General features: G+C 42.5%; 1 protein-coding gene across 6 annotated transcripts; it reads right to left on the bottom strand.

Annotated features, from left to right (window-relative positions):
* Window positions 1-35875: 35875 nt before the first annotated feature.
* Window positions 35876-97112, bottom strand: NOVA1 (NOVA alternative splicing regulator 1). 6 transcript variants are annotated; one of them, XM_072115416.1, is made up of 5 exons: window positions 97016-97112; window positions 94229-94372; window positions 43634-43800; window positions 41918-41989; window positions 35876-40122 (listed from the first exon to the last, which is right to left on the bottom strand). In XM_072115416.1, the coding sequence occupies exons 1-5, from the start codon at window positions 97083-97085 to the stop codon at window positions 39115-39117; spliced, it is 1461 nt and encodes a 486-aa protein (XP_071971517.1). In that variant the 5' UTR covers window positions 97086-97112; the 3' UTR covers window positions 35876-39114. The 6 variants fall into 6 exon arrangements, with proteins under 6 accessions (XP_071971517.1, XP_071971515.1, XP_071971519.1 ...); XM_072115414.1 differs by lacking the exon at window positions 97016-97112 and adding an exon at window positions 96064-96924; XM_072115418.1 differs by lacking the exon at window positions 97016-97112 and adding an exon at window positions 95269-95541.
* Window positions 97113-144179: the final 47067 nt, after the last annotated feature.

The raw sequence follows: 144179 nt of genomic DNA, 5'->3' as shown, positions 1-144179 counted from the left end.
GCAACCACATCTTTGCGCTGCTGCATACACGCTGCAACACGTGGCCACTTGGCCGCAGGACATTCCGCCACACACCGGTTCATCCGTAGACATCTGCAAGGCTGCTCCCGTCTGTTGCCCCTGGCAACGGCACATAGCAACCTCTCCTCAGGAACTGCAGACCGATCACAGACATCTCGAACCATCGGCTGGGATCCGCTCGCCTTGGCAGTTGGGGTCTCCACAACCCGAATGGCTTCTGGCATTCCAAGGTCCTCCCACATCATCTGCCGGCAGCGTCTCTGGAACTCATCCATCGGACCCATGGTGATTACTCCCACAGCAAACAAGCAGTCTCTGTATATCTCTCACACCAAGACAAATCTTCCGTGACCACAGCGCCTCCAGCAGCAGGAACAACAGTCTCTCACATGAGGGCTACTGGCCCTTTAAATCTCGCTGTGTGTGCTGATTTCCATGCCCGCATACCGCCACCATATGTAAGGGATTAGCTCCGGGGATCGTCATCTCCTAAGCAGACGACCAGCACACACAGGGAATTCACACAATGTGAGTAAGGTTAATACTGGCCTCAGCCAGCTTTATTTGGCAGTACACAAACTCAAAACATAAAATAATACCTAAGCCTCTCCGGCACTAACTAAACATCGAGGTTCCCTACCTCACCAGGTGCTGGCCTACTGCCAGCCACCCCAAAAACACAGCAACAGTTCACTGCCACCGCTCCACAGGCCTTTGCCGTAGCCTGTCTCTTCCCCAGGGTGGAGCCCAGTGTGAAGTCTGCCCCATGTATTAGTGCAGCCCCTCCAGCTGAAAACTAATCAACTTAATTAGACAGACCCAACTTTTCCAGGTCTGTCTTCTACTCAGCTTTTCATAAGGCAAAATGCACATTTTATGCCGAAAAGCTTCTCTAGTGGCAGCCACCCTGCCACAATATAAGCATACAAAAAATGTAGGAATAAAGACCAAACCCACATGAATCATGGTACAATGATTAGTGTCCAACCCCTGTCTATCCATAATTTTATAGCAAAACTGTAAGCAAGATTTCACAATTTCACCTATTGACAGGTTCCCATAGACTTTTTTATACTATTTCCCAATTTGCTTTCATATGTAACATTACTAGTTCCACTTACTTTAAAAAGTAGAATATAGTATAACTGTCTCCCTGCCTGCAAACTGCATTGAGTCATGGGACTTGGGTTGCAAGTCTGCGAGTCTCTGTCTCATCATCATTATCTCCTCACTGCTTTCCCTTTTCCCCCCTCCCTAATACTGCATCATATCATTAGGTTTCCAGAAAGCCATGCTTGATGATAAGGGGTCTGCCTTACAAGGTAGCTATAGAAGCATTGTTTTCCTTATTTTATCCTGATTGGGAGGGGGGGAGAATATGGAGTGAGGGTAGTAAAGAGGAGATAGTGATGATGAGACAGGGACCCACAAACAATTATAGACACCCTTATAATTCCATCCTGTTTGTTGGCAGAGAGCCAAGTATACTTCATTTTAAAAGTATGTGGAGCCTGTAATGTTAAATATATACCGTACTCAGATTTGGATTTAGTATTAAAAAGGCTATGGGAACCGGTCATAAGCAGAAAAGGTATGCTGTAATGTTTAATAAGTATCTACAATTTTGTCTTGACCATAAGTGAATATGTCTTATTCAGAATTGTGTCAAAAATACTATGCAGACATTGGGGGGAATTTACTAAGCATTTAGAACGCCAGTTTAATATCCCCCCCACCAATCTTCATCAGTTCTCAAATATGGGCCCAAACTCCACTGCCGACCAGGTTAGAACTGGCAGAGTTTTCTGGTCTGGTCTTCAAATGGAAATCTAGTAGAGACTAGAATAAATAAATGTGACGGACGACTGTTCAAGCGGCAACCTGCCCCCTGCCAGGCCCACTGCCTACCCTTTTTATTCCCTGAAATGCCCAAAGTGGCATACAAGTCATTAAAAACTGAAATGGGGTGGGCACAGGGAGATTCATATGATTTCTCTGCCAGAAAACTGGTGGAGAATCCCTAATAAAGCTGCCCACCAAGTATAGTAATACCAAGTATAGGCTGACCTACACTCAGGCTAACCTACATTGCCTTTGCAGGCCATCCTATCACTCCACTGGAGGCATAGTTTTCCTCTTTCTAACCTGGTTAACTTTTTTGTATATTACTTACCCAGAATCCCCAACAGAGCATGCATGGCCTTTAAGACTCCATACACCTGAAAATGTGGCCTGCAAATATAATCTCCATAAGGAGAATTCATTTCCTCCTGACCTACGTCCTAAATAAACAAGTTCCCTATACTCTGCTGCTGAGATGTAATAATACTGAAACAGCACTGCCTGCAACTGAATGTCTATTCTCTTTTGAAAAGGAATATAATGAGCTGACTATGGTGTGTGTTCTCAAGAATACAGTCTGCTATGACACTTAAAGGAGATACAGTCCTGCTCCCCTATTTATGTAGCATAGATGAAAACAACAGCATGCAGAATAAAATACTGTAAAATGTAGCTGTAAAGCTTGCACTGAGTGAAATAGAAAACTCCTCCTCTCCTACCTCCTCCATAGACTTCTACAGGCAGCTGTAACATGCTCTCTCAGTAAAGCTGTGATATCCTTTCCTCTCTGGTTACAGATTATATGGATGGATAAACTGTTCATTAAAAAAAAGATTGATAAGTAAGGGAGAAACTCTTTTTTCTAAAAAAAAATATTACAAAGTTTTCCATCACATACAGCTGATCTGATGAAAATTTTTCAAAATTGGGGTCCAGTGAATAGTTTAGCAAGTGGCTAAATGCTACTGGGTTTTCTATGTCCTAGATGTTATGTGTTCATGCTAATGTAAGAGGGCAGGATATGAAGTCTGTGAGAGTGGCAAGAACAGGAAGTGATCATACAGTTGTCAATTATGCAACTTTATTCAGTGGCCAGAAACATGTCGCCCCTTCCTATAGTGAACAAAGGACCTTTGAGTATTTGATGGACTAGAATGACAGAATTAATGACCCTGGTAGGTTACATGCTGCATTTCACTAATGAATAGTTACCAGGAGTTTCCCTTCACAATGTCTCCTGGTTACATCAATAGTTTATTATGTTCTGTTGATTATAAGAATGTAGCACAAATCCCGAATGACTGAAATTCAGTTGCTTAGGAGACCAGAAAGGATGCAATGTACCTACCTGTATTTTGCTACACTTATATTGTCATTTATTGTCAGTCATCGTCAATGTTCGATCTGAATAATCTTGGTGGGTGCTAATGGGAAGAGGGGGGGGGGGGGCTTTTCACGACGCACACCAGAAATGTAAATTATACCGAACCTCACACTGTTTTCTGTATTTTTAATCCACTCAAGTAAAACTTGAAACTGTTCTGTAGAGTTAAATCCAGTCAAAAAAAAAAATGGAAATTCTGGGTGTAGAAAGAAATTCCTGTTACAAACAACAAATTTGTTCGGGAATATTCGCAATTTAATATTAATAAAATTATTTTGTACCCAAATACATTTCAAATGCTACTACTAGTATAGATAATTACATAAAATAGGTTTTCAACCCAATAAGGGTCAGTTTTCATATACTCCTGTCCGGGATGGAAATGTTGATTTCCATAGTGGCTGCGATGGGGCCTAGAGTGCCAAGGCAAACCAAACCTGACACACAGACTAAAGAATGTTCAAGTCCCAGGGTCAACATCGGCAAAGAGTTTCTATGTTCTCTCCGTGTTTCTGGGGGTTTCCTCCTGATCCTCTGGTTTCCTCCCACACTCCAAAACATATGGTAGGTTGATTAGATTGTGAGCCCCATTGGGGACAGGGACCGATTTGGCAAGCTCTGTGCAGTGCTGCGTAATCTGTGTGCGCTATATATATAAATGAATTACTATTATTATTAATGCAGGATGTGAAGCATAATATGTGATACTGCACAGCACATCCTCCATATAATGTATGTGTATGAGTGTATAACAATGTATAACTGAGATTCTCAGAAAATCCCTTTAATGTAAAACTTTATTGTATTGTATAATATTATAAATATCTATTTATATTTTCACCTTCAAAATCACCATCAAAGATGTTGTAACCTGGCAAGAACTATTTGCAGTGCATTGCGATGGTATAAGTTTTTCTAAGAAGACATAATATATACATTGTAATACACCTCCACATTCCACTACACGAGGGGTGTAACTAGGAGAGACAGGGTCCCATAGCAGACTTCTGAATAGAACCCCCCCCTTTCCCCTTATAAGATTGTAGATATTTGTTTACAATTGTAGATATGCGAGTTACAATCAACAATGTATACTCACACAGCATAAACACAAATACAGCATAAACATACATATAGCAAATACACACCATATATACAGTATATACACACCCCCAATACTGCAGGTGCTGGGCCCCCGACACTGTGAGCCCCATAGCAGCTGCTATGGCTGCTACTCCTGTAGTTACGCCTCTACACTATAAGCTGGCTTAGACTGAGTTACCAGGGAGTTGGAACATTCACCTGTAGGTCCCCAAATCCTGTTGGCACAAGGAATTTGTTTCTAGCCTCTTTTGTTCCAGGAACCAACTGACACAATGAGCCCTATATCTATTTAGTGTCCAAGACCGATGTCCAGTGAGACTCATGAATTGAACAGAAGAGACTCATGAATTGAGGAGAGGTGAGTATAATATCTTTGGAGTCTGGTCTAGGCTCTTAATTTGGTATCTCACACATTTTCTTCTCCTGGTTGGGAATAACCAAAGTCCATTGAGTCTGAGTCTGAAATCAAGTATATTTTACCATTTTTTTTCTACCTTAAAGTCACAGTTTTTAAAACTCTGAAAACAGTTTTTTACATCTTGAATAGTGATTAGCAGACCTGAGTAACATCTCCGATCAGTGCAATGTTAACCCCTAAATGCCGGCTGCAGATCTGCCCAATGCTAGTAGACACATAAGATTTGTGTCGCTGATGATTGCCAGTGTAAACTCTTTAAATGCTGCTGGCAAAGCCTTAATGTCATCGGGGAGCAATAATCCCAATAGTGCCCACGATCAGTGCTGATACCAAACACAGGTGTTATCAGCAGGGGTAAGCCCGAACACTGAAAACAAACTTCTGGCTAAAGTCTGGGTTCGGCACGGGTCCGATGTCCTGAAATTAATTGAGGATCAGGTCTGGTTAGGTGGGTCTAAATCAATTTGGGACTTAGTATTTTAGCAGATGTTTGGGCCTGGGGTCTGATTTATTTATGTGTTGTGTTTTGGATTTTGAAATTTAGGGTTCTGGTCTGCGGTTTGATTTATTTATGGGGTGTGAAAGAATCTGAAAAAATTGGGGTTCATAGTAGTGCTGCCTGGATGCAATAGTATGATCATAACACAATAAATGTACTAGTAGATCTTATTGAAAGATTTAGATGTTGTGTTTCAATATTGGAACAGTCTTTAACAGTGGAATATCTTTGGTTAATAATTTTGTCACTTGTTCCTCATCAGTGGAGAAAAGAAAATCCTGAACGCTATCAGTTTTTATCTGCCCCAAAGAAGAGACCATTCAAGTATCAAATCACACATTTTCTTGTTCTTTCAAAAAAATCCACTCACATTTATTTTTGTCTGACCTTCTGCTTGATTGATAGATCTGACCAAAAATCTGACTCTGGAAGGTTGACGACGGAGGAATCCCATGTTGCATCTACATGAGTTGTCTTGACCCACAAAAACCCTTTGTGTTTGGCTCTATACAAGAGGAATTGCAATCATCCTACTGTATCTGTGTCTGTTTTTTTTTCTTTTTTTCCAGCAAATAATTTATGGGTTATGGTCTTGGCTCTAACTAAACACTTCCGTCTAATTTGTGTCTAATTCTTAGAATGGTGTGTTTTGAAGAATGAATTTGTTTTAGCTTGGAATAATTTAGATTTTAGTTTGGAAATTTGAATTACTTTATGGCCAGGAATGGAGTCTTATATTTTGTAGGCATTTTAAGCAGTAACTCATTGTAACCTGTTCTTCCACACCTTTTAATTGTATCTGCCACCTGAGGCCACCAATACAGTTGAAAGAAGGAGGGCAAATTCAGACTATCATTGTAGCCTCTTTCCGGGGTCTCCCTGTACAGGAAGAATGGTGGGTCCAACAGGAGGACCTCCAAAGATCTTCTGCCAAAACCTTTTAACTTATCGTGCAGTTCCAAACAGTCAATGAAGTTGCCTGGGACTGCAGCAAGATTCGGTGGATTTGGTCCTTAGGTTCGCCACCACTGATCTAATGTCTAGTCTCATTTAGGTTTTGTATTAATGTAAAAGCCTGGTCTAGGTTATTATTTAATTAGACACATGTGATACAGTGTGGGTTCTATATTTATTTCAAGAGTCAGGAGTCTGACTAATGAAGATTTTTATACTGAATTTTAAGGTCTAATCTGGGGTCTTTTTTTAGAGGTTTTGCATTATTTTAGAGGTTTGGTCTGGGGTCTAAATTCTTTAAGCAGTCTTAAATAATACAGGGGTCTAATCTGAGGTTTGAACTATTTTAGGAGTCTGCTATGTAGTTTGATTGTATCTCAGGGTCTAGTATGTGAAATAATTTAAGGGTTAGGCATCAGATGTAGCATGATGAGTGGCTGCAGAAGGAAGGGGTCAAAGATGTTTAAGCAGCAATTTCTACAGTCTTCAGGACAAATCTTTATGGTGTTTCAGATGAGAAGGGGAAATAAAAAATTTACATTATGGAAGACGTTTTACAAAATTTAATAGATGTCTATTGTGCCAGTGAATACATCTTATCAGTATGTGATAATACGGACTTGTGTAGAACTTGTATTCGACCACCATATGATCAATGTACGAAGATAAACTCCAACCAAAACTAAAGTGTTTTATGCTTCTAAAAGCCGTTAAAAAAATCATATTGCTGCAAAATTAATTAAATTAAAGCCTTGCTACATATGTATAGGTATATGTATAAATTATGTTTGGGAAGTTAATATTTATACGTTTCGAAATCTTCAAGCACAGACCTTATAGGACCTCGCGTACAAAGGATCCTGGTCTTTCGAGAAGCAAGTCCTTGCTTTGCTATTTACTCACCTTCACTCCGGTGCCATTGGGTGCTGTTTGCTCAGCCTCTCCTACCTCCTTGCTGCTGGTTTTCTACCTGTATATTCACGACGGCACGTCTTCTAATGTAGTCTTCCATATCTTGCAGCCATCCTGCGAGAGCTATTTATTTAGAAAGATATTAGAGCGTGGGTTTCTGTATGGGAGGGGGTTATCCGGCTGCATCTAATGGAATTATGATAAATTACAGCTCAGTCAGATCTCTTATGATGTGAAATCAATTCCATTTCATTAAACCGGTCGTAGCGGTGGCTGGAATGTTGTTGGTTGCCTGAAGCGGAACATAGAGGCAACACACACACAGCCAAAGGATGCTGCAGAGATTAGTCAGAGAGCCTGCGCGGAGCAGCAACAAGCAGGATGACATCACCTGCCTCATGCGGTGGAAGGGGAAACTGTAAATTAGTTGTGATCTGTGGTGTTCGGAGTCATCAGGAGACAAAGTGAGTTATTACTTGTCTAAGATGCCCGGGGTGCTACGGGAATGTGATAATTTCATGTTGTCCTAATGTCCTTTTTTAAAACCACATGGTTTTAACTTCCAGATTAAAAAGTTGAAGGTCCAGGTTCTAAAGAAAAAACTGATTTCTATATAATAGTGATCAAAAGGTTAAGAACTACTAAGGAATCAGCACATTTAACAATCGTATTGGTTTTAGATGCAGAGAGTCTTAAGGGGAACCTGTCATCAGGTTTTTGCCATTAACCCTTTAATGACCAGACTCTTTTTCATAAAGAGCTGTGTAAGGGCTTGTTTTCTGAGTAACAAATTGCACTTCTCAGTGATGGTATTGAATATTCAATGCCGTGTACTGGGAAGCGGGAAAAAAATTCAAATACAGTGAAATTAGTGAAAAATTGAATTTGTGCCATTTTCGTGTGGGCTTGGATTTGACGGCTTTCACTGAGTGCCCCAAATTACTAGTCCACAAAGAAAGGCAGTGGCCCGGCACCATCCAATCACAAACAAAATTCTTCCATCTAACCTGGCGTCGGTCTTGGCAGGGCGGTTTTAGCCTTCTTGCACAACTCTGAACAGTGTGGTGGTGCTCAGCCAGAGCAAAAGATAATTCATAAAGTATAAATAGAAAAACAGCGGCACTCACCGATTCGGTGCGAAGATATCTTTATTCGAGGTGTGTACATAGGCAGTGCGGGGCCTGGCGACGGGCCGTTTCGCGCTAGTCTAGCGCATTATCAAGCCAAATGACGTCATCCCACGGCGCCGCGAATGTTATATGCGTTGGAGCCGGCGGAGGGCGTCATGGTTACAACAACACAACAATAATAAAACAATTAATGTGCATGTGAGAGTTAAAATAGGAGTCATCCATAACAAAATTAAAAACACTCATAGGCGTGTAACGCCCATAATAGGACATGCTGCGAGGTCTGATGACAATACACCGAACAATATTTATGTAACAGGTGGTGCGTACCTAGACCGGAAGGAATAAGGTTAGACCAGGATGGGATCCTTGACTAGGGTAAGTAATATACCGGTGGGTTATATTAAGGTGACAGTACTTACAGAAAGACACTAAAGTCGTTCCTGTCATTCATCCCCAGGGGGCCCGTAGCATCAAATTGAATGATGTATTTACTCTCCTGTCTTAGCAGGTATTTATTTCTGTCTCCCCCAAGCGGATCTATCTTCACCTGCTCCACACCCGCAAATTTAAGTACCCGTGGGTCTCCTCCATGTTGTTTTTTAACATGATCGATCAATCGGGGGCAACCATCACCCGTACTAACTGAATTGCAATGTTCTCTGAACCTGACATACAGTTTCCGGATAGTTTTGCCAATATAAAAGAGTTTGCAAGGGCAAAAGATGATATAAACCACATATGAGGATTTGCAAGAAATAAAAGATTTAACTTTATGTGTGACTCCACCTAAATGGATAGTTTTAAGCTGACTATTTTGATCACAGAATTTACATGAGCCGCATCTAAAGTTACCCAAAGGGACACTCTTTTCTAACCAGGACCGATTATGTGTGGAAAATTGGCTATGTACCAACATTTTACGTATTGTGGGACACCGTCTAAAGGCTACACATGGGCGTTCGTTAGTGATCCCCTCAAGTTGGGCGTCCTGGTTGAGGATACCCCAATTCTTAGAGATGGCTTGGCGTATAGCAGATTCGCAAGGGCTGAATTCGAACGAGAAGGTGAATCTTCTACTCTCATCTCTGGGTTTATGACCTTTTGCGTAATGCTTAGTCTTTTGTCTATAATCAGGGCATAGCAAATCCTTTTGGGACAACATAGTGACCTTATTATAGGCCTCTAGGATAATGTCGTTGGGCTAGCCCCTAGCTAATAATCGCTCACCCAATTCTCTCGCTTGCTGGCAAAATAAAGTATCACTGCTATTAAGGCGTCTTAGTCGTAAAATTGTGCATATGGGAGGCAATTCTTAGTGTGGAACGGGTGGAAGCTATCGAAATGGAGAAGCGAATTGGTGGCCGTATCCTTTCTGAAGGCGGAGGTACGTAGTTCACCCTGGGTCTCAAACACCTTAACGTCTAAAAACTCAAGAGTTTTTTCCCCATACACTGCCGTAAATCTCTTTAGTGTCTTTCTGTAAGTACTGTCACCTTTAGATAACCCACCGGTATATTACTTACCCTAGTCAAGGATCCCATCCTGGTCTAACCTTTTTCCTTCCGGTCTAGGTACGCACCACCTGTTACATAAATATTGTTCGGTGTATTGTCATCAGACCTCGCAGCATGTCCTATTATGGGCGTTACACGCCTATGAGTGTTTTTAATTTTGTTATGGATGACTCCTATTTTAACTCTCACATGCACATTAATTGTTTTATTATTGTTGTGTTGTTGTAACCATGACGCCCTCCGCCGGCTCCAACGCATATAACACGCGCGGCGCCGTGGGATGACGTCATTTGGCTTGATAATGTGCTAGACTAGCGCGAAACGGCCCGTCGCCAGGCCCCGCACTGCCTATGTACACACCTCGACTTTACTTCACCTTCTACTTTATTCTTTGGGTCGGTACTATCACGGGGATATACCATTTATACAGGTTTTATAATGTTTTCATACATTTACAAATGGCACTAATAACTTTTTCATACTTCGGTATACGGAAATGTGGGAGGTGTCAATTTTTGCGGCTTTTGATGACGTCTTCAATGCTATACTTTTGAGGACTGTATGGCCTTTTGATTACTTTTTATAGAATTTTGTATATTTTTCAAAATGGTAAAAAAGTGGCATTTTCAACTTTGGGCGCTATTTTATGTTACGGCTTAAAGCCCCGGGAATAACCAGAAATTTCAGACATTTTGTGACCTACATAATACCTAACATAATTTTTACTGTTTATTTATATTTATATCAGTTCTAGAGAAAGGTGGTGATTTGAATTTTTAATGTTTTTTTTTACTATTTTTAAGACCTCCTAGGGTACTTGAACCCCAGGTTGTCTGATTGATCTTACCATATACTGACATACTACTGGATGGAAGTATATGGCGATTTTCCATATCATCTATTACAATGTGCAAATTGTACATTGTAATATATGGTGTATAACGAGAAAGCCTCGGGTCTTTGTATGACCCCGAGGCTGTCATAGCAACAGATCGCTACTCCCTTGATGACATCAAGGTAAGCTTAACCACCAGCTTTTCAATGCCGCCGGCAGCTTTGCTGGTGGCAATTGCAGGGTTAACACCACAATTGATGCTAGCATTAATCGAAGGTGTTACCGGGGGGTGTTTGCTGCAATCTGCAGCAAACGCCTACTGGCTAAGGAGAGGGCTCAGCCCGTGAGCCCTCTCCAAACACCCGCAGCCATTGCGTGATGTAGTAATACATCACACGTCATTAAGGGGTGAAACCTAAGAGCCAGTTTCCACAGAAATCTTCTCAAGGTTCCCCATTAAGTTTTTATTATAAATATCCTTACTTCGTAACTTTATTCAAACAATTTTAATAAAGTAGCTGGCACCTACTTTGTGTTTTCTCTTCTCCAATGTCTCCCTCACTCCCACATTCACCCCTCCTCAGGATATTTCTCTTCATCGAGTCACTGTGTGACGCAGCCAACATCTCACTCGTCCCCCCTGCCTCATTCCTGAGGGATTCAGGGAGCTGAAAAAGACATTGGCTCAGAAGAAATGGTGAAAACTATGTAAGTAAGAGTCCAGCTATCGGCCAAGTCCTTTGAAGGAACTGATTGCCGGTCGCTGGACTCTTACCTGCATCGTTTGAACTTTCCTGATTCCGACTCCGCTTGTCAATGCAAAGGCAATTATCGGCATCCGGAATGGGTGAGCTGAACTGTGTCTCCAATTTTTAAGAAATGGTGAAAACCTGATGACAGATTCCCTTTAAGCCCATCTCCATGCACCGGCAGAATCATTAAACTCATTTCAGTGATTTGAGGTTCAGTCTGGGAACTACTGAACAACTACATGGAGCGAGTTTCTCACACCGAACTTAACATGCTTTAAAGGGACCTGCAAGGTTGTTTAGGACCCTAAACTGCAAGCATGCAATTATTCAGTTATTTAACTAATTTATTCTGAGGATATTTGAGGAGAAAGATGTTGGTGATCTGGAGACTTGAACCCATTGCATGCACATGTGCATCACCCTTCACTCCACAGCACATGCACATCAAAGTGCAGAGAACTGACCTCGGAAGGACCCGGGTCAGCAGAGCTTTTCATGTACGCCCTGGCAGGGCGATTGCTCATGGACAGTTAGAGATCACATAACCCTCCATCTGCAGCCATTTTAAATACAGGAATGTCTGGCTGATGAGGAGTGGCGTAACTTGAAGTTGACGGTCCCCAGTGCAAAGTCAGTACCCGGCCCCCGACTATAATCTATGGTTTATAATACAGGCGGTCCCCTACTTAAGGACACCCGACTTACAGACAACCCATAGTTACAGACAGACCCCTCTGACCTCTTGTGAAGATCTCTGGATGTTACTATAGTCTGACTACAATGATCAGCTGTAAGGTGTCTGTAATGAAGATTTATTTATAACCCTTGGTCCCATTACAGCAAAAATTGTTTAAACTCCAATTGTCACTGGGGCCAAATTTTTTTTGTCTGGATCTACAATTTTCATAGTATCATAGTTTATACGGTTGAAAAAAGACACTTGTCCATCAAGTTCAACCAAGGAAGGGTAGGGATTGGATAAGGAAGGGATTTAGGGGAAACAATTCTATACAACATAACAATCAATGTTATATAGGTGTAAAAAGGCATCTAGACCCTTCTTGAAGCTCTAAGACCCTTCTTGAAGCTCTATTTTTAAGATTTTAAAGTATACAGTTTCGACTTACATACAAATTCAACAAACCTCTGGACCCTATCTTGTACGTAACCCAGGGACTGCCTGTACTAGTCTCCTCATATGGGAAATTGACACCTTATGGTCCCCCTAAGTCTCTTGGGCCCGGTTGCAACCGTACCCTCTGCACCCCCTCAAGTTAAGCCCCTGCTGATGAGGTAAAAGACCAGAGCCTTCACTTTACCCTCTAAGGTGTATCTTAGAAATGTTAGGTTTTATTATATTTCTGCTTGTGGTGATAATATGATCACTACTAAGAAGTGATTTCTACAGAACAGCGAGTGTCACTTGACTAATAGACTTGGTGGTCAGTGTAGAAATGCCAAGATTTTAGGATACTTTATAATAAAGAAAATTCTATGAAATTATGTTTAAAAAAAAAAAAATGGCAAAATCACTATTAAAAAAAAGTTAGATTTAAACACTAGGTAATTTTCTGACTATGCATTTCTCTCATGGAAATAACATATTGTGCTAAGAGTAATAAGCTTTACTTCTGAGTGAAATGTGGAGTGCACTCAGCCTGGTGCTTCCATATTCATCACATACAGTTGTCTCTTCTGCATCATCCTCAGTTACCTTCTGCTCCTGGTCCATAGGTGTGGGGTGTGGTCTCATTATAATATATATTGAGACTGCCATGGGCTGTATGAATATTAAAGCCCCTACAAGTCTGGAGTCACTTCCTACATGTGATACTAGGATCAGCTTCTTGGGGAATGGAGGATGAGTTCCTTCTGGTGCTTTCAATCTGTGGTTTCAGGATCTTTATAGGATCTTCAAAGGTCCTGAAATGGCTTTTGTGTACATGTGAAGGGCATGCACAGTTGTACAAGAATTTCATGGTAGATGGTCCTCCTCAGTATAAAATTTGGTGGGTGGTTTGGGTAGCCATGGGCCCCCTAGAAGGTTTGGGACCTGGTCGTATTGCTATATAATGGATCATTGCACATGGAGGTATGTGATGGTTAGGAATTGGGTCCTGATGCTTCATCTTACAGTTATTGTCTTTCATAAGGATCCTTCCATAACAATGATGAGCTCTCAATATGACTGACAGGAGTTATGTATTTGGGCATAAATACGTTTTCCCCAGTCTTTACCTTGTGTCAGTGTATCTTGCACTGTTGTGGGAATCTGATTCCTCTGGTCCTGGCACTGACATAGAACAAGAACCAGTGGACAAGATCAAGTATCTAGAAGGCAAACCCTTTGTAGGTGTCTAAAGCAATTACTGGGGCCAATTATTTTGAAAGGCTGTTCACATTTAATGTAATTCATCTGACATAAACATGTATATAAATGTACTCAGGGGCAGACTGGGAATTTAAAGTGGCCATGCGAAAATTTGCCGCCCATGTACAGGAATTATAGCCAGCCAGTCCCATAGTATATAGCTGCCCAGCCCCCTTTATAAAGCCAGCCCCCTTTATATAGCCAGACAGTCCCAATGTATATAGCCACCCAGCCCCCTTTATATAGCCAGCTCCCTTTATATAGCCAGACAGTCCCAATGTATATAGCCACCCAGCCCCCTTTATATAGCCAGCCACCTTTATATAGCCAGCTCCCTTTATATAGCCAGACAGTCCCAATGTATATAGCCACCCAGCCCCCTTTGTATAGCCAGCTCCCTTTATATAGCCAGACAGTCCCAATGTATATAGCCGCCCAGCCCCCTTTATATAGCCAGCCCCCTTTATATAGCCAGTCCCAATGTATATAGCCGCCCAGCCCCCTTTATATAGCCAGCCCCCTTTATATAGCCAGACAGTCCCAATGTATATAGCCACCCAGCCCCCTTTATATAGCCAGCCAGCCCTTGTATATAGCTGGCCAGTCCCCTGTATATAGCCAGCCAGTCCCAATGTATATAGCCACCCAGCCCCCTGTATATAGCCGGCCAGTCCCCTGTATATAGCCAGCCTGTCCCAATGTATATAGCTAGCCAGTCCCCTGTATATAGCCAGCCCCTGTTTGTAGCCCGCCCCTTTATACAGCCAGCCTGTCCCCTGTATATAGACAGCCAGCCCCCGCAGCTCTGCTAAATGATGCAGTCCCACCGGCTGTGACAGGTTCATGCACACTGGCGGTGCACAAACTATGACATCAGCCGCTGGTCGAGGTCCTAGTCTGTGTTGCGCTAACGCGCATGGACCTGTCACTGCCAGCGGGACTGCATCAATTAGTGGACCTGCGGGGGGCATAGGAAAGGTGAGTATGGAGTTTATTATTTTTTATTATTTTTTATACACCTGAGTATAAGCCAGCTTATACTCACGTATATATGAAGCTGTAGACCGCCCCCACATCTGCAGGAGGAAGTGCTGAGGGAGCAGTGGGAAGGCTAAACCTCCTGTGACAACTTGTGAAGCTGCAGCATGGAGGTGAAGGAAAAAGACTGTGGATAACAAATATTACCAGTGTTCCTGGTTTATCATGATGGATTTTGATGGGAGATTTTCTTTAATGTGAATGCCCATTTAAGGATAATTCACCAATATTATAGAGTATAACATCTCATTGATGATACACCCTACATGGAGATACAAAGAAATCCAGGGCTGCATTCGTCATTCATGCACTATGAAAAAGTCACAAATAAAGATGAAAAATCCAAGCCAAAAAGTGTGCTCCATAGTATATAGTCATGGAGGAAAGGAGTTTATAGTACATAGAGGTTGGGAGACAGAGGTTTGGAGGTAACAGGGATGTCATAATGTATAGGTGTGAAGTTTTAGGAGGAACTCAGGGCTATACAAGAGGGGGCAGTATATTGGATCAGAGCACAAGGGAGTCCTGATATATATCCGCCCGGGTGGGTCTCGGTTCTGATCTGCAGCCACCATCGACCGGTCTACTACCTATTATAAAAGTCATAGACCTCCAACTCTTTAACACCAAAAGACACAGGTCCCTCTTCTGCAGCAGTAGCAGGTGACACCTTGTTGAAGCAGTGGAGGGATCTCTAACAATTACACCAATGAAATAAAGATTTTGGGGTTTGGGAGAAGGAAAATTGTAGGAGGAAAGAGGAGGCAGTGATAAACAAAGTATGGGAAAGGTGCCGAGGATTCTGATGAAAGGGATAGGGGGGGCCGGAGAGGATATGATGGGGTAGGGAAAACTAGGGAAACAATAAAGGTGGTATGGGGGGGAGGAGAACTATTATATAGGGGTAGGGAGCGTGGGAGTGCAGGATGAAGGGGGGATGAGAGGGAAGGAATAGGTAATGATAAAGGGGAGAGAGGGGTAGAAAAGCTATAATACAACAAATCAAGTTGACAAGATCTTTGCAACTTGAGTCCAGAGCTGTAACTGACCCTGGTAAGTGGTTTTGCATTCCCCTGGTCAATGTGCCTACAGCAGCATGAGAGGCCAATGCAACATCAGTTCTATCTGCAGGAAGCATGTTATAGAGCAGGAAGAGCAAGGGAGCTTGTACATAGTGTCCTATCTGCAGGCAGCATGTTATAGAGCAGGAAGAGCAAGGGAGCTTGTACATAGTGTCCTATCTGCAGGCAGCATGTTATAGAGCAGGAGGAGCTGAACAGATTGTACATAGTGTCGTATCTGCAGGCAGCATGTTATAGAGCAGGTGGAGCTGAGTATATTGTACATCGTCTCCTATCTGAAGGCAGCATGTTATAGAGCAGGAAGAGCAAGGGAGCTTGTACATAGTGTCCTATCTGCAGTCAGCATGTTATAGAGCAGGAGGAGCTGTACAGAATCTACACAGTGTCCTATCTGAAGGCAGCATGTTATAGAGCAGGTGGAGCTGAGTATATTGTACATTGTCTCCTATCTGAAGGCAGCATGTTATAGAGCAGGAGGAGCGGTACAGAATCTACACAGTGTCCTATCTGAAGGCAGCATGTTATAGAGCAGGTGGAGCTGAGTATATTGTACATAGTCTCCTATCTGAAGGCAGCATGTGAGCATGTTATAGAGCAGGAAGAGCAAGGGAGCTTGTACATAGTGTCCTATCTGCAGGCAGCATGTTATAGAGCAGGAGGAGCTAGGAAGCTTGTACACAGTGATCTATCTTGAGGCAGCAGATAGAAACATGCTGCCAATAGGTTGGGCTGTATTTTGTTCATTTGTCTTTGAGTGAAAAATTGCGTTTGATGTGTTTTCCCCATAAATGGTAGAAAAGAGGAGTAGTAAGGCAGCAATCCAAGTCCTGCATGGTAACTATTAGAGGGTGGTGCTTGCAGCTGGAGTTTCAGGCAGTATCGATGGAGGAAGCCACAGCATCCAGAAGTTTAAATTCCGAAATGTTGTGGTTTTTTATGCATGGATGATATGTGAATAAGCCCTTTTGTAATTTAAACTTCTGGGTCCTGTGGCTTCCTCCATTGATAGTTCCCCATAAATGGTAAAATAAAATCTAAAATCATTGTATTGATGTTAAAGTGGCTGCACAGTTGTGTGACCTTTGGGATTATACCAGGTAGTAAGCTCAGTCACTTTTGAAGAAATCCTATCCTGAAAGTGTTCAGTCCAAGCAGTATGGAGATCCAATACCTTAAAGACATTAAAGTAAAAAAGAGATAGAGAAACAATGTAGAATCAAAGGTGTAACTAATAAGTAAGTAAATAATCTGTTACTTTAAAGGGGTTGTCCAGAGATTGAAAAACATGGCTGCGTTATTCTATACACAGCGCCGCACCTGGCCATGCAGCGAAGCTCCAGTCATCCCTATACAGCTGAGCTGCAATACCCGCACCACCCATGGTCAGGTGTGGATAAAGGTTAGTGGGGCAGCACAGTGAATTATTGGTTAGCATTACAGCCTTGCAGCGCTGGGGACCTGGGTTCAAGTCCCAGGGTCAACATCTGCAAAGAGTTTGTATGTTTCTCTCCGTGTTTGTGTGGGTTTCCTCTAGGTTCTCCAATTTCCCCCCACACTCCAAAACATACTGGTAGGTTGATTAGATTGTGAGCCCCATTGGGGACAGGGACTGATTTGGCAAACTCTGAGCAGCACTGCGTAATCTGTGTGCGCTGTATAAATGAAGGAAATATTATCCATTATTATTATTATGGTCTTAGTATGGAGTAGAACTAGAATATGCCATGACCTTAGGATTGCTGAGGATCCCACCGGTAGGGTGCCTGCTACAGTACACGTTGTTTATGGACTTTATGTGAATTGTAAGTGGGGCGGATTATGACTGCCATGTGCCCTGGGCTGTATGAATATTATAGACCCTATAAGTCTGGAGTCACTTCCTACATCTGGTACTAGAATCAGCTTCTTGGGGAATGGAGGATGTGATCCTTCTACTTGGTTTCAGTGTACGGTTCAGGACCTGTGGTGGACCGTCAAAGGTCCTGAAATGGCTCCTGTGTGCATGTGTAATGAGAGCAAGAACAAGGATTTCATGGATGAACGTCCTTCTCAGTATAAAATTTGGGCCCCGTCTGTATTATAATCCACTACTGATGTACATTTTCAAGCAGTTCTCATCTCTCCAGTTTATGTATCCTATAAGGTTGTATAAGATGAAGGCTTGTGTCTAGGCTTCTCCATTGTGAGAATAATTGTTGTCCTAGGAGTCCGACCCCAGACAATAAGGATCTTCTATATGTATGAGATCTTCTCCGGTCAGTACAGTATAGCTGTTTTGCTATATGGGGAGCCTGTAACTGTGATACTGTACCTGTCCATGGTGCTGAATGTAACTCAGGATCACCACTACAGGATCATAATACATGGATCACAAATAATATGACTATTGATGGGCAAATCCAAATTTTATAAACCAGTAGCTCCCACTGTTGGAGTTAACTACAAAGTTGCCAGCAGCATTCAAAATATTACAGCACCAACACGCCGGCGTCACTGCACAACGCCATTTAGTGGAGGGTCGTTGCTCTCGATGACATCATTGGGGAGTAACAATCCTCCCAAAATGGCAATGCTTATTGCAACCAGTAGGGTAGTGCTGATGCGTGCGCCTGCTGCGATTTGAATGCAATTAGTGACTTTGTCCGCACCATTTAAAGAGTTAACGCCCCCACGATCGGTGCAAGGAAGGGGTATGGCGAACCAAGACATGGCCCTGAACTTCTAATGAAGTTTGGAGTCAGACCTAGGGGAACCAAACCTGCAAAGTTTGGTATGAACTGAAAAGTGAACCAACGTTTATAGTATTTAAGTTATGATTGGATAAAAGCCTTAGGTATGTTCAAGGCTCCTTCAAGGTTCACATATAAAAGTCCAAAATATTAACTTTAGACAATGTGCACGTTGCCACTTATTTTGAGGAAAAGCTACATTTCTTAGAACGATGCAGTTAAGGAGCCTAGGATCTCTTTCTTACTCTCTGGGGAAAAAGATGGCTTCTTCCTTCCAACATAGCGCCACGCCTGGTTCATGCTGGTATAGCAGCTCAACTGCATAGAGATGAATGGGAATTAATTTTAATTCCAGGGATTACCCATGGTTAACTATTGGTAGAAAGCAGCCATGTTTTAGACATGCCCTTTAACGCTTTCACAACTGGTCAACACAAATATACATTGGTCAGTGGTGATGTGGTCTATGGAGAGAGCTCACAGACTGACACACAGCAAGTGTCAGCTGTATGATACAGGTGACACCTACCAGTAACTAAAACGGTCAGTGCTGGCTCGGATCATGGCATTTAACCTTTTAGGTACCATGGTCAAACCTCATGATGGCGAAACAGTTGCAATGGGCTTCCATAGCTGTTTTGAGGCCCAGACACTCTAGGGTTCAAGTAACTTAGAGGGTCTGAAATAATAGTAATAAAAAGTTTTGAAAAATGTGGAACAAAAAACTAGAACTTCAAATTAGCCTCCTTTCCCTAGAACACATATAAAAATAATAATAAAAATCATGTTAGGAATCCCTGTAACCCAATCTGTCCAAATATTATTTAGGTCGGCAAACCCCATAACAGAAAATGGCGTCCTAATGTCCAAATAGCCACTTTATCACCTCTCGTATAAAGTTAAATAAAAAGTGATCAAAAGGTCATCATCATGGACATAGACATAACCAAACAATGTAAATCTCTGGTAATGTACTGACCCAAAGTTAAAGGCGATGTGACACCTGAGCCGCACATTGGGCCGCCCCTCAGAATACTGCGTTGGTTTATTTTTACCAATTTCACCGAATTTAAATTTTTTTTCAGCTTCCAAAAACACGGCAGCGAATATTAAATGGAGCCACTAGAAATGACTATTTATCTCACAGATAACAAGTTCTGTTAACAAAAAAAAACTGAAAAGCAGAACTGCAAACACATTGGGGCTCATTTAATAAGGGTTGTGACACTCACTTTTGTTGGAGTTTGCACCTTTTTCGAAGATTGCACTGGAGTTGCACTGGCTTTCATGTGACACTAATTGAGGCGCGTGCCATCAGACGATGCGACTGATTTGGACTGAGTGCGAGATTTAACTTTCAAATTGTGTCGCAAGCCCAAGCACTTACATACACCGGGAAGAAGAAGGTGAACTCCAGCGGATCTGAGCGGGGAATAGACACATGAAGGATATCGAGCGCACAATCTCAGTGAATTGCGGCACAGGGCATTATCATAGGACACTGCACTTTCAGTGACCTAAAACGGACGGGTAAGTAAATGTGCCCCATTGTCCTGAAGGGGATGAAATCCAGCACCACCACTTTTCACCTTCATGATTCCTCATTCCCTCATCCCAAATTGAAAGCACATGTAGAATCACATATGTCTCCACCCCTGGTGCACAAGAAAACTCATTTGCATAAATTGAATAACTTTATTGACTCAGATCATTGGGAGACAAGGAATGTGTCCCTGGAAGGTATATAAAGCACCATATACACTGATATTTTTCCATGTAGGGTGATTGGGAGAAGATCAATCCTTTTATTGGTACCAATCATTTGTATGGGTATTAGTTCTCCTTCGGATAGTGATAATTAAGCAGCCAATTTATCAAAATCCTATAAATCAGTCTATACACCAATTAATTTTACGACGGCCAATATTTCTAGACTGCAGCGGGTCCTAACTCATGTCATCTTCTAGCAGATGTTATTAGGATCGGTGGAGAACAAACATGCCTCGTGTTTTGATTCTAATCGGTTTTTCAACTTCTTTTGGTGTTAAATTTTGAAAAAATGAAAAACCTTGGTTTTCATACAAAACATTTTAAAATTGAATTTAACACTTTGTGCTTTGTGAAGCCTCACTTATATCCATGACCGCTCATCTCAAACAACATAAAGCTGCCCAAGGCCCTGATATTAGTCGGCCATAAAGTCAATTTAGACCATTTTCTGCCACTTTTATCTTTTGATGACACAAAAGAGTATTACAGGCGCTGACTAAGCTGCCAGCCGGAGTTTATTACCCGTGTAGCGCCACCACTGGGGAAATAAAACTTGGCGCGCATTAAAATCAATGAGGGGGATTTATTACCATGCAACTTTTTGAGGTCAGTTTTGTTTGAGACTGTGTTGACTTTATCGCATTTATGAACTATTTGATAAGATCCTTAAGGTAAGGTTCAGATCGTATTTTTAACCCGATGCTCAACATATCCTTACAACAGAGGGAGGGCTACAACGTATACCATTGGATGCTCATATAGTACGACACATCCTCTGGTTCGGCTCCTCCCCACTGGAAGTGGTCGGAAGAGTGAACATTGGCAGCAGCCAATCACTGTTCAGGGTGTCTCCAAAGTGATGTAACTCTCTTTATACAGAAAGTTACATCACTGGGGAAAGCTCCAGAGTATATGCTCAGTGGAGTTCGGGGATGGATGCCATTAAATCACATCTGTCCCCCATGAGCAAATATTTCTCTCTCCAAAAGTAGGCAGGGTGAAAAAAACACATCTTACTGCATTTTTTCGTCCAGTGTTTCCTCCGGAATGTGATGTATACTGAGTAGATTTAAGCAAGGATGCATTTGTCTGCTCGTATAAGTCTATGGACACATTGGGGCTCATTTAGTAAGGGTCCGCGGACCACATTTTCGCCGGGTTTCTCGACGATTTCTGTTTTGCGCCGCCTTTAACAGATTGTTACGCACGCGATCGGGTTTTGGCGCATCGGTGCGGGCTTGCACGTGACACAAATCGGGGGGCGGTCGGGCGGTCGGGCGGACAACCCGACGGATTCGGACTACGTGCGGGATTTAACATTTTGAATTGTGTCGCAAGACACACACTTACAAGCACCAGGAAGAAGAAGGTGAACTCCGGCGAACCTCGGCGGGGAAGTGACGGATGCTGGAACTCAGGCGCACAAGCTTCATGAATCGCACTGGACTTCATCTTCGTCGGACCATCTGAATCGGGGATCGCGACAGGACTAGGTAAGTTAATTTGCCCCACTTACTGTGGACATCAGGATCTTTCCTGGTGTACACTGTAAACGTGTGCCAGGAAGCATGCCTAAATCTTTACTCAGATGTTCCTCTACAGGTTCATTTCTCTTTTTCCTACCCACTGGATAAGCCTCAAACCCCAAAAAGTAAAATAGAGCCCTATTTTGGAATGCAGGAGTGATAAATTCCAAGGAATTGGGTTTTTTTTCCCTGTTTTTCCAAATCTGAGAGGGTACTTCTACTTCAAATGGAGGTCCAGTTAGTGTTGGGAGTGCTGCATGCATTGGGGTAACAAGTTTGCAAATTAGACATTGAGTTGGTAAACCTTCCATTATTTAATGAAGGTTCCCATATAGCTTCCCTGCAAACAATGGCTTATTTACTAAGGGTCACACTGATCACTTTCAGCGGACTGTGCACCTTTTTCAGGGCTGAAACGGCTTGCACAGGTATTGAAGAAGTGTCTGTACTAGGATTTTGGCGCACGCAATGCTTTTTTGCCTCATTGGCGCCGGCTTCCATGCTACACAATTTAGGGGGCGTGCTGTTGAATGATCCAACTCTTTAACTTTCAAATTGTGTTGCAAGACAATGCACTTACATACACCGGGAAGAAGGTGCACTCTGTCGGACCTGAGTGGGGAAGCGACACATGCAGGATATTGGGCACAGGATCTTAGTGAATTGCGGCACAGTGCATTATCGTCGGGCGATGCACTTTCGAGAACTCCAGTGGGAATGTAAGTAAATGTGCCCCATTGTGTACAGTTTCCCAGGCCACATACAATGGTCCCATGGAATGTTGTTTGCTGCCAAACTGTAAATAGCCGATGACAATAGAAAAAACCACAATCAGGCAGGAATAGGATGTGCTCTATCTTTTGATGACTGATACATATATGTCAAACCATTATACTGCACCAAGAGTTCCTATATTGTAATTAATCTAGTGTAACATGTAACTGATGCTAACTTTTTGATTAATACGAGTATATGGGTTTTTTTCTATATGAGGTTTGTTTTTTCACTGCGTTGTGTGAAATTCAGGTTGGACAGATCTGATCAAGTCATACTAAAGGTCATGCAGATAATACTAAACAGCACCACAGGTCTCAGTTTCCCAATCACTTTGCATATGGTTTTGGATGGTTCAGATAGCGCCAATCAAATCTGACATTTTAGGTTTTAAAAATTTCAAAGATTTTTAATATCTTTTTTAGATTTTGCTATTACTGTATTTTTGACCTTCGAATTTTAATGCACAGTACGGAAGTAAGAAAAACATGTTTATATGTACAATGGGCGTTTAATAAAACAGGATGCACCTCTGTTCCATCAGTATTTACTTTTGGTGATTTGCAAAAAAGGAGTAAGGACATGAAAATAGCACAATAGATACTGCTAGCAAATATTATTACAGGTCCTAAAATATGGATGTAAAAAGCTCAGTCTGAAAAAGGGCTTATCATGAGTGCGGTTATAATTTGTTTAATTTAGAGGGAGTCTACCTGCAGTTTTGACTAATCAAAGCCATCGAGATCTGTGTAATCATAACTTCATTGTACGATTGTAGCAGCAGAACTGTGAAAATGTATTTTAAGTCCTGCTTAACACACACAATAGGTATAACATAGATGTCGAGGGCCAACTTTGCTTTGAATAGTCAAAACTACTGTTAGACTCCCTTCAACATTTAAAGAAGTCACCAGACAACCAAACTAGTCTCTCAGGTCTCCAAATAAATCCTTTGAGAGCACTGGGTATGCACTTGAGATATGTCTAATAGGGGCAGAGGTACCAGTGGCACACAAGTAGCAATGGTTTTGAAGGCTAATGCAGAGTAATTTTACAGTAATAAGATCTAATAGAAAAGATATCCCTTCTACCTTGTGTGGTTCATATGGCAATACATAAGTGTCCACCCTGTACCGCTTTGCTTAAAGGGGTATTCCCATGAAGATGAAGTTCTTAAATATACTGTAATTTGTAGAATGTGTTATATTATTAACAAAACAGCAGTGTTTCATAGATATGATTCTAACCCGCCTCCATCACTCTTTATGTTTAGCTTTGTTGTCAATGGATCCGACCATAAAGTCCTTCCTAATTAGGGTCGGGCAGGTCTAGTGTGGGGGTGAAATGGGAGATATGCTCCATGCTGCCTGCTCCTCTGAATGTGCTTGTGGCTGCCCGTTACTTATCTTACTTACTGATGATTGGAAGTACCAAGCAGCATCAGCTCCTCCACGTGTCAGCAGGGACCACAATGACTTATAGCCACAGCCAGAACCTCCACAACATCTCTTCCCAATGGCCACCTCTATCTCTGATCTCTACCCTGACCCTGCTCTGTGCAGCCTGAATGCCCCAGGGTCTGACTGCTAATGATTTCTGGATGAGCAACTGAATCTGTAAACCCACCCCCCAAAAAAGTGGCCAAAAAAGTTAATTGCTCTCAACTAGAGATGAGCGAGCACTAAAATGCTCGGGTGCTCGTTATTCGAGACGAACTTTTCCAGATGCTGGAGTGCTCGTCTCGAATAACGAGCCCCATTGAAGTCAATGGGAGACCCGAGCATTTTTTAAATAAAACTGAACAGTAAAAGAACAGTGCAAAAAAAAAAATCTTACAAGTAAAACATCTGCAAACATGTGTAATATTTTTTTTTTACAATAAAAATACTTTTATTCAATTTATTTTATTAATTTACTGCTCGACCTCGAGCCGGCGAGATACTCGTCCGAGTAACGAGCCGGTCCGAGTATACTAATACTCGACCGAGCAGTATACTCGGACGAGTATACTCGCTCATCTCTACTCTCAACACTTTACATGATTAACTCCTGATGTAGCCGAGGTTAATTCTCTGTATTCTGGGTGAGGATTCATTTGTAACTGGGGCTATAATGTTAAGACCAGAAGGTTTTGTTATAGTTGTGTTTAATATGTTGTTAGTTAGGGTTAATATGCTGGAAGTGTGGTGAAGCAGGGGTTAATGCTGAAAAGCACTGGGTGTATCTAAGGTGGACCACCAGGACCATAACGAGGCAACTCCAGAACAAACCTTCACACAGAGTATCATTTGGGGTAGAAAAGTTACAAGTAAATCTTACTACTCATACAAGTCTATATGTAAATGATGATAGTGACATGTGACTGCTCAGCTAGACCCCGCCCACAGAGCTGAACTTTACATTGAAGAGCTGCAGCAGTGACAGAAGCACAAAAAGGAAAAAACAACTAGTGGAAATTGCAAAGTAAGTGGTCAAAACTATCTGTATCATGTTAGGATCACTGGTGGTTTATTAAGATGTGAGGATTTCCAATCGTGGGTGAAATCCTTTAAATTTGGTTTTGTTTTATGCTACAGTCGGCGCTGTATCATGCTGCAGATTTACCGCACAGGAAATCCACATGTAGTATTTTAGTGTGGGCGCCTTTAGTATAGCAGTAAGCATGTTAAGACCATTATTTTTTTTTAAGCTGATCCTCTTATGACACACAAAGTATGAACAGCCAAGAGGAAAGATAAGGATGAACACTTCTTCATAATGTTCTCTTATTATTCTTCATAAACGTTCTGTAAAATCTGGTTAAGGCTGCATTCACGCGCGTGTATGCTCGCACGGCGGCACGCTGAAGACGAAGAGGGGTGGTCACTGCTCACTCATCCCCTCACTCAAACAGCGCTGCAAGGCTGTACACATGGGGAAAGATGGAGCATGCTCAATCTATTCCCCGTGTATGGTGCCACACACCGCCACAGTCGTAGATATACGTCCCCACGGCGGCCGTGTGAATGGGGCCTAAAGGTGATCTACCATCAAATTTACTGATGTTAGACTGCCCTAACTTGTAAGTTAAGATCTCAAGGAGATGGCACAGTTTTTGTTTAGTCCTCAAACGGCCATATTCAAGAAAAAACAACTTTACTAAAATATGCAAATGTCAATGGAGCGCCTCTAAAAAATGTATGTACGCCCCCACTCACTTGATATTCCCCCTCGTCCCAACCGCTGATCCACAATCACCTGGTGGTCTGCATGTCTCGGGCATATTCGATCTTACTTTCCTTGCACAGCCGACGTCACCATCCGTCCGCGGATCAGCGGGCGAGACAAGGAGGAATATTATGTGAGTATGTACGTGTCTACACTTTTTTTTGTGAACATGGATGATCCAGGACCAGGTAAAAAAAAGAGCCATTGCCTAGAGACTTCAACATACAAGTAGGTTAGGGCAGTTCTTCTCAGAGAACTAGCACCATGTTGTGCATTGATGAGGGGTAAAAAGTCCAAAACTGCAGATGTTTCTTATATCTGGCTTATATCCAAAAACGACATCATAAGGCTTCTGAAAGGAGGACACTGACCTAAGCTTCCTGCAGTTCCTCCGGCAACAATGGACTGTTGTTTGTGGCTTGTCATTGCCCGGTGAGCATCAACCGCATGCCAATGACATTAGAAAAGGACTAACAAAGCCACAAACTTGGGCAGGAATAGGGCCTACTCTATCTTTTGTGTCCGGGCACTTGGCTCATAAATAGGGATGTGGACTCCACCACCATGGGCACAAGCTCATAGAAGTAGTGGCTAGTCAGTGGAATAAATAGCTAGCATCCCTATATCACATCCATCAGCATGAAGCCTTAGAGAGAGACAACTTAGAGAAAGATGACCTCATAAAAGGTGGTGCTAGTAACACAATCTCCATAAATCCATCAAGAAAAACTTCTTTCCAAATCTCCTCTCAAAGGTGGTTATACATAGAAATACGACAAATACCCCCATTACACTACAATATAAACTTCAGTAAACCGGATGAAAAAAAGAAGTGATATTTTATTAAATATGACTGATAAAATAATGAATGATGGGCTAGAGAAGAAACAATGCTGCATGTTCAATCAATTTTACTGGCATTGATTCCTGAAAAGTAAGGTACAATTTAGATTACGTGGATGAGATTGTCAGAAGGGTATTCTAAAAATTATTCAAAATTGTGCAGGCGGCATTCAACCTTATAAAACTGCAAAAGCACCTCTTCATCCAGTGATGCAGAGTCCAATCCCCCTTTGCTCCTGGTCCCTGAGACAATCACTGGCCTCATTGGTCACTTTCACATACATGCCAATGTGACTTCTGAGGCCAGTGATTGGCTGAGCACATGAATGATGAATGTGTCACCATCACTTCCTGTCCTGTAGGGGTGATTAATCCTGCAATGCTGGAAGAGCAGATGTATAAGGTTTTATTTTCTTAGGTTTCCTCTTGAATTGAATATTCTTGCATTACCCCTTTCATGTGTAGGAATTTTCAAATATCTTAAACATTTCCATGTGATCCTAAATATCTTACTCATCTTGGCATGTTTCTTACCTGCACGTTTCTTCAGTGATTTAAAGCTCTCTTCCATTATGTTGGATTGTCTATTAGAGCCTGAGGTAATCTTAAAGGGGTTGGCCACTGTTGACCATGTGCCTTTTCTGCCTCAATAATAATCCCTGCATGTTCATTAATCCCTGCATGTTCAGTCCTGATAGTTACAGTAGTGGTGTTTGCAAACTCTCTGTCAATCTTTGTTTACATGTCTGAGATCTGCTGAATAGGAGGAGCTGCATCAGGAGATTGTAACTCATCCTGCTCTTCCCCCTTCCCGTGTCTGTCAGTGAGAAGGACTGTGAGGGAAAAGAAGAACAGTTGGTGATGCCATTAGGAAGCACTGAAGGAGTCAGAAACAGGAAGTTGTGTATATATGCAGAGGGCAGCATGGTGAGAACAGGGAAAGGCTGAAGCTCTCACAGGAGGTAAAGGTACTTTATTGAAAAGTGTCCAACCCTTTTAATTTCACCTCCTATCTCATGATATGAATGTTGATCCTTCAAACATTATACTGCTGCTCTTTATGTGTATACCGGCTGTTCTTTTATTGTGCACTAAATCATTGAGGCAAAAAAGGCCAATTTGAACCACATAGACCTTGGTAAGAGAAGGGCCTAAAAGTCAGAAATAATGGTTATATATCTGGTATTGCTTATGAGTAAGAATAGTGTAGATCAGAAAAAAAATCTGTATAATTTCCATCACTTTAGACATCAAGAAAGTATAAAGAATTTTTCTTACGAAGAAGAAACCTTCACCTTGAAGGAATGTTTGTAAACCCTACAATCACTCAGAGGTCCACGGGACTGATGTGAAGATAGCTTTTGGTAACGTCAACTATATTTTAGTAGAAAGACTACCCTACTGCAAAAACGGATAGTAGAAATACCATAGTGATTTTACCAAAAAGCTATATTAAATTTCACTGATGTTTTGGATAGTTATTAGGCAAAATATAGGCCCCTTTGTAGAAGTCAATGGATATGAAGAGTCATGTTGTAATCAGAAACAGTGTTCCCAAGTCACGGAGAACATCCTCCTTGAAGATAAAGTTGTTCTCCTTTGAGAGACCCTACTGAATCTTCTACATTCGAGAAGTGTTTGGAAACCCAATCTGTGTCTACTGGGCCGATGGCTAAATTGTGGTTACAAAGCATCGATGTAAACAAAGTGTCAGCCTTCAACATAATTCGTTCTCAAGTGTCATGGGATTCTCTTCCTCCAGAAATGTGATTAAACATTCATGAGATCCTCTTCATTACGACATATCTGATTTTATAAGTCCTACAGAATATTCACAACCGGTTGACAATGTCTCGTTCACAAGTAACTGTGCAGGAACCAGTGCTAGAATACAGATGGGATGTGTCCTTCCCAACCTTTCTTCTTGGCTGGTGGCACCCAAACAAGTGTGGAATATCACCAGCTTTGGGAAAATTAATTTTAGGATGAGAACAGGAGATTGGGATATCATTAAAACCAACGGGAAAGGAAAGACTCAAGACCCACAAGGTTTATATCATCTAGTCAGCCCTGCCCTTTTACATGTGAACTACTTACAGAACCATCATAAAGTTTGTATCATTTCACAAAAATCGTGGTCACCCCTTAAATATTCTGCAGTCTATCCGAAGGTGGGCTCCGACTTAGCACCCAAATTACTTAATTTACCAATTTTTAATGCTTTCACACTGTTTATTTTTGTTTTCAAGTAGAAAAATATTTCTCATACATTCAAAGTGGTACACAAAAGAAAATGAGTGGGATAACGTTTTTTTTTTTTCTGTTTTTTTTTTTTCTTCATTGTTGTCGCTCGTATTTTTCCGATAGCACCATATCGATACATTCTTAACGTAAACATCCTGAGCACTTTCTTAGAAAGCGAGACCAGAATATATTCATTTTCATATATTTTAAATATATATATAAATATATAAAGAGAGAGAAAGAAATAAAAAGAGAATTTGGTGACTGTGTGTTAGCCACTGGGATGGGATGAAATATTTTAGAGTACACTGAGGAGAGTTGGGCATGGCAGGATTTAATAAACTGTGTTCACAGATGTAATGATAGACAGGTTTGTGGGAAGAGCAAAAAAAGGGTCTGTAACGCTTCCATTATGATGAATCCATGCAACACAAGGTGTTATACACCCCTGTGACACTGAATGGGTTACTGTATTATTCATGGAAAGGGCCACTGGAACTCACCTCGTTTCTCCAGAGATACATCATATGACTGAGGTAGGTTCCTCTGACCCTAATAACCTTTGAGGAAACAAAATAAAGTAAAAAAAGACAAAATGTGTATGTGTTGACATTAAAATATGAGTTCAGCTCCCCCATGAATAGTGAATGAATGAAACATTCTAAGAACTACATTTGACGGGGGGGTGGCATGAATCAAATCTGTGAATTTCGTGTACAGCTCTTGCATTGTTGCCCTGATTTTTATTGGAGGTGTGAGCTCGTCTTACCAACGATGATCAGGAAGGCTCCAGAATGCATTAAATCTCTGAAAGACAAAGTAGTGAAGGAAGAGCGAGGGTGCGGAGAGGTGCCAAGTGGAGTGAAATGGGATCTAAAGGGAAGTGGGAAGTGTAGACTCGAAGACCATTCTACGAAACCTTCAACATTTCTGTGCAATGGACCTAAAACTTCACTTCTCTTGTTTGAAAGCCCTTCATTTATAATTCACGAGCCTCGTGTTTCTTAGACCAATCTCATCATATACCCAATCATTTCATAATAACCCTTCTTTAATAAGTGCTATTTTCCTGATGGCGGGAGGGTGTCCTGCTCAAGATTGAGGTAGCAATAGAACCTTGTCATCATCCTTATGTATATGGACAATTCACAGTATATCTACAATTGGGTGGAGTCTCTGTTGAAGTTGCCACACATGTTAAGACCTTTATGGGTTTACTCAAGTAGCATATTGGAATATAGGAATTTGGCATCGGAATAACGGTGCAGCTTTCAGTTTATGGTATAAATACAAAAAGTCACATGTCACATTTTTGGGCCTGGTTTGGTCAGTGCCATCCTACATTAGATAAATTTGTCTTGCTTAGATATTTTACCCTTCTGTCCGCTAACATAAAGAACTCATTAAGGAATAAATACACACAAGTCCCAAGGGAAATGGAGAACAATTACTGCCTGTTGACACCAGATGACCGGTCACCTCTAGTCATTTGTCTGTTCTATTAATTACTTGTATTTATTACGAAATTTAAAACGCCCTTTCTTAAAACCCAACACAAATGTTGTGTCATCCCATTGTCATACCTCAAAGGTATTAAGAAATTGACAATTGCGTGTTGTGCCCCTGCACTCTCCAAATTTGGATTGTATAAGGACACCTCCTCTGTCAAAGGGAATGGTTGACGTAATACACTTCTCAGAGGGATAACAGTAGAATAGCACAAATTTCTAAGACAACTTACTGTACAGTTGTTTTCTCATAGGGAATTCAAGAGGTTAACAAAATAGATATGTCAAGAGTGGACTAAGGTTATTCGACACACTAAATCGGCCACTTGTCTCATAGTCTTATACCAACTCATTACCTTCTGATAGATGTGGCTTATCTCCGATGCCTGCGTAGTTGTTTACTGAAGATGGGCAAGTACTCCACATCTTCTTAGCCCATGCGTCTAAGTTTAAAGTAAATCTACCACCAGGATAAACAATTGTAAACCAAGCACACTGACATACTGGTGTGTGCCCCCTCTGGCAGGATCCACTCTTCTTTTAGCTTCTTATGCCTTTGTGTTTACAAAAAAAGGCCTTAAAAAGTTATGCAAATCAGCCTGAGGGGCTCCATCACTCTAAATGGATCCTGGAGCCCCTCAGGCTCAAGTTAACATTTTTAAAGCCTTTGTAAAATCATGGACATAAGAAGCTAAAAGGAAAGTAGATCCTGCCAGAGGGGGCACACACCAGCATGTACGTGTGTTTGGTTTACAGTCCTTAATGCGGGTGATAGATTTCCTTTAAGGCCCATGCACACGAAAGTCGGAGTATAGTATAACCCTGGCTTTGGTGAAGATCTAAGTAGGCATTGGGATATAAATGTTTTTTTTGTAACACAGTCCCAAAATGATTTAGTATACCAAGCCATTGGTCCATAAGGACTTGTGATGGTTTAGTGTCCATCTTACTGTCATAGCTAGAGAAAATTTCTATTTGTTCTATTGCCATGACACATTGCTCTAATAGCTCTTAGTATGCAGGGAGTTCTGAAGAAATGTGCATTTCAGTCCTGAAACAGTTAAGTATTGGGAAAGGTTTGTACAACAGAGCGCCCATTCAATCACAGCAAAGTAAATGAAATATTGATTGAAAGTGTCCCTGAAAAGAGAAAGCCATTAAGGAGGCACACGAGTCGTAGCGTTCTTCATCCTCTCAGCTCCATCCCCCCCCACCACCTTTCTTCAACAAAGCATGAAAATTAAGTGCATTATTCCCAGGAGTTAGGTCTTTGTCCCTGAGCAGATACTGCTGGTGAGGACAGAGATAATGCTTCTAAAAGCCGAACCCCTTGAGTCAGCTCCAGCCGACCTCCATGCAATGGTGACAAGAAAATTGTTAAAATTATTATCCGTCAAAGAAAGAAAAAAAATCTTGTATTCCCTCATAACCTGATGCAAGTATTTATTATTGACTCGCATGTCTACTTATTATTATTCTATTTATGGCTGTAAGCAACACCTAGTCCCCAACAATGAAAGCCCAATCTCCTAGTGGAGTCCCTGAGAGTAACCATGATATTATTCAGCATGGCCACTTCGGTGTTCACTATGATAGTCCCTGAAAACAACACTACACTTGTCAATGGCTACATACTCATAGTATATGACTAGCTACATAGAGGATCCTTCAAAAATTGGGGATGGATGTGTTCTACCAAATTAGCTGTATGTTCTACCTTGGAAACATCCTTAGGATATGCCATCAACGTGTGATCTGCAGATTATTTCAATCGGCTCAGTCAATGAGGCCTAGAATTGTTCAGTAAGTGACTGGTCCAAAAGTTTAACACTATACTATACTATATACACTGTACTTAGATCGATGTCTGGCAATCACTGAGAATTTGTTTGGGCCGGCTGACTATCAGACGGGAATAAGAAGATCGGGGGTGGATAAAGGATTGGAAAGATTGAATATAACAATCCTGATTCTTTAGTTCTCAAAGGAGACAAACTGCTGCCAAGGGTGTCTGGCAGTGGCTAATCCCCCATTTAGAACACATGCACACTTGGCTGGGCCAAGCATACATATGTATCGGGGAGGGTCAGGGGTAACAGCTGTTAGCTATACAAGTATTAAGCTGACATCTAATGTAGGTTTATGGCCAACTTTGTACTAGAAGTGTCAGACCCCCACCAATCATACATTGGACAAGCCATATCCCAAAGTGTTTCTCATGGGGTCTTTTGGCCAGGAATGTCCGGTGTAAGAGAGAGTCCTGTAAGGAGCTTTATTAGGACTTGTAAGCCAATTCTCTGGCGTACAAGCCCTGATATAATTGCAATTGTTCGAGACTGCCAAAAATTGCCATCAACGCAAAGATGGGTTTGAAGGGGACGCGTCATGTGCCTGCTATAGTGAACGGTCAGTGGTAATAGCAGAATTTTAAGCCATGTCTATGACAGGACATAGAGCAACTGGCAGCCAGAGCCTCCTGATGTACCCGGCAGGGACTTCATCGTACACCAATGCATGAGCTCAGGCATGGAGTGTGACAAATGCCCCCTTTTGAGTCTAAATTTTAAAAATATATTTGAAAAGAACTAATTGGAAATTTTCAGGAATTGGAAAAGTAGTTTTCTTACATTTAGTAAATTAGGACATTTTTTTTATAGAATCACTGAATCTAAAATACCTGCTGGTCTTACCTTAATTGGTAAACTTTGCCAATGTATGAGCTAAACTAATCTTCTATTTCCCAGCTCTCGGTACAAAGACCCCAGCTGTTAGGTTATCAATGCACAACAGACAAAGCGGTGGGTACGGACTGTATGTAGTGTGTGAAAAGGATAGTGTCTAGTCTCATGCAACGTGTAGCGTTGTTAATCCTGTTAGAGCACATGCGTTAAGATGTAATTCTTTGATACAAAGGTTTGGATTCTTATTCCAGCCTCAGTGTGTGTATTACAGAATAATTGCAGCTCTGTGAACGCTACAAGTATTACATAATATCAATACAACATTAACTACTGGCCGAACAAACCAACACTGGGCCCTTCTACATGGCAGGAACGCGTAACTGAGGTCCTCTGTTATCGGATAAGAGGTTGGTGCTTGCTGAATGCGTGTATCCCTTGTCAATCGGGGTCTGAAATAACCATTTGCATTTTAATTCCTCTGTTTTGCAAAGGATCAATTGAGAATTGCGGAGAACAGCTGAGCGGGCTGGCAGGGTCTCAGTATCCATGGCAATTCTGAGCCAGTCCCAATGGTCCATGCATGGAAGCTCATGCCTGGACAGAATTAAGAGTGTGTCAAGCCATAATTGGGTGACTGCTTTACACCACAACTGTGAGCTACAGAGAAGAAGAATAGATCTGCATGGGGGTAAATTGTACCTAATGGGGACTTGTGTTTACTAGAACATGTGTAATATAATTAATAAAGGTCTTAGAGTATGGCAACTCCACAGGAATTCGTTTTTGGAAGCCTGACCCAATATGATATAAAAGTCAATCTGGGCTGTAAAAGCTTTTTTTCACGTCATCGATGTAGCTACACCCTTGCAAGATGTGTAGACGTCTAAATATTAAAAAGGATGTCCAGCCCGTGGATATTTTATATTTAAAAAACTTTGTGTTAAACTATTTGACACTCACTTTACCGGTGCCTCAACGTTCACCATGTTTGGACCTCCAACGATGACATTGCAATAAGGATAGGTGACTCCATGTCCATATCGAAGGTCATCGTTGAAGGCCATGAGACCAAAGGGATGGGTGAGCAGTGAAGCACTACCATGAAAGCTGTAGATGGTAGAATGAGCGTTACCTAGTTTATTATTTTGTAAGTTTTTTTTTTCCAATAAAGTGTCAAGGTGCTGGACAACCCCTCTAATATCGAGTGATTTAAGATATTACCAAGTAATAGGATTGGTTATTACTTGAGAGTATGTGAGAGGAGATAGCACTGCTTTGAATCCCTTTCCTTGTACTATAGTGCTGAGGGATGAAGGGGTAAGACTGTACAGGAGGGGCTAGGTGCTGAGTCTATGAGTGAAGCGGAGTTAATGGTGATGCTGTAAAGAAGCACATTGTCAAGACATGAATGGGTCGGGCATTCTTTTACAAGACAAAAGCAGCTTCCTGTGTTGTTCTTCGCTTCAAGACGTGCTGCTGGATATGATTCGAAATGACAGGCATAGAGACCTTTCTCCGTGAACCACCACCCCCCCTCCCTTCCCTCGTGGTGAAGTTACAATTGTGGCTCTTTCTGTCAGATTTTTTTTTTTTTTCTCTAGACTGAGGAAGGAAATGAATCCATTGAATGTACCCAAAAGCTATACATAAAAATGGACAATTAACCCTGTCACGCCAGAAGAGGGACTACAATGAAATGTCTTGGAGGCCCTCCTGTGTCAGAGATTAACGGGCTGTTGACATGTTGTGCACCTTGTACAAATGACGAGAAGGCACTTAAGATTTAAGCTTCATTAAAAAGGTGTGGTATTATTCCGTCACCCGCGATTGGCTACATCTAGTAAATCGGGAGATGAACATGAACTGGGATAGCTACACGTTACGGCTATTGGTGAAATCATCAAGAATGGAGCAATGACAAGGCAACGCAACAAATTTGTGCAAAATTCTAGTGTGATAGAAGACATTTTGGGAAGGACAGGTGCCTTATTGCCAGGATGGTTCCAACATGTCAACAGTAATGGCTATAAGAGAGTCCACGTAAGAGGCTGAACGGACCCTCGTCTCTTGCCACGCAACGCCTGAACCGAATGGCACAGGGTTATTTACACTGTGAATGAAATGTATGACTCCCAGAGTCTCTCGGGAGAGAAAGATATGACAAAAGGGTCGTAAACATTTCCCCCAAGTTTCGTATAAATAGGTCTCTTAGAAGCCACCTCTCTGCTTCTCGCAGCCCTTGATATATATATATATTTTTTTTTATAGTCTGAAGCAGCTTTTCCTATTATTGTGATAAACTTTGCTCTGCTGCCTTTTTTTTGCAAAATGAATATGCTGCAATGTACATGGGTGCTGAGGACGCTGCATTAGCTTCACAGTCTATTCTCGAAGGTGACAATACATGGACTCTACGAGATGTCTTCTGCCACACGGTAGCAGGAGCTTTGTCAGTGCTGGGATACCACCTTCCGACAAGTCATTAAGAGGCTGACGTCTGTACTCAAGGTGGTATCCGGTGACTAGAGCAAATGTCTGTAATGCAGCATGTTCATTTTAGAGGAAGGATATCGGAGCATGAAAAGCTGATGACCTGGAGCTCCTGTTGGTGCACCTGCTAACACCAGGACAGTGGGGAAAATAAATCTGATAGGTATTATTCACTGTTAATGTATTATAAATGAATTGAAACTAGTGACATGCAAGGAAAATAATGAGACGGGAGACAGTGATGGTACATGATGAACAAAGCACATTTATAATGATATGAGTAAATATATTCGCATCATCGGCTAACCACTAGTTACACTGTATTGTCATAAAAACTTACAGAGCTACAGAGACTATTAACGATAAATAACCATTACCAATTAAAACACAGTTTGTACGACAGCTTTGCTCTTTCCATTTAAAAACAAGCAATATCATTCCTTTTTTTTTTTTTAATATATATCAGTTTTCTCTTTTTGAAAATGTTTTTTCTTTTTCTATAATCAAAGAGAACGTGAAAATGGAAGTAAAGAAAGAAGAAAGAAAAAAAAAAAGAAATAAAAGAAATTGACTTGATCATCAGATTGGAATGGCTGGTTCGCCCCCCGCAGCTCGAGAAGCCTATGACGCAGCTCGTGAGGATAGACAGTCGTGCGTCACCGGCCCCTCGGAAGTTGCGGGGCTCATAACAGTGAACAGAAAACTGCACAGGAGTAAGGCAGGAAGGGTTTTTTTTGGGGGGGGGGGGGGGGTGGGTAAAGGAACGGATGGGAAGAAGGTTTTAAATCAATAATCCACATTTTTTTTTTCAGCGTCCGCCACGGATGGGACACAATTGACTTGGTTAAACTAACATGGAGGTGATGAAGGTCTTTTTTTTGTTTGTTTTTTGTTTTTTTTTTTTAGTTTAATGGAAATTAAAAAAACAAAAAAAAAAGAAAAGAGATCACAGTTCAGAAAGAGAGATGCTGGACGAGAAGCCAGACGAGAGGACATCACAATCATTGTTCAGTTATCAGTTGCACAGGAGGAGCAGCGGAAAATGTCACTGAGTTGGTTATGATGGACGTTATCAATGGATTGAAGTTGAGATGGAAGGAAAACTGTTGTTTGGGAATTTCTCAGCCTGATGATCCAGAGGTAGCCAGCATTTTATTTTTTTTATTTTTTTTTTATTTTTTAGTATTATTTACTATTTTTTAATTACTTTCTTGTCCATTGAAATTGTTTTTTTTTTTGTTTTTAGTTTTTTTTTTTTTATTCGTTTGTTTGTTTTTACGACTGCATGCATAGCATGAGAAGATGCTGGGTTTATGAACGGCCACATTTCTGTGGCTTGGTGGCCCAAATGCAGAGGTTAAACATAATGATCTGGCTAGTTGGCACTCAGAAACATGGAGGAGGTGACACGTTGGAAGAAAAAAAAAAAACAACAAACAAACAAAAAAAAAAAGGCTTATTCTAAAAATAAAAATTAAGAAAATGGCCCTTGGAGGAACCTGCGCTGCGACAGGTAGACACACGCCGGAAATGAACACTACCTCAGCTAAACAAGCATGCAGGGAAGTACTGACTGAAGCCGACATAAAGATGCCCCACGGAAAAAGAACATGCAGGTAAACGACCATCGGAGCCTGCGGCGGCTGGTGGAGCCTAGCCCCGGAGGGATCAAAAACAGCTAAAAATCACAGATACTGTTCACAGTAAAATCTACATTGACAACACTAAGAGATCGCTAGTGTTAAAATTATACACAATCAGAAGCGTTTTTTTTAAAAGGCAACGCCCTCGCTAAGTCGTTGCGGATAATGAAACCTCATCAGCTAACAGTTGGCACTTTAAGTTGTTGCGCGTGTGCGTGGTTTGGCTTAAAAAAAAAAAAAAAATCTCCAATACGCACACGACGCAGCACTACATCTAAAAGGGGGGAGGATGTTAATGGATCAACTGGTGCATGGCTGGCCAGGTACTATGGGGTCTAATTAAAACCCCAGTCCTACAAACCCCAAATGAAAACCATTAACATTAATTAGTAAATGACCTTTAACTATAATTTCGACAAAAATATATATATAAAAAAAAAATAATATTCATCAAAGCTGGAGGTTGTATGGTAGAGAGGAATGCCTTCAAAATATTTAGCTGCCACAGCCCCGAACGACGGCGGGTAAAAGGTTAAACCCATGGCCGCCGTCGCGAATTGTTGCTGAACGTGTGACATCGTTGTCTCTCCAGAGTACGATGGGAAATAAGGTCAACTAGTGAAGGAGAAAAGCATGGGTGAGTAATGCGATTAAAACAAGATGGGGGGGGGGGGGTTTAGAAAGGGTTTCAGCATGAAAGGGGCAGGAGGGAAAAACCCAAACGCAAGGAGGAAAACAGACACAGCTCTTGTGAAAATCCAAAAAAAAAAGAAAAAACGTCACCCGTCAGAAGAGTTAGATCTGACGGGATCGGTGAGCCATAACATGATAAAGATGTAGCCTGGCCAGCCGGAATATTCATCGTCATACAGGTTGTTATGAAGACACTGATCTGTAAACTTACCAAAAAAGGTTATTTTTCCACAGTTTTAACCATTTTAATATATATTTTTACAGTGCTTTTTTTGCAACTATATTGCTTTTAGATAATATATATATATATATATTTCTCTTTTAAGTTTTAATTTAAAACTATTTTTTTTCTTTTTTTTTATTCCAAAACATGTATTTTTTTTACTTTTTCCCCCCCATACGCTGCCACCCCAGGGCAGGAAGCATGAGTGAAGTTGGACAGTGCTTTTGATTTTCTTTACTCCCTTTTTTGTTTTATAGGTAACTCACCCACCCAACCCCCCCCCTTCCCTGCTGTTTTCCAGCAAAACAGTAGTTCAGTTACAGCGTCACTTAGGACTAATACTGATAACTGTGCGGGTTCTGAAGGGACCAGCAACACGTGGCTCTGCGGTGCGTTACTGGACACGTCAGCCCCTCACAGAGATTAAAACCTATGCGTCACTTCATGTTTACATTCAGTTCATTTTTCAACTACAACAATGCTGGTAAAATGGCAGGCTTCAAAAAACTTTTTTTTTTTTTTAAACGTTTTTTAAAACTTTTTTTTTTGACGCGTAAACAATAAAACCTCAACGAGAGAGAGAGAGAGAGAAAGAGATATAACCTGTCGAAATCCTTTTCAAATAAAAAAAATAAAAAAACACTAAAAAAATTTTCCCCTCTCTTAAAACATCCGCAGAACATGTATTATTTACAGATGCGCTTTGTCAACACTGTTGCGTTCATTTGCATAATTATATATTATTAACCCGACGCGCACTTCCCCTGCCAATAACAAAACGAAAACAAAAAATCAAAAGTCAAATAAAAAATAAAATATAAATCGCTCCTGCAAAATACAGTACATCCATGAAAAGAAGAAGGGATAAGGGAGGGACAATTAAGTTAACATCCTGGGAAGGGGGAGGAGGACAGAAGGGGGCAATTAACCCACTTTCTGTGGGTTGGCCGCCCGAACACCTTGCTCGTAAGTGACTCGTTGCGTGATTAGATACTGGGCAGCTTGCGTGGCGGCTGGTGTGCCTGTTATGGTTACCTTACGGTTTCTGGTACCGGGGACAAACTCCCCTTTTTTGGAGATCTGTATCCTGGCGCCAGTCAACTCCTGATATTCCACCAATGTCTTGCCGCCTTTGCCAAGAATGGCACCTACTAGATTTTCTGGCACAGCAATTTCTACTACGTCCTTAGAACCGTCCGTTGACTTCTCAGTGCCCAAAATGGCGCTAGCAGCTAGTGGGGAGGCTGCCCCAAAATATCCATTGGTAGCTGCCGTGGCTGCAGCTAAGCTGCCTAGTGCAAACGTTCCAGCCGCTCCCCCTGCAGTGCCACCACCCGCAGTTGCTTCGCTGGCATAGGTAGCCAGCAAGTTGGCTGCTGCAGCTGCGGCTGGGTTAGCGCTTGCAGCGGCAGCTGCTAGGGCTCCTGTGGCTGCTGCTTGACTCAGTCCCAACCCTAAAGTATTGAGGTTGTAGCCATAACTGGCCAAGGTGTTAAGAGCTGATGTAATAGCAACTAGATCGTTGCCAGTGAATCCGGATAGAACAGCAGGGAAGGCTGCCACTCCTGCGAGGTTGGCATGTCCTAAAAGCCCAGCTGCTGCAGCAGCAGTAGGTAGAACTTCAGCAGTGTTGGCATATGGAGATCCTGTTGGATTGGAGTTAGCTACAGGTCCGGTGACATTGGCATAGCTGATGTTCAAACAGCTGCCACTCTGTGGGTCCTCCTGGATCTTCTGCACTATCAGCTCTACAGCTTTTCGGTTTTGTTCTGGCTCTCCACTTACAGTCACCACTCGTTCCTGCAGATTAATGCCATCTGGTTTCTGGGAAAGCTGTACCCATGCACCAGATTGTTCCATTACTGCCTTCACAGTGGCTCCTCCTTTTCCGATGATCAGGCCTGCAGTACTATTGGGAACGATGATCTTCACCTGAGGTCAGAAAAACAGAAGGAAGAAACCAAGGGAAAAAAAAAGAGAGATAGGTGGACATTACATCAACGACAAGTAAGATAGACAGGTCAGTGTGGTGGTGTGTTCGATGAGAGACAATTTCTAAACATTAGATATTTTACAGATAGCGGACAACCTATTGCACTATCCCATAAAAGTCAGACTAGGGTGGTCTGCCCAGTTAACCAACTCGGTCTCGAATCTATGCCAAAAAGGCTAAAAAGTGGTGGGCTGACCATACACAATATAAAATGGTCTCTCAAAAGGACAAGTTAAATTTCAATAGCCAAATTATTTATTTCCCTGACATCCCTGGAGAGGCTTTCAAACATATTAGAAGGTTGGCCGGTCCAATCAAAATCGGAGGAGTTGACCGGCATTAACCTAGTGTGTATGTTCAGCCTTATTCTGGTAACATGACTCGCTTCCAGTTATTCAACATTATTCCCATGTCACATGATTTACATATTGTCAAATAGGACAGAAATTACGGCATGGCACAGTTTTAGATTTGTTATAGACATTAAGATCTCCCGGGCCTTTATGATTTTCATTTCATTCATTATGAGAATAGGATAAAAAAAATTACAAAACTCATGAAAAAGGGTTAAAGGTTGAGCGCTACCCGATTGTGGCAATACGAGGGAGCTCATGATAAAAATACCCATGAATAACAAAAACGCTGGCAGGACCAAAGAGCGCAGAGTGTAATTGACTGTAATGTAACGTTGTAATGAAATGATTGATCTAATTATGTCTGCCTGGTTATCAGTAGTGACCTCGATGTGAGGTAGGGGGGTTGTATGACCGTCCTTGCTGCCTTCTTTGCTTGTATCCAAATGGAGATCTTGATGGGTCTATTGTGTAACACTCAAGCAACCTTGAAAGGCCGAGATAGTATTTGCAGCTCAACCATAAAGCAAACAATGTAAATCACGTGACATTGGAACATGATGGGGGGGGGGGGGGTCTTTTAATTGTAGAGTCATATTCTTTAAATTGGTAGATTTGCGGAGAACAATAAAGGGATTACTTAAGTCATTATGAAAGACGTCATGAGATCTGATATTGGGGTCACTGATATATGTGAAAGTCAATGTTAAATCATCAATTCTTTATTTATTACCAGTTTCTCCGTTACCATAAAAAAAAAACACTTAAAATAAAAGTACAAATTGCAATAAATCTTATAAAAAAACAAATTAAAAGTAATGGAACCAATGCAGAATATAATGGAAGTAATGAATCTTAAGAACAATGTCAACTGTTGTTCTAACACTATACGTGGCCACTTTGTGAGGTCCTATAATCTTTTTTTTTAAATGATCAGGTGATCTGTCCTCAAGCTATCATGTAGGCTTTAATTTGCATATGTTTCCCCATGGGGCAGTGCCGATATGTCTACCTAATGTGAACCAGTAGAACCAGTCGAAGAAGGAGACATTTCAACCACCACGTGTGAAGTCAACTAAGGAGCCTCACATTGTACATTGATGTTCTGTGGCCTCCTGACTCTTCTACTGGGGGAAAGAAGGAGATGTTTTCTTCTCTTGGTGTCTGGCATATGGTTACTATTCTCTCCCTGTTCATTTATCCTAAATTCGACTTAATCTGTATGTGTAATCTGGAGGTGTTGGGAGGAATAGCTTGGTATGGTGGACTTCTTTAGAACCTTGTCCATGTATATTATATATCATGATGATGGGCCCTACCATGTGGATGGAGCTGTACTCCCTCACGTGAATAACATGAAATATGGAGAATGGTACTGTACCTGGCTGGCTCTGGAGATGGTCATGGGGTCGGATGGAGAGGACTTGGTGGCTGGTGGTAATGATGACAATGTCTGCAGAACAAAGCAGGGTCAGAAGCAGAATTCAATCAGCCCTAGTAATAACTTCACCCCTTCAATGCCAGCATCTGCCTTTTTGGGGGAAAACGAAGCAGCGCAGACCTGTCTGGCCATGAAGAAGTCAAACCAAAGAATAGGGGGAGAAAAATAAAAGGTAAAAAGCATTCCCGGGAACAGCAAGGGTGAGAGGAGGATGGATGAGATCGGATTAGTGATACAAATTAAATCAGTTTCAGCAGGAAAGTTATAAAAAAGAAAAAAAAAAGGAAAAAAAAAATCCCACCGCGAGCTGTGTACATAAAGCAAATCAGTGTTGTGTAACTGTATAAAAGTTATAAAGAAAATTTCCTTTCTCAATAATAACAATAGCAAGCTTACACAATATATGGAACAATACTAAGGGAATAGGGGGTTATTAGAGGGGGTTTAACACAGGAATCGGGGTCACAGGTTAAATCATGTCACATGTATTTTCAGGATAAATACAATAGAGACTTGTCCTGGTGAAGAAGCTGAAGCAGAACGTGGTCATAAAATGTTATAATCACATAATATACTACATGACACCACTGAGAGCAAGAAAGAGATAAACTCCAAGGGGAGCAGCAGGCCAGTCAGTCACCCGACACCACACCACTTTTAACCAGATTTTATCGGGTTAAAGGGGGTGTTGTGAGCCTTTTAGGGGCGGAGTTTAGTAAGCCATTGGATAACTGATGTGAGCAGGCTCAGGTCATTCACGCGAATGAGCCGGCTCTTTGTGCCGGCTCATTCGCGAACGACTCATCACTAGAGTCAGCCAAACAACAAACCTTGCAACAAACCAGAAGTAACTACTAGAAACCTTGCAATCTATTTTATCGCCTTAAAGTGCTTCCTTCTAAAATTACTTTGCCTGTTATTGTCATCCCTCCTAATCTGCTTTTCACTGAAATCTTGGCTAAATTCCATCTTGCTAGCAACAAGACAGACAGACGCTCACCGAGGTGTCAGATTACATAGAGACTCTGCCGAGGGAAGGGGGAGAGGTGAGAATCCACATCTACAACAAAAGACCAAGCCAGAAGTAAAAGGTCCAGTCTAATGTATAGAAGCAGGATCTGCAGTACATAAGTGCCACCACTATTCACCAGATGGAGCTCTGCTTCCGGCTGTGTCCACTGTATAGGTTCATGGAACAGCCGATTAGGGTAGGATCCTGATACCTAACCTCACCAATTAACATCTTATATTTTTCATAGGTGATCAGAGGACCAGATATCCCCTTTAAGTCTAAATGTACAACTAATGTAAAACTAATGCAAAAATGTAGTGAGAGCAATTTGCCTAAAACCTCATCAAAGTTCAGTAAATCAGGGTGTGGTATGCTGCGAATACCTTTTTATATGACATTGTGTGATCTACTGAAATGAATACAGCAGCCAGTGCAGATACTGTCGGAAATTGCAGAACTGGAAAGTCCCGCAGTCCTGCTAGCTAGTGCCGCGTTACATAATAATTATTCTTTATGACTTCCTGCTAGCAAAGCACTTGGCGATGGCTCTCATTTTTTCCATTTTTGGGGGGACCTAAATTTAACTCAAAGTGGTGAGATAGATAGCACTGAAAAGGAAATCCCTCTGTAACATAGACACGTACTTGTTTGATACGATCAGGATTAACCGTAGTCTGTGGTTGCAGGATGCTGACCGGTTCCGTCTTAGCCACGTTCTGTGGCATTTCCCGAATTTTCTCTGCAATGAAGCCATGGACAGCATTGAGAGCTTCTACTGTGCCCTGGATCAGACAGACCCGTTCTGTGGTACCTGAGAAGAGAGGGAGGTCCATGTTACAAATCTCATTTTACACCGACATCAAAACAGAAAATAGATACTGTACTGCACCAATATGATCGGCAATTTTGGTCAAATTGATCGATGTGAATTAGTCGATGAGAGTGATCTATGTACATATCACTTTATATGATCGACGTTCATTTTCCATATTTTTCACCAGAAAAACCTCCTGCTGTAAAAATGTAAAATACAGGCGGTCCCCTACTTGAGAACACCCGACTTACATACGACCCATAGTTACAAACAGATCTCTGGATTTTGGTAATTTACTGTACTTTAGCCCTAAGCTACAATAAACAGCTGTAACAGTTATTAAAGGTGCCTGCAATGAAGCTTTAGTGTTAATCCTGGTTCTTAGGACAACCTAACATTTTTAAAATCCAATTTTCACAGAGACCAAAAATATTTTGACTGGGGTTAGTTACAATGATAAAAGATACAGTTCCGACTTACATACAAATTCAACTTAAGAACAAACCTGCAGAACCTATCCTGTACGTAACCCGGGGACTGCCTGTACTTATAATTGCTCCCTTACAAATAAAGATGTGCAAAATGTATCCTAGTTGTACTTAAGCTAGATATAGATTTGGAGCACCTCACTAGACAGCCATGACTCTTCACCTTTCTTACCTTCAACTATTAATTTTGTTCAGGCTCCTTTGTGACTTTAAAGCCAAACCCCTTGTATAAACCACGCCTCTTCCTGCAAAGCCATAATCCCTGTATAAACCACACCTCTTCCTGTCAAGCCATACCCCTTGTATAAACCCCACCTCTTCCTGTTAAGCCATACCCCTTGTATAAACCACACCTCTTCCTGTCAAGCCATAATCCCTGTATAAACCACACCTCGTCCTGCCAAGCAATACCTCCTCGTTTAAACCACTCCTCTTTCTGTGAACCCATACACCTTGTATAAACCCCACCTCTTCCTGTCAAGCCATATCCCTTGTATAAACCACTCCTCTTTCTGTGAACCCATACCCCTTGTATAAACCACACCTCTTTATGCCACGCCACAACACTTGTATAAACCACACCTCTTCATGCCAAGCCATAACCCCTATATAAACCACACCTCTTCCCACTAAGCCACTACCCTTGTATAAGCCTCACCTCTTCCCACTAAGCCACAACACTTGTATAAGCCACACCTCTTCCCAATAAGCCACACTCCTTTTTGAAGACACTGTTGGAGGCATATAAAGAGTATAAAAAACACTAGGTCTGGTGGGTGTACTTTAGTAAAAGCAATTTTATTTTGTTTGTGGTCAAGGCTCACCATGGAGCAGTATCCGCCAAGAAATAATACCACACTAAGCTGTCCTGTCCAGGGAAAAAAATGACTCCGGCTATCCACCTGCAGGATAGATATTCTAGATGTATGCATGAGCTCTGTGTTTTAGAAAGACAGACACCATCAATATCTTTTTGCTGGTAAACAGTCGGCGAGTAGAAGAAGAATTATCTCCCTCTATTTTAGTGCTTTTTGCCTCCATAAAGTGGCATAGCAATTCTCAGCGGTGATCCGTGCGCCTGCCACGCCGCCAGAGCTGTGGTTACCATTGGTAATAAAAATAAAAGCTGTAAATCAACAAACTCAGGGAAAACGTTGTCATGTTTAAAAGCTTTCAGCCTTCATTAGTGTCTGAAAGGAACAGCAGGGTCCTTCATCATCATCACTGGGCTGACAGGGCAGAGCGCTGGATTAAAATGCTGCTGAGAAGTGCTCACATAAAGCCAAAAAAAACCTCTGGATAAGTACTTCCCGGAGCAGAGTATAAATCAGTGCGACACAACGTTTGCCACTAGGGGCACTGCATCCCGCTTCTGCTGTCATTGCCAGATGTATATATTAAATCTCACAAAGAGAATCAAAGAGGAGGCAAACTAACAAAATCTTATTCCATCCTCATCACTCAAGATTTAATAAAGAGCTCTGATACAACAGTGATGTGTAAAGATTTATATCATGTGACATATTCACCTTCAGATTCTACCTTCTAAAAATATATATATATGCCCGCTTTACTACAAGTCTTGATGTCCTGTGTTCTACCCCCTACTATACTACAAGTCTTAACGTCTTCTCTGTCAGTCTTCTTCCCCCCTGTCTCATCCATACTAAATGTATCAATGTCCTGTTTTCTGTCCCTTACCTCTCTGATATACTACAAGTATCAATATCTCTTCTCCCCCTACCCCTATGCTATACGACAAGTATCAATATGCCTTGTTCTCCCCCTACCCCTCTGCTATACTACAAGTATCAATATGCTTTGTGCTCCCCCTACACCTCTGCTATACTACAAGTATCAATATCCTTTGTTCTACCCCTACTCCTCTGCTATACTACAAGTATCAATATCCTTTGTTCTACACCCTACCGCTCTGCTATACTACAAGTGTCAATGTCTATTGTACTCCAGATACCCCTCTCCTATACCACAAGTATCAATATCCCCTGTCCTCCCACCCCTCTGCTATACCACAAGTAACAATGTCCTGTGTTTTTCTCCTACCTCTCTGCTAAACTACAAGCATCAATGTCCCTTGTTCTCCCACTACCCCTCTGCTATATTACAAGTATCAATGTCCCTTGTCCCCCCAGCCCTATACTATACTACAAGTATCAATGTCGCTCATTCTGCCCCCAGCCCTCTACTATACTACAAGTATAAATGCCCCTTGTTTGCCCCCTACCTCTCTGCTATACTACATGTATCAATGTCCCTCGTTCTGCCCCCTACCTCTCTGCTGTCCTTCCATGATCATAACACCAGTGGCTGGAGATGTGGTTAGTTATTTAAAGAAACATTCACATTATCCATGTACTCATCATAGTGACTAGTTCCAATGTGTCCCACTTTAAGTTCTTTTGTCCTTTAAATAAATTCACTGCATAAATAATTTATAGAATATATGTAAAGTACAGTGATGATAGAATTTAACCTCTGCTAGACTTGCTTTTCTGATCTTGGTGACTCATATTGGTGTCTGTGTTTCCATGGGTAATTGGATTTATTTTTAGTGGGAATGCTTGAAAATTCTAAGGTATTTGCAAGATAAATAGTTTGGGACTTACTTGAGTCTTTATATTGAATATTGTATACCACAGATTTACGAGGGTCACCTGTAGGATTTTTACAGCAGCTAAAGGGACGTCCCATGAGTAAGAACATACATGGCTGGATTTAGACATGTGGGGTGCAAAATCTGGTGGGGGCCCCACTGAATGTAGTCCAGACAGTGGTACACATTACTATTCTAAACGTTCTCCTACTTCCATGTTAGCCTCGCTGCTGGTACAGTGGCAGTAGTACTGACTACTAGCCCTAGTCACCACGCCAGTCCCAGGTGCTACTGCTCTCCTCCACTAACAGATCGGGTTGAGTGATCTGTGAGGAAGTAAACCTTACACTGATTGGCTAGGACTTGACTGGCAGCCAGTCCAGCCAACCATTGATAGGTACTAAGGAGGGGATCAGGTGTCAATGCAGCTGCTCATCAGTGGACATTGCTGGTGGGGGCCGCCTTATGAGTAAAGTGATGGGGGTCCTGGGGCTCACGCCCATGGAGCCCTCCCTATAATCTGGCCCTGAGTAGATGAGATCCAACAACAGTTACCTAATTACAAAGCAGGCACATTAAGTGAAAGAAGTCATATAAGATATTTCCATAACACATCCAAAGGGGTTTGAAACCGTTTCAAATGATGATACTGGTGCTTTGGTCCAGACATGTCCTAAGGTGATGATATTTTCTTCACCATTCACTGTTGAAGCCGTTGAGGCCAGTCACTGGCCTCAGGGGTTGCACGTACATGAGACCAGTGATTGGCTGCGGAGGTCAGCTACAATGAAGACAACGTCACAACTTTAGGACCAGCAGTGGAGTGAAAATAGTGGGAATATTTTAAAGGTAAGTAGGAGTTTTTTTTCCTATTGAGGATTTTTTTTCCTATTGAGGAATATCTCTTTTATAACGCCCGTGATCTTGCTAATATCTTTTTTAGGCGCATTAATTGCTCGTCTTTTCTCCAGCCCCTGGTGTGACTCCAGCGAGAGCTCAATAGTCACTGTCTCCAGATGCAGGGGGGAGGTCCTAGGTGCAAATACTCTGCCTCTTTATCATTTAAATACAAATATAATGAAATCTTAATGTGTTGCCCCAACCACTTAAAGACTACGAGTCCTAATTGTAACAATTAGCAGGCGAAGGGAATGTGCTAATTGTTCGGAGTGGCTAATTGCTGGTGTGCGCCTGTCACTGGATGAAAACTGTATTTATCGTGCACCCCCAACCCCCAGACACCATCCTCTGCAAAAGGAAGGGAATCTCAGGGTAACGGATACAGAAGATATCTCTCCCGGGAGATCCTCGGATCTCACCACAACTTTTTTAACGCTTTCTTGGCAGTCAGGTGCTAATTGCGTGAAGCTGCAGAATATAGAGGTGAGACGCCCCTGCAGTTCTCTCTTAGGAGACTTTGAAAAAGTTCAACCAGATTTAGGAAGTGTTACGATTACTATAACACTAAACAGCAATATCAGAGACCCTTTCAGCAGCTCGGTGGAGTGACGTCTCACAGTAGAGAGAATCAGACCCATCCTGCGTTATACACGGGGTAGGCCCCTACTAAAAATGTGCAATGCTTGACTTCACCTGTGGTGGCGCTGCAGGTAAGCAGGACATTATTGAAAGAAACTCCCGAGAACTTGTGGGATTTACCAGCCCAAACCTAGATTACTTAAAAGGGCTTTCTACTTTCCACAATTAAATATCATTGTTTGTCTAATGTATAAAAAGTTATACAATTTTCCAGTATTCTTTCAGCATTAATTCCTCACAGTTTTCTAGATCTCTGCTTGCTGTCATTCTATCTGGAAGCTTCATTGTTTACTCCCTGTGGATAGGAGTTCCAGTGATGTCACACAGGTGCATGACTCATTATACCCCTGATCATGTGGTGTCACACAGGTGCATGACTCATCATACCCCTGGTCATGTGGTGTCACACAGGTGCATGACTCATTATACCCCTGATCATGTGGTGTCACACAGGTGCATGACTCATTATACCCCTGGTCATGTGATGTCACACAGATGCACTACTCTTATTTCCCTGGTCATGTGATCGCACACAGGTGAACGGCCCGTTATTTCCCTGCCCATGTGTTTTCACACAGGTGCACGGCTCGTTATATCCCTGGTCATGTGATGTCACACAGGTGCACGACTCGTTATATCCCTGGTCATGTGATGTCACACAGGTGCAGGGCTCGTTATATCCCTGGTCATGTGATGTCACACAGGTGCACGACTCGTTATATCCCTGGTCATGTGATGTCACCCAGGTGCACGGCTCGTTATATCCCTGATCATGTGATGTCAAACAGGTGCACGGCTCGTTATATCCCTGGTCATGTGGTGTCGCACAGGTGCACGGCTCGTTTTATCCCTGATCATGTGATGTCACATGACTTTTTATTATGCAAATTTTTATTAGACAAATAATAAAAGAGTTATTTATGGAAATCGGACAACAGATGAGCTGAGTTCATTGTGCAAGTTTGTCGGACCAGAAATTGCACATGATGCTACAAACCTAAAAGGAGGAAGTTTAGGCGCCATACTAGCTGAAAGGAAAGGTCATGGGTGATCGGATAATGATGACCTATCCTAAGGAAAGGTCATCAGTAGTAAAATCCTATTAAGCTTACACCCACTTCTAATGACTTTGTACCCGTTACATTATTCCGGAAAGTTATGTTATATATTATATTACAGGAACAATGATACACAAGTCGTTTGGTTACTCCAAGAATATCAGATGCCGGAAACGGAATAATAAACCTCCATAACTGGAAGTGAATGGGTTAATGTGTCAGATGCTCTGCAGGGTTTAACTCCTTTTCAAGCTTTGATTCCTGCTGCTATAATCTGCCAAATGCCTTAATAATCCCAGACCGAGGGGGTAGTGGTTTTTTGTGTGTGATTAAGGATGCATACATACATGTGGGATGAATACTGGGATGTAGATTAGAGGGATGACACCGGGATACATATTAATAAGTGATTAGAAGTCATTACTGATGCGCAGAGAAGTAAAGGGAATGCACCATGACTAAACGTCTCAGACTGGAAGATAAATTGTTATGTATGTATCAGACTGATCTGTGATGTGAGCGGCAGATCGGATCCATCCCGGACTGGAGAGCTGGGCTTCCGGCATAGAACCAGCGCCTGTAATGTGAGAGGCAGCCTGGGGGCCTACAACTACTGCCAATATAACCTACCTGAAAGCAGTCATCCAGTGGTGTGCCCTCCCTGACTGTTCCTATTATACGATCCCTGTCAGTATCCTGCTATCAAGCTGCTGTCAATTACGGCTCCTGTTATGGGGTCTGGTCAGCACCCTGCTGGCTAGCCGTTGTTTCTGACTATTTCTGTTGTAGGGTCCCTGTCAGAACCCCTCTATTTCTTCTATTTCTGTTGTAGGGTCCCTGTCAGCACCCTGATGCCTAGCCTTTTCTTCTTACTATTTCTGTTGTAGGGTCCATGTCAGAACCCCTCTATTTCTTTTGTTGGGTCCCTGTCCCCTGTCCCTGTATAATACAATACAATGAATGAGCCTAGACTGGAGTGTTCCTTTAAGATCCAACAGCCAAGGATACATGCTCACACAATGGCTGGTGATAGGCAGTACCCATACATCAATGAGTCAGGGTCGGTGGGGAGGGACACATTGGTGGGACTCTCTACACCTACATGACATCTTAGAAGCCTAATGCACATATATGATCATTAACAAAGTAGATGACACATATATATATATACTGATATTAATATCATATTCCACTATATAGACGCCTGTCCTATGCCAGACTCTTATGAATGTCGGGGCAGCATGGCGGCTGAGTGGGTGACACTACAGCCTTGCAGCGCTGGGGTCCTGGGTTCAATTCCCACCCAGGTCAACATCTGCAAAGAGTTTGTATGCGCTCTCCGTGTTTGCGTGGGTTTCCTCCAGGTCTCTGGTTTCCTCTCACACTCCACAAAACATACTGATAGGTTATTTAGATTGTGAGCCCCATTGGGGACAGGGGCCAATTTGTCATGCTCTGTGCAGCGCTGCATAATCTGTGTGTGCTATATAAATAAAGAATTATTATTATTATTATTAATGACACCCTTTCCAGGTGGTTACTCATTTTGCTCAGGGCTCTTTGTTATCCCTAATAGTAGAACTGAAATCAGAATAAAGACTACTACAAAATTGCTCATCAATAGGCATAACACATGTACAGCAATGGCTGCACGACGGCTACTATATTTACTAGACTGCAGAATTTACAGGCTTACTTCCAAAAGATGAACTTCTAGACAAGGTTTTATTACCCGGCTATTTCATGTTGTCACCACTAGAGGGGGGTAGTATACATGGACATGTTTATAAAGCAGATTTAAAGGGAATCTAAGGATTCTTGAGCCTTTGTGATTCAAGGGCAAATTTCACCTTTTGGATGCTGCGGTCTATTGCTGAATACTTATTAGTAACTTTTATCCTTGGTGTGAACAGGGGTGTACAGTCAAACCCAAGGAATCATTATGTGTCCTGGATATACTGCAGCCGAATCAGCCTCTGTATAGGACCCAGGATCCGGTATAATAGTCCTGATGTGTGACTGGCAGATCCCTTTGTGCTATTTTCCCCATTTTCTGCAGCTCCGCTACTCGCCTTGTTAAAAATGAAGTCCTGTGACATCATCGTGACACCGCCAGTTTCCCTGGCAACGAGCCGACGGAGCATTGTGTATTTTCAATTGAGTGACAGGGAACTAAATATTTTATTTCGCTTTTTTTTTTTCGTGCCGCTGGAACCTGGCCGTTGCCATGGCAACCAAGTTTCAGCTGCTTGTAGGGTGATCATCCAAGGCCATCAATCCCACAGCCTGCCGGAGAATATTTCATTCCGTTGGGTGGTTTCCTTTTTTTTCCTCTTGTCCTTGCTAGGACAGCAGTGGTCAGGCGATCTCCAGTGATCGATGCTCATTAGTCTTGCTCTCATTTAGATTAGATTTGCAGGTTTTTTGTAGCTACTAGAAAGTATAAAATCATCCGGAATTCCAACTATTTCATTACTTGCACCGGCATGTGCGCCGCCAATACGTAAAAGTATGACTACGCTTTCTGTGCGGGTGATATTTACGATCATTTGCCAGTCCGATTCAAGGTCAATGGCCAAATAGGATCACCCATTGAGCTCCTAGGCCCAGGATGAGCAGCAGTTTAACCAGGGAATAATAGATGTAGCCAGTGTTGCACTGGGATTCCTTGAGCCTACCAGATAAAATTATTGGGGGACATTTATCATACAGCGGCACATGTGTGATCCCACTGCTTAAGAGCAGAACCTGGCGTAGGATTTGTGCCGGTTTCACATCGGTATACAAGCCCTGATAAATGTCCCCCATTCGCTGGGAAATAGACGATTACAAATTGGGTTATCCTCTGGGATCCTGTATTAGGCAAGAGTTTGGGCCCACCGGTGGACTCTCAGATCCTCTGGTGGGCCAGTCCAATGCTGAATGTGGTACTCTGCACCATAAATCGCGGTGATGCAGCCAGATGAGTCCAGCAGAACTCCAGGCACAGTGTGGGAATGGGACCCATCCCATGGACACGGCCTTGTATTCAGAGCGAGTGAATGAATCCTCAGGAGGGATCTATTCTTTCTAGGTCAGAGCAGTCATCTTATATTACATACCGTATATACTCAAGCATAAGCCGACCCAAGTATAAACCGAGGTTCCTAATGTTACCACAAAAACCTGGTAAAACCTATATTTTTTTACTCAAGTATAAGCCGTTTGGGTTTTCAGCACATTTTTTTGTGCTGAAAAACTAGGCTTATACTCGAGTATATATGGTAGTTGTAATGTATAGGCATCTGGATGCAACGAATACATGCAAACCAAAGTACTGGATGTAGTGAGGAGTTAATGGGCGGCCTCCGTTCTGGATGATCCGTCCTATATTTGTCGGTTCTGTATCCTGCTGTGGAATGTAAAACCGTAGGGAGTTCCAGGGCCTTAGTCTAAGCTGCGGAGCGAGAGGAGGCAGCTGTTCCTTTCTGAGCCATCATCAGAGCTATTAACATGAGGGGTTGTTCCTTATCTCCCTGACACAAGCCTTGTCCTAGATGGGTACTTTCTTATTCTCAGTCCATCTGTGCGGAGGAGGTGGGGGGGGGGCTTTCTGATGACCCCTGACCCCCTTTTCCTTTTACCTTTTCTGGACTAAAAGTGATTTTGATACCCAATCAGTAACATATAATCCCATTAGTGCATAACATGAGAGAGTGTGTGTGTAGGGGGGAGGCAAAATACACACATTCTGATACATCAAATGAGGAATGGACAAACCAAATATTGACACCATCTGGTATAATAACAGGCACTCTATTATACTGGAGCACCGTCTGGGGAAAGCAGATTATAGCCCCTGTTACATGGAGTCCGATGGATTTCTGGATTCTGTTACCGACATCACTGGGAGAAATCGTGGTCCATTAGACCGCCTCTGCTTTCTTCTATGGGGGGTTCTGAATCGGATTTTGAGGCAAGATGATGGTTTCTTACTAATTGTTCACAATAAGAAAATGCTAGGTGTGTCAGACTGGGGCTCCATGGGCCCACTTAGTAAAAAAACAGATCCCAGTAACCTGCAAATTAATTTGTCTACTCCTGTACCTCTTGTGTGGGTACAGTATTAGGGAGGATTCTGGGCCCACCGGGGAATCCTCTGATACTCTGGTGGGCCAGTCCGAAACTGATCTAATATTGTCTTGTTTCAGGTGTATGCATGTTCTAGGAATCTGGGTAAGGAATATGCAAATATGTTTTCCAGGATGGACCTGTATTGTCTATGTATGCAAATATCCGCCTGCTCACTATTTAACCATTTATATATCCATCCAGGACCCATTTTTTGCTTTGCTTCCCCCATCCCTAATATCTTTTTAGCTAAGGGCTAAGGCTACCCGCTGCAAGGTGATCTCTATATAAAGGGCACTGGATGTAAATAGGGGGTCTATGATTATCCCCCTGGCCTAACTGTTTGCAGGGCCTGTGCCAGCACTGGGCATACCCACATAAGGCTGTACATAAGGGATCCATAGGGGATGAGGGGCTTTATATAAAATAACCACGAGGGGGCTGTTTTGTATGATAAACTAGGGAATATTTCAGGGAACAGGAAGAGTTTTAGTTTCTGCATTCTTAATGCCGCCACATGAGTTCACTGCAAAGGGGCCCACTGAGGCTCTGTCACCCAGGGGCCTACTGAAACCAGGAGCCGTCCCTGGCTGTTTTTGTCTGTCAATCCGGCGATATGTCAGGGTCAGGCAGCCGAACCCAAACTCTGAACCCAAGCATTGGGTCCTCTCATCTCTAATTGTGACCTTACACAGAAAACTATAAGACAATGCTCGATCGAGTGTGGGTTTAAAAATTTAAGAAATATCAATGTGTTGGGGAATATCTAAAACATGGCTTTTTCTTTCGTTTATGCCATTGCATTATAATCATCGGACCTGTAAGATGACCCTAGGGTCAAATATACTCATGACCCAACCCTAGTAACATGTTTTCTTTTTGTTTTTGGCTCTAAACTAGTAGACACATTGTTAGCAGCGACACAGACATGTCTTTCCAATGCATAAAGTAACCCGAATGACTGAAAAGGACTGTCCGTAATTCTACAGAGCGATGGTAACTTCTGAACACCCTATTACTTATGGTTGGCGTCTTATCACAAACGCAGCCTGAACGTGATGAGATTTTTTGGTGTGATAACCTAATACACTCCGTCTCTGTGTATGATGAAGCAGATTGGGCTCCGGTCCTGGCAGAGTTTATTGGTTTCTTATCTTCGCGTTACAGATCAGCTCCTGGAGGAGGACAGTGCTGATCGCGGCGTACAGGAACCACGGGAAGGTTAAACAGACCCACTGCAGTGGTTGAGAGCAGCACTTTGTGGGTAAGTGCTTGAATCTGTCCCCATGGTTTTACTGGATCAATTTTCCAATTAATAAAACAGAAAAGCTCTGAGCGCTTGAGATGCTCCGCTAATGAAACACTGCAATTAGACAAACTCCGCCATTTAACCCATAAGCTGCCGGAAATATCATCCTCCCACACAAGTGTTGGAAAAAGCAGAAGAGAAAATGATCTGGTGGAATTTCCAACAATTTGTGTATATTTTATTTAATACATGGACTACAGGCAGCATATTATAGAGCAGGGGGTGGTGTCCTACCTGTAGGCTGCATGGTATATAGAGCAGTAAAAGCTGAGTACATTGTACATCCTGTCCTGTCTGCAGGCAGCATGTTATACAGCAGGAGGAGCTGAGCAGATTGTACATGGTGTCCTATCTGCAGACAGCATGTTATAGAGCAGGAGGAGCTAAGCAGATTGTACATAGTTTCCTATCTGCAAGCAGCAAGTTATAGAGCAGGAGGAGCTGAGCAGATTGTACATAGTGTCCTATCTGCAGGCAGCATGTTATAGAACAAGAGGAGCTGAGTAGATTGTACATGGTGTCCTATCTGCAGGCAGCATACTATAGAACAAGAGGAGCTGAGCAGATTGATCTATGGATTAATTCAAGTCAACACTAAGTCAAGTAAGACGGATCTCAGCTGCAGTACCTGGATGTGACCACTATGCAGAAAAGTTGTCTTCTCCATGCCCCATTCTCTGTCCATTGACTACTAAAACCAGGAAAATAACAGGAATTCAGTAAGTTATATTAACCTGCATGCAAAAATCCTCAAGGACCTGCAATCCACATAACAACCACTGGATGGCCACGTATAGACACCACGGAGGTGATATTAAAACTAGTGTGAAAAAGCTCTAGCCCTTCTTGGCCTGTAAATTCTCCCCCGTTCCAGAGATGAAATCCACACCACGACTGGTACAGATTTCCCCCATCCCCTGTGTGACTATTTTAGTCCAAATTTAACCAAGAGTCACGAAATTTTTTTCCATATTTACAAAAATGTGGGTATTTTGTATTGTATCTTGTATGGCAGACAGTGGGTATTCAAGGCACATCTATCGCCCCCCCCATTATGTATAATTTTGGGACAAGAAAGGACCTGACAAATGTTTCATGCTGTACAATGAGGACTATATACTTGTCCCTATAGATTTGGGGTTCTGTTGTTCTGTATAAACTGCACTTGTCACAGCTGAGATCTCTGCGGCGGAGATACGTAGAGTCCAATACGTTTCTGTGCCATCTCCCGCCGGACGTCCCTCGAGCCTTCAGCTGACAAGTCGCCAGCGTGAAAACCTACGCCGTGTCCTTACTACTGAGGGGGGTTTCATCACCCTCAGTCCCATACTGCCAAGGTATGCAAAATGTAAGGACATCCCAATATTTCATCATAATTCAGTTTCCAGTGACACATTTGAAGGGTCTCATTGTATACCGTACCCTTCAGAGTCTCCCAATACACGGACTCCTGGGCGATATCAGGTATCGGGTGCCTAGGAGAAGTGACGAGGGCACACACATGTTCCAGATGATCCAACCAGCTATGGTTAGGCTATGAATGATCTCAGGAGGAGGGTAAACTCCCGAAATTCCCTAAAAAGATTCCCTAAGGCCGGAGTGTTCCGCCCGAACGCAGACAACCAGAACTAAACTAACGCGTTAGATTCAGTTCTGGTTGGAGTTGGAGCCCAAAGTTCCAGCCAGTACAGGCTACAAGTGTGATGCGAGTTGGAAGTGTGTGAGGGGGCTTATTCCAAAAAAGTATGTGCCTACGTGATCTCTGTCCTAGAGGCTAGCTTCTTATAGGAGGCAGGATTTTACCTTCCAGAGAAGAGCGGATTTGCACATCAATTAGTTACCTATAGGTGGCGGTTTCTTCCTTTTGGAGGAGATCTAATTAACATACAGGTAATGAGTAAGAGAATCTTTAGACGAAAAGGTGAACCAAGTCCTTGTAAAGATGAAATCACAGCCGCCAAGTATTACCTTAATCTATACCGTCTACAGATAGAAGATATATTTTGCATACATTTTCCCAGGAAGCAGTGCTTGTAAAATAACCCTAGGGCAGCTGACAGTATTCTCAATGAGAATAAGTACTAGTAAAAGTAAGATCAATGCCTTCTTACCCGACAGACCACAGATGGATGTGCTATCCATGTTGTTGATTATCAGGGTACAGGGTTTATCTACACTTTTATTTAGGTTCTCAACAATCTACTAGTATCTGACACAGAGAAAAAGTGAGATGAGACAGATCAGAGAGATGAGAGATGATGAGATTCATGAGATGGATATAAAACACAATGACACTCTCAGCTCTGCGAACTCCCCTATAACACACACAGAGTGCTATGCCTCCCTCCCCCTCCACCGTATGAAGACCTTATCAGTCTGTAGCTTGTAGAGTAAGTCACACTGCTGTTTGCTGGCAGGAAGTGCCTGTGTCTGAGCTGGTCTCGTAATGCAGGGGGAGGGGCAGGAGGCAGAGAGCACTGCAGTGCGCAGACAGGAGATGCTATTCATGAGAAGAATCCGACTATAGTCAGAAAATTTACAGTCTTATCCAGGGGCAACCAAAATTGTATACACCAGGACTGATAGAGACTGGTTGGAATTATATCTGTGAATATAATGCTGTGTTTTTGGTAATAACAGTAAATTAGAGAATATGTTATTTTGTTATGCTGAGATATTTAAGAATCTTATCTTCGTATAAATACCCCTTTAAATAACACAAAGTCTGCCCCCAAAAAAGACATTTTCTGCATTACAATTATAACGCAAAGCATACACAAGGAGGCGCTAATCATTACGCGATGAGTAAGATCCTATTTTCCTCCCATAGCAGATGATCTTTTCAGGCCTCCATCTGCTTTCTCGCTGGCTCTCAGCTATTCCCTGCAAGTGTTTCCTCTCAGATTAGAAGATGCCCTACATTCTGCCCTACTTCCCAGCCGTGCACCAAATTCAGCAGAGGATTTGGAGATCCGAGTTTGCTCCCTGTACTCAGCAAAATACATGGGGGAGGTTCATTTAAAGTTTAATGAGTGACAACACGTGAAGCAGATGTTGTGATGAGCAGCCGGTGTACCCTCTTCTAGTATCCCTCCAAGACGTGCGGGCATACTGCGGGGCTCTATGGACCCCAATTTACTCGTAGGTGAGTACTTTACCCACAAGATTTCATTACGCCTTAAATAAAGATACGTAACAGCACAGCATGTGCTCTGATTACTTACAGACACATCAAGTATCAGAGACATTAGCAGTAGGAATAACAGAGGAAAGACATATCATAGTGTTAGCAAGCAGGCCATACACTTTGGTTGTCTGTCTCATTTGGCCTACATCTATTCCTCCTGACCCCTCATGCACATGCACACTTGGCTCAGATGTGCTATGGAGAACAAAAGGATCGGCCCAAGACAGATTCTTAATTTCCACTGAATTTAGGGGAAAAATTTAAGACATACCCTACACGCGAGAAGCCGATGTCCTCCATAATATAAGCAGTATGAGGTTAGGCTTCCTATTCCCAATATATAGCATCTACTGAATATAAAGGTGGTTTTCTAGGACTAACTATTGATGGGATATGTTCAGGACATCGATAATTGATGCCATAAAGGAGCACGTCACAGTAGTGATCAAGTGCGGTCACTGAACGGGAGCCACAGCTACAAAGTGCTGTTAGTTACGATGCCCATTGGTAAGGGGAATGGGAAAAGTTATCAATTAATGCATTTCCAGGATGGATAACAGAGGAACATTGTAATACTGCAGAACACAAAATTGAGGAGTCTTATACCTAATGTATCGGCTGCAGCTGGTAATCTTGCAGCAACTAAAAATGATGCCTGATGTCCGAGTCTGCAGTCAGAGACAGTCAAGCCTGCACCATGCCCCTCTATTCCCCATCACTCGGGAGGCTCTGGCAGTGCCATACAGAATTAATTGGGTACTTGACCTGTCGCCATATTCACTAGGGAATATCAGACTCCTAATCGTGATCACACCAGCACCAGGTTCTTCTATTTTTGATGGGAACGATATCACAGCTTTCTTCTGGAATCCAGCCATTAAAAGTCAGTGGGATGCATCATAGATTTGGTTGAAAAACAAACACCCGATGTAGCAACCCTAAACATTAATGTGAACAGCGACTAATAAGTTTACCCCCCCCCCCCCATGTCAGGTCTTTTCATCTCTCTACCATAAGGTCAATCAACAATTCCAAAATAACTAAAGTCATACTGTACATTAACTCTGGAACCCGCAGTTTTAGGTCAAAATGTCATTTTTTTACATTATTATTCTCTATAGGACTATGTTGCATTAGAATGGGTTTTCTTAAATTTAAATAATTTACATTTAGAACATGTAGACAGCTTGGCACCCCAGGATACATCAGGAGGCATGCATGCAGGGGCTGGTGTACAATTAATAATAATATTTATTTATGTAGCGCCATCATGTTCCATAGTGCGTTACCAATCATAGGGGACGTATACGAATAAAATACTACAATACAGATTAATTACAGTCATGTGGAACAATAGGAGTGAGGGCCCTGATCACAAGAGCTGACAGTTTACAAGTCTACGCCAGGTATCAGCAGCCTTTCAGGCTTGAACGATTGTTAGCTGTATCAAGTGTGCAAACATGGGGCAGCAATGCCACTCCGCCGCAGGCCGCACCCCCTTCATGCCGCCCTGGCGTGGAGTTGGTATACAGGGGATAATAATCACAAATACTGCCCGTCCACAAGGCATTGCCATTATTTCAGGGCTTGTACGCCTGAAAAATGGCGTACAAGCTCTGATAAATCCTCCCCTTTGAGTCCAATAAACGGCACTGTCAATACACAGGACTCACTGGGAAAAAAAAATTATGAAATTAGGCATGCTATTTTTGCACCATAGAGACGCTCCTTGGGTGCTATCCCATGGAGTAATCCAGAAATCCTCTGTAGTATAGCAGAAAGCAGGCAGCACTCCAATAGATATGGTGAAACAAAGTGGCCTTATTCACCTGTGCAGCTTACAGCATTTTACCAATCTTAATAAAGGCTGATATGTATCAGCCTAAATGTAGCTACACTGGTGAATAAGGCCACTTTGTTTCACCATATCTATTGGAGTGCTTTCTGCGATAGATAGATAGATAGATAGATAGATAGATAGATAGAGTGTATACGGTGCAGGTTGGATAGATAGATACATATGAGATAGATAGATACATATGAGATAGATCGATAGGAGATAGATAGATCGATAGGAGATAGATAATAGATAGATGGAGCATAGGGTGTATACGGTGCAGGTTAGATAGATAGATATGAGATAGATAATAGATAGACAGGTAGATAGAGGATAGGGTGTATACTGTGCAGGAAAGATAGATAGATATGAGATAGATAGATAGATAGATAGATAGATAGATAGATAGATAGATATGAGATAGATAGATAGATAGATAGATAGATAGATAGATAGATAGATAGATAGATAGATGATAGATAGATGATAGATAGATAGATGATAGATAGATAGAGTGTATACGGTGCAGGTTGGATAGATAGATACATATGAGATAGATAGATACATATGAGATAGATCGATAGGAGATAGATAGATCGATAGGAGATAGATAATAGATAGATGGAGCATAGGGTGTATACGGTGCAGGTTAGATAGATAGATATGAGATAGATAATAGATAGACAGGTAGATAGAGGATAGGGTGTATACTGTGCAGGAAAGATAGATAGATATGAGATAGATAGATAGATAGATAGATAGATAGATAGATAGATATGAGATAGATAGATAGATAGATAGATAGATAGATGATAGATAGATAGATGATAGATAGATAGATGATAGATAGATAGAGTGTATACGGTGCAGGTTGGATAGATAGATACATATGAGATAGATAGATAGATATGAAATAAATCGATAGGAGATAGATAGATCGATAGGAGATAGATAATAGATAGATGGAGCATAGGGTGTATACGGTGCAGGATAGATAGATAGATAGATAGATAGATAGATAGATAGATAGATGATAGATATGAGATAGATAGATAGATAGATAGATAGATGATAGATGATAGATAGATAGATGATAGATAGATAGATGATAGATAGATAGATAGATAGATAGATAGATAGATGATAGATAGATGATAGATAGATAGATGATAGATAGATAGAGTGTATACGGTGCAGGTTGGATAGATAGATACATATGAGATAGATAGATAGATATGAAATAAATCGATAGGAGATAGATAGATCGATAGGAGATAGATAATAGATAGATGGAGCATAGGGTGTATACGGTGCAGGATAGATAGATAGATAGATAGATAGATAGATAGTGTATACGGTGCAGGTTGGAGGCGCGCAGTCACGCTGTATAATTAGAACAGCTTCCTGCCTCTGGCCTACATATCCCATATACCCAGGGAAATGCACTGAGATTTGAGAAGAGGAGAAAAAAAAAACACTATTGTCACTGTGAGTCTAAATTGGCCTGGTCCACGGGCGACGGGGGAGTACTATAAATAACTTTTTGGTCGGTTTCCACGATTTTCGAGTGTGCAGCAATGTTTGGTATTATTGCTGCAATGAAAAGCCTGAAAGCTTATGTGGATAACAGAGCGGATAGCTCACAAGGAGGGGGCAGATTTCTCTACAAGTCTATCCATCTCTACCACCCAATGTATAGTAAGATGCGATGACAGATCTGTATATTGTAAGAAGGCTTTTATCTTCACGGCTACATTTATTATAGGCCTCCGCCTTCCATATCCAAAAGGTTCTCATAGTCTGGAAATATTATGTACTCTGGATATGTTACAGCTGCTCTGATACTGGATGATGAAGGGGCCCAATTGTCCAATATATATTGAGCAGAGAGTGGTTATATCCAGAATTAGACTCTGCGGATATATACTGCCTTAATCTATACACGTAGTAAGTGTGACTCCATGTATTAGCATGTGGCTTTCATTCAAGCATGTGTCTGATATTCAGAAAAGTTCACAGGCTCCGTCCTAAATCCTGTGTGCGGTCACACTGCAGCTCACGTTACATTCGCCCGCTGTGGGGGTTTGCTATGGACTCTAGTATTTGCAAAGTGTCATCCTGGAGTAAAATGACACACAAAATCAGATCCGAGGATACTTTGTATCACTACCAGGAATCACACTCGCTCGCCTGTTTTAAGAAATTAGAGTCACCTTGTTTTCTAGGAAACAAATGCGTCAATGCAAGAAATATACATTTTATTTTTGGGAACAGCAGGGCTTTTCAGATAATGTTTGTTGCCCACGTCATACTCCCCCATTTGCGAACTACATATGTTATCATAATCTATAAAATGTACAATCTGCTCAGCTCCTCCATGCTGCTTACAGATAGCATACTATGTACAATCTACTCGGCTCCTCTTGTTCTATAACATGCCGCCTGCAGATAGGACACTATGTACAATCTGCTCAGCTCCTCCTGCTCTATAACATGCTGCCTGCAGATAGGACACTATGTACAATCTGCTCAGCTCCTCCTGCTCTATAACATGCTGCCTGCAGATAGGACATTATGTACAATCTAATCAGCTCTTCCTGCTCTATAACATGCTACCTGCAGATAGGACACTGTGTACAATCTGCTCAGTTCCTCCTGCTCTAAAACATGCTGCCTGCAGATAGGACACTATGTACAATCTGCTAAGCATCTCCTGCTCTATAACATGCTGCCTGCATATAGAACACTATGTACAATCTGCTCAGCCCCTCCTGCTCTAAAACATGCTGCCTGCAGATAGGACACTATGTACAATTTGCTTAGCTCCTCCAGCTCTATAAAATGCTGCCTGCAGATAGGACACTATGTACAATTTGCGCAGCTCCTCCTGCTTTATAACATGCTGCCTGCAGTTAGGACACTATGTTCAACATGACAGGTTCACTAACTAAACCAAGCGCACTACCCAATCCAGACAAGCTTCCATCTCCAATGGGATGTCTTTTTTTTTTTTGGTTGTTGTTGCAGTTTCAGCAGAAGATTTTTCTTGTACATACTTTCGGCATGATGTCAAAACTATGAGGCAATGGAAATCAAGGATTGTGGGTAGTGGACAGATAAGGAGGAGGCTTCAAGAAAAAGAAGGGAGGAGATCCACACAAAAGAATGGCCAAAAGCCAATATAATATGTTCTTAGGGTTACAACTTCTAGACACCCTTAACACTTTCCCGCCCTTAAAGGGCTCCATACAAAGAATATGCCACTTTAGTCTGCAGTCGTGGGAGTGATCTCTGATCTGAGTATGTAGTACGGCCACATCTACGCTTGTTAGATGGATGGCACTGCTCGCGTTTGATCTGACTGTGAGACTATTTTAAGAATCTTCTCTGCTAACACCGACCCCAATGCATATTTTTTCTCTCTCTGTTGCAGCCATTTCTCGCTTTCTCCCATAAGAGCAGTGTTGTGATAGCCCGAGCTTCACCAGGTTCCTGCAGCATCTTCAGACCCGAAAACCGACCTCCCTGACACATTCTCATCTGCAACCGCGTCGCTATTCCCAATTCAACTCGCAGATTTCTCTAGTTTCCACCTTACGTGACATCTTCCGTCAATCATACGAGAACATATCCTCCGCTGTAACTCTTAATAGAAAAATTGATGAAAATGTGTAGGATCCTCATTACATCTCTCTTCGAGGTTGCTACTTGAATGGCGAATCATTCAAGGCGGAGGAGAATAGATCACATGCTTGGGGGGAGGGGAGGTTTGGCTGGTTAGGGGGTCCCACTGTCACCTCAGAGGGAGTTCAGTGCTGTATAGGTGATAAACGCTAGATTGGTGATCGCCTGACGCAAGGCCTTGGTCATGAGAAGCTTTACGGCACTGACAAATTTTCGCTTGCGGAGTCTCAGACTTTGGATTGGCAAGGTGAAAATCCAACGAGTGAAAAAGTCACCGATCACCCGAGTACTGGGCCACCTCTTCGCTCACTTGAGAAGTTGGTTATATCATGAAAGGGGTTGTCCATTCACAACTAGTTACCCCCTATCCACAGGAGCTAACTTACTGATAGTTGGTTATGGGATCCCCATGGATCACGAGAACAGTGGTCCGTTATACACACATTGCACCAAAAAAGAACAAAGCATGTGCCCTACGGCTCTATTCATAACTATGGTGCCGATGGAGATAGCCAGGTATCGTACTATGTCTGCTCTCTCCATCACTTCCATAGACAATGAATGCAGAGGCAGCGCGCTTGTCCGACCAGCTGCCCCATTCCTTTGGGGGTGCAACAGGGGTACAAAGGCCTCCCATTGTTGTGATCCATTGGATTCCCATCACTGAGACTCCTAGAAATTTAGCCCCTGCTATATGGGAATGGTAAAGCCTCATTCACATGGATGTCCTAGCCTACGTTTCAGCAGTTGGCATACGGTCCTATGCATTTCTATGGGTTAATACATATGGCAGTATTTTCCACAGCCCTATATATGAGCCGGTCCTATCATCACACGCCGGCCCATGATATGCACACGTTCATGCCGATGTAGATGTCAGGCTTCTAGCTTCATGAATTGCATAGGTGACCATGTTGGATCCCATTACCTTTCCCAATATAAAATTCTGATACAAATGCAAAGTTTTATTTTTTAGACAAAGCAAAAAAAAAAAAAGTACAAAACAATGTATAAAATACATAAGAGAAAATACAAAGTGTACGCAGCACATCTCCATGGCTGGGGAGAGGAGGAATGCTCTGCAAGGAAATGCATTCAGCGCAGCCATGGAGAAGGTAATGAGGGAAACAAATAAGTAAGCAGTAAATAGTGAAAGGGAGAAGACAATGAGGTGGAAAACAAAGAGAAAAGAACAAAAAAAAAAAAGTGAAAAGAGTCCGGATGAGGTAAAGCGCAGAGGGTCAGAGACTCATGATTTGGCTCTTCTGATCCAGGGAAAGCGGCCTGGAAAAACAGCGGAGGCAAAGCCAAAAAAAATCAACACAGAAAGTGTCTATAGTGACGCTGGTGAGGCCGCTCCCAGCCTCCATTGTAACTGTACCACACCGGCCAAAAGTCTGCCGTCACATACTGGTATATACGTGGCTAGAATTCACAATGACACGGCTCTATGCGGGGGGATGGGGGTCCGGCGTGGGTGTGTCCAGCTCCAGGAGTCAGTGTTTGGAAGCAGAGCCGGTTGCTGTGGATACACGGTGCCGTATAGACGTTATGGCGCAGGCACGGCGGGGGGGGGGGGGGGGCTTGAAAGGGTTAATACATGACTTCTCCTCTGTCATCTGCCCAGCAGCGTTATGTAATAGTGCAAACATCTGTCTGTTCTGCATTAACACTGATTGTTTTCTTTCATCATTGCTCAGCCGATCTGCTGGATAAGAGCGTCTCCAGCTTACAGGGCCCTGAGCTCGGAGGGGGGAAGCGCTCTGCGGAGACTCCCACGGCCAGCGAGCAAGAGGTCACAGCACTCAGTCTGCACCTGCCATCCACAAGGAGAAGCATTGCTCATACTCATCCCATAGCTAACAATGGTCTCCCAATACAACAACAAAGCACCCGGCTAAGTCCTTTCACTACTCCTGTTATATGGACATCCACCACAATGGCACAAGTGTCATCCTGCTAGAAGTACATCTCACAACAGACCATCAAAATAGGTTTAGGAAACTCATCATGATGAACGTGTAGCCCAAGCTGCAGACGGCATGTTATAGAGCAGGAGAAGCCGCGCAGATTGTACATATCTTCCTATCTGCAGGAGGCATGTTACAGAGCAGGAGGAGCTGAGCAGATTGTACATAGTGTCCTATCTGCAGGCAGCATGTTATAGAGCAGGAGGAGCTGAGCAGATTGTACATAGTGTCCTATCTGCAGGCAGCATGTTATAAAGCAGGAGGAGCTGAGTAGATTGTACATAGTGTCCTATATGCAGGCAGCATGTTATAAAGCAGGAGGAGCTGAGTAGATTGTACATAGTGTCCTATATGCAGGCAGCATGTTATAAAGCAGGAGGAGCTGAGTAGATTGTATATAGTGCCCTATCTGCAGGCAGAATTTTATAGACCAGGAGGAGCTGAGCAGATTGTACATAGTGTCCTATCTGCAGGCAGCACGTTATAGAGCAGAAGGAGCTGAACAGCTACTACATAGTGTCTTTTCTGCAAGTAGCATGTTATAGAGCAGGAGGAGCTGAACACATTGTACAGTGTCCTTTCTGAAGGCAGCATATTATAGAGCAGGAGGAGCTGAGCAGATTGTACATAGTGTCCTATCTGCAGGCAGTTATAGAGCAGGAGGAGCTGAACACTATTGTACTATCTTCAGGTAACATGTTATAGAACAGATACTACATAGTGTGGTATCTACTGGTAGCATGTTATAGAGCAGGATGAGCTTAGCAAACTGGAAATGTTTTTTGGAATAAATTCAACATTACTAGTAATTAATTCACTATCATGTCAGCTGGCTCAGCCTTATGTCTTCTGTCTTTTCAGGTCATGTTCCCTATGGATGTGGGATGGTACATGAATGTATAATGAATAAGACTGTATTCCCTTATATATTATAACATTATATGTATGGAATCATCTTGTGTATTTACACGTCTCTGTCCTTAGGACAATACTCTCCTACCAGGATACAGAAATATTTCTATTCCTTCCTTTTCCATGTGACACATGAAATAATTTTGGGAAAAAAAAAAAATAGAAATATATTTTTTTAGCAGTATGAAGAGAGCAGATTTTCTGCAGCATAAATTATAGGTTATTTTTCTGTTACATATTTAGCCTGTACTGAAGAGAATCCACGCTGATTTCCCTCCCCGGTGACTTACTGACATTTGTTCTTTGGTCTGATTGACTCCAGTTGCTATGGTAATGTCATTACTAAATTGCTTTTTATTAACTTTTTTTTCTTTAATCTTTCCACTCCAGATAAATTCTGCATATAAATGTGTTTTCGGGGCTGCGTTTTTCTGTCCGAAGAGTATTTTGAGTTTCTGATCTTTTAATTAAAGGAAATCCACAACAAAATCCATCATGATAATCCAGGGACATTACTCATAGATCCAAACACCGTGACTGTAGTCATCTCCTTATATCTGTTATCCATGGCCTCCTTCGTTCCTAAATCAACTTTGGAATTTATGTTAATGAGCCTAAGGGGCTCCCAGGTTTATCAGAGCACCTCAGTGTTGTAGCTTCACAGGCTGCTACACTTCCTCCTTCCACTGTGTGCTGAAATTTCCTCTACTGCAAGGAGATTACATCGGGTAGAGGCAAGGGGGAAGTGCTGAGGGATCAGGATGGGAGGGTGAGACAGCATGTGAAGCTAAAGCACAGGGGGGCTCTGGTAACGCCCCTGGCTGTACCATGTCTCCGCCTCCCCCTGCTCCCTCAGCACTTGGAAGTGTAACAGCCTGTGAGGGGGGGTACTGGTAACATCCCTAAAGCCCTTCCGGATCATGAGGATCATTTTAAAAGATGATTTTAGAAGGAAGGAGCCATGGATAACAAGTATAAGAAGATTACCACAGTCACGCTGCCTGGATCTATGAGTGTCTCTGGTTTATCATGATGGATTCTGATGGTAGATTTTTTTGTATTTTGAGATATTATATAGGGCATATAAATAAATGGAGGGTGTGATATATGTAGTATCATGGCCCTAGTAGTATCTCCGATCATGTGATGTCACACAGGTGCACGGCTAGTTATATCCCTGGTCATGAGATGGCACACAGGTGCACTGTTAGATATATCACTGGTCATGTGATGGCACACAGGTGCATGGCTCGTTATATCCCTGGTCATGTGCGTTATAATGAGCCTTGCACCTGTGTGACATCACATGACCAGGAATATAATGAATCATGCACCTGTGAGACATCACATGAGCAAGTATAAAACTTGCAGTGCACCTGTGTGACATCACATGACTAGGGATATAATAATGTATATATATATATATATATATATATATATATATATATATATACTGAATGATCTACATGATCCTATGTTCCTAAAGGGGACAAGAGTAACTAGCCCTCTCTCCACTCGGGACACATGCACTCTTGGCCTGGATGAGGATTGAGTGGGAACATCTAAGGGCCTTTGACAGTATTTGACCCTCTTTACAGTACGTCTTGCTGCCATTGTCTTAGTAAGATTTGGATGTGTCATAGAAAAGGAGTCGCCTATTCCAGGAAATTGCCTCCCTTATGACTTCCATATGTGCAGCCGCTGAGCTCTACCAGACTCCACAGTGGTAAATCCACCTAGCGGAAACCTTGGGATGGAAGGGAATGGCTCTGTCAGGCAGACAGCTGAGATCAGTAGTGGGATGTGATGCACAAGGGTTCATGTACACATCACGTATTCGCAGGACCTGGAGGAGGACAGATTCTTGAGCGCTCCCTGTTGATTTGCCCCTGTCGCTCACCCTTGTTGACTTTGGCACGTGGAGAGGAAACACGAGCTCTGCCCCTTGTAACTGGCAATAAAACGAAGCTTACATCTTCTGCGGCTGCTACCTGGAGCAGGTCTCATCCCTTGTGCCACTGTCAGACCACAGAGAGGGCCCTGTGTGTGCCACACTGCAGCCGGAGTGACATGTGGCAGGGGCCATCTGTTACTCTGAACTTATAATGAGAGATATGAGCGGTGGATTGGGGTTGGCATTAATTACGCCGTGATCCCTCGCAATGCCCAGAGATGCACCATTTTTAACTACATAGGATTAGGCCTCGAACATGAAGGCGACACATACTAGGGGCATGAAGACCATCAATCAGACAGATGGCAGAATCTGTGCACTGCGCCATGTAGTATAATAAGTATTATGCCAGGGCTATACTAATACCAGGCATGGGTCACATGTGATGTCCAGACCTCTAGGAGCAGGTGAATCATATGGTGCCAACCATTGCTGTATGTCGCCTGTGGAGTTGTGCTTTTTGTCTTGAACCACATACATGCTTAAAAGGAACCTATCATCAGACTTCATCCCATTAAACCTCTAGTCCCTTTGGGGGATGAAATGTCCTCTTTTAGTATACCCTCTCACCCATTTACCTGTAAAAAAAACCCCTCTATTCTACAGTCATGTGAAAATAAGCAAAGAAGAGTCATATTTTGCCTGAGATGAGTCAACTTTAGAGGCTGTATGGGGAGTGTCACTTCAGGCTCCCTTACCTTCAGGTCCATAGTACCTGGTACTATGGTGTCATAGTAAAGATTAAAAAAAAAACAGTTCCCACCTATTTCTTTACCCAATTAAAGATTCTTATCTGCAACTCACATTTCCAACTATGTGTTTTAACTGCCAGTATTTCTAATTCTGTAGATCACAAAACCCCAGTCCTGATGTGATCTGAAAGAGGAGATTCTTATCTTTAATATGGCACCATGTACTGTGTTTCTAGGTGCTGCAGAACCACAGATGGGGCATCTGAAGTGACTCCCAACCCCCCCACCGCAGCCTGTAAACTTGACTCTTCAAAGGTAATAATAAAATAATAACAATGATAATAATAATAATTATAATAATAATAAAAAATAACAATAGTAATTCTTTATGTAGCATTGTCAAATTCCGCAACGCTTTCCAAGGCAAAATATGAATCTTCTCTGGTAATTATCACATGACTTTGGAGGAGATTATTTTATAGGTAAAAGGGCAAAATTTCACAGAAAAGCGGCAATACATTTCATCCCCTATCTGTAAAGGATAGTAGTTTAATGGGGTAAAATCTGATGACAGGTTCCCTTTAAATGTGAACTATATATATTAAAGAGAACCTTTCATCAGAAATTGGCCTAATAAATCACGAGCTGTATGTTGTCAATCAGTGGTGCAGCTTCTTAAAAAAAAGGTTTTTTTCATGGTCCAGTGTGGTGGCATCATCTAGAAAATCAACTTCGAAGTGAGACGTAAATTGGTTTTATGAGGTCAAAGCTTATGAAGTCTACCACTGAAGTCAAGCTCTCCCTGCCTTAGAACGCTCACTACACTGTATAACTGATGGTCGTGCAGCCAAGGACATCATTGACCTGATCTCCTGAAGTCCTGGTGCATGAGGATGTGCTGAGAGGCAGGGAGAGCTTGACTTCAGTGTTACACTCTCCGCCTCCCTGACTTTATACATCTAACTTGTGTCTCACTTCAAAGTTGATTTTCTGGATGATGCCACCACGCTGAGGCTTGAGGGAAACATGATCTAGAAGCTGTTCAGCTGCTTGACGACATACTGGTATAATAATAGTAATAATTCCTTTATTTATATAGCGCACACAGATTACGCAGCGCTGCACAAAGCCAAATTAGTCCCTGTCCCCAATGGGGCTCACAATCTAATCAGCCAACCAGTAAGTTTAGGAGTGTGGGAGGAAACCGGAGGACCCGGAGTAAACCCACGCAAACACGGAGAGAACATACAAACTATTTGCAGTGGTTTATTAGGCCAATTTCTGATGACAGGTTCCCTTTAAGCATGTACAGTCGACATACCTAGCATCTATCATTCGCTCTTAGTGTCCACGCTTCTCTTTGAATCCCTAATCAGAAAATTAGGACAGGGCGTTCCAGGAAAGTCTTAAAATGTTTACGTCTTGATGTAACCAATGGAAATTTTAGGACATAATTGACAAATGGAGGAACCAGAATGGAGAACACCAGGCATGTCCATCACACACACACATAATATATAGTTACAATGTTGCCTCCTGTGTCTTCAGGTGATACTTTGCTGTAACATTTTAATAAGAAAATTGCTTCTTTTGCTATTCCCTTCTTCTGTACAGACACTTTATGAGATGACAGCCGCTCCGGTTTAGGCAAATTTCTTTTTTTTTTTCTAAAACTTGACAGGAAATTAGAAGGAAGCCACAAGCCATGAATAGCAATATCATGAAATCTCATTATTTTCTAGGAGGACAACCTGCTGGTTACTGAGGTTATTGCTGCAATTTATTCCAATGGGAGATAAAAAAAAGATTTCTAGGTCGAGGATATAACGTTTTAAAGGTGCCTCGACCTACAATAGTTACGGTCTGAATATTCGGGCTACTGTAGCCCACCCCCCTGTACAGGCGCACAGCTGGCATGGCGGGGTATTAGTAAGGGGGCAGGGGTGATAGATACTTCTCTAACAACAAGGGGATTGGACATGTTGAGATTCAGCATAGCCAATTCTTCCTTATCCAGAGTGAGCACATCCCTGTTCCCATTACATGGTTGGATATCCTGCTAAGGAGGGCCCAACAAACTTCGAGGGTTCCTAATATCCTAGCAAATAATACTTATCACCATATGGCGACTTAAAATCAATGATAAACCAGGGACATTACTCATAGATCCAGCCACTGTGACTGTGGTATCTTCTTATATTTGTTATCCATGGCCTCCTGCCTTCCAAAATCAACTTTTAAATTATGCTAATGAGCTAGAAGGGCTCTTGGGGCATTACCAGAGCCCCTCCGTGCTGTAGCTTTATAGGCTGTACCATGTCTCCTCCTCCCCCTGCTCCCTCAGCACTTCCCCCGCTCCGCTGCCTGATACAATTTCACACAGTGGGAGGGGAGGAAGTGTAACAGCCAGTGAAGCGACAGCAAGGAGGGGCTCTGGTAACATCCTAAAAGCCCTTCTGGATCATGAGCATCATTTCAAAAGAGGATTTTAGACCTTGGATAATAAATATAAGAAGATTACCACAGTCATGGTACCTGGATCTAGGAGTAGGTGTCCCTGTTTTATCATAATGGATTCCTTTAAGAATAATGAGGGTCTGGGTGTAATGTCACATTATCATAGGCATCTACTATACTTTGTGCACTTCCAGCACTGTAATTATACTTTACTTAAGGGAATATAGTCCTACCTAGAGGCTTGGTCCTTATGGGTTCCCATACAGTGTGCAGTCGGCCTATATAACCGAAAATGGAAACATCAGTCTAAGGCCCAATTCACACACTGCACTTGAATTGCGTTTTTAGCCTGTTTTTCATGGCAGTTTATTCTGGTGCAAGTAAAACCACATCAGAAACTTTACTTCACTGAAAACTTGATGTCTACCACCAGGATGAAGGATTGTAAACCAAGCACACTGACAGACTGGTGTGTGTCCCCTCTGGTAGGATCCACTGTTCTTTAAGCATCTTATGCCCATGTTTTTAAGACTAAAAATGCTTTATAAATTATGAAAATAAGCCTGGAGGGGCTCCTGGCTCCATTAAAACCTCATTTGCATAATTTAAAAATCCTTTATTTTGTAAAAAACAGGGAATAACAAGCTAAAAGAAGAGCAGGTCCTGCCAGAGGGGGCACACACCAGTATGTCAGTGTGCTTGGTTTACAATCCTTCATCCTGGTGGTGAATGTCCTTTAATGTGGTCATTAGTTATAGGTGTAAAGACCTCATCCTCATTCACTGAAAATCCAAATAGGAGGAGCCTCTTCCGTGACACGGCATTACTGAAATTCCCATAAATATTTTTGTAGCTTGTTTAATTTAATAACAAAAGATGACATTGGAAGGTTCCTGCAGCAAATAAATGGTGAGTTATAGCCAAAGCTGCGCCGTCCACTCCTGCTCTCCATCAGCCTGTCAGCACTCACAGCACAATTCATCAAAAGACAATTCTCGTAATTAACTTACGTGTTTAGAAATGTTCTTCTAAAAACCTACAGGCAATAACGCCGAGAGATAAAGAGGCTAAAAAATGATGTACATAAGAAGGGTCAGTTCACTAAATGAACAACCCACATTGTATACAAAAAAACTATGCACTGTCCTAGATTTGGGGGGCAGGTTATAGAGCAGGAGGAGCTGAGCAGATTGTACATAGTGTCCCATCTGCAGGCTGCATGTTATAGAGCAGGAGGAGCTGAGCAGATTGTACATAGTGTCCTATCTGCAGGCTGCATGTTATAGAGCAGGAGGAGCTGAGCAGATCTTACATAGTGTCCCATCTGCAGGCTGCATGTTATAGAGCAGGAGGAGCTGAGCAGATTGTACATAGTGATCTATCTGTAGGCAGAATGTTATAGAGCAGGAGAAGCGGAGCAGATTGTACATAGTGTCCTATCTGCAAGCAGCTTGCTATGAAAAGGAAGAACTGAGCAGATTGTACATAGTGTCCTATCTGCAGGCAGCAAGTTACAGAGCAGGAGGAGCTGAGCAGATTGTACATTGTGTCCTATCTGCAGGCAGCATGTTATAGAGCAGGAGGAGCTGATCAGATTTTACATAGTGTTCTATCTGCAGGCAGCATGTTATAGAGCGGGAGGAGCTGACTAGATTGTACATAGTGTCTTATCTCCAGGCAGCATGTTATAGAGTAGGAGAAGCTGAGCAGATTGTACATAGTGTCATAGTGGACATTTTTAGTTATAATCCATGCAGTTTAATCTTTGTTTTATACTTTTCCCCCCATGGCAGCGCAGTGGATCACAGGACACAACCTCAATGTCCAACATGACAGCTCCCATAGCAGTTGTCACCGCACATCTACATGACAAAGCCGCCTGGTCAGAGATCATTCATAGCCTTTTATCATTGCATAGTTTGGACATCCCCTTTTAATTAAGCCAACCCCCCTCCTCCCCCTTCCGCTAGCTTATAGTATTCAGCTGTTATTAATAGGAAAGCTACTTGGTGCACGGCCTTTATACTACAGCTATGCTCTGTGTTGTTATGAATAGGATTTGCACAGAGGATTGCCCCTAAAAAAACTAAAACCACAGTTGCGAGACCCCACAGATATTCAGTCCCATAGACTTTGAACGGGTCACTTAGACACAACTGTTCTATCCAAACTGGGAACAAGGCACCCCCAACCCCTCTTATCAGTAGGGGTCCCACAAACAACTTCGACTAAGTCAATAGATGCAATTGAGGGAAACTTCTTCAATCAGGAGTTCTTGGACAAGTAAAAAAAAAAATATATATATATTATTTTCTAGATGTTACGAGAACAAATATCCAAGGGCGGATATACTCAATGCTTGAGACCTCAGTACATCAGTAGGACCCTATCACAGTCAGATTCAGGCAGTGGCTGATTAAGACTGCCATGGGATGTATGAATATTACAGCCCCTACAAGTCTGGAATCACTTCCTACATCTGGTGCTAGGATCAGCTTATTGGGGAATGGAGGATGTGTCCTTTCTACCTGCTTTCAATCTCGGGTTAAAGGACCTGTGGAAGACCTTCAAAGGTCCGGAAATGGCTCTTGTGTATGTGTGTGAGAGCAGGAACAGATGTAGGAGGATTTCATGCGGAAGGCCTTCTCAGTATAAAATTTAGTGGGGGGTTTTGGTGGCCTTGGGCCCCCTAGAAGGTTTGGGCCCCCGGGCTACTGCCCAAACCACCTGTATTCTAATCCGCTACAGGTGCCAGGTGCCAATTCACAAGTTCTTAATTGTATTGGCATCCACAGAAAACCAATACAGCTATAAGCTACAGCAGATCAATACACCCCCTGCTTTAGCAATTGGACCACCTCTAGACAATTGAGATAATTCCAAATTGGCCCTTGCATATCCCATATTATTGGGAGCCAGTTACACAGAGCCTGTCACCCCGTATTGTCTTTCAGTGTATGGAAATCTGCAAGAAAATAAAAACCTCCTGTGTATCACAATGTAAATCTTATTATAGACACTACAGGCAGTCCCCGGGTTACATACAAGATAGGGTCTGGAGGTTTGTTCTTAAGTTGAATTTGTATGTAAGTCGAAACTGTATATTTTATAATTGTAGATCCAGACAAAAAATTTTTGGCCCCAGTGACAATTGGAGTTTAAACATTTTTTGCTGTAATGGGACCAATAATTATCAATAAAGCTTCATTACAGACACCTTACAGCTGATCATTGCAGTCTGGGACTATAGTAAAGCATCCAGAGACTTCACCAGAGGTCACAGTGGGCAGAGGGGTCCGTCTGTAACTATGGGTTGTCTGTAAGTCGGGTGTCCTTAAGTAGGGGACCGCCTGTATAGCAAAGCATTAGGCAGTCTACTAGAAACCTGTCCTGCAATCCATTACACATACAAAAATTCTAGCATTGCGGACTCACAACCCCCAACAAATTGGTAGCCACCACAGAACATCTGAAACACACACACAAAGCGGGAATAATCCTGTAGCCATCATTACCATCACAAGAAGGCACCTGTCACATCAATGAGCAGCCTCTAGTCCCTTACTCCTCATGGTATGTATACCAGAGCTACTATAGTCCTCTACAATCGGTTCTCCAGCTGTTGTAAGACTACAACCCCCAGCAGGCAACTGTCCACTGCCAACCACCGGATCATCCTTCCTGCTGTGTTATAAGTAACATCAATCGCAAAGAATCTACAAAGCTCTAAATAATTTTTTTTTTTTTTTTTGAAATGGTGGTAACTATAGTAGCAGGACCCCCCATGGGCCGTAAACTTATCTATTATGTCAATTTCTGACCTGTGACTGTCCCTTTACAAACTATTATATTCTTTATAATCTGTGTTGTGTTTACACTGCGTAAAAACCTAAATGTTAACTCAATTTTCTGAGGTAAAACTGTTCTATTTCCCCATGGAAACCAATCAGAGCTCAGCTTTAGTTTTATAAACAGCTGTGGGAAAATGAAAGCTGAGCTCTGATTGGTTGCCATGGGCAACTAGAACAGTTCTGCTCTAAGAGACTTATGATAAATCTCCCCCAATGTGTGAACTTGACGTAACAATTCTGTAGTATCTTTACTAAAATTTATGAATGAACGTGTAACCCATGTAGGGGGACAGCATCTCCCATTGTCCAGCCATTGCCTATAGTATCAGACGTCTTAAAGAATTTATACTTGCGGTCTAGCTTGGTGCTGCACACTATCCATGCTACGTACATAGCTGAGCCTCTGTATACCAACATAGACTGGCAGTGATGGGAGGCAACACACCGGGCCCACAGTTAGGACTGAGGTAAGTACAAGTTCACTTATTTTTACACCATCTGGGGCCAGTATTAAAATTGTAATCCTGTACAGTCCTTTTAAGCTTGAATACCTACAATCCCCATAATTGGAGATTTTTTTCTCATTGATTTGTATTCAAATATACAGTTTTGCGATGAAGAAGCTTCAAAAGGATATTACCACATTGGCAAAGTGCTTCAAAACCAAGCACACTTACATGCTGTGGTTTACCTCCTGAAACAGGATCTATACTTCTATTTACTTCTTTTAGCTTAATTTTTGAGAGACGTCTTTTAAAATGATGCAAATGAGCCTCTGGGACTCTAGGCTAAGTCACAGAAGCTTTTCCGGGCTCCATTGTCTTTTAATTATTCGGTCCTCCATTTGGGGGAAAGAGGAGGTGGACAGAAGCACAGAATGGAGGTGTGGATAGCAGAAGAAAAAGCCAGAAGGGGCTTTTATTTCAGACCCAGGAGCCCCCCTGAGGCTCATTTGCATAATTTAAAACCATGATTTTTAGCAATTGGACGCAAAAATAAGAATGAATCCTGCTTCAGGTGGCACGCTCCAGCATGTGAGCTTGCATCCATGTAGTGGATTTCTGTTAAAATCTATGAAATTCGCATTTTTAGCCGCAAGAAATTAAATCGTTGCCAATAAAAATTAAAAATCTGGCCACATATGTATTTAGCAGATTTTGATGTGGACCTTTTTGCAGCATGTAAACTAAGGGCTTGCGTCCACAACAGTGAAAACAGCCATGCGCCATGTTTGTTTTACCGGGTGGCGCTGAATGCTTTTGACGGATCGATTCACGCGTCTATTTTTTTTTTTAACGAAGGGTGTGCCTGATTCTTCAGGTGGTAGAACATGTTGTAGTCAGAGCAGTTTTCACTGACCAGTTTTCCAAAAGAAGCCAATGGGTTGGTGAAAAAAATCCATGAAAAACGTTTTGTTGCTAGGATACACTTGAGTGTCAAAATTCATACAAAAATGGACATGCTGATCCATAACTGACGCAATTTGGCCGTGAATCGGCATGGTTGGGGACATCTAGACTAAAAGGCAATTTCCTGCTTTCATGTGGAAATAAATTTGTAGGTGGAACAGCAGGGGACAGGACCATGCAGAGTCACATTCTAAAAATATTCTTTAAATCAGGTCAAGTTACAATACCGGACTCAGCCTGTAGCCCGGAGTGGCGCTGTTCCTGAAAAAAAACGCCCCCTAATGTAGTAGTAGACATGCTATGACAGTGACCTATGTGTTCACGCTCAATATAACATGGATGTGATGGGATAACTTTCCGACACGACATAAAAGTTTCTTTTTAATTGAGTTTGTTAATTAGCGTGTAAAAATAGCTGTAATCATCCGAAACAGAATCTGATGGAGCTGTAATTGCTGGCAAGGCTGCGGGTTTGTGTGTATTTATTAATTATTGTGTCAAAAGCAAACATTTGATTTGTCACACAGCAGATGGAATGGAAGCTCGGAAAGTGCGAGGTAAATAAAAAATCCTGCACCATTATTACATATGACCGGTGCCAGAACCAGCTGTGATCCGATCTCCGTCTACATGTAATAAGGGGTCACTAAGAGGACTCGAGCCATGTAGCAAAGTCCTGTGTATAAAGGGCGCCCATCAACCCCATAGGAGAGTCAGCATCGAGCTTCACACGCGGTTAATTAATGACGGAACGCGGAAGGTTGTTCTGTTGATTTTTCACTCTCCAATGAGCCAAAGAAAAAATAAACTTTGCGCTAATTGAGCAATTACCATAACATCAGCAACAATCTGACATTAACAAGCCCCGTTTACCATGCCAGGCGACTTTGCCGGTGCCCAAATGAGAGGAGGAACAAGGCATTATGGGAGAAGTTGAGTATATATGTGCACCACAAATGTGTCGCGATTCCGTAGCAGGTTCTTACAATTTTCGAACACAGACAAATTTTTGGAGACATAGTGAAACTTTTTGGAGGGTATCTGCTCAAGGCTTGACCGAAAGTAAAATTTGTCTTGCAACGAGGTCAACTTGTCTGTGCTTTACAAAAACATAAATTCACACCACCTCCCCCCCACAACCATAAAAGTGCAAAAATAAAAAGACCTTTCATGTCTTCCAACATAATGACAATGTTTTTGGGTCTCTACTGGGCCTTCTTCAGCACAGGACCACCAACCAGACAGTAGGGAGCCCATTTATTGTGTGTTCCGATGTTCTAGATAGATCAGGAGGGATGCTACACTGGCGTACAACAGAATTGCGCTATAACCCGTTACCGCTCAGGCCTGATTGTTCGCAGGCTATAGTGAGTGCCCACTCCGCGCCAGGGATGTCCCCCTTCACAACCCTCTTTGTGTGAGGTGTCACAAAGGGAGAAATAATCACAATTTCTAGCAGATTCCTTTATCGGCATCGCATGAGGCAGAGGAATCTTACATTTTGTATTCTATTGTAGGTTTGTTTGTATTGTGTGCAACATTTTGGACATTAATTTTGCACAGAACTTTACGCCACAAGTGAGATTATGACCCGATTGGTTATGAATCAGCCAACGTAGTTGTACATGAAGTCAATAATACACCGAGAGCTGTTTATTTAATCTCAAAACGCATCCGTCACGAAAAATGTTGCATCTGCCAAGCACTTCAGATGGGGGGGAAATTGAGAATAAACCAATACTATACTCGTTCTCATATGTTTGGCTGTAAGTAAGAGGGTGTAGGCACATATGATAACAATCTGGAAGTGTTAGTTTAGGAAACCCGAGGGAAGCCCTGTAATCACTTAGTACCACGGATACCACACGGCTCGTAACGTGGTTATTTCATTTGTACTGCGGTCCCAATGTTTCCTTACTTTACATCTGTGGTTTTCTGGGAAGAGTCTTTTTTTTTGTGGGTGATTAACCCAATGTTTCCTAGTAGGCAAACTGGTATTCGTTCTACCGCCTGTGGATAATCTGGGTTTCAGATGTAGATAACAGCCTGGGATTGATTTACTATAATGTAATGTGCATCGGCCTCGACCAGATTAATAGGAATTATTGATCAACCTGCTCAAAGCTTACATAAATTAAATGACTAAAATGCGTCCATATTGGATTTATCAGCATCTAGAGTCAAAGGGCAGAGAAGTGCTGGTCCAGAGCCGCAGTTTGGTAAATCAACAGTCCCACAAGAATTGACTGACTTGATATTTTATGTTAAACCTGGTGGCTATGCACAAAATAGCAAAGCTCTCCTCAAACTGTGTCTTTTATCCCTTTGACCCAAAAAATTGTCTGTCGGGTTTCGCTCATCCCACAAGACATGCTATAGCCTTTCCAGTTTTCCCACTAATTTGTAATTTTCTATATTTCCCCGTTTTTTCATGTGGCATGATATGGGAGCTAGGCATTCCCTTTAAGCTAAGTATTATATACAGGTACAGTATGGTTTTGAAATGGCACAGGCAAAAGATGTCTTACAGCGCAGATCCCTATAACCCACTGGGCAATAAATTAACTGAGGTCTACGTTGTAATTGTTAGATGGTCAGGAGCATTGCTGTGTAGGGAAAATCTGACAATGACTGGCTACAAAAGCAGCCAGCGATATAAACGCACCAGGGTACAGTCTATCGAAGCGAAAACAACTTACCCAAACCTTCCCCAAACATCTCCGAGGGCAAAGGCATTGCATGTATTGCCTATGCCCCCCAGGAAATAAGGTAATCTCACCCTGTGCCAGGCTTCTACCTATGCCATCAGTATTAGGAGCTCAAGTCAAATTTAGCAAATTTGGGGGGGGGGGTGTAACCTCAAGGGCTATAAAAATGTCCTCCCAAGACCTGCAAGATGGACATCCTATAAAGTCACCACCCTATGAAATTTAAAGTTATGATTTCACATCTGTTTTGGGGAGAGGCTTCTTGCACAAATGGAGGCGTGTGTGAGAGAAATTGAGAAGATGAAAGGTCTAAATGGGCCACTGCCCAATAGGATCCCCCCCCAAATGAGTTTATGATAATGCAATAAAACTTTTCTTCAATTGCCACAGCGAAAAGTATATATAGTGTGCTGTCACTTTTAATCGAGGAAAGCAAATAGGAATGGGGTGACAGGTTAGTAAAATATTCTGCTGGTCTGGCTCCTGCTTAGATCTGTATACAGCAGCTAGTCCGCAGTAGATGAAAGGCCGTCATGTATTCGGTGGCATCCTGACAGATAAGCTACCTCCCTTGCTTCGCTGGCACACGGAGCGCCTCATTAGTTATATACCACTTTTCTTGTTCTGTGCTCCGCACCGGCTTCATCTGCAGACAGTGCCTGGCTCCTCCGCTGTCCCTTCCTCTGGATATATGTCACTTGTCATTAGATTTGCAGCGCTCTGCGTGTTTACACATCACACAAAGAACTTCGTTAAAATAAAACCGGGCGTTGAGGAGATGAGAAGCGAAAAATTCTAGAGCAATCAGCAAAAGTAAAAAAAAAAAAACCACCACGCACAGCAAAGTCATCCTCGGCGGGACGTCTCCGTGTCTTGGACATGTAAAACAATTACAGTCGGAGCGGAGGAAATAACTGTGTGTGAACTAGGAAAGAGCAGCAAAACAAACAGATCAAGACTCCTCAGATGTTGGCTGCGGCGGCGGCACAGACACGTAACGTAATTATAATGGAATCTTTAATGGCGTAAAATTATCGGTATGATTATTTACCGCCGTTTGTGCCAGTTTGGCAATGGACTGCTTTAATATATGGTCTAGATATCAGATGAACATTCAGCAATTACTGATGAATGTGGATACCTCAGCAATCTGAAGCGCAGCGTTATAAATGGCCTCATTAAAGATAGAAGACCTGTATACTAAACAGGGACGGGAAATAAAATCTACTATAGACAACTATGTGTCGGATCACAACTAAAACCAAGCACATGAGGTGGACGGCCATTATTCTATGTGCTCATCCCATCAAACATTATTTTCCTGTTCCAAGATTTCTATATTTCATGACAAAAGTCTTATGTCTATGGTGAAGATCACAATCTCCCCCCCCCCCCTCCAGTGGAGGTTTTGGATGTGTTTGGAGGACACCTAATCTACATAGGATTTACAGATCCTTATTTAAACAAGTTTATGCCACGGTTGAGGTGAAAGGTTGGTCAATTCTCAGTACAGGGTTCATTCACATGGCCGTCTGCGGGGACGTACATGCCGCCGCAAATTTGCAAATTAGCCGTGCGCCGCTATTCTTTATGGAGGGAGGAGGGGTCACCGCACGGCGGGCATAGCGCGTGTGAATGTACCCTAAGTTAGTTATCCCTACCGAACCAAATGTACTGCATGCCTGGCTTGGGCGAGTTTGCGTATGTTGGGTTAAGCCTGACTGCAAGACCCTTCAGAACAGAAGTATTGAGGTTGAAGACCACCATACATATTCAATGATTATCTGTTCATGCTAAATTCATTGGGTTAGGCCTCCTGTACACATAAACTTTCAGCCAGAAATGGTTCCATCTAACAGCTATCTATCCCAAAGTTCCCATACAAATGGTTTCACGAAAGTGTATGGGGGTAGGGGGAGAAAGGTCAGCCAGAAAAAACGCCAGCTCACCTCTCCATCTGTATGGTCCAAGGAGAATGCTTGTATAGGAAGAACAAGTACTCCAGAACATTCCTATATATCCCAAAAGGTCAGCCATGTTTAAAAAATTTGGCTCAATAGTCATCACTATATGGACAAAATTTTTGAAAAGGGCGTTCCTGGAACAATTGTACAAATCTTACCATTAATAGTTCACCTGACGATTGTACATTCATTGGTTATTGTGCATTGTACAGCCATTGTATGGTCTCTTATTCTCACAAATAAGATTTCTCATACTAAAGATATCAAAGACAGTGGCTTGACCCTTTACATTTGTTTGAAATTGGATTAATCCCACCAATTTTTATGGGCTTGCCTGACCATCTGTTGTGTATAGGGGCCACCCGATTCTTCCAGAATGTTAGATAATGGGGAACAGGGGTAATTATTGGCCAAAATGGACTACATCTGACCAATTATTTTGTGGTTGAGCGACAAGTCACCGCTAGAAGACTCTACATTCCTTATATAATCGCTTCGACCAAGCCAAAGACATTCATGTCGGGAGAGATAGAGGTTAGCTGTCGAAAGTATGTAAGCATCTTAAACATTCTCGTTCACAGAGACTCACTGCGGAGGAATAGAGGTAGTACATCGGTCCAATAGCAAACTAGTCATCTTACAATAATATCAAGATAAAAATAGTCACCTAAGCGACTGGGGTTTGTCTAGTCATGGACCAAGTTCTGAATAAAACAATTTCAGGACAACCCCTTTTACAAAGTTACTTTTTGGCTATTTGTCCATGTTTTTGAGACGTGACTGAATGTACTACAGCACACCTCTGGATTTATTGTGACCACACATTAAATAAATAGCAAATTAGCGGAATAATCCGATAAAGGTGTTGTATCCTCAGTTTGCCGTGCTTGTGGTCTGGAGAATTTATACTCTGTTTAGGAATTAACACACTCAGAATTTATGACAACAACACAAACATGACTTCCCCGGAGAGGAGACGTCAGCCTCTTCCTGCACATTACAGACAGTAAAACAATAGGCAGCCATCTCTGGGGGGCCCAGAAGAAAAGCATTATTGTGGACAGCATGCAAACGACTTCTAGTAGAGGAGACTTGTGTACAAGATGTATGAAACCACCCGCTGGAACCCATTGTCTTACAACAAGGGTATATAAAAGTATAAGATGAGCTCTGAAGGTCAAAAATAATCCAAAAATATTTTATCTACAAGCAATACCAAAGAATACCATATAATGTACATTGGTCTACTGGACTTATATTGCCATTGCTGTCTGGTTTGGTCAACCCCACATCAAACAGCTGGTCACTATTCCATAAGAAGGAGCAGTGAACATTAAAGGAGGTTTTCAGGGATTAAAATATTAGTGACCATTCCTTAGCATAGCTCATCAATTTCTTAAGGTGGGGGCATAACATCTGGCACTCCTATTGCTCAGCTTTGTGAAGGGTATATAGGTTATGAACACGTATAAAACAAAAATTTAGCAAAAATTTGACTTAAAAGGACATCTAGCACCAAATTTACTGATAGTAGACTGTGTTTATTGACATGCTCGTTACCGTAGGGGGTACCGGGCACCGTTTTTCTTATATCTCCAGCCGGCTGTGCAAGGAAAGATTTATTGCGCATGCACTAGACTTGTAGACAGCCGGGTGACATCACCAGAAGTCTGCTGCACTAGTAGGAGGGACAGAGCATGAATTTTGATTACGGGGGGCATGGATACCTAAGAGCGGACGGAGCCTTAAGGCGCTCAGGTGACGTATGCCTGAACTCCTTTGGCTTCTTACCATATTTTTTTTTATCAAGAACGGACCTTGGAAAACATGACAAAACAGTGCCTTGTACTCCCCTAAGGTAACAGGCATATCAATGGGGACAGTCTACTAACCAGTAAATCTGGTGGTAGATGTCCTTTAAGGTTTACAATTCAACCCCATCCGACAACATTTTAATATCTCTTAAAATACCAACAGACCTTCACAATTTACAATTCTCAATAGACATTAGAGGTTCCTTGGTGGCATTAAGGTCTACTGAATAGGACTCTCAGCTTACAAAGGTCCAGGCAGATGTGTGGCCACAACAAGTCGATTGGCACCCATTGCCCTTTACACTAGCTGATGCAAACCTTAATGCAACAACTTTGTTTCCATACAGTTCCCGTGAGCATTATGAATGTTAGGCTGGCCTAAACTACACCATTATCCAGCAACTAATTGTCTGATCATCTGTTGGCTGGTTGCTATGGTATTTACATAGGTCAATAATTGGGGGGGGGGATTCACATCACCCTTTATTCGCTCAATCAGCCAACGTGTAAGGGTCTTTAATTTGGGGACCCATCTCTATTCCAACAATTGGGCAAAGAAGATGTTTAAAAAACACACAAGCCCCTGAATACCTCAGCCGTAGCGTCGAACAATAGAGTCCCAGGCTGACATTTTTTAGGGGGGGATGGGTGGATTTGTTTTTCTTTTAAGCGGATTAAAACGGATCGTGATTCTGACGTAATTGATGTATTATTTTTATGGAGTTTACAGTAAATGACTTTTTTTTTTTTTCCATTCCCTTATGATATATTTTTGTAATCTGCACCATACGTTAAAGTTTAATTTCTTTCAATCGACTTTGTGTGCTGCATCATTCGTCATATTAGAGGAGAAATCCCTTACAAGAATTTATTACACCTCAGCAAAAAAAAAAATTGCACTTCGTCTTCAGATATGGGCAATTTCATGTCTGTGATAGAGGCCCTGTATAGAGAAAAAATATATCATTGTATAACTTGACATTTTTTACAGTAAAATGGCGGACGCCATTAGGAGCTAGTATTGTACTGTTGTTAATCAATCAGGTGATAGATTTGGCTCTCCTTTATTTTCGTTTTTTAGCGCAGCTTAAAAATACCATTACAATTGTATGATTTTACAGCAATAGTGGGGTCATACAATCTGTTTGGAGTTCCTACAGCAAATCTATGAAATTTTGTTCCCAGAAAGGATTCATCTTACGAGGACTAGATGTGGATTATCTTTCTGAATTCTGTATGTGTGTGATATCGGAGGCTTACAGAAGGGACCTCTATAGGTGCTGTATGAGGACTTCCTCCAACTCAGAGGCCGTAATACAGTCATGTGCTGTAGTGAAGTAATACAAAGAATAAAGTAATACTTTCACAGCTGGTAATCCATATGAAAGTTGTGCAAAGATTTGTGCTGGTGCTGACCCGGTGGAAGTTGCAAAATTGGCACTATAGAAGGTATCAGCAGCTACATGGCAAAACTAAGCTCTTAGCCGACCTTGCATTCTCAGGTGGCAAATAATGGATCTGTGGTCTTTTTGTGTCCTGGGTGTCATTGTCGGGAGAAGTCCACTAATGCATGGATGAGAAAAAGACTGCCCAACCCGCAAACACAGGACAGGACATGTAAGGCATGCTCCAAATTTTGTGTCTTAGGCAGTCGTGCCACACACGGTACGTGTGGAAGCCAAAGCCATGTGTATGATACCATAGAAATGAATCTGTGTGTTATCCGTTGAATTGATGGATAGCACAAGCACAAAAACCACAGCCATGTGCATTAGCCTTCATATTAAGGCGATATCTTTCTTGGTATGTTCTTCTGCGGTCTTCTCTGGAGGGACTGAAAGATATATACGAAATATGGTTTGGATAAAGGGTGGACTTCTTAAAGAGTTGGTCTTTTGGGGAGAATTGGTTGTGTATAAAATCAGTTTGTACATAACCGATTACCCCGACAATGTCAGGAGGTTTATCTTGAACCCCAAGATCTCAAAGCCCTATAGTTTGTATGTATGATATGTTTAGATGAGATGGCCAGAGTGCTGAGCATCCAAGCAGTGAGAGCGAGACTTGCAATCTGCTCACTGGAAAAACTGACTGTAGGGTTGTAACGTAAAAACAAACTAAAAGAAAAAAAGAGCTCTGTTCTGCTGTTTTTTCCAGTGCAATATGACCTTGATCCGCACAATCACTATTGTGTATTCTAATTGTGCGTTAATACAACTCACAGCTTATTTTGATTTCAGATCCCCCAGCTGGCGCTTAGTGTCACTTCAGCTGTTCGCAGCCCCCCCCCCCCAACTCAATTCCCCGCTCCCCCCCCCCCTCCTCCATCCTTTATACAAGTAGCCAGAAATTACATTCTTCCAGCCAAGCAGGGAACCCACACCTACCAAACACACACACAGATACACAAGATCCAAGGCCCACCCAACACCAGGCTTCCTGAGGAAATCAGACCTCGGACTCGTAACCCCTTCACTGCCAGGATGACAATAGGAAAAGAATGAAATCCTCTATGCAATAATACACATTCTTATACTGGATTTGCCAGCTAAAAGCCAACACACAGTGGAGAGCTGGAGAAACATTTCGAAAATTTCTCCATAATCTGGGAAATTTCTATAACCCTACTATACTTTTTTACTTTTTTTTACTTTTCTATAGATGAAAAAAGGTTTTATCCTTGCAGCCAAACTTATATGTTTCTCAAATTAGTCTGATGTGATACATAACATGTAGTGGTCTACGGGTATAATATGCCTCCCCTACTTTTCGTTAACAAAAAAAAGCAACATGACCTACAGTAGGAGCATGTAAAAAGCCACCTCTAAACATCCATTTTTATAAAACAGCTTTATTCTCAAAAATCCTTGCCTGACTAACAAGCCTCGTCCCCCTTCTAAATTTGGAGACTGCATGACGTCATGCATTTTCTCAAGCTGGTAACCCATGAATTCTCGCTTCCACGCTGGATGGACAAGCAGCACTCACCATGGTATCAGTGACGTCAGCAGATTATTACACCCTCCCGGAACCATTGAGGAGATAGCGACGCTAAAGTATTTGTGCAGAGCTGGTGCAAAGCCCTTTACATGCCACCGTTTTAAGAGAAAGACCGATTCTGATGTCAAAATACGGAGCCTGAGAATGCGATTCGGTGCCATGATGCATTGTACTGCGGCGCTGCAATAATGCAAGAATTGAATGTAGGTTATAAGCCGCCAGCTTTGCAACCCTAAAGAGCTTATGAGGAAGGCACATCTGCTTTTCTAGTATTTGTGATTTGTAAAAATCCATTTTGGAGCTTGAATTCTACCAACATGTTTATTTATTGTGAATTTTTGTTTTGGATGCTAGGTGCTGACCCAAGATTGACAGGTTTAATACACCCCAACCTACAAATGGAAATTAAGCACTAACATGTAATCAGCTAAGACAAATACCATAGAAAAAATATCTATCCGTCTTGTTGGCTCAAACGCGATAACTCTTTTAGTCCATCAATGACATATACTATCTTGGCAGAACTAAATGGTATAAGCGATTCATTTTGCAATCTGTCCACCAAAGAACAAAACTGCAAATGCACAACAAAAAGCACTAAGGGTGAAAGCGCTTGTCGATGGACCTACCTGGACCTACCAAGCTCAAGAGAGTGCGTTCATCACACAGACCTTCTGCCCTTTGGCTACGTGTCTTTCCTGAAGGGTCTGTCAATTTTGAATCTAAAGTAAAGGACTTTACACTAGATTACAATATATGATAAAAAAAAATGATGGTAGCGTTTGAACCAAGAGGAAGTTTTAGTAGTAATATTTATTATTGAGCTCCCTGTTTGGTCACGACAAGTTCCCCCCATTGTTCCGAAGAATCACAATGGAACAATATCCATAGTATGTGGTAGAGCTTATTAGTCTTAAGCTGGTGCAATGCTTGCCATCTCCTAAGCATGTGTGCCTATCCTTTGCGTGATCAGTTTCCTTGGCGTCACTGCAACAATGAGGCGCAGACATGAAGGGAATGTCTTAGAGAATGTCTCTCCTCGTTGGCAGGTGACTGGACACATTTTCAGGAGGTAACCGTCCCAGTGGATGACCCAGGGCTGTGAAATTTCAGGAATATCCTCACTTCCAGAGAAGGGGGAGTAGAAGTGCCCTAAAAATTGGCTGGGATCCAAACGTCTAAATGAGACACTCAATCTGACTCTTCTGCTCCAAGGGTATATACGAATATAGATGGTAGATATGTGCAAACCCAATGTGTCTGCAGAAGATTTGTTACGCACAGCAATTTGTTGCCAACCCTCTAATAACGACGTATGAGTCACTCATTGTGCCAAGCGTAATGGCCTGCAAAATGCTTCCTAGGCACTTTTTAAACATCCTTCGAATTAAGTTCACCAAATAAAAAAAAACTAAATGTACTGTGAAGCAAATTACGTTATCCATTCCTGTAAATCTGGGCGGACAGCGGAGAAATATGTACCATGGCCGTTAAATGGACGAAACACGCTTATGCCAGCTATCTCAACCTTATAAATGGAAAGGACAAAAGTAGGTATGGTGGTAATTTATTGCATGGTCTTCTAATATATGGAAAATGGGTAATCGCGGCAGTGCTGCGGGTGTGATTTTATTCGGTTTGCTGTAGGAATGTCCCTCTTAAAGGGACTACAAATGAAAAATAAAATAGTCCCTGTTATATTAGAAACAAGAGATGACAACTTGTGTTGTACTATTCTGGTAAATTAGATTGTGGGTATGAAAAGAGGTGTGGGGGCACAGGCAGGAGGTAACTGCCCACTCCCTTCTTGGTTGGTGCCCCACAGGTCAGGGTAATTAAGCCCAAGAGCAGCTGCAGTGAAACCAGACACCGGTGTGGTTATGTTCCACCAGCCAAGTCCCAATTACCTGCAATAGCTTTCTAGTCACATTTATCGGACCTCTTCCCTTAACGCTGGGTTTCCTGTTCGTTGCTGCAAAAAGGGTTAACGCGGACACTCCTCCATTACACATAGACACAAGTGTGAGTTTCTTCTAGATGAAACCTGTTAAGGAAAGCCTGGGATATGGAATCCTGATGAGTGACAGCTCCCAAATCTATGCACTGTAAACCCAGCTAGGGGGATTTCTATGCCGCGCTATACAACAGGATTGACTGTAGGGTCTCTTCCCCTTATAGGATTTGTCTCTCTGCTAATTTTACTATATAATACTAAAATAAGAAAGCTCTACATAATGGATTCTACATAAAAATTCTGATCCCAGTCATGGGATATTACACGACTGGAAGAATAGCTAGGTGCACTTTTGTTTTATGGGAAATGCAGATGTGATTACCGCTTTTGGGTGACTAGAGACTGGGTGTTTTTAGCTTTCTACATTTCTAAAGATAATTAATGGTGATTGGTCGCTGTGACCTGATTTATCTTCACTATAATATAATACTTTTTACATATATAAAATTTATAGACCTTATTTTACTTTATTCAGATTTTTTTTTTTTTTACTAATTTTACTTAAAAAAGTGATAATAATGTGGACTGTAAAATACAAAGAATTGCGGCGAAACTGCATTGTACTGTGGAAGAACGTTATTGTAGTATTATCTATTATTTTGTATACAGGTATACGTTGTATTGGACAGGTGTATTGCAGATACTATTCTACACGTTTGATTCCTGCTTCCATGATATCCTGTGAACGTTCATATTCATTCAAGATCCATCCTATGGTATGAAAGCCAAATGCTATTTCCTGCCATTATGCCTCAAATCTTTAACTGAGAGGAAAGGGATGTGTGCCTTTCATCATATTATACATACTGTATATCTATATATATATATATATATATATATATATATATATATATATATATATCTATCATATATATCTATCTAACATACCTGAGAGATGTAATCGCTCACCGAGCAAAAAGTCTTCTCTAAAGGCAAAATCAATGTGAGTTATAAGGCTGGAAACGTATTTGTGCCTCTACTGCGCTAAATTATTTGGACTGAATGAAAGTTCTCAGTCCATTTACTGGGGCATTTTTATTTAGAAATAGACTTGCATAATACATTACTTTTTGGGTTATTTTTTAACTAGATTTCAGGCTGCGTAACTGTCCTGCAGATTTTTCTTTAGTCCTTCCAACGCCATTTAGATGGTCTAAATAAAAAAGGGTTAAAGCATAAAACAACTAATCACTGCCCCTTAAAAAACAATATCGCCCATACAGATAATTAGTAAGATAGCCACAAAATATAAAGTAGACATATGGTGGCTTCATTCTACACATCCTTGACGTACCCATTGAAGAAATTTAGCTAAAAATTGACCGAAAAAAAACCTGTGTAAAATGTCCTATGACTCTGTGTGTGAAATCTGAAGGAAGCCACAAATAGTTTTTTATTTATTCAGAGCTAAATACAGTGACACCTTTTTATATCAACAGGGTAGTTAGAAGGTCCCGTTAGCTGAAGACAGTCCTGAACAAGAGCCAGAGCTGATCACTGTATGACAAGTTGCTTTTCATTCTCTGTATACTGCTGGCCTGGGCCCAGGGACGCTCACATAGTCAGATCAGGACACAAATAAATAGTTGGGACAGAAACAAACACACTTTCCCTCTCCCCCACCAAGGCTTAGGACACCCGTGATTTTGTTACAGAGTTGGCACAGGGAAACCTGCATGGGGTTCTCATCAGGGTTTGGCGGTGCAGCTGAGGTAAAACGTAAACTACGAGTGAGATAGCATTTTTTTCTGAGGAGGAACTTGGATTTGTGATAAAAATACAGTGTGAAACCGGAGAAAGTCTGATTATCTGCGGAAATAACCCCCTCAGTGTAAAACAGATTGAGGGCAGAGTAATTGTGTGTCACGCTTCAATGAGTCTTTTCTTGTATCTCGGGATATCAACTTGCATGTAGATAACAGCAAGTCAATTGTGTCCGTATACCACTGTGACCTGCAACGGGTGCACTGTGTCAACTACTCCATAAGTGAGCTGGGGTCCTGGGGTGAACCTAATTTGGTTCGTCATAGCCCTCTGCCACTTCCTGCACCCTTCCAAAATGGCCGCTGCTGGAATCACCTGTGCGTCATTACAGGCTTCTTCTGACAACACGTGGGTGGCTCTTAGTGAGGCTCTGGATGAATTTCTGCGGGTGGGGAGTGGTGTAGCGGTAACCAACAGTACTCCATGAGGAGCACAATATATTGCACACTGCGTCTGATCAAGAGTGAATCCAGTAATGACATTAATGGCCAATGAGCGGCTAGAAAACATATATACGTAGAGAGTCTTGTTCCCGAAAATTTCTGCGACTTCAGAGCTAAATAAAGTGACACCTTTTCATCTCATTCATCTGCATTTTTACAAAAATCCATGTGTTTACTACCATTCAGTCTGCTCTATTCCGACAAATACACCTGATTTTCTGACTTTTTTTTTTTCAGGTTTATATATCATTAATGATTTTTTTGAGGTAAAAAATTCACAGGTGGTTGTTTTGTTTTAAATTAAGGGTAAATTCACAAACATATATGTTACCCTGACAAGATTTTATAAGTTTTCGTCAAGTACTTTCTAGGAAATTTAGAATTGATGTAGACTTTATATCTTTTTTTAACACAATTTTTTCCAATGCTTACCATTCATTATGAGAATAGCAGAGATGGCTGACCATAACACCACCTTAACATTCAGGCCACTGCTGGCATTACGCCATAGCTGTCATTATACACAGGAAATAAGTGTTATGTTATAAATGCTACCTTATGTCCGTAGCCTATATAGTGTTAATATCGGTGATATTTCCAAATATTATATAAAATTTTACATATTCATATTGAGATATATATATATATACCAAAACGAGTAATAAAACATACAAAATGCACAAAGTTATGTGTTTCATGTCTACATGCCTATATATAAGATGTGCACTCAATAATAAACCCAATAACATAAATGTTGCGATCATTATACTTTTAACCTCTTTCCTATATTTAATGAATCAAGAAATAAAAAATGTCGAAAATTCCCACATTGTTCACCATACTTTCCTCCGGTCAGGAAAAGTGTCTGGCGAGCAGAGGGTTAAGGGGTAAACCCCTACCAGCTGTCACAAAGCGAAGACGCATTAAAAGTGACTTAATTTCATTCCTGGTTGTCTAAGTAATAATATATGCTGCAAGCCAGCTACAAAAAAAATAGAAGCACATACTGGCAAAATTAGAAAACGCTATCTAAATGTGGGTTGAATAATCAAATTCTTCAGGATTTTTTTGTAATTTCTTTGGCTTTCTAATGTCGGATATTGACGTTGATGAAGACTGGACAGAACCGTTCAGAGGACCTGTGCAGTGCACTGGTATATTACGTCATTCCTGCGGTAACAGGGAGATAGAATACGTGATCACCCTATCAATCGTGGCGGACATATTAAGTAGAAAAATACGCAAATATAAGTGAATAAACTATGAAAATAGCTAAAATAGTTTGAAACACATCAACAGGTTATATAACCCCTAGACTAAACATGATCATGAACAAGGCGGCTAAAAAAAATGGGCAAAAGATACAACTTTGGATGCCATATTTTAGGCCCAGAAGCCTTTTTGGACAGGTTATCAGGTCTAAATAGTCAAATATCGTCAACACGGTGAACGCAAAATGATAGTATGAGAACGTGTTGAACAATTGTCTGGATTACGACGCGCCTTTCAGTGGGCTATTGATGTAGCAGAGCTGAATGTGGCTATTGAAAGCCACGAATAATGCACAATGGGTTGTAGCAAGTGACAAACTCAGCTCTGTGCTGCATCTTTATGTTGTAGGCACAATATCCGAATATTACTGCTTTGACAAATAGTGAAAACCCTTATACAACTACAGCGCCCATCTCCATGTTCGAGCCAGATCTTCCCCAGCCCCAGTGCATTATCCCCCCCTCCTCCCGCCAATCTCTTTAATGAGTAATTTGGGCTGTGTTTTCTAAACGCCGGTTTCCTATAATATTGGCGTGCATTTAATACAACCTCATGTATAATGCAAGAAATGCTATTTCATTTTCAGCTGTTAAAACAGCAAATTCAATTTGGCTGAGCGCTTGTCTGGCAGATATATTACCTTATTAAATTTGTGCGCAGACCCCCCTTATGTTATCTTTTTTTATCTGCTTATGCGAATTTCTTCTGCTGAAATTCAGATTTTCCCTGCCGATATGCCCATGAATGGAGCCATTATCATCAATATCTCTCTCCAGGTCTAAGTCGCATGAACCCAGGTATGTCACCTCCAATGTGTAGTCTCTATGCAGAATTACGGCTGGCTGACATTGATGTATACACAGACTTAAAGGGAAGAAGGTGACATTGTATAAAATCCCCTTCCAAAATAGCACTAATGAACTAGTCCATTACAAGCGAAGCGAGCGAAACCTTCACCTCTAAGGAAAGGCAAAACCGTCAAATCGTGACAATAACGAGTCAGATGTTCGTAAGGAAAATACTGTCAAAGATTAATAATAGGAAAATCACAAACACTTAAAAAATCTGACAGTGAGGCGATGAATGGGATCCGCCGTGCTGACTGATTGGGGGGGGTCCTTAAAAAAAAAAATGTTTTGTCTCCAAGAAAACATTTGCATCTCTTGATCTGATTTCTATTTGCAAACACTAGCTGCAAAATTTGGTCTAAACAGACGCCTGGTGAACTTTGTCATTTGCATGACACTTTATGACACCGTCATTTCGCGCTGTAAAACCAATTCTGCGTGTCATTTCACAAGGAGCCGTAATGACAGTGTCAGATCTAGTGTGATTAAAATGGATTTTGCCGGGACGTACTGTATATCTGGACATTAAGTGACTTTCGGCCTAGTGCCTTCCCAATAAAATTCTTCCTAGTGTGAACACATCATAATCTGGGCGACCTTTAATATTACAGGGTAGAAACACTCAATGCAGATCCATATCATGCAGACTTTTCCTAATCTTTCACCCCAGATCTAGTATCTAACAGCACTTGATCGATCGACAGCTACAAATTCTTACCTGTTATACATCATATCATGAACAATTTCACCAAGCATATTATAGTTCGATATACGACTGTGCCCACGTTATAATAAACCATGAAAATCAGATCTATTCACTCTGCTGAGACTGCACGCCTCCAAACTGAATCCTCCCACAAAGCTGGCTTTTAGCAAAAATCACCTATACAAATGTAGCAGAGCGGCGTCTGTCAGAATCTGAACTAGATGGCATAAAATTACCATTTTACATAGGGCTGCCTTCCTCTTGCTTTCTCTTACATAGGGCTGCACTACATCACTTGTTTTCTCTTACAAAGGACTGCAATAAACCTCTTGCTTTCTCTTACATAGGACTGCACTACATATCTTGCTTTTTCCTACATAGGACTGCACTATACATCTTGCTTTCTCTTACACAGGACTACAATAACAGCTCTTGCTTTCTATTACACAGGACTGCAATAAACCTCTTGCTTTCTTTTACATAGGACTGCAATAAACCTCTTGCTTTCTTTTACATAGGACTGCAATAAACCTCTTGCTTTCTCTTACAAAAGACTGCAATAAACCTCTTGCTTTCTCTTACATAGGACTGCAATAAACCAATTGCTTTCTCAGAAAATGGTGCAGTCCTAAAGAGGCGAATGACAAATTCAACTCTGCAGCATCTTTGTGTGAAAAATATAGACATAACCACTAGGCTGGTGAATATGGAATACCTTTAGTAATACAAAAAGTAGCTAAAATTATTGATAGCTATCACTGCCACTGCAAAGTGAGGATGAGAGATCGCAATATCAAGCGCCTGTCAATCATTGACCTTACCTGGATAAAAATCTTTGGATTTGGACAGCTTGATTGTAGCTCCCGTCTCTTTCTGTAGCTGGACGATGGTCTGTCCACCCTTTCCTATGATAGATCCGGCTGCGTAACTAGGAATGAGGACCTTTAGGAAAAACTGTCCGTCTTCTGCAAAGCAAAAAAAAGGAGAAAAAAAAGAAGAAAATCAACAGTTAGTTCATGTCAATGATAAAAAAAAAAACTAAGCACAAAAACAATATCATAATTGTTTTCCATACATGACCTATAGCGATACATATAGAAATATAATCATTCATAAAAACCCATCAATTAAACAAGACTAAGCTACAGTTCAACCTGTGATGGGGAGGAAATACATGGCAAAGGATGAGTGAGAACAAGAAAGTGATGGGAAGCGATGAAACATGAACATACATGTATGTGGATGAAGCATAGGATACCGAAACGTGTGGGCTCTCAATGAACCTATTCCAAAGTCTCTCACCTCTGAACAGCATGTTTAATTTGTAAGCATTAAGAGGTTGCCAAGAAAAAAAAAAAGCCTTAGTGTAATGTGGACTGACTTCCACACTAATCCCAATGTATTTCTTTAGCTTCTTTCAATCTCTCATGATCCTCCTATAAGCTTATTAATTAAAGCAGTTTAAGCAGATTTTTCCCCCCCTTATTTCAAAGTGATCTACGGCTTATCGTGGGTGCGCACAGGTCATCGGTTACAATCGCAAATACCCGATGGCAAGAAAAAAAAAAAAGGTAAAAAAAAAGCCCCCCAAAAAAATGGAACATAGAAAGCAAATATGGCAGACGCAAAAAGGTTCTGTCTCGCTGAATGAAATGACAGGAAATGGGATGTGTTTAAATTGTTTTAATATATAACAAGTCACTGACTTTGCATAACCTCAACATGTTCCAGTAAATATATATCCCTGTACAGTTTATGATAAAAGTGCAGGTCCATGTGTGATTCCTGTGCTGGGAGCATACATCCAAGCCAAGAAAAAACCCACTGATCTTCCTTGCAATTCCTCAGCAAATGCATTCACCTCTGCATCGTTGCATTGTTATGCCTCCAATAGAAATGAACGTGAAGATGCTGGGACACATCACCAGGATGCAGAAGAAGCCCCCACCAGCTCCTGTGAGCTGAGCCTCTCTCTCTCTTCCCCCCCTCCCCCAAGCTTACAATTAATGATTGGGGGGATAAAAAAAAAAGGCACACAGTATTGCTCCAAAAAAAAAATCCAGGCACTCCAGAAAGGGAAGGTTTGACTTGCTAAATAAAAGGATGCCCAGAAACAATGAGAGGGGACCGAGAGGTGCAGCCACTGATGTGCAGCTGACTGGTCTGGTCCCTGCCTCCTCCATGCATCTTCCAGCACTGAGAATTAACCTCTTCCTTCCTGGAGGAGTGTGAGACATTGCAGTGTATATACCACTCCATCAGCGACGGGGTGATTCCCGCTTAAACCCATAAACCTAGTCTTACACAGTGAAATTCACCTCGAGAAAACCCACCGCTGCCAAATGTTTTGCCATGCACCCCAAAAAACATAAGGGGCGTATGCCTGCAGCGTCTTAATACAAAGTCTATTGAAATGAGCACATAGCACAGGTTGAAGATTATGAGACATTAAAAACTCCCACAATAATAAACAGAAGAAGACGCCATTTTGACCATAAATTACAATGAACATGCTTATGTAAGGAACCCCGACATGTATTGCAGACCCCATAATAGAATATGTATATTGGAGGTACATTCAAGGCCATGGGAAGCGAGAAGCTGTCTCAATAACTATAGTCCACCCCCTTTGCAGAACAGCAGCTGGTGCACTCACCTCCAGTGTTGGTCCTCTTCGTGCTTCCAGCCTCCGGAGGGGCTTCCAGGGGTCTTTTCCTTGAGTCAGGGGGGTCTAGGTCTATGGGGACCCCGCTGTGGGTCCCGTTTTGCTGGATGGGAGCTGCCGCCATCATGTTTGTGGGCTGCAGCAAGCTGAGAGCACAGGGGGACACAAGGGGGGGCCACAGGCTGGGGAAGGAGGGGAGTGAGGGGGTACCCCACTACCTGCACTGCAAGCACTGCAAAGGGGGAGCCCCCTGGTGCACCTCCAAAAAATACAGACACAGCAATACAAGGGAGAGGGGAAACAGAGACAGAGAAGAGCAACACAAAATAAATAAATAAAAGAGAAGCCAGGAGGGGGAGGAAAGGGATGGAGAGAGAGAGAGAGGGAGAGAAAGAGAGAGAGAAAAGAGGGGGAGGAGTGCAGAACGGTGGGGGTGGCGAGGAAAGTGTGCAGGGAAAAGGAGAAGGGGGTGATAGAGAAGGATTGGGGAATGAGAGAAAGATAAAGGAGGGAGGGAAGCGGAGAGGTAGCAAGCAGAAAATAAAGCAAGATGGCTGGGACTGAGAAACACAGAGAAGAGGGGAGGGTGCAGAGTGATGGGGAGGGAAGGGGTGTGTGGAGGAAAAGGGGATGAAGAAGGGCTGAGGAGGAAAGAAAGAAGCGAGAGCGAGATGTGTATGTGTGTGAGAGAAGAGTGGTGCTGATTGCAGCCTCTGACTTGTTTCCTTGCTTTCTCTCCTCCTCCTCCTCTCTCTTTTGTTTCCTAATAATCCCCCTGCCTGCTGCTCGCCTCGCACTGGCTCTCTGGTGGCTGCCGCTCTCGGTGATACAGCGCTCTGTCCTCTCCTGGCTGCCCTCAGAAGTGTCTGTGTATATTAAGGATGCTCTAGCACCATCCCCAGCCCTGCATCCCACACAAAGCCTCTCTGCTACCTACACCTACCTATATAGGTCAACTCCAGTAGCATGGACTTCAGGCAATCCTGGGCTTGGATTCTTTGCCGAGATGACATTGCTATTTAACGCGTTATGTGCCAGATGGCTGTGGGAAAAGAAAAAAAGAAATTATTATTATTATTCCAAACCCGTCTAACAATGAAGCATAAAACACATGCTTAGCTTCAGGTATTTTTACTGCTGCAGAATAAGAATAAAATAATATTATATATAAATATGTTATTAAATATATGTTAAATATAGCACCACAGAAATACAGATTGACATTATAGATTACCGGAAAGTAGAGATCCAATAAAAAAAAAATACAATTAAGCAACAATATAACAGCATAATAATGTAATATAATCTAATGTAATAACTTATTATATTGTGTCACATAATATGATACAATATAACACACGGTTTACTGTTATGAGCCCGTATGATTTGTAAAACGCTACGGAATATGATTTAAATATATATATATAATGCAAAAAAATTATACATCTATTAATATTTCCTATTTATTTTATTATTATTTGGTTTCATAGAACCACTGCTCAATAAGCGGTGCATGAGGTAAGTAGCAACCGCTCACACTGCATGCCCAAAAGGCATCGACCACTTAGGTAACTGTGAAATAAAATTTGTGAATTGGTAAAAATACCAAATTTTAGAGGAAAACTATTAAAAACCCAAGCGACCAATCATGGTGCAGCTTTACAGTTTTAAGTGCGTGGTCTGAAATGAAAGCTGTACCGTGACTGGTCGATATAAACAACATAGAGCAAAACATAAAACTGTATGTTTCCCACGTCGACCAATCACAGTGCATGTTTAAAGAGATTAGTCTGAAATGGAAACTCAACAGGGATTGGCCAATATAGTAAACAAACAGTTTGATATCTCACTCTAGCTTGCTGATGTGATGAACCAATCACAGCACAAGTTTTATTTTCTCAGAGCACTAAATAAAATCAAAGCTTTGCTGTGATTGGTTACCATGGGCAACCCACACAGCTTTTTCTTGAAGATGTATAGAATGTTCTAGACAGGTGGCCATGATGGATCTGCTCTATCATTACATCTCCATAATAAAGCAGCCATTAGATAACATTGCATGTACAGCCTTGTCTCTGTATACATGTACACAGCGTAGGGAGCTCTGCAGCACAACACTGACTCTCATGGATGCTCCCACAAGGGACAAGGACCTTTGCTGATGTCAGGATCACATGACCAGCCCCATGACTGGGAGGAGTCAAGTCTTTCATTACACTGCAGCCCTCTCCCGCCGTGTTCCTGTATCCCTAGTGTAGCGTCAGGTGGATGCATACACGGGCAGCTGATGGCCGTCCAGCTGTGCAGTGATCAGTCGCCATAATAGTAGAGTCTGCAGGAGAGACATGTACGCGCAGCGTCACTTGTTCTCTATCATTTACACAGTGGATAGGAAAGCTGTCCAATCAGGATGCTGCTTTCATTTTACATCTTTCCTTTGCTTTGTAAGCTGGAATCTAATTGGTTTTAATTAGTGTAAGTTTGTGTTAAGCCATTGTAAATAAAGCTATTTTCAGGCATAACATTTAACTGGGTTCCTATGGACATCTCAAACTCACATAATTTATACATATGTGTACATATGTGTGTGTGTGTGTTGTATGACTCTTAAGTGCTCATTCACATTCCAGAAGAAAATATGGATCACAGTTATGCAGAATGGATTATTTTATGTTACGGAATAATAAAGCTACACACAAGTAGACTATTGTAGCAAAACAGTATACACAAAACAAAATAAGTGAAAATTTAGTGCTGCGATTTCTTTAATTGAAATAGATGTGAATTACACAATCATTTTAAGCTCCACCCTTTGTCTGGGAATGCCCAAAAAACAAGAGACTGTTCACTTTTATATTAAAAAGATGTACCTACTTTTGTTTCCGTTTGCTCAGAAGAATCCAGCAAAAATGGGACATGCACAGGGCATACCTGGGCAAGTGTCAGGGCTCACATGGCCAAATCTCAGTCCCTGGAAACCCATGTTGGGGCTTTATATAAAAGATAGTGAATTCATAATTTGTGAACATTAGTAAACAGGTGACTGTTTTAGTTACTGCATTTTTTTACTCCATCTTCTGAGTTCATTGCAAAGGGGCCTATGGAGGCTCTGTCACACAGGGGCCTACTGATACCTGGAGCCAGCCCTGGTGATGCACAATACAGTCTGACAGGGCGGAATGACCTGTAATGCAAACCAAATAAGGCCAAATTCAAAGGAACATCTGGGGGACGTATATACGGTTGTAAGCTTCCAGCCGTACATAGCCGTCCCCCATAGACGACAATAGGCGCACGGACCATTACGGTACCTCACACGTGCGGCACCGTACCGCTCTGTACATGAGGAAAAGATAAAACATGTCTTATCTTTCCTCATGTGCGTGGCCTTAAGCCATGCATCTCTATAAAGAGGGGAAGGGTCAACCCTCCTCCTCTCCCGCGAGCCAGACGTATGCCGTAGCCGGGCGTTTGTGTAATTTTGGCCTAAGTGTTTACTGTCCCAAAGATCAAACAGACGTTTTCAGGATGCCAGCAACCATGGCAGAGTCTAAGCGATAAACTCCATGCTTTGCCATTTACAGTGGAACCCTGTCTTAAACCATATGCCCCTGGATAGATATCAGCAAATTTGCTATATCATGTCCAGGAAAATTACTGGACATGTGTGAACCCCTTCATTTTGCATCATGTAAAGTACCATAGAGAAAGTCTGTGAATATGCAATATGTTACTAAGGAGTGAAAGGGAGGTCGCTACAAAAGCATAGTCATGGTGCTTAAAGGGAATGTCTGAGATATAACATTTTAAAATGCCTCTCCTTTTCCCTCTGGTGATCCAGTTCTGGATCCCCTACAGCTCTCCAAGTCTTAGCTGCTGACACTGTAAACAAACTGGTCCCCAAACCATTGTGTCACAGCGGTTGATTGCAGTCAAATTCCTTCTGTATGCATTCAGACTTGTGAATAGGTCTATGAAAAGTGCCTTAAGAGATTGCTGAGTTAGACTAGACAGTCTGATGCTGGTGCAAGTCGTACTTTGCACCGCCTATTGTTTGGCTTATTTTACGCCTATTGGGGGAGTTGATGATTATGTGTCGTTCATTAGAGCAGTGCAAAGTAGAACTAGACCAATCTGTTGTGCCAGATGAGAGTGCGGTCACACGTTGCGTTCTTGGAGCGTTTGTAACACACTAAAAATGCATGAGTTTTTGCATGTTTACTATGCATTTGACTGGTTTGAATCCATTATTCTTAATTTGTGGAATTTTGAAGGATATCTACCAGCAGTGTTCCTTATTTCCTGCTTCGCTTCGGAGCCAAGATCGCACAGCCGTCGGCTTGTGCTCTGTGCAGAACCGGGCTTCAAGGACGAGTGCGCTACTGGGTCATGGAGTAGCCGCGCCGTGTAGCCTCAGCTCTGGTTACTACATGCCCCAGTAGCCTCTTTAGTAAATTTGCATATTAGGGCCATTAACAATTATAAAAGATTTGGGGGACTAAAGGAATAGCCCCATAAAGGGCTATCCTACTTTAGATTAAAGGAACCTGCCACCAGATCTACCTTAATAGGTATCCTTTGAAGCACAATAAAACCTATATGAATTTGGTTTCTCTGTGATTGTATGGACCCAAAGAATGAAGGAGAAATGTAATTTGGAGCTCACAGTGAAATTTGTAAATACAAAGCCCCTTTGTAAATGGAACTGCATTTGGAATATTTTTCCAGCTTCCTGAAACCAGGAAGTACAATTTATCCTACAGGTAATAAGCCGTCATAAATTATAGCTCAGAAAAGGTCAAAATAAATTATGGATTTTTGAAAGTAGAGACTGGAAAACAAGGGTCAAGGCATTTAGGGCTTAATTTCCTTTATCACTAATTTCGTAATAATAAAGGACTATGTGGGACACTGAACAATCTACACGTTCTTATAGACGTGATTTAGCGTCCAAAGTCGCCAACTAGTTTTTCCCTGTGTGCCCCCTAAAAAACTAAAAAAAAATTGTATTCTCACCTCGGGCATACTAGACACCGGCTTCACCGTGCATATGCCATATGGCGTTTGCAAAATGAAGCTTTGGTGTGCAATTCCGACAGCATTGCGTAAATGAGCTGGAAGTACCAAAGATGAGTCCATTTCGCCTTATTGGACTCCAGAAAATGATTACAATCCAGAAATGAAGAGACAGAGATTCAAACCAGCCAAACGCATGGCAAACATAAAAAAAATACACCAAGAACGGTCCAAGAGCTGTCCAAGACATGTGACAGCACCCTAAACCACATGTCCATAAGAACCTCTAGTTGGTTTAATGTCCCAAATCAACCTGATAGGTTCTCTTTAAGTAATTATTCCTTTGTTCTTTCACAGTAACATCTATTGTACAGGACAATCTAAGCCTCAAATTGCTAATTTAGGGAAGTGGTTTAGTGAAAAGCTTTTGTCTTAATGAAACACTTGTTACCTCCCCAAAAGAAAGTGACCACAAAGTGGTCCATAGGGAGTAAGGAAGTAGGTTAAAGTGAGGCAACCCTAGAGGTTACACTTGTTATAATTGACAGGGCCTGGGGACAATGCCAGTCTTCTCTATTACATTATCATCGTAAAGCTTCAGGCAAAGACTCCAGCAGTGATTTGGAACAGAGCAGGTGGAGAATTAAGTTATACCTAGATTCTGTTCTACTTGGGTCACAGATGCATTGAGCCAAAGCCAGACGTGGATCCGAAAGGAAAAAGAAGAATAAAGGCAAAAACTTCCCTGAGCACCAGCCGGAAACAGCTGGTATCTGACATGGTGCCATCCGGGCACATGTGTTCCCCACCTAAGGGAGTATCAAATGGAATATATTAAATACAAGTAGAAATATTTAGTATTTAGTAAAGGGCTACAGATGGTTATATTCTGTTCTGCAATGGATGAAACTATCCCCTCCTCCCCCATCCCCTCCTCACGACTCTCCTGCTGCTTTATTGTCCTAATTTTTATTTGCTAGCGTCATGCTCAGGGGGTGGGCCAGTAACCAAAAGTACTACATGCTTCTACTGCTGAAAAGAGACAAAAGTGCAAATTCAACCTGTTAATCATTGTAAACGTGAGAATAAAACATCAGTGAGAGTGGAAACAAAACCCCCACAGAGCCATCTGCCGATTCAGTCGGGAAACAAAAAACTTCTTCCCTCACCTGGGAGTCGGACTACTTTTGTTAGATCACACCCCATTGCAATGGCCCAGTGGTTCACAATGTCCAAGGCACATGGCCATGTCGTCTCTTTAGGGTAAGTCTATATTGGAATGGAAACACTGGAAAATTTCCATATGGAAAAACCAAATAATTTCACAGTAGCAGAAAAGTGTATGGGATTTTTAGTGTCAAACATAAACTTTATTGTACAAGTCAAAGGGGGACATTTACTTTTTGAATTCATCTTAAAAACCCAAATGTGGATGTCTGAAAAAGTTTCAAATCTTTGCGCAAATAACTTCTAGTCCAGAGTAGGGGTAAGCAAGGCTTTGCTTAAACATTTGCGACTTTAGTGTGACAAAAGTCTCAAAAAAACCAACAAACTTGTGGCACACATGGTGCTCAACCCCAATTGCCAGGCCCCTCACTAGTGCTTTTGAATAATTTTAAAACGCAAATTAAATGCACCATGTGAACGGGGCCTTAACGGACTTTCCAATACAGCTGTTACCTACAATTTCTGTGCAGCTGCCTTTCTCCCGTAGTGTTTTCATCTAGTAAAACACATTTGTAGAGATTTATCAGAAGTGTCTGAGAGCAGAACTGCTTTATTTGCTCATAGAAACCAATCAGAGCTCCGCTTTCAGTTTCCCAGAGTTGATATTAAATTGAAAGCTGAGCTCTGATTGGTTGTCATGCTCTTTTCCCCATGCACTGTACCGAAACCAGGGCGCCATAGCCATCTATGCGTATATATATCTAGCCGCAAACTTAAGGTTGAATATACATCCCCAAATGTGCTGTGTGAAAGGGGCCTTAGAGCTGGTGCCAATTCATCAACCCCTTGTGCCACAATCTAACATCCCACTGTAAATTTTTGCACAATTTGTGCTCCAAAAACACAGACCCTGCGCCAAAATTAATAAAAGTCCGACTTTGTGTTTTGAAAAGCAATGCAAATACTGTGAGGGAGGAACTAGCAAATGCGTTTCTATTGATTTTTCACTCGTAGAGCTTGCAAGTATTTAATTGGAAATGCATCTACAATGAGACAAACCCTCCCTTGCAGTATTTGTATTTCAGTTCAAAAAGCAACACAAATGCTGCATGTGATCACTGCCTGTGTGCTGGCTACATATATACTAGACAGGAGGGGGTTTGCAGTGTGCTGGCTACCTATATACTAGGTAGCGAGATGGGTCTGCAGTGTGCTGGCTACCTACTAGGTAGGGAGGGGGGGGTCTTCAGTGTGTTGGCTACATATATACTAGGCAGGAGGGGGTTTGCAGTGTGCTGGCTACCTATATACTAGGTAGGGAGGGGGGTCTGCAGTGTGCTGGCTACCTATATACTAGGTAGGGAGGGCGGTGTGCAGTGTGCTGGCTACCTATATACTAGGTAGGGAGGGGGTCTGCAGTGTGCTGGCTACCTATATACCAGGTAGGGAGGGGGTCTGCAGTGTGCTGGCTACATATATACTTGGTAGGGATGGGGGTCTGCAGTGTGCTGGCTACCTATATACTAGGTAGGAAGGGGGTCTGCAGTGTGCTGGCTACCTATATACTAGGTAGGGATGGGGGTCTGCAGTGTGCTGGCTACCTATATACTAGGTAGGGAGGGGGTCTGCAGTGTGCTGGCAACATATATACTTGGTAGGGATGGGGGTCTGCAGTGTGCTGGCTACCTATATACCAGGTAGGGAGGGGGTCTGCAGTGTGCTGGCTACCTATATACTAGGTAGGGAGGGGGTCTGCAGTGTGCTGGCTACATATATACTTGGTAGGGATGGGGGTCTGCAGTGTGCTGGCTACCTATATACTAGGTAGGGAGGGGGTCTGCTGTGTGCTGGCTACATATATACTAGGTAGAGAGGGGGGTCTGCAGTGTGCTGGCTACCTATATACTGTTTATCTTTGCTTCTGACCATGTCCATTTATCAAATCTGTTCTGTTTAGAGGTTTCTGGTATTTGTGTTAGTTCTGTCTACTCCTGACTGGGTTCCTGCCTTGTTCTTTGCACAATGTATTGTTTTCCAAGTTAAGACCCCCCCGACTGTTGTTGTGACTTTGCCCGGGTCATGCTCTGGTGACCATTGACCTGTGCTATGACCTCCAGTAATGGCATCCAGACTGCTTCTGTCAATGCTTATTGCATCTTTTGGTCCTGACTACATCCTATTCCTAGATGCTTCCCCTATTATTTTCTGATTTCTTCAACTTTTGGACAGTTCTCCTGGTTCAATCTGAGGTCAGATTTAGGTGCTATTCTATGTTCCCAAAGTTTGTTCTGTTTTGCACTACTGTACTTGAAAAATAAAGCAACCTTAACAGCAGAAGTGAAGGTGCTGGGGCCATGGGACTGACTGTGATATCCGGAAAACAGTGAAGCTTTAATAATGACACCATATTATTACATTTTATGAAATCATATTTTTAAACGGAACTAAATTACTGAACACATCCAAATACTATGTATTAACACAATGGGGCAGATTTACCTACCCGGTCCATTCGCAATCCAGTGGCGCGTTCTCTGCGGTGGATTCGGGTCTTCCGGCAATTCACTAAGGCAGTTCCTCTGACGTCCACCAGGTGTTGCTGCTGCGCTGTCCGCCGAGGCCCGCCGGAGTTCTCGATCCTATTCCTGGTGAAGATAAGCGTGTGTCCAGCGACACTTTTTTTTTTTTAATGCGGCGGTTTTTCCCTTTTCGTTCGGCCACGCCCCTCGATTTCCGTCGCGTGCATGCCGGCGCCGATGCGCCACAATCCGATCGCGTGCGCCAAAATCCCGGGGAAATTCAGGAAAAATCGGCGAAAATTGGAAATATTTGGGTAACACGTTGGGAAAACACGAATTTGTAGGCCCTTAGTAAATGACCCCCATTGTTCTGTTTATAGGAAACAGTTATAATGAAAGTTATCATAAAGTACAAACTGTCCAAACTGCTGGTTGAGTGTTGAGAGCATATGCCAAGGTGGCATTCCTACCAGACACTGTACAATACTGTATATCAGTAAGACATATTCTGCCATTAATTAATTTTGAGGTAATGAGGCATCAAGATGAAAAGTATAGAAGGAATCCTGTATAGTTTCTCAAAATTAAACTGCATAGAAAGCAGTGGATTTCCATGTAGATTGATACATCATTGCTACACACTTAAATGGGTATTCCGGGAGTATGAATGTCTGATACATTCTATAAATAAATGAATACAACAAAACTGAATGTCATTAATCACAAAATGCAGTTAAAATAGTTTACTTTCATGATTCACAACATTTTACAGGCTTTCTTTAGGTGGAGTTATCTCCAAGATGGCCACTACGGGATACTATAACTCACCGTGAACATAGCCCTACATAGCGTGTGAACATAGCCCTACATAACATAGCAGATAGTTTAGGTAGGTAAATTAGGTAGGTAAATCCCTTGAAGGTTTGTTACCTCCTATGGAGCCTGTACCACAGCACAAAAGCTTTACCAAGAGCTTTGGCTTGGTGAGTGATATACTATGTAACTGGAGACCCTTCCTGGGTGGCATATTACAGGGGGGCATGGCAGGTGCATTGATATTTAAGATGATAATTGTTATCATTTAGACAACTAGGCTGCCATCATGATTTATGTACATTTTGGAACATGAGGTGTAGAGGTCTAGAGTGGATTTGTCCTAGAAAGTTAAAAATAACATCTCAGCATGTCCCTCGGTGTATCTTGGGCCACTGGTGGACTGGAGTGGATTTGTTCTTAAAGGGAACCTGTCACCAGGAGACCCATTTTTAGCACTCCCCCAGTCCCCACAGAGCATAGTACATACACTGCCAAAGTGTTTTTGTATAAAAAATAGGTTTTACAGAAAAAAAGATATGTTATATTGTACCTTTCATTAGCATCTGCTGTGTGACTAGGCAGTTGCCAAAAGGGAGCAGTTCCCCCCAACCCTTGGGATACATGTGACCTTTTCAAATATATGAATAACTCCCCACACTCGGGATTGGCTGTAGGGGAGCAGGGGGCGTTGCTAAGCCAAGTGATGGGTGTTTTCATATATTTGAAAAGGTCACATGGAGAAGCTGTTCCCCAAGGGTGGTGGTGGTGGTGGTGGGGGGGGGAACTGCTACTTTCAAGACCCTCCTTTTTGGCAACTGCCTAGCCACACAGCAGATGCTAATGAAAGGTACAATATAACATATCTTTTTTTCTGTAAAACCAATTTTTTATACAAAAACACTGGCAGCGTATGTACTATGCTCTGTGGGGACTGGGGGACTGCTAAAAATGGCTCTCCTGGTGACAGGTTCCCTTTAAATTTGTAACTTTTAAAAAGGTTACACATCACATATATCTGTTTACAGGGGCGTAACTTGAGGGGGTGCAGAGAGTGCAGTCGCACCCGGGCCCAAGAGGCTTTGGGGGCCCATAAAGTGTCACTTTCCCATATGAGAAGACTAGTACTATAAAACACACCTTATAGTCGGGCCCTGGCACAGACTTTGCTCATGGTTGTGATCGTTTGCTGGATTGAAAAGAAACAGTGTGTACAGTGCTCACTCACTGGTGATTCACAATATAGGGATTCACCGTACTCCAGAAGTAATGTCCAAAGATGAATTTAGCACATAACAACAACAGTCTCTGAAGTCTGTCTGAATTAAATAGACTCCTCCATAGTCTTGTTGAGCACTGTCTCCTCAGAGACAAGCTGCCTCTCACTATTCTCTCTATGCTCTCTAGCTTGCTTATCCATAGGCATCTCTCACTCGTCTCACAGGGAACTGATTCTATGGTCAGAGCAGTCTCATGGCACCTCAGGGTAGCCAAGAGCTAGGCTTAAAGGGTTAGGCCGCTCTTTTACATATGTTGCCTGTGTGCCTTTAATAATACTCCCGCAATGATCATCAAGTGATTCAGCATTCCTGCTGCTTACTTTAGTGCTGCCTGCAGACTCTCCATCGATCTTTGTTACATGTCTGAGCACTGATAAACAGGAGGGGCCTAGAGCAGGAGGGTTATCCTGCTCTCCCTCTTTCTCTCTTCCTGTGTTTGTCAGTGAGACGGACGGTGAGGCGCTGTAGGACAAGCCATTTGGACAGACTGAAGGAGTGAGGAACAGGAAGCTGTGTATATATGCAGAGGCGAGCATGGGCAGAAGAGGGAAAGGAGGCAAAGGAGCTATCAAAGGAGGGAAATGTACATAACTCATACATACAGAGACCTATCTAATGGAAGAGATTTGTTGGATTTTTGTATCCATCCCTTTCACTTCAAAGTAGATCTTCTGGATGAGGCCATCATGATGGCCCGTGAAAGAAATATAACCTGGAAGGTGTACATTTGTTTGACAGCATACTCTAGGCGAAAGTTAAAGAAGGGGACCAGCTCTGGGTCCTCCGGTTTCCTCCCACACTCTAAAACATACTGGTAGGTTGATTAGATTGGGAGCCCCATTGGAGGCAGGGACCGATTTGGCAAACTCTGTGCAGCGCTGTGTAATCAGTGTGCGCTATATGAATAAAGGGGAAAAAAAAGAATTTATTTCTAAAGTTAACTTTTGGTATGGAAGGAGCAGATAGAATATAAAAACCAAGGTATGGGTGACATGTGTTGGCATAGTCGTTCAGTCGCTCTTTAAACATACATACTGACGGTCACAAAATATTCTCTTTAACTTGCTCATCCATAGGCATCACACACCCGTATCACACAGGGCACACAGGGCCAGAGCAGCTTCATGGCACCTTAGAGCAGCCAGGTAGTCTTATGCTTGACCAGTCCAGTTGTCACGTCTTTACATTGGGTGGGATCTGCCAGTGTCCATAGTTGTGGAATCTATAAACTATTGTTCAACACAACATATCATACATAATGGCAGTATAAAAGTTGCATATTATCATGCAGGATCATTATATACAGGCAAAAATAATAGGCTCAACATTAATGAGAGCACAGTTAAGATGGGGGGAAAACAAAGGCACCACCAGGCTTCAAGCTCCTTAGAGGTAGCTCCATACTGGGCAGCCATATGTCCTTCATGCACTCCTGCACAGACTCTGTGTTCGCTCCATGGCACCAGCTTCTTATTGTTATCTTTTTTCTAGACACATGCTGAAGATAGCGAGGACAGGTGCATTATGTTAGGTGGTGAGGACATCTGCTTGTTTAGTTTTGCAGGTGGATGATAAGTTATGAATGTTCAAGTGGTCCCTGAATGGAGCTCTTGTCCATCAAGCCACCAAATGCAATTAACTTGGAGGAGGGGTTGGAAAGCTCTTGCAGGGTACCAGGAGGATAGAAAAATAAGCCTGCATCTCAGAAGGCTAAAAAATATGTGAGATATATGTAGTTTAACCCCACTTCAACATGTAAATCGGTTGTAGAGTATCTACCAAAACAAGACCCACCATTCATATGTAGACTGAAAGCGAAGCATCTGCACCTTTTTTGTTGTCAGAAGCTGAACAATGGATTAAGCTGTGAGTACGTAAATACCAGCAGGAATGCTCCCATTGTGTGTCCTATAGAAAGTGAAAGGCTAAGCGATGGGGGATAAGTGATCAGACTGAACATAAGGGCGGCCTCTCTGGTGAGGTCAGAGCCACTGCGCTGCACCGGAGTCTATTTCTTCTCTTCTTTTTGTAATATTTAAAAAATGCAATCTCTGTGCCAATAGTGTACAGTCTGCAGGCCAGCATTGGCTTTGGGATAGCTTGTTCCAATGAAAGTAGGCTATGGTGGGGTCTAAGAGGATGGAATAGGCACATCGACCAGACCTTTCATCTATGTGGGGGTTGGCAAATATACGTCTGATGAGACTGTGTTTTAGTTTTTTTTGTCTTTATAGAAGACCCTCTCACATCTGTGGTTATTACTTAGATTGTGTTCTGTAGCAAGCACAATTTAGATTGTCAGCTGTTATAGCCATGGACCTCTGTCTTGTAGACTGGCAGTTCTTGTAGGCAAATTCTTCTTTTCCTTTGTCTCTTTTATTCTTCATTTTTTTCTATCACTTGTTATTTTTGGTTATTTTTGTTGTTGACAACTTGGTCCAAAATGCAACAACACTATTTTGTCTAACAAAATGATGTACATCATGACAGAAGCCCAGTTGGGTCTTACGAGTAACAAAAGACTAGACTTTGATGTGATTTTTGTTTTTTTTTTCATGCCTACAAGGGAACATAAATAAGCAAGCAATAATAAAAATGTAAAACACAGCTTTACTTTTCTGTCGATTCCCCAGTTGGGAGTAAGGGATATGTTGGTACCATATAAATAAAAATTGTTATTTACTGTATATAGGTGTCCCTCTTATTTACATTGTTTCTAATACTATCAGAGTTACCTGTATAAATAAGATGGAAAAGCAGGTATTTAAAGGGGAAAGCTAGGATTTAGCTAATGATCGTATATGCGCTTCATGGTGCGCCCAAGTAGCCGCAGCCGATGATTTGTATAAATAAAAGATATGTTTTTCTTATATTCTACTAAACTCTTAGATAAGCTGCATACAGTATGTGGATAAGGCCGATAGTAGGAACCTGCCATTGGGTCTACCTTGTAAGGTTTCCTTTAAGATAATAGACCAATATCTGATTAGGTCCAATATTAGCTGTTTGAAGAGACTGCAGTATTTAGATGTATCTCCTTACTGTAAGCAGAGCACTGTACACTTTTTAGAGGCTGTGCTTAGTATTGCAGTTCAACCCTGATCATATAATAGGAATAAGCTGTGGATAGATGATACAATACAACAAAGGGATGTGATACCACTGATCTGTAAAGTGGAAGAGGCACTCGCAAGCATCACAAAACCAGAACAGTGGGGGTGCTGGGTGTCAAAAACTTGTCAATCTAATATTGATCCCTAGGTAGCTTGATCAATAAAATGAAACCTGGAATACCCATATAATGGATTAGCCTTTTAATTGTCCTCTTATACCAAGGTTACTTTTTACGAGGTCAACACTTTTGGGTCGTTGATATTTTTGGCTAAGCAGAGAACTCCATGTCAAGGACCTCATGCCTGACCATTATCCTAGCTGCATGATTTTGCTTCTACTCGGGAACCACACTCAGGACTTATAAGGGCCACATGTGGCTTGCAGGATGCCTGCTGGGCATCAATGATTCCGAAAATTGTTATCCCGATACTAGAGCTAATGAATGACAGTGATCTATAGTTCATCCAATGACTAATACATGCAAACAGATTCAAGTTCTTCTGTAACATTTAGCAGCACACTCCTGGGCAGCGTGAGGGACGTCTTCCCCTTTTACTTTGAAGACATCAATCCATCAACTTTAATGAATTGCTAAATCAATACATTAACCTAGAAGACAAACATCCATTCTGCTGTAGATGCAGTCCTTCGATGACATCATGCTGTCTGTTTTCCTCTACTTTTATTTTATGTTTAAAAAAAACAAGTTAAAAGTTCACTAGCGTGTTGTTTTTGGTGTCTTCAATTCATGTCTTGCCAGGTTCATCTAGGTTCACATCTGTATCGAAGGCTCTATAAGTAGGCTATGCGTAAGACCATGACGCAAACCCAACAGACCCATAACACTCATTGAGGTCCAGCAGGCGCTGTCAGTGCTCATACAGTTCTGCAATTTTTTTTCCCCTACAATGTAACAGAAAATAGGAAATAAAAGCTGAGATGTAAACCTAACTTTAACAAAATCTAAAAGTATAATAATAATAATACAGGCAGTCCCCGGGTTACATACAAGATAGGGTCTGGAGGTTTGTTCTTAAGTTGAATTTGTATGTAAGTCGAAACTGTATATTTTATAATGGAAGTTCTAGACAATTTTTTTTCTTTTGCCCCAGTGACAATTGGAGTTTCAAAATTTTTGGTGTAATTGGACCAAGAATTATCAATAAAGCTTCATTACAGACATCTTACAGCTGATCATTGCAGTCTGGGACTATAGTAAAGCATCCAGAGAGCTTCACCAGAGGTCACAGTGGGCAGAGGGGTCCGTCTGTAACTATGGGTTGTCTGTAAGTCGGGTGTCCTTAAGTAGGGGACCGCCTGTAGTAATAATAAGTTCTTATTTATATAGCACTTGCAGAGCTGCCAAATCAGCCCCTGTCCTCATGGGGCTCACAAACTAATCAACCTACCTGTATGTATTGGAGTGTGGGAGGAAACCGGAGGGCCCGGAGGAAACCCACACAAACACAAAGGGGGTCATTTACTAAGGGCCCAATTCGCGTTTTCCCGACGTGTTACCCGAATATTTCCGATTTGCGCCGATTTTCCCTGTATTGCCCGGGTTTTTGGCGCACGCGATCGGATTATGGCGCATCGGTGCCGGCATGCACGCGACGGAAATTGAGGGGCGTGGCCGTAAAAAAACACGACGGATTCGGAAAAAAACGCCGCATTTTAAAAAAAAAAAAGTGTCGCTGGACTCGCGCTTACCTTCACTCGGTCTGGCTTGGTGAAGATCAGGGCATTCCGGGGAACTTCAGCGCAGCAGCAACACCTGGTGGACGTCAGAGGAACTGTCTTAGTGAATCCCGACCGGACGCGAATCCACCGCAGAGAACGCGCCGCTGGATCGCGAATGGAGCGGGTAAGTAAATTTGCCCCAAAGAGAACATACAAAGGACATCCCGAGTGTTCACACTATGGGGCATATTTACTAAGGGTCCCACTGCCGTATTTTCGTCGGGATTGTGACGCACGCACCGGCTTTCAAGCGACAGAAATCGGGGGCGGGTCATCAGACGATCCAACCGATTCGGACTAAGCTCGGGATTTAACATTTAAATTTGTGTCGCATCCAATGCACTTACATGCACTGGGAGGAAGATGGTGAACTCTGGTAGACGGGAAGCAACACAATCAGGAAATCGGGCGCACAATCTTTAGAATCGCCACAGACATTCCGTATCGGGGATCACGCAGGACCCGGTAAGTAAATGTGCCCCTATGTTTTTTGATCCTGATAAGAATTCTAAATAAAAATTCTATTTTTCATACTTCCGTTACATTGGGTATGCTTGCTGACATTTCCTTTCCCATTAACATTTGATGAAATGTAAAAGTAGCTGGCCCGTGCCAACTGTCTTTACCATAATTGTCTTCGGCTCTATCAGTAGGCAAAGCAATTGAGTAGATGGCCACTGAATAAACAAAGCAAAATAACCATGCAGCTATCTGAACACCATTAGTATGTTACATCCATCTGGCACAATCTTACGTCTCATGCACATGGCTGCATCACTATAGAGCCAATAATAGATGTGTGGTAAAGGGCCATGACACGTCTTTTGTACCACCATATGTTAAGAAAAAAAAAAACCTGAGACATTTTGCTTTTGGACTCCCTATTCAGATTTTTTATGGCAGAAAATGTTCACAATTATTGGTTCACAACACAGATTGCTCCAAATAATTAGACTTTCAGGGATTTTGTGCCTGCTTGCCACCTTCGGATATAAGATGTATAGGGGCGGGGATTCAGACAAGCAGGTGACAAGTTTCACTAAACTAGCCCACTAAACTACCCCTCAGGAAGGGGATGAAATGTGGTTTCTAGAATTCCCTCCATTTATCTTTAAAATTTCCTCCAAAGCTAGGAAAATATGACTCTTCTCATCTCATTGTCACCTGAGATGAGTCAAGTTTAGTGGTTGCTGGGGAAGTGTTACTTCAAAAGTCCCTATATTCTGTTGTATAGCACCTAGACACGTCTCATATTAAAAATAATGATCTAATTTATTAGATCGCATCAGGCTTATGGTTTAGTTATCTACATAACCAGAGATACAGGCAGCTAAAGACATAGCTGGAAATACACGCTGCCGATAAAGATTCAGTTCCTGCCGATTTTTTAACTGCCGGTATGTTCAGTTCTGTAGCTCAGAAAACCATAAACAGATAGTTATAGGAAAGATGAGATTCTTATCTTTAAAATGACACACACAAACAGTTTTCTAGGTACTATAGAACCAAAGATAGGGGTTCTGCAACTATTAAACATTATTCATCTCTTGTGAAAATTAGGTGAGAAGAGTCATATTTGACTGACTTTTTTCATAGGTAAATGAGTGAGATTTTACATAAAAGAGAGGATTCTGGAAAGGATATTTCATCCTCTATCTGATGGAGCTAGTATTTTAGTGGTGTAAAACCTGGTGGTAGGTTCCCTTTAAGGTACCCAAGCTTGACATATTAACCTCAACTTGTGCAGGTCATTGCTGAAATTTATTCCAGCGTCTGGTCGGAGCCTCTGGACAGTTCTGGCACCGCTTGGGGACACAAGCCAGTTGATTGAAACTATACTACTCTCATTAAATGGGTCCCTATATGGACAGTCTTACAAACAAATTAGGCCCTAACCAAAGGATAGGGCTTTACTTGCAGTGATGAGACCCCCCACAGATCATGAGAATGGGGGGCATATGTACCTCTTTCTGACCCCTCATCGATCCCTGAAATGAGTGGAGCAGCTGCCCTGTTCATCTCTATGGAGCTGACAGAGTTTTCCGAATATGGCGCAGTCAAGGAGTCCGAAAGGGGTCCAATGGACCCCCTATTTTCGTTATCTTTGGTGGTCTCACTGAAACCCCCACCGATCAGCAAGTTATGCCCTATCCTGTGGATTTGGCTTAACCTGTTTTGTGGGAAAACCCCTTTAATATTTCTTGGATAATCCATTGACCCAATGGTGCTTTAAGATAAAATAAAATCAGTAAAATACTCTATAAAACAGTAACCTATGTAAAACAGATGTTCTTGAACTGTGTCCTGAATTGGAGAGGCCTTCAATTGGAGACCATTGGATAGACAATCAATCACTATGGTATGACCCAAGAGACCCCACCAATCATCAGCCTTAATAGAAAGAGGTGCTCTCCAGAGAATCAGGTTAAAACATGTCTCCCACCCTTCATCCACCAAGATACCACAGCATACACTTATTATTTTACGACTTTCCACATTTACACCCCCAGTTTTATTGATCTTACTTCTGTGGGTATATTTATGAGTATGCCTTAATTATATTTGGTAGAATAGAAAAATCAATGTGAATTATCACATCTTTGTGTTATTGATGTATCTGTGACCCTACATGAATTATTGTAAATCAAGACTATTTGATATATTTGTTTTGTCTTTGTTGTGCTATGTTTATGGCATAATATTCATTTGTTATAGTTAATCGTTTATAATCTTACTATAGACCAGTGATGGTGAACCTTTTAAAGACCGAGTGCCCAAACTACAAAATAGACCCGCTTATTTATCGCAAAGTGCCAACACAAAAATTTAACTTGTGATTTATACTCCCTTCTCTGTCACAGTTTTCATTGATACCAGCACCTGAGGACACCAATAAAGCAGAAAATAGTCCCAGGTAGAGCTGTCACTTTAAAATAGCTCTGTGCACAGCAAGTCCTGGGCTGTCTGGGACTGCAGGAAGATACCTGGAGTCATCTCTGGTGATGGCCTGTGTGCCCACAGAAAGGGCTCTGAGTGCCACCTCTGGCATCCGTGCCATAGGTTAGCCATCACTGCTATAGACTATTAGCAGGGGCTTCCTTTTATCTTTTACTTCTTCTAGTGGCGGTTCTGTTTGGTAAGGACATTCCGGTTTCCAAAATAACAGCATTACACCGCACTTTCAACGCCATCACTTCAGTCTCCGTCTCCAGTGTCCCTATGATTATATATACATATGAACAGTTAATATCCACGTGTAATAGTCATTAGTGGTAGCTCGAGCCCTATCTGTCCTCCTCAGTGCTCCAGAGGTAACTATCCATGTTTGCTTTGTTCCTTAATAAGAATAAGATATTTCAATTAACAGCAGCTATCATGTTACTAACACTCACGTAACTTACAGACTCTGATTAGAATTTATCCGGGCTTTGAAAATCCCATCCACGTGCATTGATGGGTGAATATGTGGCCTGGAAATCTACTGCATGTTAATACATTCTTTTGAAGAAAGCATATTTCATCCGCACACTATTGTATACAATAATGATATCAAAAATTATTGTTTCAGTGAAAAATAAATAACTTTATTTTCCCGTCAAGTCAATTGTCATTACAGGCAAATATTGTATATGGAATTATTTTTGTTATTGCCCTCCCACGTTCATAGCTATAACTTTTTGAGTTTTGTGCTAACATTGTTGTGTGAGGTTTAGTTTTTTTAAGAGAAAGCCTGAAAATCTTGATGAGTGTGTTCTCCCATACACAAAAATTCTTCATCCTGGACATCCCCTTTAGGGTTTGTTATTCTTAGCACTTAACATTTGCTAAAAATTACTTTTCCTATCAGACAGTTTTGATAAACCTGTCCACAACTTTTTGTCTTTATATACAGTTGGGGCACATTTACTAAGTGTCCGTGGACCGCATTTCCGGCGGCTTTCCCGACTAGGTCTTGGGATCTGTTCTTCTGGCTTGGAACCACACCGGGGTGTGATGTTCTGCAGGAGGCTACTTGAGTGACACTTCATGACCTAGGGATGTGTCTCAGGTGCTAATTGGAAAGAAGGATCCAGTTAACTGCAGGGGCGTTAGGTCTCTGCATTTTAATCTGTGTGTGTTATTGACTTTGTATTTCTGGCTCTTGTTATATTATAATTTTCATCTGTGATTTTGCTGTGAGTATGACCTTTTACTGGAAACCTGACTAATCCTCTGCTTTGTGATTTTGTATCTCGCCACCAACTTGATTTTGATCTTGTTTCTTAGACTTCGATTGTTGTATGTCTTGTGTCTGTCCATCTATCTGTACTGTGCACATATGCAGGGTAGGGATTGCTGCCCAGTTATTGTTTGTGGTTTAGCACAGGGCCGGAAAGTAGGCAGGGACATATAGGGAATATAGGGAAATGCAGAGTTCACACTCCTTGTCTTGACAAAGAATTTATTTGTTTTTAAATAGCCTCCATGCACAGCAATGAAAAAGGACACAATACTATAGGTCTATAAGGACTTTTAGTTGGTTTAGTATTCCGAATAAATTTATTACCGTATTTTTCGGCTTATAAGGCGCACTGGAGTATAAGGCGCACCTCTAATAAATGCCTGCTAAGACATCCAGGTTCATGTATAAGGCGCACTGGAGTATAAGGCACAGGATCAAATGCAGTACCTAAAAATGACCAGCAGGTGGCAGACCTGTGCACAGTTCAAGCCAGCTACACTTCCCGGGAAACTTGTCTTCAGCGTGTCAGAGAGCTCCGATCTCAGAGGTATGGGCTGCTGGGGGTTAATGCAGGGTGATGCAGCAGGGGTTAAGCGGTCTCCCTCTGCCCCTTCTCCTTCCCTCCTCAGCCAGGGTGTTATTCCTGTGGGGTTCCCTGTGGCTCCTTCTCTTTCCCCTGTTACAGGGCTGTCAGGTATGGGGGATTGTTTACTGATGATGATGATTGCCTCGTGGTCGGCACTATGGCGGCTCCGGTCTCTCCGTGCTAGGGGAGGGCAGGATGGGCACAATGTTAGTTGTGGTGCCAGGGCACTTCAGGAGCTAGGGACCCTGTATACTGTGTGAGAAGGTGCAGGAAATTTCTGGGGATGGAGCTATTAAACACTGGTAAATGTACAGTACATCTTGTCTCTAGTACATTTCTGTATAAGTTCATATATGAGGCGCACTGGCCTATAAGGCGCACCTTTGATTTCTGAAATCAAAAAATACGGTCGAATTATACGGTAAATTAAATTCCCGCCAAGGCCCTTTTTTGTTTTTGCGGTTTCATTTTTCACTCCCCACCTTCAAAAATGTATAACTTTATTTGTTTTTCCATGTACAGAGCTGTGTTATGGCTTGTTTTCTGCATAAGAAATTGCACTTCATAGTGATGGTATTTAATATTGCATACCATATACAGCACTGGGAAGCGGAAAAAATTCCAAATGCAGCCAAATTAGTGAAAAAACGCATTTGCAGCATTTTCTTGTGGGATTGGATTTTACAGATTTTACTATGCGTCCCAAATGACATGTCTACTTTATTTTTATGGTCCGTATGATCACAGGGATCACAAATTTGTATAGGTTTTATAATTTATTTTATACATTTACAAATATTAAAACCTCCTGTACAATTTTTTTTTAATTTTGCCGTCTTTAGATGACGTTTTCAATGCTACCATTTTTAGGACTGTACAACCTTTTGATCACTTTTTATATTTTTCAAAATGGCAAAAAGTGCAATTTTTGACTCTTCTGTTATGGGGTTAAACGCAGTGAAAAAACCTTATTATATTTTGATAGGTCAGGCATTTTCGGATGTGGCGATACCTAATGTGTTTATGATTTTTACTATGTATATTTATATCAGTTCTAGGGAAAGGGGAGTGATTTGAATTTTTAGGTTTTTTAATATAATGTTTTTTTATTTTTCAGACTCCCTACGGTACTTTAACCCTAGGTTGTCTGATCGATCCTATCATATACTGCCATAGTACAGTATGGCAGCATATTGGAATTTTCCTCCATATTCATTACAATGTGCTAATCGCACATTGTAATCAGTGGGTTAAAACGAGACAGCCTCGGGTTTGGAAGACCCAAGGCTGTCAAGGCGACTGATCGCCACTCCCCGATGACGTTATGGGAAGCAACTATCATTTTTTGAAGCCACTGGCAACTTTGCTGGCAGTCATGGATGGTTGTTACCAGTAAGTGTTTGCTGCAACATGCAGCAAAGACTTACCGACTACATAGAGGGCTCCATGCACCCGGACCCAACGTGTGACGTACTATTACGTCACCTGTCGGGAAGAAGTTAATACACATAAGACATAAAAATATGTTTATTGTTATACTTTCTATTTGCAGTAATGCAAGTTTTACATAAGGTATATTATGCCTGTAAATAGAAAATGTCATAGACAGCAGTGCTGCCTGTGGCTTACTGTATGTGCATCTCATAAAGCAGGCCCTAAGTTTGTGACCTGCTATAAGAAGTGGCTAAATAATAGTTAAGTCCCATGTAAGCAAATCTATTACATGCAAAAATACTACAGCTTATCCTCTCTTTTTCTTTCGTCTGTCCATATTGTTCAGCAGTGAATTTCTGCACAGATTAACGTAGAGCAATAAATAAATTTACATAAATAAATCTAAAACCCTTTACATGGACCATTACAAATCATGACTAACATGGATTATAAGAAGCCGGTGTCCACTTGCTTGCTAACATCTGTTGTATTCTTCCTTGGCATGCTGCCATGACGTGGTATGTAAATGTAATGTGTTGTAGTTTTAGAAACTTTACACCACTTTTAGTAGAAGCGCCGATGGCACCAATTAATACCCCAAACACAACGAGTTTTGCTCTCATTTATCACTCTACAAAAAGTCACCTAAAGTGTAACTTATTTAATGACTCAAATGGGACAAAAATGACTCCATCCTGTAAAGTTTTACCATTCCACTGAATACATTTACAGTCAGAGCAGTCAAGGTTAAGGATACTCTAATCTGCCACATTCTAGGGAGAAGCTTTACAGAAGTTTTAGGATGGTATCACTTTCTCTAAATTGACTATATTCTATAGTCTGTAGCACACAAAGGTATTGCAAAGTGGTTATCCTCTCATAGATAGGCTACCTCCTCTCCAGACATGTTTTTTTTTTTTTTGGTAAAGGCTTAGGTTGGATAGCACATTTTTGGATATTTTTCTTGTAACACTGCATAGAACTGGGTATTATCATTCCCAATGAACCAGGGTTTTGCCCTGACTCAAACTATGGGTTTCGAGACTTTAGCACAAAAAGGTTGCCAACCTGAATTGACATTATTACCATATAAGTACTATTAATATTCTACTGAGACTGTAGACGGTGGATCTGAGGTTTGTTTTCCCAAATTATCTAGTGTGACAATTATAAAGCCAAACACTGCACATTGCTTCATTGAAGTCAGCCTAATATGTCTCTCCAGGCACTGTGAGCCGAAGACCTAGGTCAGTATAATTGTTTTTTATAGCTTTTTTTACAGCCCAAATCCCATCCCATGGAATAAGATGCTATAGGGCAACAATTTTGGACACTTAACCAAGAGTCCATAACGTTTAATTCCCAAATTGTCTGATATTTTCTCTTTCAGTTTTTACATCAAAATCATAACTCTATTCCTTTTGGAGTGGTTTGAAAACTGATCTTTTTAGTAGCAACTTTTTGGCAACAGCAATAGAGACCAATTTTGCTTGTTATTAGAGATCTAAATGCCTACTGGTAGTCTCTACTGTAATAAAACATATATTTATACCTATCTAGAGAAGAGCCCAATGAGCCATCTCAGGTTCCATCTGCAATGAGTATAACTATGCAGGGGTCGGGACGTGATTTTTTTTTTAAAACCACAGGTCCATAAGATTTAGTGTCCCAATTCATCAGAAAGGTTCTTTTTAAGTTTGTACACCAAAATTGTACACAGTGGGGCACATTTACTAAGGGTCCGTCGGACGCATTTTCGTCAGGTTTCACGTTTTTTTTCAGGTTTGCCCTGAATTGCTCCAGGTTTTTGGGGCACACGATTGGATTGTGGTGCATCGGCGCCGGCTTATATGCCACACAAATTGGGGGGCGGCATGGCCGTTGGACAACACCACTGATTCGGACAAACCCTGGAATTTAAAAACCAAATTGTGTCGCAAGACAATGCACTCACATGCACCGGGAAGAAGAAGGTGATTTCCGGCTGACCTCAGCGGGGGAAGCAACACATGAAGGAAATTGGACACAATCGTGGCAGCTCCGAATCCTCGTCGGACATTCCGGATCGGCGGCGTCAACAGGACGGGTAAGTAAATGTGCCACAATGGCTCCATTCCTTTTGGAGAAGGCCTCAGTTTCCTTAAATTCTTGGGTGGGACACTGACTTACAGGTTAGCTACCTTTAGAAAATAGCAATAGAACAAAGTTTAAGACTACTGTTAGTCTTAGAAAAGCCAGGACACAGTTAAGTTCACTATCATCGTAGTCTTGGGAGAATGTAGAGTATTTTTGAAAAAAAAGGACAAACCGGTCAATATGAAGTCAAACTCCTCCAACACACTGGATTAATTTGTTTCCTTAAATGATAAATCAATACATTTTTGGATAACATTTTGTTGAACGTTCTTCAAATTATCATTGTATGCCATGTCAACAGATCTGTGCATCGTATGAATTTGTCTTCAGATGCACTTCGAAAACGATTACAACAAAATACACTAATTGTTCAGCCTGAGCTTTTTCACATAAAGGAATCTTAGCAACCTTATTCACTAAGATGTTTCCAGAATCAGGAACTTGTTTCTTAGTTGTCTTAATGCTTCGTTACACAGCAGGAAGAATGAACCATTAGGATCATGACTAATGCATCAATAATTGTTTGGTGGTTATCTTACGCAAGGTGGGGGAGGACAACGCTCAACCCTACTCAACATTATAACTATTAAATATAGGCAACATGTATGTTACTTCCAGTACTGCAGCTGAAATATGACTGACAATATAAAACTAAAGCCTGGAAATTTACCAGGTTTCACAGTTGGTCAATTTTTATGCCTGACCGATGATATTGGCCATCAAAGACAAGAACACAGCTTCGGAAGTGACCCCAAGTGCCAATGTGAATAGAAGATTATGATGCCAGAGACTGTTTTCAGTCTGGGAAATATATAATAAGTTTGTGTTTTATGGATACACCCAATGTGAACGGAGCCTGAATCGTTGAACGTCACCTTCACGAGGGCAATCTTAGGTCAGATATCTACCCGCAACAATAATAATATACTGATAATATTCCAACATCCATTGGTCCAAAACATACCATAGAATCAAAATTGTTCTAGTTTATCATGGAAGCCTATCAGAACTCTACTACTACTACTACACTACTTTGCCACAGCTGTTTTAAAAACGTAAGCTGAGCTCTGATTGGTTGCCATGAGCAGCTAGAATAGTTTTGTTCTCAGAAAATTATGATAAATCTTCTTCATAAAGTTTGTACACGTTATAAGTTTGGTCTTATTGGCGTCTAGATTTGTAATACGGTTATGTGCTTGAGCAGAATAATGTCATCTACAAACAGCAAGACGCCTTCAACCATGTCTACTAATCAAGCTACTACTAATCAAGCATGATGAGGATCGGTGCAAGTTTGTGGATGTACGACATCTGGAGTTGGTGATTAGTTTTTTTCATTGAAGGTACTGTGAATACTGATCATCAAAAACACCATAACATATTGTAAAACATCATGTAACACCCTCTGAGAAATATGGGATCAGAAAACAATAATGGTGGATGAAAGCAAACTCAATGTTAGGACAGTTAAGGCAGGTGCTCCACTCTGAGCCTAGTACTCTACACAACTGGATTGTTAAAGGGGTTGTCCAAGAGTGTAAAAAAATACATTGGTGGCTAGGAGGGGGCTGGTTGGAAAAATAAACATGTACTTACCTCTGGGGTCCCACCTGGCGTCCAGTGCTGCGATCTCTCCGGTCACTGCCCCATGTAAACAAACAGGGGCACTGAAGCGCTGCTTTCAGCTTCTGGTGGCCACCCTTCCCGCTTTACACAGCATTGGGAATAGGGACGGGTAGGCGGGGCTGGCCACCGGTAGATGAACACAAGGCGGCTTCCATGCCACTGATTGTTTACATGGGGCATAGACTGGAGAAATGGGAGCATGGGATGCCGGGAGTGACCGTGGAGGTAAGTAAGTGTTTAATTTTTTTAACTAGCCCCTCTGAGCCACTAGTGGATTTTTTTATGCTGTCGGACAACCCCTTTATTAGTGAGTAATATACAGCAAAGTTAAGTGTGGGCTGAGCCCTCTACGTACAGTATGGGTGTCTGCTGTATTATACCCACAATTAATGCTGTTACTGATTATGGGACCTTTTAAATGCTGTTAATGTTTTAAATGTGGGCGACCATTTTGGATTTGATCTCTGATACCTATGATCTCATTGGATTCCAGTGATCAGTTACTATGACATGCGGTAGTCTATCCTATGTAAGGCAGAACTGTATATTTCATAATTGTATCCCTAGACAAATATTTTTTGGTCTCTGTGACAATTGGATTTTAAAAATGTTGGATTGTCATAAGAACCAGGATTAACAATAAAGCTTCATTACAGACACCGGTGATAACTGTTATAGCTGTTTATTGTAGCCTAGGACTAAAGTACAATAAATTACCAATATCCAGTGGTCCGTTTGTAACTAGGGGTCGTCTGTAAGTCGGGTGTTCTTAAGTACGGGACCACCTGGTGCTACAGAATCATTAAGAGCGTGTGCCATAATTATGAATCTGTCGCTTCTCTACACTGGCCCGACAGAGTTCACCAACTTTTTTGTGGTGCACTTTTAACATAGGGCGTGCGACAGACTTTGCATGTTATATCTGGCGCACGGTCCGTCAGAGCGCCCCCTAATTTGTGTCACATGGTGCCCAGTGTAGCTGTCCCACAAAACGGCCACGTGTGATACAATTGTGGTGCGGACACTTCTTAAATACCTGTGCAAGCAGTTTCCACTAGAAAGAACGTGCAAAGTCTGACAGAAAACTGGCGCAAGGTCCTTAGTGAATGAGCCCCACTGTCTTTTGAGATTTGATTAGCCCCCACTCTGTATATGCCTGATACATGTTCATTACCTTCTTTGTATATATAGACATATCTTATACTGTAGTAGCCGGTGTGTGTAACAATACTCATTTGGCACTTCTCCTTTCCTTTTCAGATACAGATCATACTTGACAAAAGTCGTGATGACCGAAATGTCGTATTACACTTTAGCTGTTTTGCTTGTGTTCACACAAATGTATATTATCTAGTATGGTGAGGGCTATTCTTTTCATCACATTTTGAAATCAAATAAGAAGGAAACAAGAATTTCAGTGTGTGCCTTGTTTTTTTTTTGTGAGATCCCTACAATGAGCACCACCCCCTACAGAGAGTGCTGTATACCTGTTTGAAAAATATATATTACCCCTGTACTGTGTATATCACTGTGTATTAAATCTGTACTGTGACATCACTGTGTGTATTATTATTGTACTGTGATGTCACTGTGTGTATTATCCCTGTACTGTGACATCACTATGTGTATTATCTCTGTACTGTTACCTCACTATGTGTATTATATCCTTACTGTGACATCACTGTGTGTATTATCCCTGTACTGTGACATCACTGTGTGTATTATCTCTGTACTGTGACATCATTGTGTGTATTATCCCTGTACTGTGACATCACTGTGTGTATTATCTCTGTACTGTGACATCACTGTGTGTATTATCCCTGTACTGTGACATCACTGTGTGTATTATTCCTGTACTGTGACATCACTGTGTGTATTATCCCTGTACTGTGACATCATTGTGTGTATTATCCCTGTACTGTGACATCACTGTGTATATTATCCCTGTACTGTGACATCACTGTGTATATTATCCCTGTACTGTGACATCACTGTGTGTACTATCCAAATATCGTGACATTACTGTGTGTGCTATATCCTTACTGTGAGATAGCTGTGTGTATTATCCCTTTAATATGGCTTTACTGGATGCATTATCCCTGTACTGTGACATCACTGTGTGTATTATCTCTGTACTGTGACATCATTGTGTGTATTATCCCTGTACTGTGACATCACTGTGTATATTATCCCTGTACTGTGACATCACTGTGTGTATTATTCCTGTACTGTGACATCACTGTGTGTATTATCCCTGTACTGTGACATCACTGTGTGTATTATCCCTGTACTGTGACATCACTGTGTGTATTATCCCTGTACTGTGACATCACTGTGTGTATTATCCCTGTACTGTGACATCATTGTGTGTATTATCCCTGTACTGTGACATCACTGTGTATATTATCCCTGTACTGTGACATCACTGTGTGTACTATCCAAATATCGTGACATTACTGTGCGTGCTATATCCTTACTGTGAGATAGCTGTGTGTATTATCCCTTTAATATGGCTTTACTGGATGCATTATCCCTGTATTGTGACATCACTGTATATTTTGGGGCACCTCTACTAAACTGGCGCACAGTTTTCTGTCGGACTTTGTACATTCTTTTAGGTGCAAACTGCCTGGACATGTATTTTAGAAGTGTCCGTGCCACATTTGTGTCGCATGTGACCATTTTGTGTCGCGGCTGCACTATTCTTCATGCGACACCAATTTCTGCACTGAAGGGGATGTTCCGGTGCTCAGTTTGACTGTGCGCCAGATTAAACATGCAAAGACGCACAGAAGTGTGTTGCACGCACCATGTTACAGGTGCACCACAAAGAAAATCCTGAATCTGGCGCCTTCTGCACTATACACATAGTACACACTGCACTGTTCTTAAATGTGCCCCATTATCTTTGTACTGTGTATAATATCCCATTACTGTGGCTTCACTGTGTGTATTATCACTGGTCTCTTACTTCACTTTGTGTACTATCCCTTTAATGTGACTAAACCCTGTACTGTGACATCACTTTATGGGGCAAATTTACATAACCGGTCCTGTCGCGATCCCCGATCCGGACGATTAGACGAAGATGAAGTCCGGTGCCATTCATGTAGCTCGTGCGCCCGAGATCCTGCATGTGTCGCTTCCCCGCTGAGGTCCGCCGGAGTTCACCCTCTTCTACCCGGTGTATGTGAGTGCATGTCTTGCAACATAATTTGAATTTTAAATCCTGCGCGTAGTCCGAATCCGTCGGGTTGTCCGACGGCCACGCCCCCAATTTGCGTTGCATGAAAGTCGACGTGATTGCGCCAAAATCCAATTGCGTGCGACAAAAACCCTGTTAAATGTGGCGCAAATCGGAAATCGTCGGGGAAACCTGGCGAGAATGCGGTCCGCGGACCCCTATATGTTATCAGTGTGTAATATCCAATTACTGTGACATCACTGTGTGTGTTATGCCAATACTGTGACATCACTGTGTGTATTATCCCTATTGTGTGACATCACTTTGTATTATCCCTGTACTGTGACGTCACTGTGTGTATTATCCCTGTACTGTGGCATCACTGTGTGTATTATCCCTGTACTGTGACATCACTGTGTGTATTATCCTTGTACTGTGACATCACTGTGTGTATTATCCCTGTACTGTGACATCACTGTGTATCCCTGTACTGTGACATCACTGTGTATCCCTGTACTGTGACATCACTGTGTGTATTATCCCTGTACTGTGACATCACTGTGTGTATTATCTCTGTACTGTGACATCACTGTGTATAATATCATTGTACTGTGACATCACTCTGTGTATTATCCCTGTACTGTGACATCATTGTGTGTATTATCCCGGTACTGTGACATCACTTTGTGTTTTATCCCTGTACTGTGACATCACTGTGTGTATTATCCCTGTACTGTGACATCACCTTGTGTATTATCCCTGTACTGTGACATCATTGTGTGTATTATCCCTGTACTGTGACATCACTGTATGTATTATCCCTGTACTGTGATACCACTGTGTGTATTATCTCTGTACTGTGACATCACTTCGTGTATTATCCCTGTACTATGACATCACTGTACTATCGCTGTACTGTGACATCACTGTGTGTATTATCTCTGTACTGTGGCATTACTGTGTGTATTATCTCTGTACTGTGACATCACTGTGTGTATTATCTCTGTACTGTTACCTCACTATGTGTATTATCCCTGTACTGTGACATCCCTGTGTGTATTATCTCTGTACTGTGACATCACTGTGTGTATTATCTCTGTACTGTGACATCACTGTGTGTATTATCCCTGTACTGTGACATCACTGTGTGTATTATCTCTGCAATGTGACATCCCTGTGTGTATTATCCCTGTACTGTGACATCATTGTGTGTATTATCTCTGTACTGTGACATCACTGTGTGTATTATCCCTGTACTGTGACATCACTGTGTGTATTATCTCTGTACTGTGACATCCCTGTATGTATTATCTCTGTACTGTGACATCACTGTGTGTATTATCCCTGTACTGTGACATCACTGTGTATTATCCCTGTACTGTGACATCACTGTGTGTATTATCCCTGTACTGTGACATCACTGTGTGTATTATCCCTTATCACTATGTGTATATACTGTATTTACAATATTTCACATTATTGCTGTATAATTCCATACTGTTTACCACACGTGTGAGTTGTCCGTCTGTTCTGGTGTCACAGTTTTGGGTCCTTCTTTGACTTCACTGCAGACATTTCATGTTCTCGCACAATCCCTTGCAGGCCCTTCCTCCTTCAGCACTCTGTGTGCTGCATCATATATTTCCCATTCCTTTCCAACTTCATTATCTTTTTGATGACCTAGTAATTTCCTCTTACATCTTTTATCTTTTTGTTTATATATTTTTGCTGAGTTCTTCACTTTCTCCTTACTATAAACCAGTGGCTCCTTCTACAAATTACACAAGAACGGATTTAATGGGATATCCAGTTTTTATTGACTATATCCTAGTGTTTTAGCTGTATTAAATTTACCAGTGCAGGCGAGATAATCTGCTTCTGGGTTTTTATGACATTTTTTAAGATTTTCCCGGACTTTTAGTGATGGATTCAGAGATACAAAGAGTTTGTCGTAACTGTGCAACAGCTTCTAGTGACACAAATAGGACACAGACACATAAATACAATGGCGGAGATTTATCATAAGTTTCTGAGGTAAAACTGTTCTAGTTGCCCATGACCAATCAGAGCTCAGCTTTAATTTTATGAACAGCTGTGGATAAAATGAAAGCTGAGCTCTGATTGGTTGCCATGTGCTACTAGAACAGTTCTGCTCTAAGAAACTTTTGATAAATCTCCCCCATTGATTAGGGTTATGTGCATATTCATAAGTATGGAAGCTGCTGTGACGCTCAATGGGGCACATTTACTTACCCGTCCCGTAGGTATGTAATTATCCACCTGACGAAGGCTCCAGCCCGGGGCCGAAACGCGTAGTGTTTTACCCTTTACTTTTTATTAAAATTGGTTTTATGGATATACCATCCCAGTCTATTCTGTGAGTGTGACAGCGCCTCCAGAACGGGACGACTCCTCGTGGTTCTTCATGACGCTGTAAAGGAATGATGGAAATAGCCAAGCATAACTATCTCTGACCACTCCCACAGTGAATGGAATGGCGTGGCGCATGCTCGTCCCGTCCCTCCACCCATTTTTCAAAAAAAAAAACAAGTGTATAAGAAACTCAAAGAAACTCAACAGATCCTGCCGCAGGGGGCACACACTGCACACACCAGCACGCGAGTGTGCTTGGGTTACCATTCTTGACGGTAGATATCCTTTAAATACTTGGGACAGCCCCGTTAAAAAAATTACATAATATATATTTTCACATTTTTTTGTCAAATTGTACAATTTTTTTTTTTATTAAATTGGCAAAGTAATTCTAAACAAATTATTATAATAACTATTACTGTATTATGTTATTATGCTGTACAATCTTTCCTGCTCTATAACATGCTGCTTGTAAATTGGACTGCACCTTTAACAATATGTTGGAAAACTTCTAATGATTTCTAATTATCTTGCAGTGTGTTGGAAAACACCAAGAACAAAAGAAAGGACAATTTTGGATCCAGGAGATATACCGCACTTTGCAAATGTAACCCCTATTAGGATAAGAGCAGGAGAGTAGTGGTTCCCTGTACTAATCTGGAAGGAAGGATTAATTGTTCACCTCCAGGGAGTAAGGTGAGGCAAATAGGCTATAAATTAGGCTACCAGGGAGTCATCCGCTATGTAGCATGTTCTCAGTTTGAGCCTGACAACTACCTGTCGTTTGAAAAAGTGCTTTCCCCTTCTCCATAACAAAGGTCCTGCGAGGGGAGCAGAAGGGTACGACGTTTATTGCTGACAGATAAATGTTAGCCACCGTAGGAGTGGTCACCCACTGCGCTTATGGTCTGTCTCGTAATAAAAATGTTAATATCTTTTAGAAAACTTGACACATCTAGCAACTTTCTAAGTTAGGAATTCAAAATGACAATTTTTTTTTGGAGAAATTATAAGAAATGGTAAAATATATAACTTTCTATGTGACTTAGCACTGGGTTGGGGTCCATTTTGGATACTGATGACAGATTCTCAGGAGGAGGAGGACTTATCAATGGTTATATAGCAACATCGACCCAAAGACTGTTATTTATTACAGAATACAGTATTTGGGAGACAGCTGGAGGCAGAAGTTTTTTTTTTAACCGTTTCACAGAAGGGCTCTGGTAAAAGCCCTACTGGTTCATTAGCATAATTTTAAAAGTTGATTTTAGAAGGAAGGAGGCCGTGGATAACAAATATAATAAGATTACCACAGTCACGGTACCTGGATCTATATGTAAGTGTCCCTGGATTTTGATGGTAGATTTCCTTTAAATATATTATGAAAAATCTCTTTTAAGAGGGAGTAATTACTTGTTGGCAAAAAAAACTGGTGTGACAGCAGGCAGGCTGGGGGCCCGAGGATGTGGTGTGCCGGAGGGCAGGCAGGCGACCTGATGATGAAGTGCATCAGCCAGAAGATGGGGGGCGCCGGCTGGAAGGCCAGCGGGCCCAGAATGAGCTGCGTCAAGGATCAGCCCTAGTGGCAGGAAGGTGCACACTGTGCAATAGGAGGCGGGATGGGCAGGGAATGGGCAGAGAGGTACAGGCCCGGGAGAACTGCCTAAAAGATACCAGTACATAATACTCAGGCCGCATCGAGTACTGCAATGACGGGTCACAGCACTAAGGACCAGGGGCCCAGAAAAGGCCTCCTTTTCCTAGCTATGCAAACGCATTTTGAGCGGATGTGGGCCCATCACTGTTCTTGGGCCTGGTCACGGTCGCATCCCCTATGATCGCTAAGCCCCTGGTACAACTGCTGGGAACTCCCAATGATGAAAAGAACAAGAAGCCCAACAATCCAGAGAATGATGGTCCTATTCCCACTAACGGCTGGAGAGGCATTTTCAAAATGTGAGGAGATAACCGAGAGTTGTGCTCTCTGACATTCCCATAATATTGAATTGAGTGACTGTAGGAATGCTTGTGATGCCATTGGTGAGAACAGCGGTCCAAGCAGTCTGACCCTCACTGATCAGTTTGTTATTCCCTATCATGAATATTGCAAAATTGGTTGAACCCCTTTATGCACACATAGGGGGTCATTTACTAAGGGCCCGATTCGCCTTTTCCCGACGTGTTACCCGAATATTTCCAATTTGCGCCGATTTTCCCTGTATTGCCCCGGGATTCTGGCGCGCGCAATCGGATTTTGGCGCATCGGCGCTGGCATGCACGCGACGGAAATCGGGGGCGTGGCTGAACGAAAACCCAACGGATTCGGAAAAACCGCCGCATTTAAAAAACCGAAAGTGTTGCGGAGCTTGCACTTACCTTCATCCAGGATAGGCCGGTGTATTCCAGTGCGTTCCGATGCTCTTCAGCGCAGCAGCGCCACCTGGTGGAGGAACTGCCTTAGTGAATCCCGGCCGGACCCGAATCCACCGCAGAGAACGTGCCGCTGGATCGCGAATGGACCGGCTAAGTAAATCTGCCCCAATATGATAATAATAATAATAATCTTTATTTATATAGCGCTATCAAATTCAGTAGCGCTTTACAAATCATATATAATAATAATTAGCTGTATAAGTGGATTAAAAGACAATATTAAAAAAACTGATGACCAAAAAAAATCTTTTTATTTACCAAGGGGGAGATTTTTCAGGGCTTGTGGGACAGTTTTATGGCATACAAGCCCAGAAATATTGGGTCACATTTACTAAGGTCCTTGTACCTGTCGGACTTTGCACGTTGTTTTGTGTGCAAACTGCTTGCACACGTATTTAACCCCATAACGACTTGGCCTTTTTTAGTTTTTTCACTTCCATTTTTCACACCCCACCTTCAAAAATCTATAACTTTTTTATTTTTCCACATAAAGAGCTCTGTTATGGCTTATTTTCTGCGTAACAAATTGCACTTCGTAGTAACGGTATTTAATGTTCCATGGCGCGTACTGGGAAGCGGGAAAAAAATTCGAAATGCAGTGAAAATGGTGAAAAAACACATTTGCGACGTTTTCTTGTGGGCTTGGATTTTACAGCTTTCACTGTGTGCCCCAAATGACAGGTCTACTTTATTCTTTGGGTTGCTACGATCACAGGGATACCACATTTGTACAGGTTTTATAATGTTTTCATACATTTAAAAAAATTAAAACCTCCTGTACAAAAATTATTTTTTTGATTTTGTCATCTTCTGGCGCTAATAACTTTTTCATACTTTGGTGTACGAAGCTGTGGGTGGTGTCATTTTTTGCGACTTTTGATGGCGTTTTCATTGCTATCATTGTAAGGACTGTGCTACCTTTTGATCACTTTTTATTAATTTTTTTATATTTTGCAAAATGGCAAAAAAATGTCATTTTTGACTTTGGACGCTATTTTCTGTTACGGGGTTAAACGCAGTGAAAAAACGTTATTATATTTTGATAGATCGGACATTTTCGGACGCGGTGATACCTAATGTGTTTATGATTTTTACTGTTTATTAATAATAATATCAGTTCTAGGGAAAGGGGGGTGATTTGAATTTTTAGGTTTTTTTAATATAATTTTTTTTTTTAAACTTTTTTTTACTTTTACTTTAACTATTTTTCAGACTCCCTAGGGTACTTTAACCCTAGGTTGTCTGATCGATCCTACCATATACTGCCATACTGCAATATGGCAGTATATGGGGATTTTACTCCTCATTCATTACAATGTGCTGATAGCACATTGTAATGAATAGGTTAAAACGAGACAGCTTCGGGCCTTCATGAGGCCCGATGCTGTCATGGCAATGGATCACCGCTCCCCGTGACGTCATCGGGGAGCGAAGATCCGAGCCAAGATGGCGGCGCCCATGCGGCGCCATCTTTTTGAAGCCTCCAGCAGCATTGCCGGAGGTGATCGCCGTGAAAGCACCCACGATCGGTGCTAGCACCGATCGCGGTTGTTACCGGTAAGCCTTTGCTGCAATATGCAGCAAAGACTTACCAGCTATGGAGAGGGCCCTCTCCATGCACCGGGACCCGGCGCGCGCCGTACTAGTACGGCGCGCGTCGGTAAGGGGTTAAGAAGTGTCTGCACCACATTTGTGTCGCGGTACAAATTTCTGCACTGAAGGAGCCGTTCCGATGCTCAGTTGGACTGTGCACCAGATTTAACATGCAAAGTCCGACAGAATTTAACACACCCCGGGCCCACACTAAGGGCCCGATTCGCGTTTTCCCGACGTGTTACCCGAATATTTCCGATTTGCGCCGATTGTACCTGAATTGCCCCGGGATTTTGGCGCACGCGATCGTATTGTGGCGCATCGGCGCCGGCATGCGCGCAACGGAAATTGGGGGCGTGGCTGAACGAAAACCCGACGTATTCGGAAAAACCGCCGCATTTAAAAACCGAAAATGTGTCGCTTGGGAAGCGCTTACCTTCACCTGGTCCAGCTCGGTGTATTCCGGTGCGTTCAGATGATTTTCAGCGCAGCAGCGCCACCTGGTGGACGGGCCGGGTAAGTAAATCTGCCCCCCCATGTTAAAGATGCACCAGAAAAAAGTGATGCACTGGGGCTCATTTACTTAGGGCTACGTGGCCGCACTTTCCTCAGGTCCCCTGAATTTTTCAGTTTAGCGCCAAATTCCGCTGGGATTTTGGCGCACGCGCTGGCTTTCACGCGACAGAAATCGGACAGACGGATTCGGAAAAACCACAGAATTTAAAAAACGAAATGTGTCGCAAGATCAAACACTTACATGCACCAGGAAGAAGAAGTTGAACTCCGGCGGACCTCGGCGCAGCAGCGACACCTACTGGATATCTGGCGCATGACCTAAGTGAATCCCGGCAGAACCCGAATCCTTGTCAGAGAACGCGCATCCTGGAACGGGTAAGTAAATGAGCCCCACTGTGTGTGGGCAGTACAGGGGGCGCCAGATTCATGAAGAACGTGTGCCAGAAATCATGTCTCTGGCGGCCCCTGCACACTACACAAGCAAATTGCACATAGTACAGACCGCACTGTTCTTAGTAAATGTGTAGGTATGTTTGGGGTGGCTCCTGGAGGCGGAGTGAGTCAGCACGGGCTGTTCCTGCCCCACGCCTGCATACTACCCATAGCCTGCATTAGGAACTGGCATAAAACTGCCCACAGCGTACCCCAAACCGGATTAATCAGAAGGCTGGAGCTTCTGATAGAACAATCATATGATAAACACCTCAAGTGTCTAGACAGGACACACACCCACAAAAACAGCTGCCACCCTATCTTACTCCTCATAACACAGCTGCTCATGGTATGGCAGACTTTGTCAAAATCCCATTAACCTACCAGCACGTGTTATAGAAACCTCATTATTCAATATCCTTGAAATGTCTGATGTTCTTGGCATTCATACATATATAATCCTTACTCTATGGCATGTTTGCTAGATTACATGCCCTTTGACCCGACAAAGTACATTAAAAGCTTCTTTTTTTTTTTATAGTCAATTATACTGGTGAAATAAAGTAAACTTTAGCTAAAGACCCAAAGAAGTGGAAACTGATATTTATTTCTTGTCCTTTATTGTGCAGTTGCCTTAAAAGGACAATATCACCAACTTATGCACTTCTAAACTATTAGTAACCTCAGACAGGGAATAAAATATACTATACTTTCATGTTACGATAAAACTTTTATCAAAATGAACTGAAAAGATTAATTTTTGATGAATCACTTTTAGAGGCTGGATAGGGGAGTGTCATTGCATCTGCTCCTATCATGGGCTATACACCAAAGATGAGAAACAAGGCGAATATCATATACCGTGTATGTATATATATATATATATATATATATATATATATATATATATACACTCACCGGCCACTTTATTAGGTACACCATGCTAGTAACGGGTTGGACCCTCTTTTGCCTTCAGAACTGCCTCAATTCTTCGTGGCATAGATACAACAAGGTGCTGGAAGCATTCCTCAGAGATTTTGGTCCATATTGACATGATGGCATCACACAGTTGCCGCAGATTTGTCGGCTGCACATCCATGATGTGAATCTCCCGTTCCACCACATCCCAAAGATGCTCTATTGGATTGAGATCTGGTGACTGTGGAGGCCATTTGAGTACAGTGACCTCATTGTCATGTTCAAGAAACCAGTCTGAGATGATTCCAGCTTTATGACATGGCGCATTATCCTGCTGAAAGTAGCCATCAGATGTTACAGGGTACATTGTGGTCATAAAGGGATGGACATGGTAAGCAACAATACTCAGGTAGGCTGTGGCGTTGCAACGATGCTCAATTGGTACCAAGGGGCCCAAAGAGTGCCAAGAAAATATTCCCCACACCATGACACCACCACCACCAGCCTGAACCGTTGATACATGGCAGGATGGATCCATGCTTTCATGTTGTTGACGCCAAATTCTGACCCTACCATCCGAATGTCGCAGCAGAAATCGAGACTCATCAGACCAGGCAACGTTTTTCCAATCTTCTACTGTCCAATTTCGATGAGCTTGTGCAAATTGTAGCCTCAGTTTCCTGTTCTTAGCTGAAAGGAGTGGCACCCGGTGTGGTCTTCTGCTGCTGTAGCCCATCTGCCTCAAAGTTCGACGTACGGTGCATTGAGAGATGCTCTTCTGCCTACCTTGGTTGTAACGGGTGGCGATTTGAGTCACTGTTGCCTTTCTATCAGCTCGAACCAGTCTGCCCATTCTCCTCTGACCCCTGGCATCAACAAGGCATTTCCGCCCACAGAACTGCCGCTCACTGGATGTTTTTTCTTTTTCGGACCATTCTCTGTAAACCCTAGAGATGGTTGTGTGTGAAAATCCCAGTAGATCAGCAGTTTCTGAAATACTCAGACCAGCCCTTCTGGCACCAACAACCATGCCACGTTCAAAGGCACTCAAATCACCTTTCTTCCCCATACTGATGCTCGGTTTGAACTGCAGGAGATTGTCTTGACCATGTCTACATGCCTAAATGCACTGAGTTGCCGCCATGTGATTGGCTGATTAGAAATTAAGTGTTAACAAACAGTTGGACAGGTGTACCTAATAAAGTGGCCGGTGAGTGTATATAAAAGAGAGAGAGAGAGAGAGATGATATTTTGTGAAATTGCATGTAGTCCTATTTCCTCAAGCAAAGTGACAGACAGTATTTTAACGGTAATAATCTTTATTTATATAGCGCCATCTGTGGCGCTTAACTAATCATAGAGGATATATAAAAATAAAATACTACATTACAGAATATAAACATGCACACAACTCCAAGACAGTGGGCCTGCTGCCTCAGGCTTATAGTGTCCCACAGATCGAGATGGAGAAGTTGGGTTCGGGTCGGTTAATAGATTGTGGAAAGACAAGAAGTTCAGTCTCAAGATTATGTTTGAATGAGAGAGAGGACATGATGTTAGAGACAGCAGAGAGACAGTCACTAGTATTCTGTAGTAAGGCAGGGGTGATGTTACATGCAGAAATATATAGCTGGGTATCATCAGCACAGAGATGATACTGGAAACCAAATCTGCTGATGGGTTGTCTGATAGGGGAAAAGAGAAGAGGACCTAAGACTGAGCCCTGAGGAACCCCAAAAGTGAGAGGAAGACGAGAAAAGAAAGATCTAGAAAAAGTGACAATGAAAGTGCGGTCAGAGAGATAGGAAAAAAAACAAGAGAGTGCAAGAGAGCTGGTGGTCCACAGTATTAAATGCTGAAGTGAGATCCAGAAGAATGAGGAGAGAGAATAGTCCCCTATGGGTTTAGCAATGAGGAGATCATTTGAGACTTTAGTAAGAACAGTTTCAGTGGAATACATAGAGCGGAAACCAGATTGTAGGGGATGGAGGAGGGAGTTAGCTGAGAGATAGCGGGTTAGTCGAGAATAGACCAGGCGTTCCTGGAGTATGGAGATGAAAGGGAGATTAGAGACTGGTCACTAGTTGGTAGCACTGCATGGTTCCAGGGAAAGTTTTTTTAGTGGGAACAACAACAGAAGAGAGAGAGAGAGGTTAAGGATTTTAGTGAGGTGAGAAGTGACTGCTGGGGAGAGAGACTGTACGAGATGTGAGGGGATGCCGATGTCCCGCGCCGCAGTCAATTTGATCCGTGCCCCTGTTTGTTTACAGGGGCACAGAAGCCGGGCACAAGGAGCTTCCTGTACGCGATGTGGCTGGCTCCTCCCATCCATCCCTATCTCTCAGCGTTGTAAGCGCTGGGAGATGGTGTCGGATGGGAGCTTCCGGCCAGCTGGAAGCTCCCTGTGCGCCCCTGTATACAAACCAGCGCACAGAGGAGACGGACTGCGGCGCGGGACATCAGCAGCGCCAGACGAGGTAATTACATGTTATTATGTTTAACTAGACCACCCCAGCCTGTCCCTCAGTATTTTTTAACACCCGGATAACCCCTTTAAAGTAGGTGGCCAGATCTTCAGCCCAAAGACCTGTGACCTGTAAGGTGTGGCTGCACCTTTGGTGTTCGGAAGGAGTGAAAAGTATAAGAGAGCCTTCTGGAATTGTTAGAGAGAGAGGATATTAGATATCTGTGAAAAAGACCTTTTTAGGAAGGTGAAGGGCAGAGTTATAGTTTGCGAGCATAAATTTAAAGTGCAGAAAGTCAGCAGATCTGCACAATTTTCTCCATGGACACTTGGCACTCCTGGCACTCTTGGCACTCCTGAAAACAGTTTTTTTCTGTGTGCCAAGTTTGCTGGCATCTATGTTGAAAATTTCAAATAGAGAGTGGTGCAACCTCATCTAGGGCGCTTTATTAGAAATCTATGGATTGCTCACCTTTGGTTTCTGTCCAGTGAGGTATCTTCACTACGTGATATGTTGTGTCGTCATTTATCTAAAATAGCGGTTGTCTGATTTCTGCAATCTCCTTTTGTGAGAAGAATTAGCTCCACTTTTGATAGCTGTAATGTCTGGGGAAATTTATCAGAAAGTGTTCAGTTTTACTACAGTGCCTCCACAGGGAAAAGGTGGAATTGCAATTTTCCTAATGATATTCATTGTAAGCGGTGTTTGTTTGCCTATGATCACGTCATGAATAGCAACTCTTTGATAAATACTTTATCAAATTTAATTTTGTAGTGTGGTTTCTGTGATTTCCTGCATTAGCTTGTTACATGGGGACGACAACTCCTGCAAACTTTTAACTGTAATTACTGTCAGAGGCCAGGGCCTTTGGCTTGTGAGGGGCCTACGTCTGCCTATACCTGGGCCGTATATGAAGATCCGTTATGCGTCTTAAATGTGTCTTAAAAAATAAAATCTATACTCACCTTCCGGCTTCTTCTTCCAGCCTGGCACACAAACTAGGATGCAGGGGTAGTGCGGATTGGAGTAGGAGAAGACTGAGCCGCGGGGCTTGGAGGAAAAAGCCGAAGATGAGTATAGAGGATTTTCTTTTTCAAGAGTTCCCTGCTGTGGATATTTTTCATTAATATAGGGGGATCTCTGCAGTGGACATTTCATTAAAGCAGAGCATCTGCAGTGGACATTTCATTAAAGGGATCTCTCTTCAGTGGACATGTCATTAAAGGGGTCTCTGCAGTGGACATTTCATTAAAAGGGGGCTCTACAGTGGACATTTCATTAAAGGGGTCTTTGCTGTTGACATTTCTGTAAAGGCAGCCTCTTCTGTGCACATTTCATTAAAGAGGTGCTTTGCTCTTGACATTTCATTAAAGGGGGGCATCTGCTGTTGTCACGGGCGACTCTGCGATCCATGTCCCGGATCGCGGGTGTACCCGTGCCTGCTGCCGCGGTCCCTGTCCCCCAGGTCCATACTCACCTCACCTGGCTCCAGATTCCACAATGATCCCGTCCTGGTCCCAGGTCGGCTTCCTCCGAGGCCGCGCTCCTGCTTCCTGTCGAATCTGAACGCTCCCGATGCTAGGGCGCGCGCGACTGACACTTTGTGAATTTAAAGAGCCAGCGTCTTCCTTATTGGCGCTGGCATCCCGGCTCTGCTATATAGCCTGGTGACTCCCAGCATCCCCTGCCAGATCTTCAGTTCATTCTACTGAAGAGAAAGCCTCCCTGAGCGTTTCCAAACGCCTCCGAGTTTCCTGAGTGTTTCCAGACGCCTCCGTGCTTCTGTGTGTAGTGTTTCCGTGTTTCTGTGGTGTTTCCGTGTTCCTGTGGTGTTTCCGTGTTCCTGTGGCATTCCTTTAATCCTGTGGCGGTCCTGTAATCCTGTCGTGGTCCGGTTATCCTGTACCTTCCGAGGTCCTGCCAGCTGCCCTTCCGAGGTCCTGCCAGCTATCCTTCCGAGGTCCTGCCAGCTGTCCTTCCGAGGTCCTGCCTTCCCCTAGTCCTGCCTTCCCATGGTCCTGCCTTCTCATGGTCCTGCCTTCCCGTGGTCCTGCCTTCTCGTGGTCCTGCAGCAAGACCATCCCGCTTTGTGGCGGGCTCTGGCAAAGACCAGGAGTCCACCTAGACTCCGCTCCTGGGTTGTGGCTAGCATCTTTACCCCCCACGGTGGTCCAGGGAGTCCTAAGGGACTATTCCCATAGACTGTGACAGTACTGGCGTCCAGTACTGTCCAATATCCTGCATGTGTCGCTCCCCACTCAGGTTCGCCGGAGTTCACCTTCTTCTTTCCGGAGTATGTAAGTGCTTGGCTTGCGACACAATTTTAAAGTAAAATCTTGCGGTTTGTCCAAATCTGTCAGAATCGTCTGGCGGCCCGCCCCATGTGTCGCATGAAAGCCGGCGTGATTGCAGGCACATGTTGGTTTGGACGCTGGGGGGCATCCCTAGTTGTGTGAACAGCCCAGGGTCTATGAGGCACTTAATCTGTCAAAGGGAGCTATTTCCTTGTAGGTTATGGCAGCACTATCAACAGGGTTGACTGGGTAACTGCAACAGGGATGCCCAATGCAGATGGATGGAGCTAAAAGTAGGAGGTTCCATTCCCTATGTAGTGGCCATGCAGTGGTACTACGGCTAAGCTCCCATTCACTTGAATTCATGGTGTGGTCCCATAGATGGGGCAGTTTTTTTTTATAATTACAACATTATGGTATGGTGATTTATGCGTGTATCTGGTCATCTATTCATCTTCTGGGATGAGCAGAATTTTGTGACCAACGCATGTGAATTTTGTAGTGTTCTGCCCCCCATAAATGTAGATTGTTTTTTTATAGATTGAATCAATAATCACCTTCTGTTGTCATTTGAATAATAAAGCTTCAGCTCTTTCTTTCTTTCTTAGAATGAAAAGACAGAATGGAGGTCACATTGAAACAAAGTAGAGGTGAAGGAGTCATAAACAGTAGTATCTATCCTCTCTGGAGATCCCTTAGAGTGCTAATGTGATTCCGAAATTGAGGTCTTATATAAGAAATGTCTTAAATTCCTTATCAAAATAGGGGAGATTTTAAACATTACTTGGAATAAGACAGAAGTCCATCAAGTCCAACCTTTAAGAATTAAATAAATGTTTTTTCCCCATAACCTGTGATATTCTTTTCTCTCCAGAAAGTCATCCAGGCCATCCAGTCCGCCATAACAACCTCCTGCGGCAGGGAGTTCCATAGTCTCACTGTTCGTACAGTAAAGAACCTTTGTCTATGTTGATGGTAGAATCACCTCTCCTCTAGGTGTAGAGGATGCCCCCTGTCTATGGTGATGGTAGAACCTCCTCTCCTCTAGGTGTAGAGGATTCCCCCTGTCTATAGCGATGGTAGAACCACCTCTCCTCTGGGTGTAGAGGACGCCCTCTGTCTATGGCGATGGAAGAACCTCCTCTCCTCTGGGTGTAGAGGATGCCCCCTGTCTATGGTGATGGTAGAGCCTCCTCTCCTCTGGGTGTAGAGGATGCCCCCTGTCTATGGTGATGGTAGAACCACCTCTCCTCTAGGTGTAGAGGATGCCCCCTGTCTATGGTGATGGTAGAATCACCTCTCCTCCAGGTGTAGAGGATGCCCCCTGTCTATGGTGATGGTAGAACCTCCTCTCCTCTAGGTGTAGAGGATTCCCCCTGTCTATAGCGATGGTAGAACCACCTCTCCTCTGGGTGTAGAGGACGCCCTCTGTCTATGGCGATGGAAGAACCTCCTCTCCTCTGGGTGTAGAGGGTGCCCCCTGTCTATGGTGATGGTAGAGCCTCCTCTCCTCTGGGTGTAGAGGATGCCCCCTGTCTATGGTGATGGTAGAACCTCCTCTCCTCTAGGTGTAGAGGATTCCCCCTGTCTATAGCAATGGTAGAACCACCTCTCCTCTGGGTGTAGAGAATGCCCCCTGTCTATGGTGATGGTAGAACCTCCTCTCCTCTAGGTGTAGAGGATTCCCCCTGTCTATAGCGACGGTAGAACCGCCACTCCTCTAGGTGTAGAGGATGCCCCCTGTCTATGGTGATGGTAGAACCTCCTCTCCTCTGGGTGTAGAGGACGCCCTCTGTCTATGGCGATGGAAGAACCTCCTCTCCTCTGGGTGTAGAGGATGCCCCCTGTCTATGGTGATGCTAGAACCACCTCTCCTCTCGGTGAAGAGGATGCCCCCTGTCTATGGTAATGGTAGAACCTCTTCTCCACTAGGTGTAGAGGATGCCCCCTGTCTATGGTTATGGCAGAACCGCCTCTGCTCTAGGTGTAGAGGATGTCCTTTAACTTTAAAATTGTGTCGCAAGACAAATCACTTACATACACCAAGAAGCAGAAGTTGAACTCCAGCGGATCTGAGCGGGGAAGCGACACATGCAGGATATCGGGCGCACAATCTTGGTGAATCGCGCCACAATGCATTATCATCGGACAATGCACTTTTGGTGAACTCAGACGGATGGGAAAGTAAATCTCCCCCTACGTCTTTATCATGAGACTCTATTCCTCTCTTGATTCATCCCATAATTTTATTTGCTTTAGCAGGGAGGGAGTTTTAAATATGAGCATGACTAGATTGTCAGTATATGTTTGTCATGATTAAGAGCGGGGTCTCCACTTGAAACGCGTAGACATCACTTATGTCCTGGAACTTTTAATGGAAAATTGCTAAATAAAGATATGTGAAGTTGGAGATATTTGGCTGGACCGTGACCTCTTTCTTATTGGATCTATAAGTAAGTGTCCCTGGTTTATCATGATGGATTTTGATGGTAATTGCCTTTAAATGTGCATGGGTTTTGATGTTCACCTGCACAGAGGTGATGACCACAGATTATATTGTCATATCAAAACACATTGGGGCACATTTACTTACCCCGTCCTGTCGCGATCCCTGCTGTGCGTTGTCCGACGATCATGTACTCTGGCGCGATTCACTAAGATTGTGCGTCCGATTTCCTGCTAGTGTTGCTTCACCAATCAGGTCTGTCGGAGCTCACCATCTTCTTCCCGGTGTAAGTGCATTGTCTTGCGATAATTGTGGTAATTTAAATGCTAAATCCCGCACTCAGTCCAATCCGTTGGATTGTCCGATGGCCCGCCCCCCGATTTGTGTTGCATGAAAGCTGGCGCTATTGGGCCAAAATCCGATCGTGTGCACCACAATACCCTTTTAAATGCAGCACAAATCAGTAATCGTCGGAATATATGACGTATGTACAGTCCGCGGACCATTAGTAAATGAACCCCATTGTTGTAACACACCTCTCCTGCCCTGGCATAGTCAGCTCAACTTCTGCTGCGGACAGCATTACACAGGTTCTCATGTAATTAGCTCATAATAAGATTTTCACAACATGTCCAAAAGAGGCTCAAGCATTCCCAAAGCTGTGACTAATACCGTGTAATAGTGGCTGCACGTTGGTGCGGCATACCAGTATGGCACATGGTGATAAATTAGCTCCTAGAATGATCTAATACAGAAATAGATCTTGTGTTCACATTCATTAGCACAAAGTCATGTACATGGAGGATACTATGCACAGATCTTATGTACTGCTTTTTAAACATAGTAAATAGATTTGACATCTGCTACCTCATTGTCCAATTTTTACTCTATGTGGCACATTTCGCTTTGCGATGCACTTTAGTCGTCCTGTGCCCATTCTCCAATGTTAAAATGGTTTGCACAGGTATTTAATTAGTGGGTGGCGGTTACGACCCTTTTTGTCGCGCAGCTGCGCTGGCTTCCGTGCAACACAATTTAGGGGGTGTATCGCCCGTAGATCCGACGCACGGAATTTAACTTTCAAATTATGTCGCAAGCCCAAGCCCTAACATGCACCACTAAAAAGATGGTAAACTCTGTTGGACCTGAGCGGGGAAGCGACACATGCAGGATATCGGGCGCACGATCTTAGTGAATTTCGGTGATCGGGTAAGTAAATATGCCCCTATATATTTTGTTTGGAGCTTTCATTGGATTACATTATCCTACCAATTGCAGGATTCCTGAAAAAGATAGATGACAAATAGAGATGAGGGAACCCATTCAGGCACCGTGGAATTTGAGCAGAAATTCAGGGAAAATTTGATAAATGAGATTTTCCTAGCGCCCAGGGGAAACAAAGTTTTCCTTATATGGCGGCTTACATGAGTCTGAACATAGAAATGAAAATCCCAGAATCACTATATCACATGGCAGGAGGTGCTGAGAGCAAATAAGCTGCTACTCACCCTCTGTGAGATCAGAGGCTGGCACAGCCTCCATAATGGCCTGACCCTGAACAATCGCTGCCATTTTCTTACTAGCTCAGCAAAGAGAAAGATGCTGGCGCTGTCTACAGATATGGACAGTGGAAGGAGAGAAAGGCTTGTGGCTGGCTGGGTAAGCATAGATCCCAACTTTCCACGACAGTAGAGAGAATGTCCTGCAATGTCTCGTCCAACAGACTAGAGGTGTCCTGCAATGTCTCGCCCGACAGACTGAGACCAGACGGGGAGACCAGCTCCTGCCTCCTCTCTGTTTAAAAAGAAAAAGTACTCACCTTTCCATAGTTCCCCGCAGTCCCGCTTCCTCATCTCACCTCATCTCTGACAAGAAGAAGGAGTGGGGCCAACTGAGGGGAAGGGCTAGAGAAGGAGGGAAGCAGGACTGCAGGGGAACGATAGAAAGTAAGTACATTTTTTTTTGCTTTACTAACCATGAGGGGACAGCGTCCAGAATAAGTGAGGATGGAGGACAGGGGGCAGAATATTCAGATGAGGGAGGACACAATATGATGGAGGAGGGAGGCCACAATATGAGGGGGGTGGAGTACATGGGTCTACAGGAGTAGTCTAGACGACAGGGGGCCACAATGTTATGGAGGAGGGAGGCCACAATATGAGGAGGCTGGGGCACAGGGGGCCACAGGATGAAACTGGAAGAAAGGAGGCCACAGGAGGTCGCTGGAGGACAGGGTCCACAAGAGTAAGCTGGTGGACAAGGGATCACAGGAGGAGGCTAGAGGACAGGGGGCCACAGGAGGAGACTGGATGACAGGAGGTGAAAGGAAAAGACAGGAGGACAGGAGGCTACAGAAGGAGGCTGGAGGAAAAGATGCCATAGAAGGAGGTTGGAGGACGGGAGGCCACAGGAGGAGACTGAAGGACAGGAAGCTACAGGAGGAGGCTGGAGGACAGAAGGCTACAAGAGCAGGCTGGAAGAAAGGAGAGCATAGGAACAGGTTTAAGGACAGGGGGCCACAGAAGGAGGCTAGAGCACAGGAGGGCACACAAGGAGGCTGGAGGACAGGAGGCTACAATAGAAGACTGGATGACAGGAGGCTACAGAAAAAAGGCAAGAGGACAGGTGGAGGCTGGACAACAGGGTTCAACAGAAGGAGGCTGGAGGATAGGACATCACAGGAGGAGACTGGAGGAAAAGAAGCTACAGGAGGAGGCTGGAGGACAGGGTGCAACAGAAGGAGGCTGGAGGACAGGAGGCCACAGAAAGGGGCTGGAGGACAGGAGGCTACAGTAGGAGACTGGAGGACAGAAGGCCACAGGAGAGGGCTGGAGGATAGGGTTCATAGAAGTAGCCTGGGGGACAGGGGGCCACCGGAGGAGGCTGGAGGACAGGGGGCCACAGGAGGAGACTGGTGGACAGGAAGCCACAGGAGGAGGCTGGAGGACAGGAGGGCACATGAGGAGTCTGGAGGACAGGAGGCCACAATAGAAGACTGGATGACAGGAGGCTACATAAAGAGGCTGGAGGAAAGCATGCAACAGAAGGAGGCTGGGGGACAGGAGGCATAAAAGGAGGCTGGAGGACAGGAGGCCACAGGAGGAGACTGAAGGACAGGAAACTACAGGAGGAGGCTGGAGGACAGGAGGCATAAAAGGAGGCTGGAGGACAGGAGGCCACAGGAGGAGACTGAAGGACAGGAAACTACAGGAGGAGGCTGTAGGACAGGTGAAGGCTGGAGGACAGAGGGCCACCGGAGGAGGCTGGAAGAAAGGAGGGCATAGGAGGTAGTTTGAGGACAGGAGGAAGCTGGAGAACAGGAGGCTACGGGAGGAGGCTGGAGGACTGGAGGCTGCAGGAAGAGGCTTGGGGAAAGGAGGGCATAGGAGGAGGCAGGAGCACAGGAGGAGGCTGGAGCACAGGAGACCACACGAGGAGGCTGGAGAACATGAGGCCACAGGAGAAGACTGGATGACAGGAGGCTACAGAAGGAGGCTGGAGGACAGTAGGCCACAGGTGAAGGCTAAAGGAGTGGAGGCCACAGGAGGAGGTTGGAGGACAGGAGGCCACAGGAGGAGGCTGGATGACAGGAGGCCACAGGAGGAGGCTGGATGACAGGAAGGCAAAGGAGGAGGCTGGATGACAGGAAGCCACAGGAGGAGGCTTTAGGACATGCTACAGGAGGAGGCTGAAGGACAGGAGGCGACAGAAGACTACATTAAGAGGAGGCTGGGGAACAGGTGGAGGCTGGAGTACAGGGTGATATAGGTGAATGCTGGAGGACAAGAGGTCACAATATG

This window comes from Engystomops pustulosus, chromosome 7 (genome assembly GCF_040894005.1).
Source record: "Engystomops pustulosus chromosome 7, aEngPut4.maternal, whole genome shotgun sequence".
Lineage (NCBI taxonomy): Eukaryota > Metazoa > Chordata > Amphibia > Anura > Leptodactylidae > Engystomops > Engystomops pustulosus.
Note: the sequence above shows the minus strand (reverse complement) of the source record. Positions and strands in the feature narration are given on the sequence as shown.

Coding starts and splice junctions, on each gene's coding strand:
- NOVA1 (XM_072115414.1), bottom strand. CDS start 96,199: ATGATGGCGGCAGCTCCCATCCAGCAAAACGGGACCCACAGCGGGGTC. Junction 94,373..96,063: donor GAAGAGGACCAACACTGGAG/GTGAGTGCACCA, acceptor TTTGCTTTGCAG/AAGACGGACAGTTTTTCCTA. Junction 43,801..94,228: donor ATCCAAAGATTTTTATCCAG/GTAAGGTCAATG, acceptor CTCTCTTCTCAG/GTACCACAGAACGGGTCTGT.